The 144179-nt window shown below is 44.8% G+C and overlaps 3 protein-coding genes and 1 long non-coding RNA gene across 5 annotated transcripts; 2 read left to right on the top strand and 2 right to left on the bottom strand.

Moving 5' to 3' along the window:
- Nucleotides 1-6614: 6614 nt before the first annotated feature.
- On the bottom strand, nt 6615-14106 carry LOC123123871 (uncharacterized). 2 transcript variants are annotated; one of them, XR_006460876.1, is made up of 5 exons: nt 13944-14106; nt 13520-13829; nt 8533-8819; nt 7308-7447; nt 6615-6820 (listed from the first exon to the last, which is right to left on the bottom strand). It is a non-coding gene; the product is annotated as an uncharacterized lncRNA (long non-coding RNA). The 2 variants fall into 2 exon arrangements; XR_006460877.1 differs by having other exon boundaries at nt 6615-6807.
- Nucleotides 9940-13305, top strand: LOC123123870 (uncharacterized). Its single transcript, XM_044544513.1, has 4 exons — nt 9940-10180; nt 10558-12383; nt 12487-12605; nt 12706-13305. Exons 2-4 carry the CDS (start codon nt 12251-12253, stop codon nt 13021-13023), a joined length of 570 nt encoding a protein of 189 aa, XP_044400448.1. The 5' UTR covers nt 9940-10180; nt 10558-12250; the 3' UTR covers nt 13024-13305.
- A 24743-nt stretch (nt 14107-38849) lies between the features above and the next one.
- LOC123126220 (protein transport protein Sec61 subunit alpha) lies at nt 38850-42222 on the top strand. The gene is made up of 6 exons (XM_044546599.1): nt 38850-39198; nt 39481-39696; nt 39799-40057; nt 40134-40267; nt 41534-41669; nt 41782-42222. The coding sequence occupies exons 1-6, from the start codon at nt 38864-38866 to the stop codon at nt 42013-42015; spliced, it is 1314 nt and encodes a 437-aa protein (XP_044402534.1). The 5' UTR covers nt 38850-38863; the 3' UTR covers nt 42016-42222.
- Nucleotides 42223-75185: 32963 nt separating this feature from the next.
- LOC123121225 (uncharacterized) lies at nt 75186-124402 on the bottom strand. The gene is made up of 3 exons (XM_044541134.1): nt 124343-124402; nt 116759-116905; nt 75186-75554 (listed from the first exon to the last, which is right to left on the bottom strand). The coding sequence occupies exons 1-3, from the start codon at nt 124400-124402 to the stop codon at nt 75186-75188; spliced, it is 576 nt and encodes a 191-aa protein (XP_044397069.1).
- Nucleotides 124403-144179: the final 19777 nt, after the last annotated feature.

The following is a 144179-nucleotide window of genomic DNA, read 5'->3' as shown; positions in this document are numbered from 1 at the left end:
CGCCTGTCATATAATGAAAGGTGAATAAAACAACAACTTAAAGAGAAAGGAAGTGTCCAAAGGGTGTTAGTATGACTTACACGCCTAGGAAGTCCGGGGCTAACGCCACTCTTAAGTTGGGTGCTTCTTTTGCGAGTAGGAGAAATACTAAAAGTTAAACTGTTAGAAGTATAAAGGCAAAAGGAAAGAAGACTGGAATATCCAGCTCATGTATGAATGTCATACAAGTTTTTGATGTATAGAAGGCTGGTCAAAGATATAGTTCTTGCGAATTATGGTTAAACATGTTAATCACTAATTCTTGGGTATTGTGAGTTCATCACAAAAATGCCCGCTCGATTGCATTCTGTTGCAACTCGATGTAAGAACTACTATGGCCTGAAAGACTAGCTAGAAATGAGGTTAAGGTATACACAGGGAACATAGTAAATGTTACTATACCTTCCATCAGTGTATTGCCATCTTTATTTATTTTCATAATTCATTTAGAGTTTTACAAACTCTATCCCATTGCATAAGGTATCTTGCAAGAAGGTTGTTCATAAAAGAACTTCTTATGTTCGATGTTATGAATAACACAAGGGCCATACTTTCATTATGAATGAGATGTATGTTATGAATATTGATAATACTACAATACCTCTGGGTTTACTTTCATAATTCATTTTAGAGTTTCATAAACTCTAGCCCATTGCACAATGTTTGTTGCAAAAGAGTTGTTCATAAAAACAACAATTGTTGTTAAGTATTATGAATAACATGAAGGGCCATGCTTCCATCCAAGATGGATGTATGTTATGAATATTGATGGTAATATAATACATCCATAACACTGACGCTAAATGTCGCAAGACTATGAGAATACCACACGTGTGTGGCACTGTATTTGGTCACATTGGAGAAACCCGCATGGAAAAATTCCATTATGATGGATTTTGAAGTCGTTTGATTTTGAATCATCTGACACTTGCAAATTTTCTCCGAAAAGTGAAGTGACTGAAATACTGTTCACAGGCCATAAGGAACGAGCAACAAACTTATTGGTGATCATACATTTTGATGTGTGTAGTTCAATAAATGTTGTTGCAAGTAGTGGATTTATATATCTTCCGAAATGACTCAACTAGATATATGGATATTTGCTTGATGAGACGTAAGTCTGGATCTTTTGAAATCATTCGAAAGGTTTTCAAAAATGAAGTAGAAGTTATTGTAACAAGAAAATTATGTTTCTGCAATTTGATTGCACAAAGGAATATTTGAGTTACATGTTTAGCGAATGTCTGATGAGTTGTGAAAGGGGTTTCATAACTTGCACCTCCCGGAACACCACTGCAAGTGAAAACTCCGTGGAGATGTAATCTAACCATTTATGACATGGTAAGGTCAAAGATGACATAAATAAATTTGCCATTATCCTTTTTAAAGTGATGCTTTAGAGACTGCGGCTTTTACACTGAAAAGAGCTACATCGGGTCTGTTGAAATGAAGTCATGGTATGGTACGCCCAACCATGTTATATCTTTTCTTAACATTTGGAATATGGGGCTTGTGTAAAAGGTTACAAACCTATTCCAAATCAGACAAGTGCTACTTTGTAGGTTATACCAAAATGTTGGGTATTCCTCCCTCACTATACCGAGGCAAATAGTTTTGCCGCGAAACGGTGTGCTTTTAAAGAGAATGGTTCTTTCAAAAAGGTGAGTGGGAGAATAGTGCAACTCGATGAGATAAACAGTATCTTCGTCATCAGATCAAAGGAAAGAGACCTTGGAAGTAATTCCAGAGTTTCCTACTGCGACTGATACAGAAGTCTCTACAATAAAGTGTATGAACTTCGGTCGAACTTGCAGCTGAACCACGTAGGCAAGGCTCGTGCAAACCTCTCAGGTGCGCAAACGAGATATTGTTATTAGACAACATTATACCTACGATACACAAGGAAGCGTTGATGGGCCCTGACTCCAGAATTGGCTAAATGCCAATACAACCCGAGTTAGTTTCCATATAAGTGGTTCAAGATTAAAACCTTGATACACCTTTCGGAAGACTTAGAGTCTAACGAATATTTATGGAACTTAAAACTGATACGGATAAAAATGTTTTATCCATAAAGCTCGACTTGTTGAAATAACAAGTTCAAGAGTTGACTACGATGAGGTTGTTTTCATCGTAGCGATGCTTAAAGTCGGTTCGGGTTGAACTAGCAATTAATACATATTTCAATCATGAGATATGAAACATGGATGACAATAGGATTTCCATCTGATGGAAATGAAACCAAGGACTTGCATGTGTTACAGTCCAAGGCATTTTGTCTATCCAGAGGATGCTAGTAAGGGTGCAAACTTCAGAGTTCCAGCGATGGACAGAAGAGAGCAAAATGGAGTTGGAATCTTCGTGCTTTGATGAAATGGTCAAAGGGGTTTGACTTCATCAATGGGTAACGAAGATGCTTGTAATTCAAGAAAGTAAGTGGGAGCGTAATAATATTTCTAAAAACCTTATGTGCTTGGCACATTGGTAATTGGAAATAAATTTCTTGACACGAATTAGGACTTCATTTGAAAATAGTTTTTCGATGAAGTGCTTAGGCTAAATAGCCTCAATATTAGGCATGATGATCTATGGAGATAGATTTACCTAATGGGGCTAAGCAATGAATACATATTGACAAGATGCTAAAACCTTTTAGCATTTAAAACGCCAAGGAGTGATTCTTGCCGAAGTCACATGGAAAGAGTTTTTGCAAGACTCGGTGTCCCAAAACACTGACGAGTAAAATACATGATGGAGATTCCACACACTCTTGTGTTTGGATTAATCATGTATTCCATGGTATGTAAAACAACCAGATATGTCCGATACTCCCAAGGTGTTGCGAGTATGGATACCAAAGTGATCAAATTACTGATCATGGGACAACAGTGAAAGATGTCATTGAGTACTAGAGTAAGTACTGATGATATGTTTTCTCGCAAGCGGAGATCATGAAGAGTTCGTTGTAAAATGTTACATCGATACAGTCTTCATATTTTCTCCATGCGATTTTTGATTTAAGTTAAGGGTTTTGTGTAATACACAATATGGTGGCACATTAGTTGGAAATTGTTCCAAACAAGTTACTGTGGCGAATTCTATAACAGAGGCGAAGTATGTTGCCGCTTTAGAAGCGACAAAGACAAAGATGTTGAATCATATAGTTCATTCATGAACTTAGTATGGTTCCAAGAAGGCTTTGGTCAATGGACACTATTGCAGATAGGTGCTCCATAACTCAGTCTGAGGAATCAGGTTTCGACCAATGATTCACATATATACAAAGCCAAGTCCACACAAAATATGAATTTTGTGAAAGCATGAAAATGTGAGGATATGCAGAGATACACATGGAGCTGAAGTTGTCAGATCCGATGGACATCAGGCTATACCATATGCGAAGCATTTTTTACACCAATATGCCATAGGTGTAAAGTGCATTAGCATTAACTAGATTATTGAGTCTAGTGCAAGTGGGAGTCTGTAGGAGATATGCCCTAGAGGCAATAATAAATGATATTATTTATCTCCGAGTTCATATTATGTTTATGTTCCATGCTATAACTGATGTGGTTCCCGAGCCCGTATATCCATAAAGGCTCTGGGGAGAACCCATATGCACGTGTGGAATAATAAACGATAAATTGTATTCCTAGTCGTGCCTCTAAGACTAGCTCAAGTGTTGCATGATGATTACGTTTTCCCAATCATGGGCATGTCTATGCAAGCAACTTTGAGGGCACAATGTCAGGAAGGACATTTGTGTTGAATCGACCCGAATTGATGTTATGCTATGAGATACATTCGTCACAAGTTAATGGTTTATAACACAGAGATAGTTAATGTTTGCATAATTCCTTAGACCATGAGAGTATCGAGTTTCTTCATGCTTGCTTCATGAACTTTGGGGTTTGTTAAACGTCATCCGTAACTGGATGGCTATTACGGCGGCTTACGGGTTCATGGGAAAGTGTTAAGTAACTTGATAGCTCGAGATTGGGATTTGCTCCTCCGACGATGGAGAGATATACTCGAGCCCTCTCGGTGTTACGGTATCCATCATCGTCTGGCCAGACACTTTGTGATTTGATCACGGGGATGCCGGAACACGATAACGAGAAAAGAGAACAATACCGGTAACGAGGTAACTAGCATAGTGGACAAGTTGTTGATCCACGGGAATGCCAACATGTCTCACCTCGGGTATTTGTAACATATCGCGAAGCAACAGGAATATCTCACTGCAACTGGAGGTTCACTCGAATATTCATTCGTGTGGGTATAGGGGTCAATATGGGTGTCCACGGCTCCGATGTTGATCATTGATCGGAAGGGGTTCCGGGTCATGTCTATACTTCACCGAACCTATAGGGTCACACACTTAAGGGTCATCTATCTGCTGAATACTAGACAAGGAGTCTGAGAGAAAATCACCGAAAAGGTTTCGGACACCGAAAAGTTTCGGACAGCGGAAAAGTTCCGCAGAGAGAGGTCACTGGATGAGTTTCGGTGAAACCGAAAAAGTTGTTTCGGGGTATGCCATTAAGTCAAAATGGTTTCGGCACATGCTTGATAATTCTTGGAGGGTGCCAGAATCATTTTGGAAACTTTTTGGAATTTTCAGAAATAAAAACCGAAAATGTTTCGGAGCTGCCGGTACCGCTTTGGCTGCTTTTCGCAGATGAAAATCACTAAACCGAAATTGTTTCGGAACGCGTTGAAAATTATTTTAGTGGGTACTGGAAATGTTCTGAGCCCACATAAATATTTTCAGTTCGAACGGACGCTGAAAAATGTCGTCATGAATAGTGAAAGTGTTGTTTGCTTGGCTTCTTGGAGAAGCCACCTTGAGGGCCTTTTTGGTATTTCCCCCCTTGGCTTCTTGGAGAAGCCACCCTTGGGCTTGGCCTATAAATAGGGGTGGAGGGGCTTCCTAAAGGATCATCCCTTCTCACATACAAGTGCCATGCATGATCTGGCTTCTCTCTCCCTCCCAGCGAAATAGTTCCGTAGAGCCGAAAGGTTGTCTGGGTTCCGATGGGAACTAGTTCTGGACGGCGAAGCCCTGCCGGATAGATGACACCGTATGTGTGCAACTCTGTAGAGAGATCGTAGTTTCGGTCTTAGTTCGTGAGTGCCTCCCGAAGGGCTGTCCGTGTGACCGTCCGAGTTTTGAAGGTCCTCCCGAAGGGCTGTCCGAGTGACCGTTCGAGTTTCGAAGGTCCTCCCGAAGGGCTGTCCGCGACACCGTCCGGGGGACTGTTCGACCGCCTCCCGGAGGGCTGTCTGAGGAGCAGATGAGGGTATACATCCTCGCGGTTGGGAGGTTGTAAATCCTAGCTGCGGGGATCTGCACCGCCGATCGTCATCGACTCTACTTCCCGCTGCGCTACGAGTCGGTAACGAAAAAGATCAAACCTTGTATGCAGTCTCCATAGTGGTCCTGGGCTGGTGTGTAGGTCAGAAATTTTTTGTTTTCTGCTACGTTACCCTACAGAAAGGGAGTAGCACAAGGTACACCAGTATATGAAAGAACTTGAATTAAAAAAAAGTAGCACCTGTTGTGTGCTTCAAGAATGAATAAATTTCTTCTATGAATGTTGCATCTCTTATGTACCCCTAATGAGATACAGTATAATTATCCCTATGATTCTCCAAACAGATTACAAAATCTTTGGAATTCTTGAACAAACCCCAACAAACAAATCATCAAAAAATAGACCTACAGCGATATAAAAGGGAGCAGAAATTAACTTAAGAGTTCAATACATACCATATATGAAGGAGACAATAATCCTAGACGAACGGACCCTTACGAGAGTTTTAGAAAATCTCCTTCTAACTAATCTTTCTCCCCCTGATTTTCAGCTGGGGTTGGCCCCATCCTTCCCTGATCTTAAATCCTGTAGGTCCACAGTCGATAGTCCGTTGAACCCGTAAAAGAACGTAAAGTAGATGTAGCATTACTCTGAAGGAGAAATATGGACTATCCGACTGTTATCACCAACACGTGGTCTCAACACAAAAACCCCCACCACACGACGCACTCTTTTTTTTCTGCCGGACCCTTTTGTTACTACTCGTTTTCCTGCCATAGCGAGATATTTCTTTTTTTGTTGGAACCCTTTCCTTTAAAAACATGTCTAACATGTAATGTTAGGATCGTCGTGCATGTCATGTGACCATTTTTATGGTAGATAACTTTTCTTCTTCCTATTATCTCTGCCATTGAAGCCCCCTTCTCCAATAAAAAATAATACAATTTTAATAGAAGGATAAACATATTGCGCCATAAAGCAAATGCAATCAGTGCATGTCATGTGACATTGTTGTCTTTTATGGTAGATAACTTTTCTTCTACTCACTATCTCTGCCTTGAAACCCCCCTTCTTTAATAAAAAATAATACATTTTTTGTAGCAGGATAAACGTATTGCGCCATGAAGCAAGTGCAATCGGTACATGCACACCGATATGTTCTCTGTAGCAAAAATTTACTGGATTTTTTTTTTCAAAATCCATCATATCTCCACATCTCGACTCAATTTTTTCAGATTCGTCTCGACTAATATTACAACCACCACCGTGGCATATGGTCCTTCTTGAATCCTTGTCGATAGCTACCGTCTTGTCCTCCTCAAATCCTTGTCGCTAGCAATCTTGGCATTGCACGGTCGTAACGGTCGCTGCTAAGAATTGTGACGCACACAGCAGGTCTTGTGGTGGTGTGTCTGATACAACTGCAGAGTGTCCATTTGTGTTTGTGCTTCTGTTAGGCAAGTCTGGTCAGTATGCATGTAAGTGTAGTCAATTCATAGCTGAACTATCATGTATAGCAAAGAACAGTGTAGTAATAAAGATAAGAGGGTTGTAAATATGCAGGTATGGCCAAAAAAATGACATCAATAATTAAACTTTGTTTTTCATGTAATTATATTTCTATACCGAACGTCAATAATTTCTCATTACCAAACGTCAATAATTTCTCACCGTCCAAGAGTGTCAGCTCCTTACTGACATGTAGTACTTTACATGTATTAAAATTTAAAAGGGATAGGAGTTTCTTTGCTTCACATAGCTTCTGTAGAAACGTAATGACTAAAATACTAATAAATCTAATGGTTCCAATAAATAGAAATTCAGGGATAGGAGTTTCTACAGCTTGGACGAATGGTGGTACCATCCATATAATTCATCTGAGCAGTACCTAGTGACTTGTTTCACAATCAAGTAGTTCTCCAAGCCCCTTAAAGCATAGAAGTAAGTCACCATACTCTTCCTACTCCCGGCGAAAATCAATCCTTGTTCCCTCCCCATGGAGCATGGAACATATACATCAGCAGTTCATGTTCACTCCTTAAATGGTCATTCAGAGAAGCATGTAGCCTGCTGCAAAAATATAGTAAATCCTGTCCAAAGCAACAATCTCTAAGATACAACCATATCTAGTTCAAATGCAATAAAAAAATTAGTGCTTGTGTTTCCAAAAACAAATGTTAACATCTCTGGCTATATTACTTTGAATCGAGATATCTGCTATGGAGTTCATGAAATATATTTTGTAGATAATGGCTCATCCAAGTTAAGTACATGTATAGACATGAACAAAGCAATGTAAAGGCCATACTGTAATAATCACAAATCTTCAGCATATCACCTTGATAAAGTATTAGTATAAAACTATAAATACTCTAAAGGAACGTCTTTTACTCAATGATAAGCAACTCAATTTCTATTAATAACTTAACTGGCAATATAACTTGTTCATATGCGATAAAACTTATCATGGAAATTAGCACAAGCTATGTAGTCTGTTGCTTGTGTGCTCTCCTATATAACTACTTGGTAAACGCACAAGCAGCACATTTACCTACTCATCATGTGAAACTCTGCAGGAAGCTTCACAAATGCACTCACCTTTCTGAAAAGCATAGTAGACACCACGATTGTTCAAACTATACGAGATTAAAAATAACTAACACGAGAACCTCGTATCAGCCGGCGAGGGACGTGCTCGCCAATTTTTTGGCGACCGATTTCGGCGATGCGCCCACGAGTTGGCAGAAGTAACACTGAGCCTTCGGGACGAGCCAATATTTTGGCGATGGTCCAAACAGGGTCCAAATCGTAGGGGCGTGCCAAAAAATTGATAGGGTCGGCGTTGGTGCTAATCCAAACGGCCCCTAAGCCTCATGTGGATAGAAAAGGATGACGGGCTTGCTACCGAGAATATACTGATTACAGAAAAAGGATGTCAGGCTTGCTTCTAGTTCTTGAGTTTTTGGTCAGATATCACCTCATCAACCAAGATTCATAAATGCAGCCTCAATAACCTCATTTCAGTTCCTGCTTTGTCAACTATTTCATCAATGCAGGCTCAATAATTGTCCAGATCTAAACCCGTTATCAAAATACTCAGGATATTAGATACCGATGAGCATTCACAAGCGAGATATCTAAAACATTTAATAAATCTCACGAGGTGAACACTTACTTGGAAATACTTTGGAAGAGTGTTGTATTTACAGACCTCTTGAAATGCCAGTAGGGTCATTACATGCCGCAGATGTAGAACATATGCCGGGCATATTGTGCTTAAGCCACCAAAGACTTAAAGTCTCGGGAATAAGTAGGTGGTCGCGTCCAACATTGTGATTGATCATTAAAATAGTATTCCAACTAAAAATATTCAATTCTTAGGTGGTCGTGTCCAACATTGTGATCTCCTTTTATTCATTTTGATGACAAGTATTTTCGGACGGAGGGCATTTCATCAAACACCTAAAAGGTATAGTTTAATTAGTATCAGTACGTAGTGATTCTTGCTACCATGAATTTAGATATATATATATATATAGAGAGAGAGAGAGAGGGAGGGATCATAGTATGCATCGTCCTTCGCTTATCTAGTGCGAGGAACTACAGATAGAAAGGAGAAATATGCTTGGCACTGATGGATATAGAATGCAGTGCATCATAACCAAATATGGACAAAGCGGCAATGGCTGTAAAAGCAATCACGTGATGAAAATTTGCAAATGGGAACATGGAACAATAACAGCAAAAGTTTCCATGGAAATAATGTACAGTAGTAAAGGAACCCTGAAAATGGCTATGAAAGCAATCACGTGACCGATTAGATACTCCCTGTCGTAAAGGAACCCTAACATATAAAGTTGTACTATCTCATCAGATACCTTATTAGCGCAATAGTACGTCTTTCCAGATGCCTAGACCCTACGACCGATAACATACTCCCTGTCGTTGCAGAAGAATGGAAACTGCACAGGCAAGGCAAGCAGTGACGGCAAAACTTATATAGTTTGTAATGCTTTCCAGAAATATTGCCAGGGATATCACGCAGATAGTGGCAATGCAGTACTGCAGCGGGCATTCTAGAATGAAACAAAGCGACCAATTTTTTTAATCCTAAGCTATAGTATAGTATCTTGTATGTCTAAACACTGAATTACTGAACCAAATTTCATTGCAATCAGTATCACAAATCTACATCTCTCATCAACAATCCAAAAACAGTACAATAATTGATATAATTTTGAAAAGTTCAGACACCGTTGCTCTTGAATTGTAAGGCTTTGTCTGAATCAACTTTGAAAGACTACACACACAAAATTCTTCAGTTATGCACAAGGAAAAAAATAGCGCGCTATAGCGTTTCTGGAAACTAAACGCTACGCTATGCAGATTTAACTCGCTACGGCGCTATTCGCGTTAAATACGGCGATTGCGCGCTATAGCGCGTATCGGCGCTATTTTTTTGACGGCGTTTTTTTCAGACGAATTTTTCATCAGCCCACTATACTTTTGGCCTTTCTGGCCCAGTAACCAAGAATATCTTGTCCTCCAGCCGAGCGAACCCTAACCAACCTACCGAGCGAGCCCTTCCCAAATCGAACGAGGCGATGGTGGCAGCGGCGGCCGCCGGTGCTTAGCCCGTCTCCTCCAGCCACGGCCGGCCGCCTCTTGCCGCCTCCTCGGGTCGTCGCATCGCCTCCTCGGGTCGCCTTCGCCTCCTTGGGTCTTCATCGCCTCCTCTAATCCTCTTGCTTGGGTCGCTGTCGCCTCCTCTTGCTCCAACTCGATGTCGGCGTCAGCTTCAGCGGCGGCGAACCAGCAGCCAGGTAAGAGTTGCTTCAATTCATAAATCTTAAATTCTTAATTAGTCAATCTTGATTCTTGATGAACACCGATCCGAAAATAGTCAATCCTAAATTCGTAATTAGTCAATCTTAAATTGTCCATGACTTGTGTAGTTGTGTCTACTATCCAGTACTCTACTTTCTAATTAAATCATCTCCATGTTAACTTTGTTAGTAGTAAGCTAGTAAGTACTTGCTGATTGCTCTCAGTCTCATTGCTTGTAGTTAGTACAACAAAAGTTAGTACTTTCCAGATTTGGTACTAGTAAATGTAAATAAATACTTTGCTGCAATCATATGTTCCTTACTTGCAAGCCAGTTAAAATTTCTGAAATACTTTGTTGTATTCATGAATGTAGGCGGTGTTGTGTCAAGCACAGCATCAATAGCTACACAGGGAGAAGGAGCACATGTTGTTCCTAGATCAAAAGATCCAGCATGGAAATATTGCACATGTCCGGACATCAGCAAGAAGAACTGTCTAAAATGCATATTCTGCGGTCATTTGTCCAGCAATGGCACTAGTCGAATCAAATTGCACCTTTCATGCATTCCTAAGTCTGGTGTGGATCACTGTGAGAAAGTGCCAGCTGATGTCAAAGAGGAGATCCTTCAGTACTTGACAAAGAAGGGTGACAAAAAGGCAGCCAAGCTTATGGAGCAGAAGAGATGCAGAAATAGAGTTGACTTGAGCCACTCGGAGGGGGAAGAACAAGCTACAAGTGATGAAGATGGCCTAAACCATTCTGCACTTGTGCTTCAGCCATCGAGATCAACAAGAAATAAATCTAAATCTTCAAGTGGCCCTATGGAAAAATACTGTGAATTAATTCCCGAAGAGCTTGTTGCCGCAAGGAAGAGGAAACGTGGTGCTGACACGATCTAGGGGAAGCTAACAACTGAGAAGAGAGAACAAAAAAGGGCTCGTGCTTGTGAGTACATCTGCCAGTGGTTCTATGAAGCTTGCATTCCATTCAACGCAGTCACACTTCCCAGCTTTGACCTCATGCTTCAGCCAATTGGACAGTATGGTGAGGACTTGGACGGTCCTACTCCTTATGAAATGGGTGGCCCAATATTGAATAAGAGGAAGAAAAGAGTTCAGGAGTCCTTCAATGCACACAAGAAGACTTGGGAGCTTACTGGATGTACAATCATGACAGATGCATGGACCGACATAAGAGGAAGAGGGGTAATGAATCTTGTAGTTCATAGTGCTCATGGTGTGGTGTTTGTTAATTCTGTGGACTGTTCAGCCGTGAAGAAAGATGGGAAGTACATCTTTGAGCTTGTTGATAGATGCATAGAAGAGGTTGGTGAGAAGCATGTAGTTCAAGTTGTGACTGATAATGCAAGTGTTAATCAAGCGGCATCAACCTTGTTGAAAGCAAAGCGCCCCAACATATTTTGGAATGGTTGTGCTGCCCATTCTATTGATCTGATGTTAGAGGATATTGGCAAGCTTAAAACAGTGGACTCTACTATTACACAAGCTAGAACCGTCACTGTTTTCCTTTATGCACACACTAGAGTTTTGTCTCTAATGAGGGAATTCCTTGGGAAAGATCTGGTGAGGTCTGACATTACAAGGTTTGCTACAGCTTACTTGAACTTGAAAAGCATGCTGGACAACAAGAAAGAACTGCAGAAGCTATTCAGATCAGATTAGATGGATGAAATGGGTTACTTAAAAAAGGTGAAAGGACGTGATTCAAACCAAAGTGTGCGCTCTGAAATTTTTTGGACGGGAGTAGAACGTGCTGTCAACTTCTTTGAGCCTTTGGCTAATTTGCTGCGGCGAATGGACAGCGATGTACCAGCTATGGGTTTCATATATGGCGCTTTTTTGGATGCAAAGAAGGAGATTGTAGCTAGATTTGACAATGAGGAGGCTAGTATCCAGGAAGTGCTACACATTATTGATAAGAGATGGGACAACAAATTGAAGGGGCCCCTACATAGGGCTGGATACTTCTTAAACCCATACTACTACTATGAAACAAGCTGGAGATTGAGTTGGATGGAACATTTAAAGATGGCCTTGTTGCTTGCATGGAGAAGATGGTTAGAGATGGTAAGAAGGAAGATATAATGACAGCTGAGTGTCAGGCATATCAAAATGAAGAGGGGTCGTTTGGAAGGGACAGTGCTAAAAGGCAGCGGAGAAACAAGAACTTTGATCCAGGTAAAGAACTAAATATTTACATTGTTGAAATAAGATGTGTAGGCTGCAATGCGGATTAGATGTTGCAGCTTTGTTAACTGTTATTTGTTACTTGTTGATGCAGCTGAATGGTGGTCCAATCATGGATCAAGTGCACCAAATCTTAGGGTACTGGCTATGCGGATTTTGAGCTTGACATGCAGCTCATCAGCTTGTGAGAGAAACTTCAGTGTTTTTCAGCAGGTAAGAATGTAGTACAAAGTACAAACTGTCAACATATCCTTTATATGCACATATGTTTCTTTTTCTTACTGATGTTTATTTACTTGCAATGTACAATCAGGTTCAAGGCAGCAAAAGGCGCAACAGGCTACTTCATGACAAAATGAAAGATCTTGTCCTCATCAAGGCCAACTTCCAACTTGAACAAAAGAGAATGAACAAAGACAGGGATCCACTTGTGGTCAGAACACATGCAGATGTTGTGGAAGATGAAGATAACGAGTGGATCACAGGAATTGTGCCGGTTCCAGTTGTGGATACTGCAGATGAACCTGAAGAAGAACCAATACCACAACCGAGAGCAAGAGCTGCTGCATCAAAAAGAAATAAAGCTCGTCAGCCTAGGAAGAAGTTGCTCCCAGTTTTTCGTGATGATTAGCTGCAATCTATGGGTTCTTCTTCTGATTCGGATGATGATGCCATGGCAGCAAGTTCATCTGATTCTGATTGAGCTTCTGCATCGTTGTTGGCTGGCTCCTAAAGTCCTAAGTCCTTATTTCTGCTATTCTGGACCTTGCTTGTTGGCTGTTTAATTTATCTGTCTACTTTGTTTGTCTGAAATCTGAATGTATGAACTCTGAACAGTGCTATATGCCTATATCTGGACCATGCTTTGTTATCTGAACAATGTTTTAGCCTTGGTTTTAGCTGCTGAAATCTGTCATTTGTGTTGATATATCTGTCATTTGTATGCTATATGCTGAAATCTGAATAATGTTTTGTGAAATGCTATTTTGCAAAATAGCGCGCTATTAGCACGCTATTTCGTTTATAGCATTTTTTGAAGGCTGCGCTATTTCAAATAGCGCGCTATTTTTTTCCTTGGTTATGCAGTCGCTCAACTAAAAAACTAACTAAGAAGGCTTCATGCATACCTCGGGATCTCTTCTCCAGGCCTGGTACCGCATCGTCGGCAATGTGTGTTCCATCATGTGTAGGCCGGGCCGCCGTCCTTCTCTTCGACGACCCTCCCTGCATCAAGTCAATGTGCTCACTGAAATTGTTGCTCCAGCGCCACAGAAGCCGCCTTTGCTCTACACGATTTACAATCAAATCAGGCGACCACAACACTGTCCACAACACGCACACACAGGCCGCACCCTCTGCCTGTAGCCGCCGACTCGCGTGCACCCTCAAGCACAAACCTGCATGCACCTCTGCCGACTGGCCTCTGACGCATACGCTCTGCAATACACCGAGTTTGAGGGGATGATTACATAATTCTGAAAAGGTTCAAGAATTGTATATCTTTTAAAAGCCTAAACAACATAATTCAGAATCTACTGGTGCAAAACTTACACATTCACAACTTTCCCTTTAGTAGTTTTTTAAATGCATAAAGAACATCATATTTCTCATGGGCGACCTGCTGGTTGCACAAATACTCCAGGAAAACCATAGCTGATTAGTTTCACTTCTTTCTAGATTTCCATTTTGCGCTAGTCCACCAAGTCCTCCACCAATATCCACGACAACCCCGTGGCACGGTAAGTGAAGGATACATCACAAATACTCTGAAAAAGGATGAAAAATAAACATAATTGTCAAATGAAGATATGGAACAACCGGAGAGGCTTACGTTCAAGCTGAAAGAGCCATGATCCCACAGGTCTTAATCCGTCCCTTCATGTAAATAACAATGGAATTGATACAATACATTAATATAGCATTTGACAAACAATAAGCAAGAAGAGGATTGATGCTTCATTCTCTAATACATGTCTTTAGTTCCTGCATACACACTGGACGGATTTAATTCAGATGAAGATAAGGAAAAACGGGTGCACCCTTCCTATGCACATGGCATATCCATTAGAGAATTAGTGGCAGTGGTTAACCTAAAGAGTCTGGAATTACATTACACAAAAAGAGAACAGGGAAATGTGTAGACATCATATCATACAGCTAGAATGCTAAACATTGCTCCTAACTGAACTGAACTAAGATGGCAGCCAAATCTGAACTTGAACTCAACTAAATGGCAACTTGAGCTAATATAATTGGTCCAAAAAGATCATTTTAAAACTGCATCGGAGATAAGCATGGAAATAATTTATAGAACATAAAAAAGAAAAACAACGTTTAGCTTCTTGTAACCGTACAAGTTGCAGGAATATACAACCAGAATTATCTTTGGGTGCCCAAAACAACTTCACTTCAATTACTCACTATACAATTTGGTTCTGTAAAATGGTAGATCGGAAGTTTCTTTCTGGTTGATACAATAACTATGCATGAGGTGCTAGCTCCAGTAAAGTAGTATATGTTAGTTCTACCAGATTGCAATAATATCGGATAAGCCTCCAAATAGGTGCATGTTGACAAGAAAATATGACTGGTATACTAAGTATTCACTATAACATGCATGCTTTCTTAATGGTAATATTTGTTGATTTCCATATTCTGCAAATACGAACGACTGATGCTTTCCCACCACGAATACATTTTTTACTACCCCACACTAAAGTATTGGAGTACTATGCAACCCCACACCAAAGTATTGGAGTAGTACTGACAACAACACACTAACAATAGCACCGTACCTACAGAGTCTCTCGAGGTCTTTCTTTAACTCAGGAGCGTACTTCAGCCCTGACATATCGAACCTGAACCTGAAAACAACGATTGTCGGTTTAATAGATAGTGCATATGCACAACCAAGTGATAGTTTAACTGGACATCAAAATCCCATTGTCCACAGGCGTAATTTAAACCCTGCCGGGCATGAAGATCATGGCACACACCATTCTAAGAAAACTAAGAAATTTTATTTGTCGTGGATGTGGTGGTGAGAACACAAAACAGCAGGGGCACACCAAGCAGACGTGCACAGCAGCAGCAACCAGCAACATCCACACACGCACATTAGCAAGCAAGCATTGAGATCTGCCAAGGCCGTATGGGGCAAGATAAGCGATACATGGGGCAAGATAAGCGATACATGCTTGACCATACGTGCACGGGAGTAGGGAATATGTCGAGGGCGCGGCGGCGTACCTGTCTTGTTAGCGTGGCCGCGAGTGGAGACGGAGGCTGGTAGCGGCTCCCCAGGAAGAAGACCTTCTTCCGCCACAATGCCATCACCGCACACGGGCGCCAGCATCCTCATTACGGCACCCATCCTCGACGACCCCTCTTGCTCTTCCTTCTGCCATCATGGTGGTGGTGTCCGTGGAGGGCATCCGGTGGCGGGTAGCAGCAGGGAAGCGGCGGCGGGTGAGAACCCTAGCTGGATGAGGGGAAGAAATTGGGAGGGGCATGGCCAGGGAAGGAACAAGATGGAGGCGATCTCGTACCTCGGCGGCGGCGGAGGCGATGGAGGGGATCGAGGGGAGCGGCCACCATGTAGAAAGACATCGGTGTTTCTCCTTGGCGCTCGTTCAGTGGGGAAGCACCGGCTGAGACGGCTGCGAGGCATGGATGGCTGGCGGCGTGACGGCTACAGCCGGCGTCGGCGTTCGTGGTTGGGACTGCAATGGCGTGGGCGAACAAGGAGAGGCGTGAGTAGGTTTCGGTCTCAGATGGGGATGGAAAGGAGAGATGCGTACATGGTGAGGGGGCGAGATACCAGCGGCGGCGTATGGAACCCTAGCCCAGGTCCGCAATGAAGGCGGCGGCTCGTCTCGTTCCTCGGCGGCGGCGGCTCGTCTCGGATCGGCGGCATTTCAGGGATCCGCGAGCGCGAGGGCGGCGGCGAAGGTATGGATGCGAGTGCGAGGGCAGCGGTGATCTGGAGGCGGCGGCTCCTCTCGTTCCCCGGCGGCGGCTCCTCTCGGGGCTGGGGCGTCGTTTGAGAGATGAAGCAGATCGAGATCTGATGAGCCTGGTTGACTGTTTTTTTACGTGCGGCCTGAGATACGAAAGAAAACATCTGGGCTCGCCTCTGACATAACTCTCTGTTGCGGTTTGGTTTTTTTTCGACTGGTTTTTTTTTTGCGTGCGTGTGGTGGGTGTGGGGGACGAAAAAAAAACAGTCGAAAAAAACCAGACGAAAGTGGGGGAACTATTTAACCAACTCGTCCATTAGGAGTAGAGATTTATCATTTTTGTCTGGCTACACGTTGATGCTCCAACTCAGTCACTCAAGTGAGGACAACTCACGTCGATTGATGTGTTCCTAATGTAGGGGGAACAATGGGATCGAATATCTTGGGCTCTCTGAGAGGATTTCCGCTGATGTCTATATTGGTGAGGAATATTGGCTTCCTGATGGTCGTCTAGAGTGCACGCCCTTTGCATAATTCTGGTGTCGGGGTCTAACAATATTGCTGAGATTATCCCTTTGCATATCTCCTTGGGTAGCATGATGATTAAAATAGCATAAGTGGGTATTTCTTGAATGACTTCTTTCAAGAAAACATCCTTTCACCATAAGATTTTTTTTCTTCCAACCAACAAATCTCTTGCAAACTCTATCATTAAGATAATGATAACAATTAGATCTATCGACCCCAACTAGAGGGGGTATAACTAGATTCTTATCTGCGATAGCGTCAATAATGATCAGTACGAACATCCACTGTTTTATTGACAAATGTGCACAGGCTAACCAAAATGTTGGATTTAGCCACACTAACCAATTGAACAGAAACAACACAATAATCATTCAGTGTCGGGTGGATGGTAATAACATTAGAGTTGTCCGCTGTCATGAGAGTAAGAGAGTCATCAGCATACAAGAGGTGTAAGACATATAGAGCATCTCAGCCAACCTTCACCCACCTTCAAATTGCCGGTGTACTCAAACTTTTAAGACCTTCGAAACATAGCATAAATAGTTTGGATGAAAGAGGGTCCCCTGGCGTAGGCCACTCGTTGGAATAGTAAAATCCGTAAGTGCATTATTAAAGGGGGTCTGGTACTTTACCAAAGAGAATCCCCTATGTGGTTCAGAATGAGCTCAAAAATTTACCATTCAACTCATATATAAGCTTTGTACATGTCTAGCTTGATTGCGCAGGTGTAAGATCTTTCCTCTCTCCTATCTTCTATTGCGTGAACACACTCATAATCGGCAAGGAAATTCTCTGGAAGGAGCCTTCCTGTAACAATCACCTCCCGAAGAAGCACCTTGATTGGTTGGCTAGCCGTTTTACTCAAAAAAACAAAACTCAACTAGGCCTTGCGTAGGCCTGTGACGTTTGTTTTTATCAAGCAAGACAACCCGTTCTTGCTCAACTGGGCCTTGCTTTGGGCCCATGACGTTTGCAAATGCGAGATGTTGCGGTGCCAATGCCGCCGTTGTACTTCTACGCCGGCGAGCATAAAACCAGCGTCCTTGCGAAGCTTCTTGATCTGTTATTCGCGATCTCCTCACAATCAACGACCGGCCAAGAAACAGAGAGAGAAAGAAACAAAGAAACAAAGAAAGAGAGAAGAGAGAGATGGAGGCGGAGGATGGGGCGCTGCTCCCGCCGGCGGCGGAGGAGCTCGATTTCCGGGCAGAGCTGGCAGCAGCGCTGCTCGCGCTGGAGGAGGAGGAGGAGGACGGGCTGGAGGCGGCGGAGATCTTGGACTTCCAGCGGCTGATGGAGGAGGCGATGCTCGCGCGTGACGGGGAGGGGCAGGAGGCGGGAGCAGGCGGCCCCGGGCACGCGGGCGAGCAGCTACCGGAGGAGCAGAACCCCGACGACGACGACTTGGTGTACGAGGAGTTCGGCTTCGGCCCAGGGTTCGACTTCGACGGCATGGTCGTCTTCGGCCACGGTGGCGGCGGCGACGACCGCGAGGACCCTTTCTTGACTGCGTTGGTCCGATTTCTCCCCCTTGGCGTCCTACTGGTCGCCGCTACCCTCTCTCTCTTGTTCCTCTTTCTGCAGGGTGGCGAGCGGACCTTCCCGCCGCTACCGCCGACCTAGTTGGCCACCAGGACCCGGGCATCCAACTTCTTGCGTAAACTCCATGTAAATCTGGTCTAGATTTCATAGTTGTCATCGTCCGTTTCTGTCGTTCTGCACTTCTGCTTAGGTGCGTAGTCTTTGGATGAAAAGAGTTGTAGAGGAGAGGACTAGACCTGCGTCGGCACGATCTTGCTGTATGACTATTGCTTTCTGATGTCGATCGAAAATTTGTACATTCCTCGCATCCTAAGGGCCGTTGGAAATTTGGAATCATCCCTAAAAAATTAGTACATTCGATCGAGGAATAAAGCTGCGTCGGAACGATCTTGCTGTATGACTATTGCTTTCTGATGTCGATCAAAAATTTGTACATTGGTCGCATCCTAAGGGCCGTTGGAAATTATCGACTTCACTAACGAAAAACACATGCATGCTGCCCAGCGTTACTCACACCCCGATTGTAATTTCATTTCTTTTTGGGTACAAACACCTTAGACACATCAATAACCCAGATCTCCCCATATCCCTTCATAAAAAAAGGATAGGATGGGCATTATCTAAAAAGTCTTCGCCGCGGGTCGCTGAGCGCACCGTACGCGGCCTGTCTACGCCCGCACACGCCCGGTTTTTTCTCCTATGCACCCCGTACGTGCCATGTGTACACCCAGTTTACGGCTGGTGTAACAGTTTTTCAGGAGAAGGCCGCCGCCTCTTCCACCATCACCGAGACGGCTTCATCATCATCATCATCATCATCATCACCATCCCAATCCTTTTCATTGTAACCCATCAAGAATATATCCTAGTGGATCGTCTTGTGTTTTACATATGTGATCCCTCCATGATCTCCACTTCCATGTGTACGTCGATTGTTGCCTCATGTGTGAGTAGTACCTTTAGTTCTCAGGGATATGGATGAACCCTAGTGTGTAATAGATCGTTTGGTATTCGGATTTAATATCCTCTTTGCATGTTTATGTTAATGATCTTCTTGATGTTGGGTGAAGTCAACCATCCAATGTATGCCATTTTTTGACGGAAGGTCATTACTGCTGCGGACCGGCTGATTGTGGCGGTGGGTGGCGTGACAGGCCCTGTCTCCCTTTGTCTCGGGCCGTTACAAAAGGGGGTAAAAAAAAGAGCACCCATCGGCTGCGTCCATAGGGACCTTTTTCCCTTAATCACCGTTTGGTAACCGGAGTGAGAAAGAACAGTGGTGGCGTATGGGATGCGGGGCTACCAAGTATATGCATGTATCTGTATCGGCTCTGCCCACAAATAGAAATATACAAAGTGGCTTAGTAATTCGACGTAGCATCGTGTTTAGGCACCGCTATAGATTTACACAAGAGGGGATTCCGGACTCTCTGAGAACGCTTTAGTCCTATTAATGTAAAGTCTTTCGTCTGCGACTCTCACCATTTAGTTTCATCGCAGTAATCCCCTTTGTTACACTCTATTACATTATTACCGCTTTTGGTCACTCACAACTTGCGGGCATAATATTTAAACCATCCAAAAGACAAAATATTGATTCATGTGCTCATTGAGGGATCGATACTCCTACTTTGAAAAGGCTACAACTAAAGCCTGTGTAGGTGCAAGTCATCAACAGACCGCTCACCTGCGCCCGCATACGAACTTAATTTACTCAGCGCAGATTCACGAGCTAAGGCTGGTCACAATGGGGAGGAACTTAGGAGTAACATCACACACTCCAATACAACTTTGCTTATGTGGCACATATTTAATGAAGAGAGAGGTGCTTGTGGTAACTAGCTAAGGCCCTTCCCAGTGCTCCAAGGCGTACAGGTGCTAAAGGCGCCACATAGGCAAAAAAATGATGTGGCAAAGCAATTAAAGAGGAGAGAGGGCATTACGGTGACCCCAGGAAGAAACGGTGCTAAGCACGCGGACCTATGTAAAAAAGCTACCAACCAATACATGAGAGAGTTTAATTATTAAACAATTCCATGTGGAAAGCTTAGCTACCCAAGCTAAGCACCTATGCATTGGGGAGACTAGTTGCTAAGATTTTAAATGCACTTAGCACCTCATTTAAGCACTCATGCATTGGGAGAGGCCTAAGTTACCGCAACATCACACACTCCAAAAAACAATGAGTCTATAACCTAATAAATACATCGTTGCATGACACTACATAGATGTTCCTATCCACTATGGAGGTAGTAACATAGTCTAGGAAAGTTTGTAAGTTACTAGCTTATGTTCTTGCCCATTGTGATCAGCCTAAGTGAATTCATACGGTGGAGCCTGGCCGCTCGCTTGCGCATGCCACCGACCCACCATTAAATGCCCTCGCCACCTAACGCCTATCTTCGCCAGTGGCGGTGCCAGGATTTGGCTACGACCCAGGCAGGCAACTAGCTACAGTGCGAAACACTGTCCTACCTGCTACAGTTAACAGAGATTTGAGGCCACGCCCCAGGCGGCAGCACGGCTTGCCTGGGGCTTGTCTCTGCCACTGATCCTCACCATATAAAAGCCAACCCTCTCGCCGCACTCGCCCTCCTCTCGCCCTCAGATCGATCTCTCTCACTCAGATCGCCCTCCCTTTCTCCAGTGATGGCTTGCCCCAACCTGACAATCGACGAGGCGGGCGAGCTGGCGCACTTCGGCATCCCCGCCGCATCGGACATGCGGTTGCCGTCAAAGTGGTAGCTGATCGCCGTGGGAGTGCCGGTGCAGCCGGTGCGCGACGTCGGCTCACACCTCTTCGTGCGCGCCGTCGTGCTCAATCGAGTACAGTTAACGACCGAGAGGCAGGAGGAACCTCGCTATGCCCCCGACAATAACAACTGGCCGGCGTTGCTCGCCGAGGACCGCGGGCGGCGACTGAACGCGTTCGAGGGCCTTTGGCCACCGCCGAAGCACAATCGACACTAGCGGCATTAGATTTGTGACGGCCGCACCTTCGAAGAGGTGGTCGCCCCGTACCGAGTGCAGGTGGCCGCTGGTGCCATTCTAATACTGCCCGGTGGAGGTTACCACGCATCTCGCCATGGCAAGGCGTGCTCTACATCCCTGACATTTGGCGCGGGGGCGCGTGGGGCTGGTGGGGACCGCGACGACACCCGTGGTGACCGTGGCTCTGTCCATCTCCACGGAGGTCCACACTGCGGCTTGTGGTGGCGCACACGACGGGGCTAGATCCAGCCGTGCCCCTCCAGTGGTACCAGAGACGGAGCCAGAGCCTACCCTGATATGGCGGAGTACCACCGCCAGGCGGCGGAGGCCGGCGACCCCGACAACATGCCCGACTACCTCTCAGCCAGCCATGAGTCGGAGATGGAGCCGTTTCCACCCCTAGTAGTGTAGGAGTACTTGCAGGTTGCCCCTGCGGTCGAACTTTCCGGGGTACAATGCATCACGGACTCTTTGGTGGCTCCTATCGTGGACACAACAACGATAGCAGCGGCGACAACAGCGACAATGGAGGCACCGACGACAACGACCACGACGGCATCGCCGACGCATAGATTAGGATTAGCTAGGGTTTATTTCAAATTTCGTTCGAAAACTATGTAAAATTCCTAAAAGTTGAATCAAATTCTGGTTTGTTTGAAGGAATTTGAAATGTTTGATCCAATATTGTGATGTTTGTTTAAATTAGTTTCGTATTTTGAAAAAAAAATGTAAGGTGTGAAAATAAGATAAAAACCAAAAAGAAATGAAAGTAAAAGAGAGAACGATAACGAAAGAAAAAAATAGAGATTAAAAAAGTTAAGGAAAAGGAAAAAATGAAAATGAAAAAAATGAAAATGGAAACAAAAAGTAATAAAAAACATAAACGTAAACGAGAAACAAAAATGAAAAAAGACGAATGAAAACAAAAACGAAATAAAATTAAAATAACAACAGCTGCTCAACGTGGCGTTCCAGTCGGCCCAATTTCCCATTTCTGAAATAAAATTTGAATAAAAAAGGGTTGTTTTGTAAATTTTATTTCCCATTTCTGAAATAAATTAAAATTAAAATTTTCTTTTTTAGAAAAATGTTCTACAATTTTGGAAAAAAGTATTGTTTCCCGTATTTGTGCTCAGAAATTTAATTAAAATTTGCATTTGAAATAATTTCAAGTTATTTCGAAAAAATGTTGGTGGCTTAATTAAAGTTTGCGTTGGTAATTGTTCGTTTGAAAAATTCATAGAATGTCAAAACGCAAGGAAACTTGGCATGCATGTTTGCCATGATGCTACAAGTCTATAGAAAAAAATGGATCCATTTGAAGGATGTCGAAAACAATGTGCTCTGAGGTGGACCCTTCCTTACTACCCGAATGGCCTGTTGTGAACATGTTTCATTTTTCGTCATGTTTAGAATGACATTGATGGCCTGCAAGTGCGCAGGGCTATGTAGCAATTTCGTGACAAGTAAGGTTTGTCGATCCCATAGGGAGCGAACAGCATGGAACCACAATATCTGCAACTATGTTATCAATAACACAACTATGCTTACATCCAAACCGGAGTTCGAAAATAGCCCACTTAAGTAGGTTGCTAAGGAACGGTAAAAGGGGAATTAAACTAAGGTACTAGAGAGAACGGAAAAGTAAATACTGAACTAAACAAACAAAATAAACTAAGAGAAATATGTGATGTTTTAGATGAGGTTGTTAGCATCTAGGTATGGTCTCGTTCGTTAAAGGCACATGATAGAGTTAAGATTTATGATTATGCCATGTGGTGGCTAAGTTAGTACCTGCATTATAGGATACGATAATCTACGGATAATGGGTGGTACCTCACATAATGTTATCCCTCAAGACGCGCTATACTGAGATAAGTCATTCATCCTACTTATTAACCCATATCAGTGGCGGCGAACACAAAGGTATTAAGGTCCTCGTGGTCATGAGGACCGAACGAAGGCATTAGGTTCAATGGACAACCGTGCTCCTAGAATAATTGGGTTCCCCTTAAGATGTCTGCACCTGTCATGTCGCATGTCTGTCGGTTTCCAGAACATTCTATTAACTTCATGTGTGGCCTAAGAGTTGAACGTCTCCAACTACGCCAACGGATCAAACGTCTCCAATCACTAAATTACCGCAGAGGTAAATAACCAACACGAAGGAAGACACACAAAATAGACTAAACATATCAAATAACCACAATTATGCAAATAACATCACATAAAGAGGGATTCAAGAGTTATTACAACCCATCACGGGGACCGTTACGGGGGAGGAAGAAGGGGTGATGATGGTGGTGGCACCACGATGTGGCCCGTGACAGCGCCCCGCCGGCGGCCTCTTGGTTGCCCCAATGGTGTTTGTGATGTGGACGGCAGCTAGATGTGGAGATGAGATAACGAATGATGGCTTGATGAAGATGGAGGCGGCGCCTAGGGCTGATGGTGTTTGTATAAGAGCTCTCCCAATGCCTTTAGATGAGCATTATCCTCTCCCAAAACAACTTTTGAAGGCCAAGGAAAGTCATACGAACAAACGGAGATGAAATCGGTGAAGAATCCCGTCTGGAGAGGCAACTTTCGGTCCGTCTGGGCTCCATACGATCGTCCATATGTCCAGCCACGGCCGTATGATACACTATCTTTTGCTCTGTTTACCCTAGCGGCCGCCATTCCTTCATACAAACTCGGAATTTGACATTTTTTGGCTTGTTGGAATTATATGAACTGTGGTAATTCAAGTCTCGCATGGATCTTTATTTTTTAGAACTTTGGGGAAATAGCCTTTTTTTAATCTCTAAAACAGCTAACTCTGGGTCCTGGTTGTCCACTGTTTGAACTCCTTTCATCGTGCTAAGTGCATGGTAAGTCCAGCTCACCTACAAGACACAAAGACAAAGAAAACTAATAGAAACTAATGAAGAATAAAGATTATGCAATGCTTGCGGTGAAAAGGATAAAAACTGGAAATCATGCATATGGACAAATAATTGGGCTAATGAAACATGATATAACTTGATATACGTAGATGATGTGCCACAAATGAGCTCTCAAGACGCGTAAAATATGAAGCCATCAGACACAAAATTTTACCAGCATTGGGCATGTCCATGCTAGTCCTCGATGCAAGGTTTGAACGAATTCCAACACCGTACTCACAATGTGTCACGTCCAAGCAGTATTCTAGTGTTTTCCATGGTGGATAATAATAATAAATTCATAAAATGTCAAAAAACAATGAACCTTGGCATGGATGCTTGCCATTATGATAGAAGGCTGTAGAAAAATTTGGGTCCAGGATGTCGAAAGAAAAAGTGCTTCGAGACGGACCCCTTCGTCCCTACCCGAACGACCTCCAGTGAACATGGTTCATTTTTTGGTCATGTTCAGAATGACACCAAATTTTTTCAGCAAGTGGGCATGCCCATGCTGGTCCTTCAGGCAAGGTTTGAATGAATTCGGATGTCGTACGCATATTGTGTCACGCCTGGGCAGTATTCTAGAGTATTTTATGCATACATAGAAGAAAGAGTTTCAGATTGTTGATTCGTTGATGGGAGAAGAACTTGCTGAATCTACTAGAAAACTAGTTGAGGATCTTGTAGCTTTCACTATCGAGTGTCTATTTGTTTACCGTATTTACTGAATCTTATTTCGTAATTCCAATTAATTGTGCAGAGACAACAACATGTAGAAGATATCCGTACAACATGCCGTAACAAGAAGATGGGTAAGTATCTGCTTGCACGTTATCTCAGTACTATCTTTACAATGTACTTTGATTTATCCAAAACTGTATGAACCAGGAATTTATGTGTGCGGTTCCTCCTTCAATACTTTGAATATTTGGGATCAGAAGTGAACAAGGCGATTTCCGCAGGTCCGTATAATTTAGTATATATGGTACTATTTGTATTGCAAACGCATGTATTTTTTCAGGAATCAATTGATGATCGAGAGAGCGAATGATAGCTGCAATTAGTTTTTCACGGAAAAACAAGCTTAAGGAAGTGCGGAACAAAGTTATTCGGCTTTCAAGAAGAAGATGAAGAAACAACTGTCACACAGAGGAGTAATAGGCGTGCTTGGGTTTTAGTCACGGAGTAGAATTTGCAAACTTGATTCACGAATTCAGTTGAACTTTTTTTTATGTACTAAATACCCACTGCTTTAAATGATTTTGTTCAAGATCATATAAACTTATTTAAGATTCCTACGCATGTGAAGTCAATCGGTGCGACCTTGGACGCGTCCCCTCTCCCGCTACAGTAGAGGCGACTTTTCTGGAACCCCCGAGAAGATCCACCCCCCCCCCCCCCGCCGTCGCTTCGCCGGGTCCCCTGCCCTCCGTCGGCCGCTGCGGCGGCGGGACAGTAGGGGAGCCTCGTCTCGCGTGTGTGTACAGTAGGCTCTGTTGGGACCCTGGCCGGCGGCGTCTTGGAGTGGGCGGCACGGCCGGTCTTCGTTTTGCAGCTGGTGATCGTCCCCTCCGGCGGTGGAGTTCTTCTGAGCGCCACGGTGGAGCGCCTCCTCGTCCGCGCTCGCGGTCCCCGGTGGCCGATGCGTGCGTTTATCCCCCCCTGGATCTCGATGCGGCGGATCCAGTTGACGACCCTGAAGCTCCTGATGTTGGATCAAGACGGCGTTACCAGTGGAGCAGAGTGGAGGCTCCCCGGAGTTCGAGGTCCCGATCCAAGGTTCGTGCGGAGATGCAGCGGCGGCCCGCCACCGGCACGTTCTTCTCCGCGTCGGCGGCGTTGTTTTGAAGAAAGGACCTGTGTGTAATTTCTAGCTTTCTGGTGTTCTTTTCGGTAATTCTTGTTTCAATATAATCAGTGGTTTCCTCGCAAAAAAAAAAAGATTCTTACGCATGTGGTACTTATTTTTTACTATTAAGAATGATGGATCGGCTTAAATCATTATTTGTTGATAGTAATTAACATCATTGACATACTCACCGACGAGATACTTATTTTCTAATATTTTTTGTTGACAATGATAAAGTTCTTTAAATGTTTTTTGACAATGGTATAGTTGTTTCTAGGCTTTTGTTCAGATTGAATTCATCATATGGAGTCTTATTTTTCAGTATCAAGACACCAACAATACGTAAAATATTTTATATTTTTAATAGCGGTATAATATATGATATGAAAAAAAACACGCCACGCCTGCCCGGTGCCGCCCCAACACTTTATTGGGCCAGCAATGCGCGCGTCGGTCGAGCAGGAAAAAAAAGCCTTGCCACGGCGCCTACTGGGCCGGCCTAGCGCTGCCCAAGCACCGAGCTCCAGCATGCGGCACTCTTGTTTAGAGCGTGTCCACTCCCCCCCCCCCCCCCGCCCCTAACAGGCCCCCAAGGCCCTTTATTATCGCCGACGCGCAAAAACGGCCCAGTCGCGCCTCTAGAAGCCCACTTTTCACCGGTTAGGGCCGAATTTGGCGCCGGCGGACCCAGGACGAACCCGGCGCGCTGGGGGCACCGGGGAAAACATTTTTGGCATGAAAGCCTGGTGGACCCGCCGAGTCAGCGACCAGCCACATTCGTCGTCCTCATCGCTTCGTTTTCCCGCGGGGAATCAATGCGAAGGCTGCCGCCGGTCAGCCTTCCATTGATTCCTCACGGGCAGCGCAGTGAAGGCGCGCCGACACGCGCCCGCCCCTCCCGCCACGCATACACACGCATGCCGCCCGCTCGCCGCCCACCAGCCGGTATAAAAGCCGCTCCTCCCTCGCCGGTGGCCGCACACACTCTCCCCCCCCCCCCTCGCCAAAGACGACCCTCTCGCCCTCTCGCCGCCGATGACCCTCTTGCCCTCTCCCCTCTCTCCCAGTTAACCCCCCATGCATCGGTGACGCAGGTCAGGTGTGCAGCAAGGACAGCGGCAATGACGACAGCGAGGACGACGGCGGCGACTACACCAACTTCTACAGGCTCCTCGGCATGTAGAAGGCGGGCGGGCGGCGGCTAGTAGTAGTACTTTTCAGTTTGTTTTTAGATTATGTTTTAAATTTTGTACATATATCAATGGAACGCCTAAATTTCCTTCAAATTTGTGTCGTGTTTGGTGGAATTTTGGTTGAGTTTGGTATTTTAAAAAGGCGTCTGGGGCAAGCTTGGGGTGGCAGTTGGGAAACCAACCACCCCTGTTAAATTGTGATCCAAATTCTACCATATTGGACTAGACGTAGTATAACGGTATGGGCTTTTGCGTTGGTACCGACGCGTACGAGTACACCTCGTTTACTTGTCCTCCAAGGACTCTTATGTATTGCTGCTCATATATACCCCATGTAGTCGCACATAAGACGGTTTGTCGTCTCGTGCTTGTAATACTCCTCCTCATAGTGATTGCGCCTTTGTGCGTCCGTGGTTTTCTCCCACGATGGTTTTCACGTAAAAATCCGTGTCTCTCGTATCTCGTCTGATCTCGTTTTATCTAATAAGTGATATACAGAGCTAAGGTTCGTATACGAGATTGAGTTCGAGCTCGCGAGGATTAGGGTTACACCCGCGCCGCTCGCACGCGACGTGGCGATCTGTCAATCCGAAGGCAGACTATTTCTGTGTGTCGCCGTACAGGATCATTAGATCGTTTCGGGGAGACCGACAGACGGCGGGCGCATCCATCTGCTGCGCTGTCAGAGCATCTCCAGCCGTTGGCCCCCTAGGACGCATAAAAATCGCCCCCTAGGGGCGAGCCGGCGATTCGTTCGGCGCTGGGGGCGGTTTTGCGCCCAGTCGTCGCCCCCAGTCGCCGATTTTGGCCCACTTTTGAAGCCCCATTTCGGCGAAAAAGGCCCATATGGGCGAGAATAGGGCCATATTCGGCGTGGTTCGCCGTGGCTCGGCGTTCAATTATCAACATAAATATTTTTTATCACATATTTCATCACAGAAAATTCAAATACTTCAACAAAATAGTTCAATACAAATTATATAGTTCAACAAATAAAAACTCATATTTCATCACATGTCGCGCCCGGTGTCGCCCTTGAGCCTCCATAGGTGCTCTATCAGATCTTCCTGCAGTTGATGATGCACCTGTGGGTCTCGGATCTCCTGACGCATACTGAGGTAGGCAGTCCAGGTTGCCGGTAGCTGGTGATCAACTTGGGCAAGAGGACCCTGCCTGTGGTATGGTTCAGTGTCAAACACTGGCTCTTCCTGCTCGCTCTCAATGATCATGTTGTGCAAGATGACACAGGAGGTCATCATCTCCCACATTTGATCTTTCGACCAGGTCTGAGCGGGGTACCGGACAACAGCAAATGCCCGCTCGACATCCTTCCTGCAAGCCTCCTGAATCTTCGCAAACCAGACGTTCTTGCCTCCAGGCACAGGGTTTTTGATGGTCTTCACAAATGTCGACCATCTCGGATAGATGCCATCAGCTAGATAGTACCCCTTGTTGTAGTGCCGCCCATTGATCTCGAAGTTCACTGGAGGAGAATGACCTTCAACAAGCTTGGCAAAGACAGGAGAGCACTGCAGCACGTTGATGTCATTGTGAGTTCCTGGCATGCCAAAAAAGGAGTGCCAAATCCAGAGGTCCTGTGTGGCCACCGCCTCAAGTACCACACTGCAACCGCCTTTGGCGCCTTTGTACATCCCCTGCCAAGCAAATGGGCAATTCTTCCATTTTCAATGCATGCAGTCGATGCTTCCAAGCATCCTAGGAAATCCTCTTGCTGCATTCTGTGCTAGGATCCGAGCAGTGGCTTTCGCATTGGGTGTTCTCAAGTATTGCGGTCCAAACACTACCACCACTGCCCGACAGAACTTGTAGAAACACTCTATGCTGGTGGACTCGGCCATGCGCCCATAGTCGTCCTGTGAGTCATCGGAAGCTCTGTATGCAAGCATCCTCATCGCTGTTGTGCATTTCTGGATGGAGGTGAATCCAAGTTTGCCGGTGCAATCCATCTTGCATTTGAAGTAGTTGTCGAACTCCCGGATAGAATTCACAATCCTGAGGAAAAGCTTTCTGCTCATCCGATAACGGCGCCGAAATGTTCTGTCGCCGTTAAGTGGAGCATCGGCGAAGTAGTCGGAGTAGAGCATGCAGTAGCCTTCGAGACGATGCCGGTTCTTTGCTTTCACCCGCCCCGGCGTCGAGCCACCTCGCCGCGGCTTTTCATTGCTCGCCAGCAGCTGGGCGAGGGCGGCGAGCACCATGAGATGCTCTTCTTCCTGGACGTCGGCCTCGGCTTCCTCCTCCAGCAGCGCGGCGAGCACTTCCTCGTCATCCGAGTCCATCGCCAAGGCAGGCAAATCGCCGAACACCTTGCGTGCGGTGGGCGTGCACCCGCCGCTAAACTGCCCCTCCGCGGCTGGAAACGGCGGCCGGAAACGCCCAGCTGGTGTCGGAGGGGCTGCCGCGGCGAACCTCTGCTATTTTTCCGCCGGGGAATGGCTATCTACCGGTGAAGGGCGGCGGGGCGGTGCGGGGGGTGGGAGGCGAGTCGGGGAAGAAAATCTTGACTTTTCACCTGACGGCGTGGGCCAGCCGCGCTCTTCCCTTGCGCCGGAGCCCCCAAGCGCCCCCCCCCCCCCGCCCCCAGCGCGCCGGGTTCACCCTGCGGTCGCCGGGCGGAAAAAAGGGCCGAACCGGCGCTTTTCGTCGTCCTGGGGGCGTGACTGGGCCGTTTTCTAAGCGTCGGCGCCGAAAAAATCGCCTAGGGGGCCTGTTAGGGGCGCGGCTGGAGATGCTCTCAGCAGCTGTAGTCCACCGAGCGGATCAAGCCGACCCGAGGCAGCCGTTGTTCCGCTGTCCGCTGAAACTCCAGATTTAAAATTATTTGGGCCGCTGTCCGGCTGTCCGTTGATCCGAGGGCCGAAGACTAGTACTACTTCAACTAGTACTACGTGACGTCAAGGATCAGATTGTTTTCTCCACAAATTGCTTCATCCACCCGAACAACATCCAGGTGCTATTTACTTTGTTCGTTTGACTCGCATATTAATTCTATCAAGAATTTTTTCTACCCAGTTTAATCTACTCATGGCATCCATGAAGTACGATGTTCCGTTGTTGGATCGTGACACAAGGTTTACCCTATGGCAAGTCAAGATGCGGGCGGTGTTGGCACAGGCCGACTATGATGAAGCACTGGATAGTTTGGGAAGAATCAGATTCAGGACTGGACTGATGCGGAGAAAAGAATAGATCGTAAGGCTTTGTCACAAATTCAACTCCATTTGCATAATAATATTTTGCAGGAAGTTTTGAGCGAGAAAACTGCCGCCACTGTATGGTTAAAGCTGGAAGGGATTTGCATGATAAAAGATCTGACCAACAAGATGCATCTGAAGCAAAATTTATTCCTGCACAGGTTACCCGAGGGAGGTAATGTTTTGAATCATATTTCAAAATTTAAAGATATCATATAGGATCTACCTGCAATGGAGGTTAAGTACGAAGAGGAAGATACTACTTTAATATTACTTTGTTCACTGCCAAGTTCTTATACCAATTTTAGAGACACCATATTATACAGCCGTGATACTCTCACACTTAATGAAGTTTATGAAGCTTTACACTCTAAGGAGAAGATGAAATTAATGGTGCCTCATGATGGTTCGACTTCATCCCAAGCTGAGGGATCATCTGTTCGTGGCAGGACAAAGGAGAAGAACTCCAATAATGAAAACAGAGGCAAAAGTAAGAACGGCCACAGGGGCGATCACAATCCATAGACAAGAAATATTGCAGATATTGCAAGAAAGACGAGCATGACATCTCAGAATGTTTCAAGTTGCAAAATAAACAAAAGAGTAAAGGTAACAAACAAGGTGAAAATTCTTCTAATGTTGCTCATGATGATAGTTCCGATGATGCTCTTGTTGTTATTGCTGGATGTGCTGAGACCAATGATGAGCGGGTACTTGACACTGCATGAACTTTTCATATGTGTCCACATGGAGATTGGTTTAATACTTTTGATTTCACTATTTCTGCTGGTTTCATTTTGGGTTTTGATAATCCACCATGCAAGATTGAAGGATAGGTCCGTTCGAATCAAGATGTTTGATGGCACGATCAGAACTTTGACAAACGTTTGGTATATTTCAAAGTTGAAGAGAAATCTTATTTCTATGAGTGCCCTTGATGCAAAAGGGTACAAATATTCAGGTGGAGATAGTGTTTTGAAGGTCACCAAAGGCTTCCTTATTGTGATGAAAGGTGACTTAAGTTCGACCAATGGTTTTATTACCTTCGAGGTTCTACCGTTTCAGGTAACGCTTCTCCAGTTACTTCTAAGATTTTTGATTGTGATGCTGCTAACATTTGGCATATGCGTCTTGGACATATGAGTGAACTTGGTTTGGCAAAGTTAAGTACGAGAGGTCTTCTTGATGGATATGAACCTGGTAAATTGAAATTGTATCTTCGGCAAACACAAGAGGGTGAAGTTCAACACTTTGACTCATACAACTGAAGGTATTCTTGATTATGTTCATTCTGATTTATGGGGACCATCTCGCAAAAAGTCACTAGGTGGTGCTAGTTATATGGTGACTATTACTGATGATTATTCGAGAAAAGTTTGGCATTATTTCTTGAAGAATAAATATGAAGCATTCTCAGCTTTTAAGGAGTGGAAAATTATGATTGAGAGACAAACTGAAAAGAAGGTAAAAATACTTCGCAGTGATAATGGTATGGAATTCCGTTCTAAGCAATTTAAGAATTATTGTAAGTCTGGCAGCATTGTTAGACATTACACCGTTCCTTATACTCCTCAACAAAACGGTGTTGTTGAGCGTATGAACAGGACCATTATTGCAGAGCCCATTGCATGTTGTCCAATGCAGGTCTGCATAGGCGTTTTTGGGCTGAGGCCGCTTCCACTGCTTGTTATCTCATTAACCGTTCACCACCTATTGCTCTTAATAAGAAAACTCCAATTGAGGTATGGTCTGGTTCACCTGCTGGTTATTCACAATTGAGAGTTTTTGGTTGCACTGCTTATGCTCATATTGATAATGAAAAGTTGGAGCCTAGGGCTATTAAGTGCATCTTTCTTGGTTATAAATCTGGTGTTAAAGGTTTTAAATTATGGAATCCTGATACAGAGAAGGTTGTTATTAGCAGAAATGTTATCTTTAATGAAAATGCTATGTTACATGATGTTTCATCTACTAACGTTCCTGTTGAGAGTGAACATCATCCTATTGTTCAGGAGCCTACTGTTCAGGTGGAGCATGTTATTGATTCAGGTGATACATCTGGTAATGCAATTGTTAATGCACATGATGAACCCGTCGTTAATGATGATCATGTCACTCCCACTCCATATCAGCCTATTGTTCTGCCCAGTTGGAATCTTGCACGTGACAGAGTTAGGTGGGGTACTAATAAACCTGATAGGTTAATTGAAGAGTGCGATATTTTTTCTTTTGCTTTATCTGTTGCAGAAGAAATAGAAGGTAATTCTGAGCCTTCTTCATATTCCGAGGCTATTATTTCTAGTGATAGTAATAAGTGGATGACTGCCATGCATGATGAGATGGAATCACTTGAAAAGAATGGCACTTGGGATTTAGTAAAATTACCTAGAGAGAAGAAACCTATTCGTTGCAAGTGGGTTTTCAAGAGGAAAGAAGGTGTTTCTCCTAAAGATGAGACAAGATATAAAATAAGGTTAGTTGCTAAAGGATACAGCCAGATGCCAGGTATTGACTATAACGAAGTCTTTTCTCCTGTTGTGAAGCATACCTCTATTCGCACTTTACTCAGTATTGTTGCCATGCATGATTTTGAGCTTGAACAATTGGATGTTAAAACTGCATTTTTACATGGAGAATTAGAAGAGGATATTTATATGGAACAACCTGAAGGTTTTGTTATTCCTGGAAAAGAAAAGCTTGTCTGTAAGTTAAGGAAATCTCTTCATATATGGATTGAAGCAATCCCCTAGATAGTGGTACAAGAGATTTGACACATTTATGCTCTCTCAAGGTTTCAAAAGGTCTAATTATGATAGTTGTGTTTATTTGAAAATTGTAAATGGTTCAACTATTTATTTGCTCCTTTATGTTGATGATATGCTAATTGCTGCAAAGAGTATGTCAGAGATTAATGAACTAAAGAAGCAAATGAGTAATGAATTTGAGATGAAGGATTTGGGTGCAGCAAAGAAAATACTTGTCATGGAAATATCCAGAGATAGACCATCTGAAAAACTATATCTAAGTCTGAAGGGATATATTGATAAAGTTCTTCGTCGTTTTAATATGCATAATGCCAAGCCGGTGAGTACGTACTCCGTTAGCTGCACATTTCAAATTATCATCAGCTTTATGACCTAAGTCAGATGCAGATATTGAGTACATGTCTAGAGTTCCCTATTCAAGTTCAATTGGTTCACTTATGTATGCCATGGTTTGTTCTCGTCCGGATTTATAATGTGCATTGAGTGTTGTCAGTAGATACATGGCTAATCCTGGAAAAGAGCATTGGAAAGCATTTCAGTGGATTTTCAGATACCTGTGAGGTACTTCTAATACTTATTTACTGTTTGGGAAAACTGGAGATGGACTTGTTGGTTTTGTTGATTATGATTTTGCTGGTGATTTGGATAAGAGAAGATCACTCACAGCTTATGTTTTCACCATTGGTGTGGTTGTGCTGTGAGTTGGAGAGCAACTTTACAGTCTATTGTGGCTTGTTCCACTACTGGTGCCGAGTATATGGCTATTTCCGAGACATGCAAAGAAGCTATCTGGTTGAGAGGTTTGTACGCTGAGCGTTGTGGAGATTCATCTTGCCCTACCATATTTTCTGACAGTCTAAGTGCTATATATCTCACAAAGAATCCAATGTATCATGAGAGGACAAAGCACATTGATGTCAGATTTCATTATATTCGAGATGTTGTTGATGAAGGCAATTTGAAGGTATGCAAAATAAGTACTCATGATAATCCTGCTGACATGATGACAAAGCCAGTTCCTACCAATAAGTTTGAGCTTTTCTCAGGCTTAGTTGTTATTTCTCACTAGTCCTATGGATTTTGACGCACAAGGTGTTTATGCTGATTTGGATGGAGTTATTTATTTTTTTCGACTACTGAAGGGAATTTGGCTCAAGGTGAAGATTGTTAAGTTGTGATCCAAACTCAACCGTATTGGACTAGACGTAGTACAACGGTGTGGGCCTTTGTGTTGGTATCGACGCGTACGAGTACAACTCATTTACTTGTCCTTCAAGGACTCTTATGTATTGCCCCTCATATATACTCCATGTAGTCGCACCTAAGATGGCCTATCGTCTCGTACGTGTAATACTCCTCCTCATAGTGATTGCGCCTTTGTGCGTTTGTGGTTTTTCCTCACAAAGGTTTCCACGTAAAAATCTGTGTCTCTCGTGTCTCATTTGATCTGGTTTTATCTAGCAACCCCACGCCGATTTTTTCGTCGGCGCACCCCTAGGCGGCGCTATTTTAAGCCAGTGGGAGCCCGAACTGCCGGAGATGCAATTAGTACCACATCGCCTCGCGGGGTGGTGTTGACCGCCTTAAATAGCGGGCACCCCCGATTGATTTGAACTCCCCAATACCATCTTTAATTACGTAAACTATGCCTTTGGTGCCTGGTTGCCGCTGATGTGAACATTGTCAGTGTCACCTATTTGGACTAGATATAGGTGACTAACTTGGTAAGTCATAAGCCGGCGGCCCGGGCGGGCCAATATTTTTGGAGAAAACTTTCCACCATAGTGCAAACCACGGCGCTAATTGACATAGTACACGGTACAGCACAACAACAAATTAGACAATACACAATACTCCTGACAACGTCTGACACAACGCAAATAAGTTGGTACCTGAAATTCTTTATTACAATATAAATTAATTCAGCAATGAAAATTTCGATTAACTAGTTGTGTTTCATCAAAGGGCGAAGCAATACCGTAGAACCGTCAATACTGTTTCCTTCAGGCCCAGTTGCTGCGTAGAAATACATTAAGAAATGTGAGAATCCACCTATGTTAAAATGCAAAAATAAAACTAGCATAAACAAACAAAAAAATGTACACTGGATTTTGAGGGCAATGTGGACTTGTTATGCCCTAGGTTTCTGCATAAGCCACATAGACGATTGCTTTTCTCGTCAAAAGCTTTTGGTCTATCATATTTAGTCACCTCGGGTCCATCCTTACTGCAGCCTCTGCTCTTTTGCTGAGGTGCGCCCTTGGTAGAAACTTTCACTGGATCACCAACTAGAACATGATCTCGATTAGGCTCAAATGCATCGTCATTGACAACCCTTTGCTGACTATCATATTCATTCTCCTCAATGTCCTTACTCGCCGCCTTCAACTTGTCGAATAAGAATGGTTTATGGCATGCGACATCAGATGCTTCTACAAATAAGATAGTGAACTCACCGTGCCTAGCTCTCTCCCCAGTACATGCCCACCCTCAGGCAAATAGATCGCTAGTTTGCTTCACAGGCAGTCCACCTCTATCAGTTTTGGTGAACCTTCCTATTACTAAACACTTAGGTATCTCACGTAAGTTCAGTCGGGTCAAAACGTGAAGAATACATTTGCAAGGGCGACCTTTGCGATTCATACTTCGACAACTGCACTTTACGTTTTCTTCAGTGTTACCTGGCGTATAGTCTACTTTCAATATGTGATCCTGTTATTATTCCATGCCACTATAATTTTCTGAGTGTATGCTCCTCTCAGTCTTTCAAGGACCTCAAGCTCCCCTACATTCTTCATATCTTGCTGCAACATATAGAAGTCCGCCAGAGTGAATGCACGGGCAGCAACAAACTCAATGTGTGTACACTCAGTGACTGCTACCAGATCTGTCTGTGTGGCCATGCAGTCATCGTGCGTCTCGTTTCACAAAGACGAACAATACAGTGTTAACAATGGTCATATAGAAGTCCAGATGCATGTGAAGGCAGGAGTTGAGACTCTTGCTCCTCTATTTACTTCTCATACCAAGGAAAAACCCACGAGGCAGATATGACGCAGCCCAAAGCCTCTCCTCCTGTACATCCTACGCAACCATGTTTTCATTTTCTCCAACTGCCATTTAGCTGTAAACATGGCCCATCTCTCCTCGAACACTTTATGTGTAGTGGCGTAGTACAGTAGTGAGCTGAACTCCTTCAGCGACTTGTGGTGAAGGTGTTTTGCATGTTCTTCTCAATATGCCATGAACAAATATGATGCCACGCGTCCGGAAGGACCGTCCTGATGGCCCTTATCACAGCTACGTCTCCATCAGTAATTACGGATCTGGGCTTCTTCTGACAATTGAGCTTTTCATGTACGTCTCAAGCAGCCAAACATACGTATCTTCCGTCTCGAAGGACACAATAGGTGAGTGCAGCCGAACACCGTATTGTTGCAACGGTGGCCGTTCAGACCAATGAAAGGGATGAATGGCATTCCATACCTATTCATCTTGTACATGCTGTCGAATATGGTCACATCACCGTAGTCCAGATAGTCCACACATGACTGGGAATCACACCAGAACAGATTTTTGAGCCTTACTTCAGCGTCAACAGTATGCTCAAAGTAAAACCTGGATCCTATCCTTGACGCTTAAGCGGGTGACACCCGTCTAAGATAGTGCAACTCAGAGTTATACTCCCTTCATCTGGAATTACTTTATGCTTAAGCGGGTCACACCGGGTTGAGGTAGTATATTTTTAACTAAAAACTGCACATATAAAATAACTATATAGATGTGTATTGATTGCTTCAAGAAATTGCTTGAACATTGGTATGTAAACATTTTCCTTATTTGAAAATTACAAATATGTGTTTCGATTTTAGAAAATACGTATATGTGTTCCATTTTTTCTCCTGAAACGATGTTGTGACAGTAGTTGTGCTATGCATATTTGTTCCTTCAAGAACTATATTCTTTAAATTATGTGCCATAGTTGAGTGTAAGTACTAAGAACTACAAGCATTCTTTTGTGTGTGATAAGAGGGGGAGAAAGGGAGCTAAGAGAGAGGGAGTGAAACTCATGCTCCCGTTTGAGCGTCAACTAATTTTGGATGGAGATATTATATTTTTAACTAAAAATTGCACATTTAATACAACTAAATACATGCATATTGATTGTTTTGAACAATTACATGTACATTGGTATGCGAACGTTTTCCTTTAAATTTTGTACAAATAAGAGTTTTTGATTTTTGAAATTACATATATGTGTTCGGATTTTTAAATATAATGCATCGTCCGTTGCAACGCACGGGCAATTTTTTAGTCAAATCTAAAGTGCCATTTGGATGTGTTTCACAATGGAAAAAAATTTGATGATGTGTGCACAACCTTATGTTCTTTTGATGATAATACATGTCTTATTTATATCATAAGGATCATAGTACAAGCCATGCACATACTGACATGACAAAACTGAACAAATAGCAGAACGCTAGCCTTTGTACAAAGGACTACCAACCAGGAAGTAAACTTACAAACAAGACCGAAGCTGAGCTTGAAACAAACACCCATCACCTCATCTCGCACCACCACAACAACCACCAAAGAAATAAATGACAGATCACCTTCACAGCTGAACTCGACGCGCTCCATCGCTGATATGCAGCTTCGCAGACCTCCAAGATGGTTCATCAAAAGAGAAACCATTACCGTTGAATGAATCAGACCGGAGCAACACTCTGGACACGCCGTTGAACTCCAAATCTGGCACCCTCGCATGACTAAGACGTGGGAGGAGGAAACCATACCTGTCGTCCACGTATCACAAACCCAACACACGATCCACCATCTTTCATATACCGTCGATGCAGACCACAATCTGCATCCGCTCCTGAATTACCTCCAGAGCTCTGCGCCGGCGCTAGAGCAAACGCCATCGCAATGGCGGAGCCCAAGAATATAGGTCCACCACGAGATGGCGTCGCCGCCACACCATCATTACTTGAACAGACTGGATTCCAAATCCATCCTCGCCCATAGGACCAGTCGCCTCATTGGAGTAGGATATGAAGAAATTTTAGTCAACGCCGTCATCGCCACCCTCGAAGCCAAGATGATGAACATCCTAAAAACTAAACTACTTTGGCCTAAAACTATCCACATGCGTGCATCAGGCGACCCCCCTCACAACCGATGACCGAGGTTGTCGGCAAAGTGGAGCCGCCAGAGGACGCGGCGGAGGAACTCCCTGTACTGGCGAGATCGCCTCTTCCTTAGAAGGAAGAAAGAACGATACGTCCCCGACGGATTATGATTTTTTGTTTGTTTATTACCTGTCGAGGTTTGCACGTGTCCACAGCCTAATCCCAGTCCAAGCACATCGACGCTCCGTATGTATTTCCAGGCGGACTCGGTTTCAACTCCGCCGCTTGCCCGATCGATATATACGCCCCTCCCTGCCAAAGAATCGATCTACTATAATTAACTTTGTGCTGAAATCAATCAATCAAATCAATGGCAGGTCTTAATCGCTTGCGGCAACTGGTGGGGCTCTTGCCGGAGGTCGCCGACCGCCGTGCTACCCCTGTTCCTTTCCGGAACAAGGCGGTGAACACGGTCACGTCGGTCCTCGTCTTCTTGGCCGGCAGCCGGCTGCCGCTGTATGGGCTCTCGACCACCGCGGCTCCAGACCCCTTGTACTGGATCCACGCGGCCGGCGCCTCCAACTACGGCACCATCATGGCTCAAGGGGTATACCCTCTGCTGGCATCCGAGCTGGTCATCCATCCATTGTTCGGACTGAAGGTTGTCAGGCTCAAGATTCCCATGGAAGAACGCATGCAGTTCATGTGAGTCGTCCCTAGCTTATTTTCACTTCTTTTTTTTAGGGTTTCACCATTATTATTATTATTATTATTATTATTATTATTATTATTATTATTACTATTATAACTATTATTATTATTTTCCTTTTGTACGGGTGATTAGTAAAAATATGTTTTTGCAAATACAGGCAGCTATTATGTAGGAGTATGTATGTATTGTGAGTGGTAGTTTACAAGAGCTTCACTCTTCTGATTGATTCTCGTGTGTGTACTGTGTAGTTAATTTCAACTTTTTAACCTATGCAGGAATAGGTCGCAGAAGTTACTGGCCATACTGATAGCCATGGTGTCGGCAATTGGCTGTGTGTTGAATGCGGGGCAACTCGGTTCGGGGAATGCGATTCTGATCGCGCTCCAGCTTTTTGCTGGAGGTGCCATTGTCATTTACCTTGATGAGGCCCTTAAAAAGGGACACGGGCTGGTATCAAGTGGCATTGCTCTCTTCACTGCCACCAACATCTGGTAATTAAGCATAAAAATCCACATATGTACATCTTATATACTACGTTTATAAGTATATTGAGCCGGCCGGCTAGCTAAATTGTGCGTTCATTATATTTCTAGCGCGTGTTTCCTCTGGGAGCTGGCATATGGCGGCGTTCATGGAGGAGACAAGGTGCCGAAGATGGTTGTTGCTGCTGGCATGTGTGCCTTCTTGGCGCTCACGGTGAGACTACAAGGCTTGCGTCTCCCGTTGGCAGTGAGGACACATGGTGTTGAACCTGCGTTACAAGCCAACTGCAGCGTGAACCTGTCCTACCTCTCCTACATGCCCATCATGTTTCAAGGTGCCATTGTTTCAAGCATGTATTTTTTCTCACAGGTAGGTAGCGCTAGCTAAAAACTATCCATTCTTATATTATTTCTCCGGAATATAAATTGAGCTACTACATTTGCAGCTGTTATACTTGAAATACGGCGAAAATAATAATGAAGTGATCAAGCTGCTCGGCAAGTGGAAACGGGATTATCGGTACCCTCGACAACCTATTCCCATCGGCGGGGTCGCACACTACGCAACCACGCCACCAACGTGAGTACACGCACGGACATAATAAATACGAATAACTATTCTTTCCTTGCATCTTGGACGAAATCTTTATGTAGTATGTTTATTTAGCTTGCTAACCAGCGCTTGATGAGTTTCTTTTTTTGAAACGTGTATCGCTTGGTGTTAGCTAACCTTCGCAGGAATGAACTAGTACGTATAAGATATATTTTTTGTAGAACTCGTACGTACAAAGTAGCAGTGCTCTAGTCAATTTACTGTAATTTCCCTACAAAGGAAAAAATAGTACTCCTATGTATGTATTTTACAGTAATTTTCCTACAAAGGAAAAAATAATACTCCTAGCGATACCCTAGAAGTTTCGCTTCCGGAAGCCGAGATTTATGATCAGATTGGGTTTTTTAGATGGATCAGGGATTAGATTAGGTCAAATGAAAATGACTAAACTGCCCTTTTAAATAAAGGGCTAGATTCGAGTGATACTGTGGTGTGGTTGGGCTCGTCGGGCGCGTCGGGTGCGCGCGGGACGTGCGGGACACACGGGTGCAGTCGGGCTCGTCAGGCGCGTCAGGCGCGCGCGGGACGTGCGGGACGCAGCGGAAGCCGTGGCAAAGTGCGTACGTGGTGTAGTGTGTGTGTGCTCGTGGCTGTAGCGTGTGTGCGTGCGTCGCGTAGCTGGCGTGAGTTAGTGGTCGGTTGGGGTGGCCGGGTCATGCGTGCATGCATTAGATGGATAAGTTAGTTTGCATCAGGTTGTTAGCTGGTTGTTCGCTGCATGCATGATCGGGTCAAGTGGCCGTTGTAGAGCAGAACGTGGGCGTGGATGCATGCGTGACGGAAGCGTGGGCGCTGCGTCTCTGCCGGCTACAAAGCAGGCTGGTATGCTCGTGTTTGGAGGGGCGTTGTGTATCCAGTTTGAAGTAATGAGAAAAAGGATGTACGTTGTGGCCGGAAAAACATCTCTGTTATCTTATACTTCTTCTACCTTCGTCCACTGAGACTGAGAGAGAGCTGCGCCAACAAAAAGTTCTCATGTATCATAGTACATACTCCTTCTAATCCTAATTAGGGTAAGACCACATATATAGTACTCCTTCGGTTCACAAATGTTAGATGCGCTTATCTTTTTTCTGAATCGTATGTTTGCGTGTATATAGACAGGTTTTAGTTCATATTGAAATACCCAAAACATCTTATATTTATGAACAAAGGGAGTAACATATATCTGCATATCTGATTTTTATTTCGTTTTACCCTGTAAACTAATTTATTGATTCATGGGAAGTGCAGCTGGGCTGACTTAGCAAGAGATCCGGTCCATGTTACACTCTATGCCGTCTTGCTGCTGATGGGATGCGCTCTTATCTCGGCAACATGGTTTGGTATTCGTGTATATTCAAGGAAATATGTGGCCAGGTTGCTCGGGGTATATGTTTCTTCCTTAATTTAGACTTGCCTTCCTTCATATATATGTATACGCTCTCAACTTCTCATTGTCAAGAACCTAGCTAACTGCTTGTTTGGGTACGTGCATGCAGAGGCAAATTCCTGTGACGCCTGCACAGCCCGGCTCCATTCCCAGGAACCGATGGAAGCGTCATGTTGCCATGATAGCACTTCTCGTTGGGCTTTGCGTCGGTGCCCTGACTCTCATGGCAGGTTTCATCGGTGTGCCTGGTTCCGGAACTGGAATTATGCTCGTCGTCACCGTCGTGTGTTCCTACTTTGAAAGGAGAGCTGGAGATCAGGCTGCTGATGCATTCGGCCTCTAAGGGGACTATCTATTCTATTGGACCAAAGGAGTTCCATTCCTAAAATACCTGTTTATTTAGGTGTCAAACAACTAGTAATATTCTCACCAAAGGAATGTAATATATTCGTTTATTTGGAAGATCGTTCTTCCAAAGTCTGCACTAAGTCCCCGATAGACCATATATGTACTGTATCTACCCCGCTGATCGGTAATTAACATGGCGGGCCTGAAATTTTTCCATTTTCAAACTTTTCTTCTTTTCATTTTTTGGCACTCATGGTTTCTCTCCTTTTTTAAACAAGAAAAACCTGCCCGGCCCTTATGGTCCTCCTCCATATTTATTTTTTGTTCCTAATCTTTTAAGTTCCCTTTTTAATCATATTTTTTTTTCAAAAACCATGGATTTTCTAATTACTGTCTCTTCAAATTTTCTGTAAAAAATTTATGTCATTCAGATAACTTTTAGTTTTAATCCTTTTATCTGTTTCCTAAACATTTGTAGTATTTTATCCTGTTGGCTGGGCTATCACATGTGTGCAGTCATAGCTACGTGAGCAGATATTAAATCACTTCATTGTCGGACAAGGAATCCCTTAAGAAAAATACTTAGCTAGCCTCACTCGTTATTTTTCAACTCAATCCACTGACTGCCTTTATTTACTACGACATGATTCTCTAGCCGGCCGGTAAAGATTTTAGCATGACAAAGCATAGAATGTCAACCCCTCACAATGTGCACACATATGAATGCATGATATAAAAAAAGCATCTTGGTAAACCCATTCATACGAGCGAAGTAAGATGATCATATCAGCCTTCCCTTCACAATCACTCACCAAATTTCATCATTACTACTCAGTTGCTCTAAATGAATAATTTCCAAAAGAAAATATGCAAGTGTGTCCATGTCCATGTACTAGGACCTCTAATCTGGAAGGCAAAATAATTGTACAAAGAAGACAAGGAAATCTTCTTGGGTTTTCTTCATTAGTCCAACACTTATAAATGACAAGATATGGCAAATATTTATTTTTCATTTTTCAAAGCACATGATACGAATGAAATGAAAAATGAACCGAGATATCTTTTTGAATTTTTTTCTCAAGCAAGACAAGATGTAATAAAAGGCACAAGATCCAAAAAGAAATAAAAAGTTATCAAAGAGAAAAGGAAAAGGATACAAACAACAAGAGAAAATATTTTTTGTGTCTTTCATAAGGGATAAGAAGAAATAAGAAAGCAAATCAACGAAGAAATATTATTGCAATTTTCTTAAACCCAAAGAATAGCAATCATAACCAAATAATAAGGAATGAGAAAATATTTATGTTGTTTTTTAAATATCAAGAAGAACCCAAAAGGAACGAGAGGAGAACAAATTTGACCTTTTTGGAATTATGTTTTTAGGGAAAATCGGTCAATGCCACTATTAAACTTGGATTCATGTCACCTCGATTCATGTCCTCCTGTTGCTCCCACCATTTTTTAAAATATGTGAACATCTTTTTAAATATCATGAACAGATTTTTAAAACCACGAGAATAAAAATTAACACAATGTAATTTTCTAAGTATATATCTTTTTTTTACTTTCTATATTTAATATAAGACAGGAAAAAATGAAAATTATCCCACTGAAAAAAAAACATAAAGGAAAAAAATGTAGTAGTGTGATCCACAAGCGGATGCCTTGAGTCAAGCGGTTTGTCCATCTCACACGAGGCAAGACGCAATGAAATCACTAACTAAGGAGTAACCTTTGCAAATGTTGCCTCATCTCCTCTGGTGGTCACAAGTGGTGCACCAATTTTGCACCACTTGTCGCAATCTTACAGTCTTAATTAGCGGGATTTCTACCAATGCGTAGGTGGGATGGAGGGTTTTGTGTGTGCCTGTTTTAATCTATATCTTCAAAATAAAATATATCTTCAAGCGTTCATCCAAAATCACGAACTATTTACACTGTTCGTACCTCACGTCATGATCTTTAAAATTAAATCTCATGTTGATAGGTTTCAACAAACCTTTTTTAGGCAAATCTTTGCTCCTAGCTAGCACTAACCTATGCTTCCAATGTGAAATAACCCGAGCTCCCAACTAACACTAACAAAGTGCGCCCCAACGTAAGATCACAAGTAGCACTAACATGCGTGCTCCAAACCAATAGTGGCATGTTCTCACTATGCGTACTAACTCATGCTTCGAAGTGAACTAACATGTCGTTCCGCACGAATGAAGTACAAAACTATGCTCTTCCCAAGTGAACTAACTTGGGCCCCCACGGGGTTGAAGCACACCTATGGTTTCATGTGAAGTACACATTTGGTCCACACGAGAACACACTCGTGCTCCCATGTGACCACATGTTCCACGCGAGACCACGCACGTGCAGGCTCGGTCCTGATGGAGGGGGGGGGGGGGGTGGCGTGGCCTGGCCCAAGTAGCAACTACTAGATCGCTATAATTAAGCACACAACGAGCGAAATCACTAATTATGGAGTACTCGTTGCAAAGAACACTCCACTTTATCAGGTCACGACAAGTGGCGCACATGCAGCATATCACTTGTCTCAACCTGGGAGTTTTCCCTTTTTTCATAGATCTGTTTATTCAAAACGTTTTATCTTTCAAATGGTGTATCCAAATTTCGAACCGTTTTCACCATTGGATTCCTCGCGTCGAGATCTTCAAAACCAGATCCCATGTTGAAAGTTTTGATGAACTTTTTTTCATGAAAAAACCGGGCGAAAAAACCGAACCGAGAGCACGGTTTTTTCCCTTTCCGAAAGAGGCACGCCCGTGCCTCTCGCAAAATCACAAACGTGCCTCTCGTGGAAGCAAAACCGTGACTCTCGTGGAAGAAAAAAAACAGAAAACACATTTTTTCCGTTTCCGAGAGGCACGGCCTGCCTCTCGCGAAAGCAAAGCCGTGACTCTCGCGAAAGAAAAAAAACAGAAATCGTGTTTTTTGTTCCTTTCTGAGAGGCACAGCCGTGACTCTCGCGAGAGCACAACCGTGCCTCTCGCGGAAGCAAAACCGTGACTCTCGCGAAAGAAAAAAAAACAGAAAACGCGTTTTTTATCCTTTCTGAGAGGCACGGCCGTGACTCTCGCGAAAGCACAACCGTGCCTCTTGCGGAAGCAAAACTGTGACTCTCGCGAAAGAAAAAAAAACAGAAAATGTGTTTTGTTTTTCTCTTTCCGAGAGGCACGGCCGTGACTCTCGCGAAAGCACAACTGTGCCTCTCGCTGAAGCAAAACCATGACTCCCGTGAAAGAAAAAAACAGAAAACGTGTTTTTTTCGTTTCCGAAAGGCACGGCCGTGAGTCTCGCTAAAGCATAACCGTGCCTCTCATGAAAAAAAACCGTGACTTTCGCGAAAGAAAAAAAAGAAAACGCGTTTTTTTCGTGCAAATTTTTTTTTTTTTAAATTTTTCTTATCGAAAAGCTAAGGAAGACTGGGGAAAACCAAAACGTCGAAAAAACCCAGAAAAAAACCGTTTAAAAAGCCGAAAACGCGTGCGAAAAATAAAAGAAAAAAAATTCAAAGGGAGCGTCCAGAGCGCGACACGTGGCGAATGGCGGAGAGCACGCCAAGTGACGCTGATAGTAACGAGACTACCGAAGAAGCGCTCGTTAACTAGTTGCTCCCCACAACGAGGACTCCTGAACTAGAGCGACCCATCACTGGCCTCCAATCACGTACGACGTTCGTGCCGACGACTTGCACTGATCTGGCACCCGGCACGAGACGGTATAATTGCTATTTTTTCCTAATCGCTTCATCGCCTTACGACGCCGTCGCCTTGCATGATCGCATCGCCATCAGTTCACCTCCTTTGAGGCCACAGGGATGCCCGGTGGCAGTCGGCAGTCTTCCGCTGTCCCCGCGGCCACGTTACGAATGGCAGAGAAGGTTAGCCTAATAGCCTATAAGTGCCTTGATTTTTTTTTACGAGGTCTATAAGTGCCTTGATGATATACAGAAATTCATAGATGACATCGATATTGCGTCTTTTTTAGTGCGACAGTACAATGATGATGGACTGAACGGGCACTGTTGAGTGGTATATATTATTCAGCTTGGTACATTTGCATCTTGCGAGTTTGACTTTATATTCCGTAAGATTTTTTTCAGATAGGCCGCCACTCATGCCATATGGTTATTGATTGAGTACTTTTGTAGCTTTTTAATAGTTCGGGATTACCGGTTGTTTCTTTAAATTTCGGCATGTTCATCTAATCTATACAGTATACATCTTGCAATTTTATCCACTGAGAGGAAATTACTGGATGAGGATTAATTAGTAATGATGCATCTCAGAATCTTATGATTTTATGGTAATATGTATAAATTGTTCGATGCAATATTGATGCATTTGAAATGTTTTTCGTAATATATTAGCATAGTGGCTATTATGTCATCATTATATTAAAGGGCCCCTAATTTTAATTTCGCCTCGGGCCCCCAAAATGTCAGGACCGGCCCTACGCACTTGACAGAAAGGAAAACAAGAAAACTAATGAGTAATAAATAAACATAAAAAAGTAGAAATCAAAGAAAGGAACAAACAAAGCAAAAAAAAAAACAGCAGAAAACAAGATAACCAAGCGAAAAGTTCAAACGAAACTGAAAAATATGAGAAAACCTCATTCTTGTAGTACTACCTTCCTGGCACGCTTGTGCGCGCCAGAGGCTGGCAACCCAGCACGTGTTGGCTCATGCGCCAGCCATCACTGGTAGAAAAAAGCCCTTTAGTCCCGGTTCGCAACAGCCTCTAGTCCCGGCTGTGCAACCGGGACTAAATATGCGGGACTAAAGACCCCCCCCCTTTAGTCGCGCTTCTTACGGACCGCAACTAAAGGCTTTAGTCCCGGTTCTTGTGGCTGACCGGGACTAAAGGCCCGTCCACGTGGGCGCCCGTGGTCCGTCGGGGCGGAGGACCTTTAGTCCCGGTTCTCGTGGCCAACCGGGACTAAAGGCCTCCTCCGCAGGTTTAGGGTTTTAGCCCCCCTAAACCTGGTTTCTTTTTAGTTTGGAGTGTTTTATTTCTTTTATAATATATTTTGTGTTCTATTTTAATTTTGATAAAGTTTCAGTACACATATTCTACGCTACTATATACATGCATATGAAATTTCAAACAAGAAGAATTCAAGAGGAATATATAATATATATTCAATCTCGGGTGACCATATACAACTTCGAACAAATTTCCATACACAATTAGGATGGATGACCATATACAACTTCGTACAAGTTTCAATCTCGGGTATGCATATAAATTTCTTCGTCCTCGATATAGTGTTCTCCTTTAGGATTGATGAATTCCCTCATGAAAAATCCTGCTAATTTTTCTTGAATTGGTCGGAAGCGAGCTTCTGGACTAAGCCTCCTCCGCAAGTTATCCGTCGCGTTCCGCACGCTATCCGATGCCTTCCGCTCAGAGGTGTGTCTCCGGATGTTCTCACAAACATAGTATCCACATAGATTGGTCCCCGGTGGCTGCTTATCCACATTAACTAACCTTCTGAAATCTAGCTCATGTTTGAATTCACCGACAATTTATTCTGAGAACCGTCTCCAAACCCTACAGGGCAAAGAAAATTAAATGAACAAGGGAGTTATTAGTTACTTGATATTAGGAAATGAACGAAAGAGACCGATCGATATAGAGCTCAAATGATTGAAAATAATTACTTTTGCAGCATTTTTCTCATGTCGGCCCAACGCTTTGGATCCGAATCCATAGAGTCCATGATTAGAACTCTGGAGGTGTGAAGTTCAATATTTAGCAGAATCCAGTGGAACCTGCGGACACGTTACATGCACAGTCATGCATAACTCATCGATTAGACATACCATGCATGGAGTAAACAAAAGAGAATGGGCACAAGAGAGAAACACTCACCCAAAATGGTAAGGAAATAGAATATGACTTTTGAGTTGATGCTTTCTAAGAAACTTGTACAAGTCTTTCTCCACGTCTTCGGGGTGATGTTGTAACACATGTCCATTAACGATATGTGGGTCAATGAACCCAACATCATGGATGTTTCTTATTTTGCATTCCCAAATCTTCAATCTGCATAATAGCGTACGCAACAATATAGTTAGGACAATATATATATATATATATATATATATATATATATATATATATATATATATATATATATATATATATAGTGCAGGCAATGAAGAACGAGATGAGGTAGAAATAAATCACTTACAGAACGTAGCAACTCAGCATAGATTTGTCGAGGTCGCGCAGATTGAACAGCTGGAACAATTCACTCATATGAACTTCTACAGAGTACCGTTTGGTGTGATGCTCATCTGTAACATCCGCATAAATATATTCTTTGTCGGCCCATGTTATGAATTGCTTGTACCAACGTAGCAGATTTCGCATTTGTGGTGGTAGACTCTTTTCCCGCGCAGGCTCGACGAGAGGCCCATTGCGCACATATTGTAATGCTATCTCACATACTGGTGCATCCTCAAGGCCTAAGAAGGCACGAAGAGTCAAACCCATCTCGGACGCTTGTTTCATGGCACTCGCTACAGTCAATCCAAGTGCTGCCGCAGCTGCTATGATCTCGGGGTCCTCTTCCGGACAGGCTTTCACTATGAGCGGGGGGATCGATTGTTTCTTCTGCATCCCGAGCTGGTCAACTTGTTTCCCGCTTTTTTTCTTTCTTCTTTCTCCTCCTTCAATATTTTTGCTTGCCTACGAAGTTCATGTCCATAGTCGTCAGGCATATTCAGCTCGGCTTGGGACGGTGTCGTCAAAAAATCCTTAGCCCACTTCTTTTGCTTCTCAGTGAATACTTGCTTGGGCTCAGGCTCTTTTGTCGCCTTCATATCCGCCTTCCATTTCTCATAATCAGCAGACGCGGCCAATTTGGTTTCAGCTTCACTAAGTTCCCCAGGCCTTGGGAGGAGAGGCTTCAGTGATGGCTCCGGTACCCTTGTGGTCTTAGGTACATAAGGGTCCGGGTTAATAGTCCAGGAGCGGGTTTCCTTGCTGTCCGCCTGCTTCTGCTTCTTCGCCGGAGGTGGATTGGGGGGCATCGTACCCGCCGGAGGAGGATTGGGGGGCGTCGTACCCGCCGGAGGTTGTGGATCGGGGGACGGCGTCGAATGGCGTGAAGGAGGTGTAGGTGAACCACGACGACCACCACCACCGCCACCGCCACCACCACCACCACCACCATCGGAGGGGGGTGGACTTGCTAGCCTTGGCGCCTCGCCTGGAAACACTATGTACTTCTTTTTCCATAGAATGAACTGGCGCTTGACATCTCCAAGTCTTCTCTTCCCTTCAGGTGTAGGTTTGTCAATCTCCAGGTCCTCAAACCCTTGGACTATGTCTTCCACCGTGACACGAGCATAGCCATATGCAATGGGGTTGTTGTGGTGGAGTGCTCACATTCTTTCATCTCCTTTACATCATCCACGGGGTAGTGAGGCTCCGGTGCACGAATCTCGATCATCGGTGCACTAGCACCAGGCGGGGCATCCGTGGAAGCCACGCTGCTTCTCCGCTGCTGGCTTCCGCGATCCGCTTCATGATCTTCATGCGGCCCTGCAGCCGATTTTTCTTTCACTAGTTCATGCACGGTCTGCTTCAACTCATGGAGTTCCGATGCAAACTTCGTCATAAGATCTGCATCCCGGTCCGTCTTTCTCTTACGGCTTCTGTAACAGTACGGGTCATTGTCCTGGGAAAACCCTACTTTCCACGGAACTTTGCCTTTGCCTCGTACACGTCCTCCGTGTTCATCATTCCCGAGGGCTGTTGTCAGTGCGTCTTTCTCTCTGTTGAACTTGATCAAGCCCTCTTGAGCTTGGGTCATTGCGTCAATAAGGGCTTGGGTGGGAGCAAACTGTCTCTGCCGGTGAACACACACCCCTGTCTCCGGGTCTAGCGATCCCCCATGCCCGTAACACCAGCTTTTTGCCCTTGGGTCCCATCCCTCTGTACCTAGAGGGATTCCTCGCACCCTCAGGTCCTCCTCCATCTTCTGCCACCTAGGCTCCGAAAGGCGGTATCCTCCTGGCCCATAATATGATGGAACTTTTTCTTACTCGCATTATCCTTATTTTTTTCGATATTTCCTTGAAATGCTCCGATTGCTTTTGCCTCACAAATTCTGGCCAATCATCTTTCAGTTTCTCATGTTGTCCATTGAAATCCGGAGTCTTGCCCTTGTTGACATAGTCACGGGTTAAATTTTTCTTGAAGTTCCGGAATGCTTCGCCCATCTTCTGAAGAGCGAACTCTTTAACTAGCCTCCTCCTCTGACGTCCACTCGGAACCTCGTTACCGAATTCATCGACTTTGTTGTATTCCGGAGGTAGAATGAAATGTTCCATAAGCTTTCTCCAGCAATCCTTTTTCGTTCTCTTGTCGACAAAACTGAAACCAAGACGTGCCTTCTTTGGCTCCTTCCATTCCTGGACGGTGATCGGGACGTTGTCTCTAACAACGACTCCGCATTGGTTGATAAACTTTGAGGTGTGCTGTAGGGGCTTGCCGGTTTCACTGACAAACTCAATGGCATATGTTTCTCCTGTTTTCATCGCCTTGGATTTGCCACGCTTTGTCGTACTCGATCCGGAGGGCTAAAAAAAGAAAGAGAGTCGCGCGCGTTAATACATATGTATTCACATTTCAGTAAGTTTGTATCACGAGAGGCTCAATATATATATACCTCGCCGGAGGTGGTTGCTACTTGCAATTCGAGATCGTCGGTTGTTGACGGTTGACCTCCGTCGACAATGTCCGTTCCTTCACCTTCTTGATCATCGACAATCTCTGTTCCACCGTCAAGGTTTAGAAAAGAAGAGACTACATCCTCTTGTTGCTCATATTCTGAGCCCGGCACATAAGGAATCTCGTTGTTGATGATGCCCATTAAATAACGTTCAGCCTCCGGATCCCTAAGCGGCTCGGCTCTATCGTCCGCCATATGTCACTCCTGCATGTAGTAAAAATTCTTTAAGTATAAAGGAATTAAAAAATAAGATTAAGGGGACATAGAGGAGGAGGAATTAAAAAATAAGATTCTTTAAGTAAAATTTTTTTTTTCTTCTTCTTCCTCTTTCTTCTTTCTTTCTTCTTCTTCCTTTTACTTTTTTCTTTCTTTCTTCTTCTTCCTTTCTTCTTCTTTTTTTCTTCTTCCTTTTTCTTTCTTCTTTCTTTTGGTTTTCATTTGGTTTTCATTTTTTTCTTCTTCCTTTTTCTTTCTTGTTTTTTCTTCTTCCTTTTTCTTTCTTCTTTCTTTTTTTCTTCTTCCTTTTTCTTCTTTCTTTCTTCTTTCTTTTTTTCTTCTTCCTTTTTTTTTCTTCTTTCTTTTTTTCTTCTTCCTTTGTTTTTCTTCTTCCTTTATTTTTCTTCTTCCTTTTTTTTTCTTCCTCCTTTGTTTTTCTTCTTTCTTTTTTTCTTCTTCCTTTGTTTTTCTTCTTTCTTTTTTTCTTCTTCCTTTGTTTTTCTTCTTTCTTTTTTTCTTCTTCCTTTTTTTTTCTTCTTTCTTTTTTTCTTCTTCCTTTGTTTTTCTTCTTCCTTTGTTTTTCTTCTTCCTCCTTTTTTTTCTTCTTTCTTTTTTTCTTCTTCCTTTGTTTTTCTTCTGTTTTTTTTTCCTTTTTTCCTTTTTCCTTTTTTCTTCTGTTTTTTCTTCTGTTTTTTTCTTCTGTTTGTTTTTCTTGTGTTTTCTTTTGTTTTCCTTTTTCTTTTTTCTTGTGTTTTCCTTTTTTTTGTTTTTTTCTTCTGTTTGTTTTTTGTTTTCTTTTGTTTTTTTCTTCTTCCTTTGTTTTTCTTCTGTTTTTTGTTTTCTTTTTTTTTTTTCTTCTGTTTGTTTTTCTTGTGTTTTCCTTTTTTTTTCTTCTTTCTTTTTTTCTTCTTCCTTTGTTTTTCTTCTGTTGTTTTCTTGTTCCTTCTTTCTTCTTCTTCCTTTTTTCCTTTTTCTTTCTTCTTCTTCTTCCTTTTTCTTCTTCCTTCTTCTTCTTCTGCCGGCGCGCGGAGGACGGCAGGCAGGGCCAGCGGGCGGTGGGCGGCAGGGCGTCGGGCGGCGGGCGGCGGGCAAGGGCAGGGCACGGGCGGCGGGCAAGGGCAGGGCACGGGCGGAGGCGGCGCTCACTGGGGACGGGGGGCGGGTGGCGCGCGTCGGCGTCGGGGCAGGGCTTCGGCGTCGGCGTCGGCGTCGGCGTCGGGGCAGGGCTTCGGTGTCGGCGTCGGCGTCGGGGCAGGGCTTCGGCGTCGATCGGCGTCGGGGCAGGGCTTCGGCGTCGAGAGAGGAAGAATGGGAAGTGGCGGAAACTGCTAAGTGCAGTATTTATAGACGCACCTTTAGTCCCGGTTGGGGAGGCGGACCGCGACTAAAGGTACCCTTTAGTCGCGGCTGGCCACACCAACCGCGACTAAAGGGTACCCTTTAGTCGCGGTCCGCCTCCCCAACCGGGACTAAAGGGTTTTGGCGCCGCTTTCGTTCCCGCGCAGAAAGACCCTTTAGTCGCGGTTGGGGACAACAACCGTGACTAAAGGGTACCCTTTAGTCGCGGTCCGCCTCCCCAACCGGGACTAAAGGGTCTGTGCTGGAACTGGCGCGGTGCGGTGGGATGTTTAGTCCCACCTCGCTAGCCGAGAGGCTTCGACAGTGGTTTATAAGCGCGGCTGCGCTCACCACTTCGAGCTCCTCTCAAATGCAGGCTTACGGGCCTATTCTGTCACTATGTGCTTGTGGGCCTACTGGGCCTTCTGCGGGCCTGAATCCTGGCTCATTGATGGGTTTCTAGTCATATTCAGGCCGTGTTGGCCCAGTAGGAGGCATATTTTTTTTGCCTGTTTTTTGTTTTCTTTTTTGCTTTATTTATTTTGTTTTGTTTCTACTTACAACAAAAAACTTATTTATTTTATTTTATTTTGTTTCTAATTACTTATTTATTTTACTTTATGATAATTATTTTTGCTATTAAAGTTTCTAACAAAAAAAGTTCTTTATGAAAATTCTTTTAGCTTTCAATGATTTTGAACAGAAAATACTTCGATAATTTTAGTTGAATCAATTTTATTTATGTTATTAAAATTTATTAAATTTTATATTATTTTGTTTCTAATTCATTTTAAAATCTTAAAAATACAATTATATATATCAAAAAAATCAGAAAATAAAACTAATTCATTTTAAATTCTTAAAAATACAAATAATATATAAAAAAATCAGAAAAATATAACTAACTCATTTTAAAATCTTAAAAATACAATTATATATCAAAAAAATCAGAAAAATAAAACTAATTCATTTTAAAATCCCTTGAAGGTTTGACAAAAGGTTTGATACATCATTCAGTTCATCGACCAAATACAAAGTTTGGTACAATAAATTATTACACATCAATTCTTCCCTTGTGTCCCTGCTTGCTTACGATTTTGCCGTATCCATGAAGCATCCTCATCATTTAACTTAATGCTTGGGTCAGTGTTCACTTTGAAGGGCGGAATTTCACCAAACATATTATAATCTTCTGACATGTCTGTCTTGTCATCCACTCCCACGATGTTTCTTTTCCCTGAAAGAACAATGTGGCGCTTTGGATCATCGCATGATGTACTGATCATTTTCTTATCTTTCCGTTTCCTCGGTTTGCTACTCATGTCCTTCAAGTAAAAAACCTGAGCGACATCTTTGGCAAGGACGAATGGTTCGTCAAGGTAACCAAGATTGTTGAAATCCACCATTGTCATTCTGTATTGCTCGTCCACCTTTACCCCACCTCCTGTTAGCTTGAACCATTTGCACCGGAACAAAGGGACCTTAAAGGAGGGTCCATAGTCAAGTTCCCATATCTCCTCTATGTAACCATAATATGTGACGTTTTGCCCATTCTCGGTTGCTGCATCAAAGCGGACACCACTGTTTTGGTTGGTGCTCTTTTTATCTTGGGCGATGGTGTAAAATGTATTCCCATTTATCTCGTACCCTTGGAAAGTCGTTATAGTCGAAGATGGTTTCTTGGCCAACATGTACAGCTGATCTCCAACATTATTGTCATTCATTAAATGTTTTCGCAACCAACTGCCGAAAGTCTCCATGTGGGCCTTTCTAATCCAGGATTCAGGCTTCCCCGGGTTGTCCGAGCATAAAATATTCTTGTGTTGCTCGAAGTACGGAGCCACCAAGCTGGAATTTTGCAGAACTGTGTGGTGTGCTTCCGTCATAGAATGACCGTCCATACATATCGTGGATTCCCTTCCGATCTTGCCTTTTCCACTTAGTCTCCCCTCGTGCCGCAATTGAGGAATACCAATCGGCTTAAGGTCAGGAACATAGTCAATACAGAACTCAATTACCTCCTCATTTCCATAGCCCTTAACGATGCTTCCTTCTGGCCTAGCACGGTTACGAACATATTTCTTTAATACTCCCATGAACCTCTCAAAGGGGAACATATTGTGTAGAAATACAGGACCGAGAATGGAAATCTCTTCGACTAGGTGGAGCAGGAGGTGCGTCATAATATCGAAGGAGGATGGTGGGAACACCAACTCGAAACTGACAAGGCATTGGACCAAATCGTTCTGTAACCGTGGTAGATCTTCTGGATTGATTACCTTCTGAGAGATTGCATTGAGGAATGCACATAGCTTCACAATGGCTACTCGAACATTTTCCGGTAGGAGCCCCCTCAAAGCAATCGGAAGCAATTGCGTCATAATCACGTGGCAGTCGTGAGACTTCAGGTTTTGGAACTTTTTCTCCGCCATGTTTATTATTCCCTTTATATTCGACGAGAAGCCAGACGGGACCTTCATACTGCTCAGGCATTCAAAAAAAATGACCTTCTCTTCTTTAGTAAGAGCGTAGCTGGCACGACCTTGAAACCATTCCGGATGCCGGTCATCTGGGTCTTTCAAAAGTTGCTGGTCCTGCCGTGCTTCCTTTGTATCATTTGTCTTCCCATACACGCCCAAGAAGCTTAGCAGGTTCACGCAAATATTCTTCGGAACATGCATCACGTCGATTGCAGAGCGGACATCTAGGACTTTCCAATATTCTAGCTCCCAAAATATAGATTTCTTCTTCCACATGGGTGCGTGCCCGTCAACTCCCCGCGGAACTGATTGTCCGCCAGGACCCTTTCCAAAGATGACTTTCAAATCCTTGACCATATCAAATATCTCAGCACCAGTACGTTCCGCAGGCTTCGGCCGGTGATCTGCCTTGCCGTTGAAATGCTTGCCTTTCTTTCTTACGTTATGATTTCGGGGAAGAAATCGACGATGACCCAGGTACACGTTCTTCTTACAATTAACCAAACGTACACTTTCAGTCTCATGTAAGCAGTGCGTGCATGCATTGTATCCCTTATTTGTCTGTCCCGAAAGGTTACTGGGAGCAGGCCAATCGTTGATGGTTACAAAAAGCAACGCTCATAGGTCAAATTCCTCTCCTTTGTGCTCATCCCAGACACGTACACCAGGTCTGGCCCATAACTGTAGAAGTTCTTCAACTAATGGCCTTAGGTACACATCGATGTCGTTGCCGGGTTGCTTAGGGCCTTGGATGAGAATTGGCATCATAATGAACTTCCGCTTCATGCACAACCAAGGAGGAAGGTTGTAGATGCATAGAGTCACGGGCCAGGTGCTATGGCTGGAGCTCTGCTCGCCAAAAGGATTCATGCCATCAGTACTTAGACCAAATCTTATGTTCCTTGCGTCAGCTGCAAAATCTTTGAACACTCTGTCGATCTTTCTCCATTGCGTTCCATCAGCGGGGTGTCTCAACTCCCCGTCGGACTTACGGTCCTCTTTGTGCCATCGCAACGACTTGGCATGCTTTTTGTTCATGAACAGACGTTTCAACCGTGGTATTATAGGAGCATACCACATCACCTTGGCGGGAACCCTCTTCCTGGGTTTCTCGCCCTCAACATCGTCACCAGGGTCATCGCCTCTGATCTTATAACGCAATGCAGTGCATACACTACAGGAAACAGCTACTTTGCCGTCTGCCATGGCGGACGGCAAAGGCTCGAAAGGCGGACGGCAAAGACCTTTGCCGTCAGCCGCGGACGGCAAAAGGCTCCGGCAAAGAAGGCTACGGTAAACAGCTGCTTTGCCGTCTGCTTCCTGGCGGCGGACGGCAAAGGCTCTTTGCCGTCTGCGGCGGACGACAAAGAGGGCGGACGGCAATATTTGCGCTGTCAGTCCGTTAAGTGGCTAACGGCAGACCTTTGCCGTCCGCCGCAGACGGCAAAGAGCCTTTGGTCTTTGCCGTCCGCCTTATGATGTCATCTACACGTCACTAGATGGCAGGTTCTTTGCCGTCTGCCACTGTAGGCAAACTGACCAGGTTCTTTGCCATCTGCCACGGACGGCAAAGTCTTTGCCGTCTGCCACTGTAGGCAAACTGACCAAATGGGTCAGCTCCCAGGAAGCACAGTTGGCTGCCACGTGGCTTCTTTGCCGTCCGCGGCAGACGGCAAAGAGCTCTTTGCCGTCGGTGGCAGACGGCAAAGAGCCTGCATATTGTCTGTTTTTTCTGTTTTTTGTTAAATCCCACAATTTGCACAGAAAATATATATGACATATAGATATATTTCACAGGCATTCATCACATAAACAAGTTCATACATCATTTCATACATAAACAAGGTCCATCCATCATTTCATACATAAACAAGTTCCATCCATCATTTCATACATAAAGAAGTTCCATCCATACATAAAGTAGCACTCCATAGCTAAGGTGACTAGAATGAGAAGACAAGAATGAGAAGACAAGAAGAAGAAGAGTAGAACAAGCACTCCATCCAGCACATAATGAAATCTGCAAAATGGCAAAATAAGAAAGTTAGAAATGGATCGTTTTTTAGGTAACTAAGGTGAAATGGATCGTTTTTGAGGTAACTAAGGTGAAATTGATCTTTTTTAGCTCACTTAGGTCAAATGGATCATTTTTGAGCTAACTTAGTTGAAATGGATCGGTTTTGAGCTAACTTTGTTGAAATGGATCATTTTTGAGCTAATTTAGTTGAAATGGATCATTTTCAGCTAACTTAGGTGAAATGGATCATTTAAGAGCTAATTTAGGTGAAATGGATCGTTTTTTAGCTCACTTAGGTCAAATGGATCGTTTATGAGCTAAATTAGTTGAAATGGATCGTTTATGAGATAACCTAGGTAAGATGGGTCATTTTGGAGTTAGCGTAGGTGAAATGGGCCATTTTAAAGCTAACGTAGGTAAAATGGATCATTTAGGAGCTAATCTAGGTAAAATGGGTCATTTTTGAGCTAACTTGGATGAACTGCATCATTTATAAGCTAACCTAGGTAAAATGGGTCATTTTGGAGGAAAATAAGCTAACTCTAGGTCATTATGGTAAGCATATTGGAGGAAATAAAGCTAAGTCTAGGTCTTTATGCATTTGTTAAGCAAAACACTAGAGAAACTTACCGTGATCAGGGAGATGTAGGAGCGGGGTGGCTAGTGCCGCTACCTGGAGAAGGATCGTGCGATGCGTTTCTGGAGTTAAGCTGCAACAAAGATCATTTCCAATGTCTCGTTAGCATTACGACACTCAAATGTTAAGACTACCAACTAATGTCCATTCAAACTAAACTCACCGTGCTCCCAGGAGCAATCACTGGCATCGGCGGAGCGGGCTGACCGGACTTCTCGCACACAGACTGCACATTTGGTTTTCAGAACAGAGTCATACTAGTTAGTAATGAGACTCAAATGTTAAGACTAGCAAGTAATCTGCAGAAGAAACTTACCACAAGGAGCTCGTACATGGCCCTTGCCTGCATGTCATTCTGTGCCCTCTCCTCCTCCATCATCTTTCTCGTCCTCTCCTCCATCTCCCGCTGCCTCTCCGCCGCCTCCGCCAGAAGTTTCTCCGTTCTATCTCTCTCAGTCTGTATAGCAGCCTGCAACACCACTCACATGACCATTTGTAATCATTGATGGAAGCGCACACAATGTAATGGAGAAAGATAGCTGAGTACGTATCACTAACCTTGATGGCGAGTTGCACTGGCCGTTCACGAGGCCTTATCTCAGGAGCGGAGCTCGACTGGCGCGCCTTGATCTCCGGGAGAGTGCTAGGACAACGAATAAGTCCATCTCCAATGGCTATGGAGCCATGGGACCTCCCGCCACCAGATATCATCACCAGCTCTGGATCAATGGGACCCTGGCTCGGGTTAAAGTCCTCCCCTTTCCTCGCCTTCCCCTCATCTCTATATCTCACGAGCTTGTTGTGGGAGGAGATGTTGGTGAAGTTGTTTGCATCATCGAGGTCAGACTGAGAGAAAGCCTTGACTTTCTTGTAAGAGCCAGTGTGGGCCATGGCATACAGGTCGTACACCTCTGGCACCTTATCCGCCTTATTGTGGCGTGCCTGAAAGAGAGAAACAATGAAAATTAGTAACTAAAGGGCTCAAGCTAGCATGATGAATGAATTGCATGAATCATGAAGCAAACCACATACCCAGTTGCGCCCGAACTGATATAAGTTGGAGCTGCCTTGATGGTGTGGCACACCTTCCATTTGGGCACGTTTGTCCTTGGCCTGGTTGTGGAGGGCTAGCCATTCTTGTGAGCACCACTCATCGACCAACACCTCCCAACAATCCATCCGATCCGCACACCATCTCGGAGGCGCCTAAGTTAGCAAATAGAAACTTCAGCGCTACGGCTAAGAATTACTAAATGAAGGAACTTAAGTAGAAGGCCTTAAGAATTACCTTCATGTACTGCTCCTTACTCAGGAACTTATCGCGGCACGCCGGCTTGGTCTTCTTGATACCACGCAAGGCGTAGTATTCTCGAACAGCCTGCACCCGAGCCTCGTGCCGTAAGTTCTGGAGTAGGCGCTTGCAGACGTTCTCGATAACATTTGCGCACTCCTCCTCGTATCCCTCCTCACACCTGTAGAATGTCTGCAATCAAATGAGACAATATTGATTAGTACAATTAATAACTAGCTAGTTGAAGATTTTGAAATGTGTAAAGGAGAAATTACCCGGAACGTCCTGATCACCATGTCTGCCCTCGTGTCGCACACGACACCGTCGATAATGACATCCGGCGGGGCCGGGGCAGCCACGTAGTGCTCCCAGCTCAACCCAAGCTCTGGAAGCCGACCCTCACCAGGCAACGTGACAAACCCCGGGAAGTTTTGCCGGCAAAGAACTCCAAGGACGGAGTTGGGCCGGCGGACACTATGATGGTGGTCCCAACCCCTGCAGCATGACAAGGCCAACGCATTAGTTATTTGAAGAAACGTGAATGCAGAAGGTACAAAAATATTAAATGCACTTACGTACCTCTCCCCATCAGGGAAGATCAACCACCTCTGCTCGCGGGTCGCCGGCACGGACGGGAGCCGTGTAGCACCACGCTGGTAGACGGTGCCACCCTCCTCCTCAAGATCAGTCGGCTCCCCGCCATCATCAGCATAGCCACTCGGCTCCTCGGGCTGATCCGGCCAGGTACCCCATCCGGACGTGTGCTCCTCCGGGGTCTCGTGGGCCGAAGGCCAGTCGACCCGAGGCTCGTGGGCCCAAGACCCGTGGACCGGAGGCTCGTGGACCGGAGTCCGTGTAGCCTCCTCCTCGGACGAGTCCACCCTAGCAGTCACGTGCTCGGGTGAAACAGCTGGGGGTGGCGGCGAGGAAGGCTCCCTAGCAGTCACCCTACCTCCTCTCCCGCGACCACGTGCCCCACCTCCTCTCTTCCTACCTCATCCCCTGCTGGGCACCGCGGTGGACGAAGAAGGGCCCGGCGGTGTGGACATACTGTCCAGCAACGCTCGGCGAAGAGGTACGTCTGGAATCGAAGACCTCAGACCACGCGCCGAGGAAGAAGGGGCCTTGGCGCGCTCCCGACCAGCGCCCACCATATTTCAACACCTGCCATGACAAACAGTAAACGAAATTAGTACAACATAAAAAAAAGACCGACATGAATAATAATATGTGTATCACTTAAGTGTATCATCATCAAGTACAACATTAAAAAATTTAATACCTGACACTACTAATAATCCTATATGTTCATGAGTTCTTCTAGTCTCCTTCGGCTGAAACCAATAACATTTGAAGACTACGACATTCGGTGGGTTTTCACCATAGAATAGAAGTTCATAAATTGCTTCAACTCTCCCATAATACTCGGTACCTCCTTCGCCGATAGCAGATACACAACAATTTGTAGACTTTCGGTCGGCCATAGATAGCTCTTTGCCATAGGTACGAAAGCGATACCCGTTGATGTCGTATTTGTCAAATGAACGGACCTTATAGTCAAAACCATTAGCGACTTGTCTCAATTCGGCGTCCATAGACTCTGAATTAGCCTACAAGTTTAATATGAAAGGATTGTTGCATTACGCACAAATTAGCGAATGAAACCGGGATAGCCGCCTACAAATTAGCCTACAAGTCTAATAGAAATTACCGTTTGTTTGAACCAAGAGATGAAACCGGGATAGCCGCCACCTTGCTTTGCGAGAAGCTCATACTCTTCGACAGAATCCTTTTGGATCACCGCTCCATACGAGAATAAGGCGACGTATCGACTGTATGAAATATCCAGGAATAAGAGCAGTTCAAAGGAAATAGAAGTTGCGAAACTATGTACCGAGAACTTACTCGATGTACGGCCGCACTTCTATCAGGTTGTTGAAGATATACAACGAAATGGTCCGCCATTGTTCGTTATCCAAAGATACTGGATTTGAAACACTGGCTGGTGCGAGATTCCCTTTGAATAGGCTGAGGTTGGATCCACCCTTTTTAGGGTCGTCAGCATTGTACCGAGGCTTCGGATTATGCAAATGACGATTTTTGGCTTCGTAGTGTGCTGTCACGAAGTTTGCCGCCTCCTCAGTGATGAATGCCTCAGCCATCGATGCTTCAATTCTACGTTTATTTTTACATTTTTGTCGAAGCGTCTTCTGCATCCTCTCAGTTGGGTAGCACCAACGATTTTGCACGGGCCCCCCCAATCTTGCCTCGGTCGGGAGATGCAAAATCAAATGTTGCATTGGATTAAAGAAGCCCGGTGGAAAGATCTTCTCTAACTTGCAGATCAACTCCGGCGCCAACTCTTCCATTTCTTCTAGCACGCTAGGCGATAGTTCTTTCGCACAAAGAACACGGAAGAAATAGCTGAGTTCTGCCAGTACTAGCCATTCATCCTCAGGGATGAAGCCACGCAACATCACCGGCATTACCCGCTCAATCCATATGTGCCAATCATGACTCTTGAGACCAAATATCTTCAATTTATCAAGACTGGCTCCCCTCTGTAGATTCGCTGCATACCCATCGGGGAACATCAACTGCATTTTCACCCACAAGATAATTTCCCTCATAGCCGGCCTTCCAAGATTGAACCATGCCTTTGGCTTCGTCCAGTTGTGCTTTCCTTTCGGTTCTTTCATGTTTTGTAACGGCCTGTCACATAGCGCCTCCAGATCGACTCTAGCCTTAGTATTATCCTTTGACTTCCCATCTATGCCGAACAATGTACCAAAAAGTGCCTCGGCGATATTCTTCTCAGTGTGCATCACGTCGATGTTGTGTGGGCAAAGGAGGTCTTTGAAGTAAGGCAGATCCCATAAGCATGTTTTGTGAGTCCAGGCGTGCTTAGAATTATACCCCTTGAAGTACCCTGGACGCTTGGGATCTGGCTCGAGAGCGTTTAACTGATCCAGGGTCTGTTGGCCTGTCAATGCATGTGGTGCAGAGTTTTTGACAACTCTACCTCTGATGAAGTTCTTCTTGTCTTTCCTGAACTTATGGCGAGGATTCAGGAACTCTCTATGCATGTCGAAGCAAGAAAACTTGCGACCGGCCTGAAGCCAACGAAACTCAAGAGCTCCCTTGCATGTGGGGCACGGGAACCTTCCATGCACACACCAGCCAACGAATAGCGCATACGCCGGCAAGTCATGCGTCGAGTACATGTACCAGACACGCATTATGAAGTTCCGTTTGCTATAGGCATCGTATGTCTTGAACCCATTATCCCAGGCTTCTTGCAATTCGTCCTTAAGCGGTTGCATGTACACATTCATATTTTTCCCCGGATAGTTGGGCCCTGGAATTATCAACGTCAGGAAAATGTTCTTTCTTTGCATAATCTGTCCTGGGGGGAGATTGAGTGGAAAGACAAATACAGGCCAACAACTGTATTGGGCTGCCGTCATACCAAACACACTGAACCCATCCGTGCTGATGCCGACTCGAGGATGCCTCGGATCTGCCGCTTTGTCACCATGTAATTCATCAAACTTTTTCCACGCAACACCATCCGATGTGTGTACAATCATCAGATTCCCATCTGCATCTAGTTCGGTTCTTTTGCCCGTTTTGTGCCATGTCATCTGTCTGGCTGTCTCTTCGACCATGAAAAGACGTTGAAGTCTTGGTACGATTGGCATATACCGAAGAACACTAACGGGGATTTTGGTCTGTGTCTTCTCACCCATACCGTTGTCTACCACAACATACCTGGAAGACTTGCAAATGGGACAACAGTTCAAGTCCGCATAGTCAAGCCTAAACAAGACACATCCTTTCTCACAGGCATGTATCTTATCATAGGGCATCTTCAGTGCACGGAGGATTTTGTCCGACTGGTACAGGTTTGCAGGCATTACATGGCCTTTGGGTAGAAAGCGTCCAAATACTGTCATCATTGCATCGTAGCATTCTCTGCCCAAGTTGAACTGAGCCTTCAGAGCCATTACTTGTGAGATGGCATCCAACTGACAAAGCTCAGTGTGCTCATGGAGCGGACGTTTTGAAGACTCCAACATTTCATTGAAGGCCTTTGCAGATTCCTCCATCTCCTCGTCCGAATCCCAAGCATCATCAAAGTCTTGCACCATGTTTTCCATACCGGTACCATGCTCGTCGGTGCGACGACGATCCACCTCAGCTCGGTCACGTTGGGCAGACTCACCATGAAATGTCCACACCGTATAATCGGGCGTAAAACCACTCTTCTGCAGGTGTTTGCCCATTTCAGCCTCTGTCCTCTTTTCGCAATTGCCGCACCGTAAACAGGGGCACCAGGTTTTCCTCTGGCCATTTGCAAATGTGGCTCGCACAAACCCCTTGGTTTTTGTGAACCATTCAGTGCTCCATTTGTTCTGACCAGTGTGACCGGTGTACATCCACGCACGATCACTCATCTTGACTTTCAGAGCTACTAGACACACAACATATATATATATATATATATATATATATATATAATTCACCATGTATGTATTCATCAGTTGATCTACTTTGTCAATTTTATTACGTCCATGCAACCTACACTCTAATAGGTAATGATAGGTCCTAATCCCACCCGAGTATGTTTAGATTGGGTTCATTTTCCCATGCTATGCCCCGGATGCTACGCAAAATTTCGGCAGCACCTCCCCGCTGTTCTCCTGATACACGTCTCTGCAATAAACAGAGAGGATGTGTACCCGGAGAACAACAGGGGAGGCACTGACGAAATTTATGCGTCGGATCCGGAGCAAAGCATATGGGAAAACGAACCCAATCTAAACATACTCGGGCTGTCCATGGATAGCGTTGGACAATTCGAAAGAATCAAGGTTATAAATATGCAAATGCATGCATATTTATAACTATGACGCTTTCGAACGGGAGACACATATTGGTTACGCATACTGATGATTCAAGACACATATATATCTAGCTATCAAGTTTCATCGGAATAGATCAAATAATTAATGGGGGAGGAGGACATGTCATTTGTGCTCACCCACGAACGAAGGGGCAGAGCTCGTCAAACGCACGGCGAGGTCGTCGAACACCAAACCTCGCAGCGATGAAACAACTGCACATTTAAAACTACCCGATCAACACAATTATATATGATGTTTTTCATAACAAAATCGAAAGATATATGACCTAACCAATAATTCACAAATATATGACCCCGTCGGCTTCTGGAAGGCCAAAGAACACCTTTTCAGGGTCGGGGTCTCGGGGTCGGGGTGTCGGGTCGGGGTGCCGGGTCGGGGTCGGGGTGCCGTGTCGGTGTCGGGGTCGGGGTGTCGGGTCAGGCTCGGGGTCGGGGTGTCGGGGTCGGGGTCGAGGTCGGGGTTGGGGTCTCGGGGTCGGGGTGTCGGGGTGTCGGGGGGTCGGGTGTCGGGTGTCGGGTCGTCGGTTCGGGTGCCGTGTCGGGGTCGGGTGTCATGTCGGTCTCGGGGTGCCGTGTCGGGGTCGGGGTCTCGGGGTCGGGGTGTCGGGTCGGGGTGCCGGGTCGGGGTCGGGGTGCGTGTCGGTGTCGGGGTCGGGGTGTCGGGTCAGGCTCGGGGTCGGGGTGTCGGGGTCGGGGTCGGGGTCGGGGTCTCGGGGTCGGGGTGTCGGGGGTGTCGTGTCGGGGGTCGGGGTGTCGTGTCGGTGTCGGGGGTCGGGGTGCCGGGTCGGGGTCGGGGTGCCGTGTCGGTGTCGGGGTCGGGGTGTCGGGTCAGGCTCGGGGTCGGGGTGTCGGTGTCGGGGTCGGGGTCCGGGGTCGGGTTCTCGGGTCGGGGTGTCGGGGTGTCGTGTCGGGGGTCGGGGTGTCGTGTAGGTGTCGGGGTGCCGTGTCGGTGTCGGGGTGCCGTGTCGGGGTCGGGGTGCTGTTTCGGGGTCGGGGCTTCGGGGTGTCTCCTCCTCCTCCTCCTCCTCCTCCTCCTCCTCCTCCTCCTCCTCCTCTTCTTCTTCTTCTTCTTCTTCTTCTTCGTCTTCTTTCTCCTCCTCCTCCTCTTCTTCTTCTTCTTCTTCTTCTTCTTCTTCTTCTTCTTTTTCTTCTTCTTCTTTCTCCTCCTCCTCCTCCTCCTCCTCCTCTTCTTCTTCTTCTTCTTCTTCTTCTTCTTCTTCTTCTTCTTCTTCTTCTTCTTCTTCTTCTTCTTCTCCTTCTCCTCCTCCTCCTCCTCCTCCTCCTCCTCCTCCTCCTCTTCTTCTTCTTCTTCTTCTTCTTCTTCTTCTTCTTCTTCTTCTTCTTCTTCTTCTTTCTGCTCCTCCTCCTCCTCCTCCTCCTCCTCCTCCTCTTCTTCTTCTTCTTCTTCTTCTTCTTCTTCTCCTTCTCCTTCTCCTTCTCCTTCTCCTTCTCCTCCTCCTGCTCCTCCTCCTCCTCTTCTTCTTCTTCTTCTTCTTTTCTTCCCCCTTCTACTTAACCTAAACCTAAACTAACCTAAACTAAAAACCTAAACTAATTAAAACTAAACTATTTAAACTAATTAAACCTAAACTTAAACAGAAAAAAAAAACAGAAAAACAGAAGAAAAAAAAACAAAAAAACAGAAAAAAGGGAGGAGGGGCTCACTGTGGGGGAGGGCCGGGGCGGGGCCGGCGACGGAGGGCCGGGGCGGGGCGGCGGGGGCCCGGCCGGCAGGGGCCGGGGCGGGGCGGTGGAGGAGGCGGGGTGGCGGGGGGGATGGGGGCGGGAGGCCGGGGCGGGGCAGTGGAGGAGGCGGCGGGGGCCGTGGCGGCGGTGGGGCGCGGGGCGGCGGGGGGCCGGGGCGGGGGGCGACGGGGCGGTGGGGCGGCGGGGAGCCGGGGCGGCGGGGCGACGGGGCGGCGGGGGCGACGGGGCGGCGGCGGCGGCGGGGTGGGAGGAGAAGGGCGAGGCGAGGACGAAGTGAGTAACGGGCGGGGGGTACCTGCCGTTAGGCAAGTGCCCTCTTTGCCGTCCGCCAGCCTTTGCCATCCGCCTTTCTGCCTCTTTGCCGTCCGCTAGCGGACGGCAAAGAGGTGGGCCGTTAGGATTTTTTCAAACGAGCGGGGGGTGGGGGCCACCACACTCTTTGCCGTCCGCCAGCGGACGGCAAAGATTCTTTGCCGTCCGCTGGCAGACGGCAAAGACCTGGCAGATGGCAAAGAGCTTCTTTGCCGTCAGCCTTTTCTTTGCCGTCTGTTTATGTGTAGCTGATGGCAAAGAGCTTCTTTGCCGTCAGCTAGCAGACGGCAAAGATCTGGCAGATGGCAAATTAGCTGATTCCAGTAGTGATACAGGGCATTCATTCAAATTCTCGTATTCACCGCGGTAGAGGATGCAGTCGTTAATGCATGCATGTATCTTCAGAACCTCTAAACCTAGAGGGCAGACAACCTTCTTTGCTTCGTACGTACTGGCGGGCAACTCGTTATTCTTCGGAAACATATTCTTCAACATTTTCAGCAAATTTTCAAATGATGAGTCACCTACACCTTCCTGTGCCTTCCATTTTACCAAATCCAGTGTGCAGCCCAGCTTTTTCAGACTATTATCGCATCCTGGATACAACGGCTTTTTGTGATCCTCTAACATGCGATCCAAATTCTCCCTCTCCTTGTCAGTTTCGCAGCGTCTCCGTGCATCAGCAATGGTCCGACCAAGATCATCAGCGGGCTCATCATGTGCCTCTTCTTCACCTTCACCTAACCCTTCCCCACCTTCAGCATCATCCTCCATGAAAGTATCACCGAAATGATCATGATAGTTGTCATCGATATCATCCCCTTCTTCATCTTCTTCCATTCTAACCCCTCTTTCTCCATGCTTGGTCCAACAATTATAGCTTGGCATGAAACCGTGCCGAAGCAGGTGCATGTGAACATCTCTTGAGGAGGAGTAACCCTTCTGATTCTTACAGACAGCACATGGGCAGATAATAAAACCTTGCTACTTGTTCGCATTTGCCACTACGAGGAAATCTTTCAAACCCGTAGTGAACTCGCCGGAGAGTCGGGGACCGTACATCCATTGCCGATTCATCTGCATTATTATTATATAAAGTATATAATTAACCATCATGCATTTGTTAAACTAACTAGCTAGAAATAATACAAATTAAACAATGAACTACACACATGCATATTTTATCAATGACACATGAAAGGTTCAAGTTGCTAACCGCGATCGCGGAGGAAAAATAAATGAGAAAGCTCAAGTGTGGCTCGGACACTTCATATCATGTTTGTTTCAGGCTCTCGGGCATTTCATCGAACACCTTGTGTGCATAGGAGGAACCAAAAGCAAACCCACCACCCCCTTCTGAAAATTGTGAAGTGAGCTGAGTGAAGTGAAGTGAGCTGAGTCCTATATATAGGGATGGGCCTTTAGTCCCGGTTGGCCTGGCCAACCGCAACTAAAGGCCTTCGGGGACCTTTAGTCCCGGTTGGCCAGGCCAACCGGGACTAAAGCCCCTCCCGTCCGCCAGCTGGATGGGCCTTTAGTCCCGGTTGGCCTGGCCAACCGCGACTAAAGGCCTTCGGGGACCTTTAGTCCCGGTTGGCCAGGCCAACCGGGACTAAAGCCCCTCCCGTCCGCCAGCTGTCGACCGAGCGCGCTGGGCCCAGATAGTTGGTCGCGGGTTTCCTCTCGAACCGCGACTAAAGACCCCTTTTGTCGCGGTTCGATTGTTTTGGGGACTAATGAGGGCGTATGGAAGCCTCTTTTTCTACCAGTGCATGCGTCACGCAGCCAGGTCGGTGAGCTGCCCCTGCTGGGGCACCCATCTACTAGTCGGTCCCGAGACATAGTCCAGTAATCGTGCACTCCACTGCCCCTGTGATCTACTATATGGCTGGCCATAGAAAGGCCAATATAGTATTTGAACTGCAAAAACGTAATATATTTGGTGGGTTTCAACTTTCTTTTTGTTTTATGTTCGTCTTTTTTATTAAAATACTTTACAACTTTTTTTAAAAGTTCATAAATTCAGGTAGTCTTTGGGAATTAAATAAATGCACCCAAATCTAAAATTGTTCATGAATTCAAAAAATATCCATAAATTTGAAAAACAATGTTGGTGTGTTATGAAAATGTGTGGGAAAAAGTAAACACGTCCGCAAATTAAGAAAACATGATTTAAAAAATGGTTATGAAATCAAAAATTGTTAGTTAATCCGAAAAATGTCAAAATTGATATTTTTCATGTATTAAAAAATATTCATGAAATTGAAAAATAATCACAAATTACAACAAATGTTCATGAATTTAAAAACAAGAGAAATCGGACAACGAGAGATAGTTGTTGCCCGTGTCAAAGCAGGGAAGGCTGCCGTGTACGTATCACGAGGTGATCGCCTCGGGATAGGGATACGATATAGTAAGCCCACTCTCCTTCCCCTTGCGATGCAAATACTCCTAATTCATTAAATCCGTGATGTAAGCTTAGACGCCACGCTTCTACTCGCTGAACAACATACCTTATTTGTTTGGTTACTTTGTGGATCTTCCTCGAATGAATAAGCTGAAGGAACTAGGTATCAAACTAGAGCAAGCAAGCGTCGTGGTTGAAGAGATCGTCGACTTAACCAACCAGGTAAATGTTCTTGTGATGGTTCTACGTATCAGATGGAGTCTTATGATCATTCCAGCTGATTTTCTTGTTGTTGGGACTTTTTGGATTCTTTTGATTTTAGTTGTGATGTGCGTTATATTAGTGAAATGCACGGATTGATCAATGCACCGGTCAGATTCGTAATTCATGTAGCCTATGTGTAGTGCAAGATATGTTCGATAATGTCGGTTGGTTTCAGGTTTGATGCGACGGACAAGGAGATGATGGAACACCTTGAGGCCAAAGTTGTGGACGAAAGGGCGAGATCTCACCTTTTAATTGATCGTTTCATAACAAGAGTAGAAATAGGAGTAGGCGTATGCTATACCAATCTTCGGAGTCTTCCAGGTGACGCGCATATAATAAATATTGTCTTCTTCTAGTCGGTGTAATCATTTTCGTTGTGATGTGTGTGACTGTGTCTTGTGCAGGTGTAAGAATGGACTGCTGGAGCAAATATTTCCTTTTCGTTCGCTGCAAGGCGTGTGGATCTAGGCCAATTAAGTGTTTCAGGTTTCAGGTTAGAGCCGGATCCAGGTAATGGTGTGGTATAGCGCAAGGGTGTAAATACAGTTCCATGTAAGTTCGATGACTGACATATAGGATGGAGAGAGACCTTCATGTTGTGGATCTGGTATGGCGATGAGTAGAAGCATATAGTGTGGGTGATGCACTGGTATCACGTCGGCGACTATCAGAGCGTGAAGAAAGGAGACATGGTGGTCTGCAAAGTCTACACTCGGATAAGGCACGCATAGTCTCGCTCAGCATCACTATTATTTTGAAAATTACGAAAAGGAAGGAAGGTTGTCTCAGGAAAAAATCGCCATATATCCCAAGTTCACGTTTTTATTACAGTTTTGCTAAAGAACATCTAAGTTCTATGTCATTGATTTTTTATGCCGAGATTCGTGTGGGTACTTTCTTTTTTGTTTTTGTTTTTTATGTTGATTGAGTCACTTAGATGTGTAATAACTATCCCACATCTAGATGTGCCCTAGACAAACCCATTAAGTTATTATTGTGTGGAAAAGACAAATTTCAGTGATCTATGTGAAATTATGTTTTCAACGTGTTAAATTCTTGAGAGCTGAACCAAAAATGTATCACAATTTCTACTTCCCTCTGCTAAGGACCTTTCTTTTACTTTTATGTTGAGTGGTTCTCTTCTCTGATTCTATTCTCTTAGGATGAACTACGCTTGGACGGATACATATAAAGAATGTTTGCTAAGTGTGTTGCTCGTTGCTTGCTGAACTTGTTATTTTTTTCTTGCGGGGAAAAGGAGTTTTATTCCAAAATTATCAAGTTACAATCACGAGGTAAGAAATCCTCAGTACATGGGGGCCCTCTAAGTAACCACACAGAAGTGGTTGCAAGTCTATTTTGATCCCTGTGTATCTTCTGTGGAATAAACTCCCTATCAGCCATTAAAGCTTTAATCTCCAAGGAAAGGTGACCAGATGCGGATATGTCCAGTGAAGTACTTGAAATATTTGAAAGTGCTTGTGAAGAGTCTGATTGCACCAAGACTGGAAACTCAGAGTGTTGGATAGCTAGAGCCATACCTTGCATTAAAGCATGAATCTCTGCTTCCAACGCATCATTGCAGTAAAAAAAGTTACCTGTATGCTGCAAAGATGACAGAACCGTCATGCTTCTGAAGAATCATCCCAGCTGCCGCTAAGCAATACGTTTCCCTTTGCCATACAAAGTCCAGTGGAAATCGTCTCTTCTGGATTTGCTACAATAAATCCTCTCTGTCAGTAGTTGGCGGCTGATGCTACCTTGATCCATAGGGAGGCGATTGGATGTAACTAGTAAGGTTGGGAGCTTCTATAGATCAGCCAATTCAGGTCGATACCAATTTTATGCATGCCGTGGTGCTTTTGTATGCCGCTTACTTATGCCTTGCATATTTGTGTTGTAATGTAGGGTGTCGATAAGCGGTGTTCATATCACTAGATGAGTTTTGTTTTAAATCTAGACACTCATATCACTGGATGAGTTTTGCTTTAAAGCTAGACACTGGAGCGTGCCAATCCATTTGTCCTCTGTGTATGCTTACTGCTTTCGTGAATCCAACATGTAAATGTAGTATGGGTTGCTGTTTATTCTTGTCCCAACAAGTCAGCACATGCAACCAGGCCGGTCACCTTGTCGGTGTTATTCTCCCCTTGCCGGGCTGTTTCGCTCATGCGAGCCGGCCAGATATGGGAGCCAGGCTAGCATCGATGATGGTGCACTCACATTAGCTGGTGCCATAGCCAATGCCAGCTCAATGGCGTGCTGACACCTGATGCTTTCGCGCGCGACTGAAAGGATGAAGTGGCGCCTCTTGGACCCTAGCCACCCTTGTCGTCTCTCTACACTGATGGACTGTGGACTTGTTCTGCGGTTCATCCTTTCGGGACTGCGATCGGCTATCCTAACCATGGATCATATGGCAATGTAAGTGTGGAAAAACATATGTCCTTATTGTTCGCTTAATCCCCTAGTGGGGCTAGCGTCGAGAGGAGGCGGTTTCTGTTTGTTCAATATGTCACATGGGTGCGAGCCGGACGAGTCTGTGACGCCAACAATTCGGGCAGCTAGGACCCGGGTAAAAGTGGTGCGCAAGGCGCAAGCATGTAGCACAGTGGCCTAACCATATGCAAATAAAGACGGCCAACCAAGCTCCTCACGACCCCACATGTCATTAAAGTGATGTGAATGGCCCAGGCCACAACCAACCATACGTGGGCGAAGAGGGCCTCGGCGCCCTCTGCCTGTTGCTGCAATGTCACCGCTGTCTTCCTGCCAGTGCGATAGAGCACTTGTCATGAGGCAGGGATATTTACATTTCTATTTGTTAACATGTCCGTTGCTTCTTCATGTTCATTCACAAATGTGTATTCTTATTCTTATTCATACCAATGCCCAACATTTATTAGCCATTCTTATTTCCTGGTTGCAGTTGATTTTGGCCAACGGGCCATATTTTCTTATGCATGATAACGTCCTTTGATAACAAAATCACAGAAGGAAAGATGGAAAATCGATAACAGCCTTTCGACGTTGTGGTCTGACCGGATGGCGTGTTTTGGCATGTCTGGCCAACCTTTGGACGCTGCGCATGGTCGGATGGCATGTTTTGGAATCTATGATCGGCCTTTGGAAATTTTGGCCTTGCCGGTTGGTGTATGCAATTGCATGTTCTCACCCATCGCCCTCTCCCATTATCCTGAATCATTTGGTCTGATCACTTGGCTTCCATCTACGCCTGTAGTTTCAGGTGGGGCTTGCACGATTCCGATTGTTCGGGTCATATGGCGTGACGAGTGGAAAGACCAATGTACCCATCCAAAACCGACATGCGAGTGGAAAGACCAATGTACCCATCGAAAACCGACATGCACCGGAGAGACCAATGTATATATCAAAAACTGGTATGCGAGTGGACAGACCCAACAATTCCCACCATCTGAGCAGACAGCAATCTAGGAGCCACAGTGCCCGGGCAGCACGGAATAGACTCTTAATTTCGACCATTCGAGCAAAGGAAAACAAGGTCTGATAGGCAAGCCCCTTTGTAGCCACCACCGAAATGAGATAGACCAGCCTTGGCCACCGTCAGCTTGCCATCGCGAAAACAAGAATTAAAATGACCTATGTATAAGCATGTAGGAGTATGATTTATAAACCACATACGTGCTCCGTTGTGCCCTCGAGGCAAAACCCAAGTGCGACCATATCTTTTGTTGTCTTTTTTTTGTTAAATAATCTTCATTTGCAAAATGCATGCACAATGTTAGTAAAACTAGAATGAATGGGGTTAGGTCAGATTTCATCTATGTCACAAGGGTATTGATGACTTGAGAGAGTTCGTGTCATAAGTCCGAGAAGTTGTCCCAAAGCACCCCGTCGGGCTAGATCGTCACAGTAGAATATCTAGTGCACCAGATACAACGGACAACCAGGAAGCCAATCTTAGGTGCCATGCGCATAAGGAACTGAGTACACACTAGGCCCATTACCAGTCGTCCTCTGAGAGGGATAGTCGAGTTTGTTCCTTTTCAAATGGTTCAAGCAGTTTACTTAATTTACGGGATGTGGTTGGTCTCTGCGCAAGTGGTGCAATGGGTCGCTTGCTTAACTTCTAATTTTAGTTGGTGTTTGCACAGTGGCAGACGATTGGGGGAAAAACCCATCATGAACGGAGTCTCACGTTATCAAAAGTAAATCGTGAAGAAAAATCTATGGGCAATGATCTTCGACAAGGCAATTAGGAATGCAGTGTGACCATAACCATTTGCAAATAGTTTAGGAAAAAAATCCTTCAAGAGGTCATTTAACATCCGACCTGGAGTTTGTCTTTGTTATTTACCCACAGTGGTCTTCGACTTATGGGCTACAGTTGGTCTGTGCACCATTGGCACAGTGGATCATCTTTACTATCAATGATCACGACAATAACTCATGGTGCGGGACTACCGCAAATGACCAACGCAAATACGGCCAGAAAGGGTGGTTAGCCCAATTATCTTTTATGATTCAAGTGATGAAGTTATTGCTTTTTATTGTGACACTATTTCTGTAGTCCCTGTTACTGCTCCTGGCTCTGCCCGTCTAGTATGTTTGCGAATGTTTGTTCTGCTTTTCAGTGTCTCTTTGCCTAATCGCTTGGTGAGGTTCGGCGCATGTACTCATCGTGGGGTCTGGTCGGCTCGCATTGCAGTCGTCTTGTGCCTCCATGGCCGTTCGGTATAAGGTTTGCTTATTTTTTTCGGGACATTGGTGTCTGGTGCTGTGGTTGGTCGGCTTTTTTCCTGTTCTCGACTTGCTTGTTTCCAGCCTGGCTTTTGTCTGGTTGAGCTTCTGGTTGTATGATTGGAATAAACATGATAATCTTTATGATTAAAGTGATGATGATATGCTTGTTAAGAGCATTGATTTTTACGATAACATTATGTCTATAGTCTATGTTGACATTCCTGGCCCTACCTGTATGGCATTTATGCGAATGCCTGCCCTTCTTTTCGATGCCATTTAGCCTCGCCAGTTGTTTTGGTTCGAGCATCTACCCCTATTTTGGAAGCCGTGTGGTCTTGTCGACTTGCCCAGCCGAGTTTCCTCCCAAGGTGTTGCTATGGCAGCGAAACCCACTGAAGGAAGGGGATACCCGTTATGACAAAGAAAACAAATTTTCTACCTGGGCTAAGTTTTGTGGTACTCGGACATGGTAGTCTACCTGGAAGCAAAATTGTTTTCAGACCATTCAAAATAAACATCCTTCGAGTAGTTCAATTAACTTCCTTTTCACGTTTCTAATAAACCTTCAAGTAGTTTCTTTAACGTCTAGCCTATAATTTGTCGATTCACTTAACTTTCGCTTTATGTTTCAAATAGTTCGTTTAACTTCCGAGTGATGGTCGGATAGTTTGTCTCTTGAAATAGTTCACTTGTCTTCCATTTTATGTTTCATATAGTTTGCTTAACTTGCAGATTGCAGTTGGTCTGTATGCCAATTGACGCAATGGGTCATCTAGTATTCTTCATAACCGGGTAACCCAACGCGATGGTAGGGGCCTGCGATTGGACAACTGACTTTTGATGCAGGTGTGCACTGGTCAAGACGTAATTTTGACACATCCCCACTTCATCCTGTCACATGCACATCTTAACAGGTGTCTTACATAACACAAATCAAAACCATCATGACCCCTAGCGCAAATATATGGTTGTAAGAATCAAGTCCGTATACCCATCCATGTTTTAGTTCGAAGTGTTTACAACCATAAGGTTGTTAAGGTCCGGTTACAAAACTAGAATTTATTCTTTCGCAAAAGCTTGTTGGAGCCACTATCGTAGTGCACATCCTCTTATGGTTTCGATAACTCAGGGTCACTCCTTAACAAAAAGGTACGAAACCTTTTTTCTGTCGAAACCAGATCTTAACGGGCATCAATAAGCAAGGTTCTTCTCTCTATATGACCATTGCAAACCCCAGATGGACCATTTTCCTTGCATCGACAAGACAAACCATTCAAACATTGCGAAGTTGGTATTATAGACTCTTGAATCTAAAATACCTGGTTTTCAAGTATAAACATTTCCTAAATTCAAGCGCTTGCAAGTACAATGCTAGAATTGTTGTTTTAGTGGTCCAAATTAGAAATCTAGAAGTTCCCACATAGAAGTTTATGTAACGAACTAGAATATATATTGTCTTCATATAACTCACTAGTTTTTTTAGGAAAAAACTAGACTAGTAGGCCTCACAATTGTGAGGGCATTGTCTATTAAGAGTAGAAAGCTTCCTCAACATCGCATTACTCCATGTAGAATGATAGACTATATTTTCTTGTTTAGCAGAAACTAAGTCCATGGAGAAGAAAAATGTTTAATTATAGACGAACAAGTCCCCATTTGGAAAAATTAGTTGCATTGAGAGAGAGAGAAATTTTCTTGGTCAATATTATTTTCTTAATGTATCTTTAAACTCTAGTGATAAACACAATTATATTTATTTATTTGAGGAAAACAATTATTTTGAGCTCCAAAAAATCTTTTTGCTCGTGTCTCTACTCATGGATGTAAATATGCTTATCCTTACAAACAATATTATCAATATAGAATATTTAGCTGCAGTTCCTATATAAATGTAATAACAAATGATAAAAACTGCTTATTCCATATATTTCCAATCATGCGGTGAAATATGAATACATATGTTGTGAGCTTATAATGCTTGATCACGCCTCTTCTGAATTCGGCCATACACACAACAAGTAATTTTTTCATATTAAGCCACAAGTAATGCATTAAGCATTGTATTACTAAACTGGAACCCGTCATGGACAGTTATGGTTATTGCCAGGGCCACCATAGTAGATGTAAGTGCCCCAGTCGCCATAGGTGTCACTTTGCACATTATAACAGTTGTTCTGCTCAGTTATCAAGCCCACATCACTTGGGGGATTGAGAAAGTTGGAGGAGTCTACCACTTGAATGTTCTTGATGTGACTCGCCTTAGCAAACCCTTCATTCGGGAAGTGTCCACTGCCCATATGTGTGGAAGTTTGGCCGGCATCGGGTGAAAATACCTCGCCACCCCACATGATGGTAGAGGCACTATCTGCCAAGTAGGAGAAGATGGATGATGGCCAATACCCCACATAATTGCCTCCCACTTGCAGCCACCAATTTCCCCCCGCTTGATCCTGCAAGCCAAAATTAGCTTACTAGAGAATATAACACACACGATTAATTATTACCAGGCAATATATTTTAAATCCCTTAAGTGCCAAAATCATGGAAGAAAAGGGAACTTTAATGGTCTAGGTTGAAATGACAAGGATGAGTGTTTTTTTTTTGCGAGAAAATTTCTGATCTATTAATCTTCAATTATGGTAGTACAACAAATACCAGAAATAATAAAAATTACATCCAGATCCATAGACCACCTAGCGACGACTACCAGCACTGAAGCGAGCCGAAGGCCCGCCGAAGGCGCACCGCCGTCATCGCCCCTCCATCGCCGGAGTCGGGCACAACTTGTTGTAGTAGACAGTCGGGAAGTCGTCGTGCTAAGGCCCCGTAGGACCAGCGCACCAGAACAGCAACCGCCGCAGATGAAGAATAACGTAGATCAGAAAGATCCAATCCGAAGACACGCGAACGTAGACGAACAACGACGAGATCAGAGCAAATCCACCAAAGATAGATCCGCCGGAGACACACCTCCACACGCCCACCAACGGTGCTAGACGCGCCGCTGGAACGGGGACTAGGCGGGAAGACCTTTATTCCATCTTCAGGGAGCCGCCGCCGTCTCGTCTTCCTGAGCAGGACACAAACCCTAGCAAAACTGAAAGAAACGACTAAAAACGGAGCCCTCCCGCCGGCCCTTGCCGAGATCCACCGTGCCCCATGGCCCTAGGGCCACCGGAGAGGAGGCGGACCTGCGGCGGCGGCGGAAGGCAGAAACCCTAAGGATGAGTGTTTTTGGTACTGAGCTCAAATATCACATGGATTATAGATGTACTGAGTAACCGATTTGCGATGTAAAAGACTTGCATGGTAACAATATGTTCCTTACTTGAGTTCTAACAAAATCGAGTCGACCAATCAAACCGGAAAGAGTAGGACTAACCTTCTACTTAATTGCGCGTCTACAAGAACGAGATGTGATCTTGACGATGCGTACAAGAATGCATCTAGGGTAAAAAATACGTCCTTCTATTCTACCAGAAGATCATGTGGTGGGTAGGCTTTCCATAAAAGTTCATATGATGTGTTATCGTTAATTGTGAGTCAATCTAATATTAGAATTTCTTAACTACTATACCCTAGTTAAAATATGTGGAACGTATTTATTTTTCCCAACTCTAACCGGGTAAAAGAGAGTAACTTGAAAGAGTCCCTTGTTCAATACACTAGTAGAAAACAGGGTTTTAGTTCAGGCCGGGCAAACCCATTAGTCACGGTTCAGCCCAGAACCGCGACCCATGGGGCATAGGTCGCGGTTCGTGAGGCCAGGCGGCCGGCCGGGCCATCGTGGGGCATTGGTCCCGGTTCATCTGGCACCTTTGGTCCGGGTTCGAGGCTCGAACCGGGACCAATGTGCCTCGCTCCTAGCCCACCACCATTGGTCCCGGTTGGTGGAGTGAACCGGAACCAAAGGTTGTCCTTTAGTCCATGTTCCAGCCACGAACCGGGACCAATGATGTGCCTATATATACCCCCTCGCCGGCTAGCAGAGCACTCCACATTGCTCTGTTTTTTCTGGCCGGCGAGGGGAGGGCTTTGTGGTGCTCTAGCTCACCTCCTAGGCACATGAGGTGTTCGATGAAATTCCTGAGCCAAACTACTTAAGCTTTCTCCTCTCCAAGCTCGACCTCCAAACTCCATTTTCCTCAATATTTGTCTAGGTTTAGCGGTCCGTCATGTTCCGTCCCCGTCTTCACCGCCGTCGATCGCCCGCGCCGATCTCGTCGCCGGCACCACCGTGGTGAGCCTCTTGTCGGTGTACAAAAGTAGGGGCACTCCTTTGTACCCCTTTACTTGTGCACGGGCAGTCAGAGCCACGCCTGTGGCCACACTCGACAAGGCAGAGGAGGGAAGTCAAAGGCGCAAGGCGCTCGAAGCAACGCCAAGACCAGAGACGGGAGAAGCAAGAGGGCAAGGTGGACGCTCCCCGGCAAGACCCTTGCCAGGGCAGCCTCCGCAGCCCCGGCAAGAGCCTTGCCGGGGCAACTTACCCAACGCCAGTAGAGCGCGCCGCCCTTGAGCACAAGGTTTCCAACATCATCAAGCCCATTGAAACCAAGGCTTGGGAGGCACCTCCATGGTGGCATACAGATCTTCGTCAAGATCATAAACACACAAGGTCAATGGAGGACCAGAAGACGACGATCCTCGGCAAGGCGCTCGCCGAGGAGATCCGCGAGACACCCGGCAAGACCCTTGCCGGGGACGACCACGAGGCCTTTTGCCGGGGGCCCGGCAAGACCCATGCCGAAGACACCAGCGGGTCCACAGCCAGGCCCGCACGTGCCAAAGTTCCACCGCCGTTCCCATGTAGCTGCCAGCCCAACCAGCCAGGCGAGCACCAGCGTGGCGACGTGCGGCCCCAAGGCCAACTCAACAAGCACCTGCGTGGTGACATGCAGACCTTCGTGAACCCTACCGACGCGCCATCTCAGCAGCCTACCAGCGTGCGTGGCGCTGCATGCCCCGCTGGCCTGGATGCGTGTCGGAACAAGGCGGAGCGGCGACGGACGGGACGGGCCTCGCTACCACTCCCGATAAAGCAACGGGAGACCTAAGGGGCGCATTGAATGCACCTTGTCCCGTAATGACAAGCGATAAGCTTAGACACTGTACGCCTTTCCACCTCCTGTGTGCCACTGTGGCGAACCCTTTTGGCTATAAAAGGAGGCCCGAGGCATACTGGAGAGGGATTCGGCTCTTTGAACAAGGCACGCATCGTAGCTAGTTCGAGAGCTCAAGAACACCCCAATATACACCAAAAGCAGGACTACGGTTTTACGCATCCTCGCGGCCCGAACCTGGGTAAACGATATGTGTGCTTGCCCCTGGACCTGCTCTCCTTGCAACCCCGCGCCCTCCGACCGTAGTAGGGGTCCCAGTGATCCCATAGGTGCCGTTTCCCGCCAACATCTTTGGCGCGCCAGGTAGGGGGCGCAGTTGTGAGAATCTGGTCTAGCGGCAGTTTAGCAGTTCTCCATCGCCATGGCTCCCAAGAAGAAGGCGATCACGGCGATCGGTTCGTTGGCAGCCGAACCGCCGCACCAGCGCGGACGAGCGGCGAGGCGAGCGCGGGCGGAAGCCAAGGCGCGGCCCGCGAACACCCACGCCGCTCTGGCAGCCAGAGCCTAGCGAGCGGCATCGCTCGTGCGAAAGGCGACGGGCCGCACGCCACCAAATCCAATGACGGAGCTAGCCCCCCCGCAGGCGGAGCGGGGCCCTCCAAGGGTGGCGCCGTGCCATCCACGGGCGCTACGGCGACTTCCAGGACGCCTACGCTGGCGCCCACGATGCGTTCATCCCAGGTTGTGCGCGACGAGCAGCGCCACCCCGCTGGTGACCCCGGCCGCCGTCGTAGGAAGAGTTTTGTGCGCCACTCACGAGACGTAGAAGGCCAACATGCGCACCGAGACGCTGGCGAACATGGCGCACAGCCGTCGGGCCATGATAGGGCTCCTTCTAACATGGTTAGAAATAGAAGTGCATCACGGTCCACGCAGCCTTCGCCACCACCGGCGCCAGCAGAAGCTTTGGCGGGCGTGCAGTTGCTCCTCGATTTCTCTCCTGCTGTGGAGAAGATTGATGAGTGGAGGGCCACCATCAGGAGCCTCGTCGGCGTCGCCAACAAGGATGAGCCACGTCCGGCAGGGCCCTCAGGTCGGCGCTCCGCCGATCCACCGCACGCCAGCGGTGGAAGGACCGGAGGAGCCGCGGCCACGGTGCACTCTCCTCCTCCACATCAACCACCGCGGATGTCGGTCCGTCATGATGACGCTTGTGATAACATTTCCGTAGCGTTGTCCGACCCACGGACCCACCGCGATCAGCGCCAAGTTCTTCGGGAGTGAGCCCATGAAGACGCTCGAACCACCATCGAGCGCCGGCGTGACGCACGCCACCAGTCTGATAGGCGGGCAGGGCCCGCTGTTGACCACCCAACACCGCGGGGCTCTGGCGGCCTACCTTACGAGGTGGGTTGCCCAGCCTTTACCCGCGAGCTGCGGCAGTTCCAGTGGCCCTCCCACTGCACATTCAAGCCCGACGTCCGTGAGAAGTACAACGGCAAGACCCATACATCGGAGTTCCTCAGCATCTCTACCATCGCCATGCAAGCTGCTGGGGCACGCGACGACAAGGTGCTTGCCAATTACTTCCAGTTGGCACTTAAACCAAATGTCATGTCATGGTTGATGCACTTGCCAGTGGATTATATTTCTTCTTGGTCGGATCTGTGCCATGAGTTTGTCGGTGTCTTTACGGGGGGGCACCAAGCTCATGGCCAGGCCAGCGATTTGCATATCATCCCCCAAAAGGAAGGAGAAACCCTGCGCAAGTACATCCAGAGATTCAGCCGGGCGCAGTACAGCATCCCAGATGTTCATCCCACCGCCGTGATCAGCGCATTCCACCAGAATGTGCGCAACCGCAAGATGCGTGAAGAGCTGGCGATGAACAAGGTGTGCTCGAGCTGAAGAAGGAAGGAAGTACCCCGGCGACGGCGCCGGCGCGGAAACCGACTCCACAGACGAAGACGCGGCCACCCCAGCTAGGAAGGGTCGACGCCGCAACAAGAAGCGCAAGAGCAAGACGGTGCTTGCCGTCGAGGCATCCGAGGACACCGGCGCTGCCAAGAAGGCTAGGGAAGACGATCCCGACAAGGAAATTACCGGGTGCGCCGCCTGCCGGGCCTTGGCGGCTGCCGACAAGCCCGGAGGCTCCGACAAGCAATACTGCAAGATCCACCGCACCAAGGGCCATGACCTCCAGAACTGCCGACAAGTTGAGCTACTTGCTAAGAAGCAAAAGGCTGAATAAAAACGGCGGGACAAGGATAAGGGTCAGGATGGTGCCGAGGGATCCGGCAAAAAGCATGGCGGCCGAGGGGGTCGCCGCGACAAGGATAGCCAGCAAGAGAGGCCCGCTCGGGGCCGCGACAAGAAGTAGGAAGAGGACGGTCATGACGAGGACGATGAGTCCGGCGAGCAAGAGTTCCAGAAAGCTATGGAGGCCATGTGCGTCGACGATGGCGCCTTGCTGCACACCTTCTCACCGCCAGCTCAAACAGTGGGCGCATGAAGTCGCAGCAGCGGAGCCATCACTCGATGCACAAAGGCCATTGAAGTGGTCCAGCATGCCTATCATTTTTGACGCCGAGGACCACCCTGATTGCACAACTGCGGTCGGGTGCTTGCCGTTGTTGGTCTCGCCAACAATACGCAAGCTCAAGGTGACGAAAATGCTAGTTGACGGCGGGGCCGGTCTGAACTTGATCTCGCCTGTTGTGATCAAGAGGCTGCAAATTCCCGACAGAGACCTCGAAGAGACAGGTACTTTTCAAGGGGTCAACCCGAGAAGGAGCCAGCCGAAGGGTAAGGTCACGCTGCCTGTGACGTTTGGAGGCGAGCTGAACTACCGGACAGAGAAGATTGTCTTCGACGTAGCCGAGATCCCCTTGCCCTACAACGGGATCCTCGGCCGCCCGGTGCTAGCCAAGTTCATGGCGGCGTCACATTACGCCTACAACAGGCTGAAAATGCCTGGACCGATGACTATCATCATTGTCCCCTGCGACAAGAAGGATGCGCTGATCTACGCTGACCAACTCTACCGGGAGGCAGTTGCAGCGACCGCCACCAAGGCGCTTGCTCCTGCCGCCGAAGCCCCCCCCCCCCCGGGGGGGGGGGGGGGGGAAGACCGGCAAGACCTCTCGCATCCACTCCGGCAAGCGCACCTCTTCGGAGTGCTGTGCTCCCGTCGAGGACGTGCCAGAGAGCTCCACCGGCAAGAGCAAGAAATCCAGAGCTGCGCGACCAGAGACCAAGAAGGTGTTCGTCAAGGAGGATGGCACGGGGGGAACTTTCACCATAAGTTCCTCCCTTGAAAACAAATAGGAAGGCACGCTCGTCACCTTCCTGCGGGTGAATGTCGACGTGTTTGCATGGCAAGCATCCGACATCCCCGGCGTTCCCAGGGAGGTGATTGAGCACCACCTTGCTGTCTGCCCCCATGCGCGACCCGTCAAGCAGAAGGTCGGGAAGCAAGCTTTGGAGTGGCAAGAGTTCATCATGGAAGAGATCATAAAGTTAGAAGCGGCAGGCTTGGTGAGGGGAGTACTCCATCCGACATGGTTGGCCAATCCGGTGGTGGTGCGCAAGGTGAATGGGAAGTGGAGGCTGTGTATCGATTACACGGATAACAACAAGGCTTGTCCAAAAGACCCCTTCCCATTGCTGCGCATCGACCAGATTGTTGACTCCATGGCCAGGTGCGATTTGTTATCGTTCCTCGACGCCTACTCAGGATACCATCAGATCTTCATGACGAGAGAAGACGAAGAGAAGACAACATTCATCACCCCATGTGGTACGTATTGCTTTTTACGGATGCCTTTCGGGTTGAAGAGTGTTGGCTCGACGTTCGCAAGAGTAGTCCAAATTGGTTTTGAGCCCCAGCTGCATAGAAATATGGAAGCCTATGTGGATGATATAGTGGTCAAAACCAAGGACAAGGCGACACTTGTGCAAGATTTGGAAGATACATTTGCAAATTTGCGCAAGATCAACCTCAAGCTGAACCCTGAGAAGTGTGTCTTCGGTGTTCCGTCCGGCAAGCTTCTCGGGTTCTTTGTGTCACAGCGGGGGATCAAGGCGAACCCGAACAAGATCAAGGCCATTGAGCAGATTGAGGCGCCTAGGCGGATCAAGGACGTGCGTCGGCTCACTGGCTGCGTTGCCGCCATGAGCAGATTCATCTCCAAGTCTGCCGAGCGCGCTCTCCCCTTTTCAAAATCTTGAAAAAGGCAGGCCCAATGGAATGGACCCCAGAAGCCGAAGCGGCGCTGCAGGATCTGAAGAAGTACCTCTCCTCTATGCCGATACTGGTTGCGCCTAAACCACAAGAGCTAGATCAAGGTACTCCGGCATGCAGAAATTGCTCTTAGGCCTCCTTATGGCCTCGAGGAAGCTGCGTCATTACTTCTGAGCCCACGAGATCACCGTCGTCACCCGCTTCCCGTTGCAACGGATATTACATAACCCAGACGCAACTAGGAGGATTGTGGAATGGGCCTTGGAACTATCGAGCTTTCGGTTGAAGTTCGAGAGCACCTCGACAATCCAGAGTAGAGTCCTGGCGGAGTTCATTGCAGAATGGACCTCAACCCCTGACGAAGAGACCCAGGAGACCACTCTCCCCGGCAAGGAAACAAGTCACAACTGGGTTATGTACTTTGACGGGGCTTTCTTGCTGCAAGGCACTGGTGCTAGTGTGCTGCTCGTCGCACCAACCGGAGAGCACCTCAAGTACGTGGTCCAGATGCATTTTCCCAGGGAGATGTCAACGAACAACATTGCTGAATACGAGGGTGTGCTCGCCGGTCTCAGGATCGCGGCAGACCTCGGAATCAAGAAGCTCATCGTCAGGGGTGATCCACAGCTCGTCGTCAAGCAAATTAACAAAGATTATCAAAGCCCGTTGATGGAGGCCTATGTAGATGAGGTGAGGAAGCTGGAGGAGCGTTTCGACGGTATACAGGCGGAGCATGCTCCCCGAGTGGAGAACGACACCGCCGACTACCTGTTGAAATGCGCTGCCCTCAAACTACCTGTGGAACCAGGTACCTTTGTGCTTCGGTTAACTCAAACATCCGTTGAACCATGAACAGAGCAGAACAAGCGCAGGAAATCAGGCCCCGGCAAGTACTTTCCTGCCGAGCTCCCAGGAGCCGCCGGCAAGGACGTTGCCAGGGACGCCGAGCCTGCCATGGGGCGACAGACTCCGGCAGGGCGTCAAGCCCAGGCTGTGGAGACGGTCGCTCCCATGGCAGAGGAAATGCCTTTGGTCCTATCCGTCGAGCCCCAGGCTCTGGCATGGGTACAACATACCGTCTGATTCCTCCAAACAGGGCAACTTCCTGAGGAGCAGGAAGAAGCGGAGAAAGTAGCCCATCGGTCTGCCATGTACCAGTTCGTCGATGACGGTCCGTACAGGAAAAGACCAAACGGTGTGAAATTGAAGTGCATCCCCCGGGAGGAAGGACTGGAGTTGTTGGCAGAGATACACGGAGGTATATGTGGCTCCCCCATAGGGTCGAGGGCCCTTGCCGGCAAGGCATTCCGGCAAGGTTTCTTCTGGCCCACAGCCCTCCAGGATGCAACGGCACTAGTAACCAAGTGTGAAGCATGCCGGTTCTATTCAAAGAAGCTTCATGAACCAGCTCAAGCTCTTCAGACAATCCCTCTTTCCTGGCCATTCTCGGTCTGGGGTCTCGACATACTAGGCCCCTTTCCCTGTGCTGTCGGGGGCTTTGAGTACTTGTACATTGCGATCGTCAAGTTCACAAAGTGGCCGGAGGTGGAGGCAGTGAGAAAGGTGACAGCACAGTCGGCCGTCAAGTTCTTCAAGGGGCTATTCTATCGTTTCGGTGTGTGATACGTCTCCGTCGTATCTACTTTTCCAAACACTTTTGCCCTTGTTTTGGACTCTAACTTGCATGATTTGAATGGAACTAACCCGGACTGACGCTGTTTTCAGCAGACTTGCCATGGTGTTATTTATGTGCAGAAACAAAAGTTCTCGGAATGACCTGAAACTCCATGGAGCTTATTTTTGGAAAATTTTAAAAATATTGGCAAAAGAATCAAGGTCAGGGGGCCCACACCCTTGCCACAAGGGTGGGGGGCGCGCCCCTGCCTCGTGGGCCCCCTGGAGCTCCACCGACTTCAACTCCAACTCCATATATTCGTGTTCGGGGAGAAAAAAAATCAGAGATAAGGATTCATCGCATTTTACGATACGGAGCCGCCGCCAAGCCCTAAAACCTCTCAGGAGGGCTAATCTGGAGTCCGTTCGGGGCTCCAGAGAGGGGAATCCGTCGCCATCATCATCATCATCCATCCTCCATCACCAATTTCACGATGCTCACCGTCGTGCGTGAGTAATTCCATCGTAGGCTTGCTGGACGGTGATGGGTTGGATGAGATTTATCATGTAATCGAGTTAGATTTGTTAGGGTTTGATCCCTAGTATCCACTATGTTCTGAGATTGATGTTGCTATGACTTTGCTATGCTTGATGCTTCTCACTAGGGCCCGAGTGCCATGATTTCAGATCTGAACCTATTATGTTTTCATGAATATATGTGAGTTCTTGATCCTATCTTGCAAGTCTATAGTCACCTACTATGTGTTTTGATCCGGCAACAACGAAGTGACAATAATCGGGACCACTCCCGGTGATGACCATAGTTTGAGGAGTTCATGTATTCACTATGTGTTAACGCTTTGGTCCGGTACTCTATTAAAAGGAGACCTTAATATCCCTTAGTTTCCGCTAGGACCCCGCTGCCACGGGAGGGTAGGACAAAAGATGTCATGCAAGTTCTTTTCCATAAGCACGTATGACTATATTCTGAATACATGCCTACATTACATTGATGAATTGGAGCTAGTTCTGTGTCACCCTATGTGATGATTCTTACATGATGAACCACATCCGGCATAATTCTCCATCACCGATTCAATGCCTACGAGCTTTTCACATATTGTTCTTCGCTTATTTACTTTTTCGTTGCTACCGTTACAATCATTACAAAACCCAAAAATATTACTTTTGCTATCGTTACCGTTACTATCATACTACTTTGCTACTAAATACTTTGCTGCAGATATTAAGTTATCCAGGTGTGGCTGAATTGACAACTCAGTTGCTAATACTTGAGAATATTCTTTGGCTCCCCTTGTGTCGAATCAATAAATTTGGGTTGAATACCCTACCCTCGAAAACTGTTGCGATCCCCTATACTTGTGGGTTATCAAGACTATTTTCTGGTGCCGTTGCCGGGGAGCATAGCTCTATTCTTTGAGTCACGTGGGATTTATATCTGCTGGTCACTATGAGGAACTTGAAAGACGAGAAAACAAAAATGTATCCCTCAACTACGAGGGGAGGTAAGGAACTACCATCTAGCTCTGCACTTGATTCACCTTCTGTTTTGAGTAAGCTTGCGACACCTAAACCTGTTTCTGCTATTAATTCTGATATGTCACATGTTATTGATGATGCCACTTCTGCTATGCATGATACTTATGATGAAACTACTTCTATGCTTGATACTACTGTGCCACTTGGTGAATTTCTTGATGAACAACTTGCTAGAGCTAGAGAGAATGAAATTATTGAAACTGATAATATTGATGAAAGTGATGATGAAGACTCTCCCAATAAATATGAATTGCCTGTTGTGCCTGAGGGCTATGTTATGGATGAAGAAACTGCTAGAGACTTTCTTGCTTGCAATGATAGAAGTGATCTTAAGAAATTATTAGCTAAGCTGAAACAAAAAACTCTAAATGCTAGAATGAAATATGATCCTACTTATGCTACTTCACCTATCTTTGTTACTGATAAGGATTATGAATTCTCAGTTGATCCTGATATAATTACTTTGGTTGAATCTGATCCTTTCTATGGCTATGAATCTGAAACTGTTGTGGCACATCTTACTAAATTAAATGATATAGCCACCCTGTTCACTAATGATGAGAAATCCCACTACTATTATATCCTTAAGATATTTCCGTTCTCATTGAAGGGTGATGCTAAGATATGGTTCAATTCTCTTGATCCTTGTTGTGTGCATAGTCCCCAGGATATGATTTATTACTTCTCAGCTAAATATTTCCCTGCTCATAAGAAACAATCTGCTTTAAGGGAAATATATAATTTTGTGCAAATTGAAGAAGAGAGTCTCCCACAAGCTTGGGGGAGGCTTCTCCAATTACTTAATGCTTTGCCTGATCATCCTCTTAAGAAAAATGAAATACTTGATATCTTTTATAATGGACTAACCGATGCTTCCAGAGACCACCTGGATAGTTGTGCTGGTTCTGTTTTCAGGGAAAGAACACCAGATGAAGCTGAAATTCTATTGAATAATATGTTGACAAATGAAAATAATTGGACACTTCCTGAACCAACTCCTAAGCCAACTCCGAAGAAGAGGGGTGTTCTATTTCTCAGTCCTGAAGATATGCAAGAGGCAAAGAAATCTATGAAAGAAAAAGGTATAAAAGCTGGAGATGTTAAGAATTTACCTCCTATTGAAGAAATACACGGTCTTAAATCACCGCCTGTTGAAGAAATATATGATCTTAATTCATCACCTATTGAAGAAACTCATGGTCTTGCTAACCCGACACAGGTAGTAAGGTAAATTCTCTCTATAGATATGATAAAGCTGAAATCCCTCCTACTAAGTTTGCTAGCCAATGCTTAGATGAGTTTGATAACTTTATGGTTAAGCAAGAAGATTTTAATGCTTATTTTGGTAGGCAATTAAAACAAAATGCTTATATGATTGAACACTTGGGTGATTATATGTCTAGAGTTAAAGGTGAACTTAAACTCATTAGTAAACATGCTTCTATGGTTACCACTCAAGTAGAACAAGTACTTAAGGCTCAGAATGATTTGCTCAATGAATTGAATAGTAAGAATAATGACTATGCTGTTAGAGTGGCTACTAGAACTGGTAAAATGACTCAGGAACCTTTGTATCCTGAAGGCCATCCTAATAGAATTGAGCAAGATTCTCAGAGAAATAATATAGATGCACCTAGTCCATCTAAAAAGAAAAGAAAAATGATAGGACTTTGCATGCTTCTAGTGAACCTGTTGTTGATACACCTGAGAATCCAAACGATATTTCTATTTCTGATGCTGAAACACAATCTGGTAATGAACATGAACCTAGTGGTAATGTTAATAATAATGTTCATGATGATGCTCAACCTAGCAATGATAATGATGTAGAAATTGAACCTGCTGTTGATCTTGATAACCCACAATCAAAGAATCAACGTTATGATAAGAGAGACTTTGTTGCTAGGAAGCACGGTAAAGAAAGGGAGCCATGGGTTCATAAACCCATGCCTTTTCCTCCCAAACCATCCAAGAAAAAGGATGATGAGGATTTTGAGAGCTTTGCTGAAATGATTAGACCTATCTTTTTGCGTATGCGATTAACTGATATGCTCAAAATGACTCCTTATGCTAAGTATATGGAAGAAATTGTTACTAATAAAAGAAATATACCGGAAGCTGAAATTTCCACCATTCTTGCTAATTATACTTTTAAGGGTGGAATACCGAAGAAACTTGGAGATCCAGGAGTACCCACTATACCATGCTCCATTAAAAGAAATTATGTTGAGCCGGTGTTAGTGTTATGCCTTTCTCTTTATATCGTAGACTTGATTTGAATAAGTTGACACCTACTAAAATATCTTTGCAAATGGCTGATAAATCAACTGCTATACCTGTCGGTATTTGCGAGGATGTGCCTGTTGTGGTTGCAAATGTTACTATTTTAACAGACTTTGTTATTCTTGATATTCCCGAGGACGATAGTATGTCTATTATTCTTGGAAGACCCTTTTTGAATACTACAGGGGCTGTTATTGATTGCAACAAAGGCAATGCCCCTTTTCATGGTAATGGCAATGAGCATACGGTACACTTTCCGAGGAAACAACCTCAAGTTAATAGTATCAACTCTATTGGAAAAATTCCAATGATTATTTTTGGAGGTTTTGAATTTCCTCTTCCTACTGTCAAGAAGAAATATGATATTCTTATTATTGGGGATGTGCATATCCCCGTTGAGGTAACATAGTGTTATTCGAAATTTCTCCGGTTCCATGTTATTCGGAATGAGTTTTTAACAAGACTTGATCAACCTTGTTAGTGGATTCCTTTTGATGAGCATGAGATGGATGAAGTTAGAAAGCACAACCTTCTGTACCCTCCTTTTACTTTCTGTTATTTAGGTGAAATAATGTAAAAAATAGTATTTTTCTGTCTGTTTTCGAATTATCCGTGCAATATAAAAATACCCTGAAAATAAAAGTTCTCCAAATGCCCTACCAATTTAATATGATTTTTTTGGAATACTTGAGAATATCTGGCACTGAGAACACAGCAGGGGAGCAAGCACCTGGCCACGAGGGCCCAGGGCGCGCCCCCTGCCTCGTGGGCCCACGGTGGCTCCCCTCCACTTATTCCTGCACCCACACACTTCTTCTTCCTCCCAAAAAAATCACCATCCATCTCAAGCACGAGTTCTAGCTCATTTTGCTGCGATTTTCGATCTCCTTGCTCAAAGCACCTCTCACAAAACTGCTTTGGGGGATTGTTCCTTGGTATGTGACTCCTCCATTGATCCAATTAGTTTTTGTTCTAGTGCTTTATTCATTGCAAATTTGTGCTGCCTAGGTGACCATGTTCTTGAGCTTGCATGTCAAATTTATATGGTTCCAAGTAGTTCTAATGCATGATATAGGCTCTAGGCACTTGTAGGAGTAGTTGCTATCAATTTTGTTGAGCTTGGTTCACTTTTATTTGATGTTACTAAAAATTTCAGAAATTTTCAGAAAACGATCAAGAGATTTTTGAGGGCCTCATCGAGCCGAAGCTCGAAGGAAAAGCAAGGTGAAGAAGCAGAGAGGCCCAAATATAATCTGCCTCGCACCGCGGAGGTACGGCCGTGTGAATGGCCTTCCGATGATTTCTTGAGAGCAGCCGGGATTTATGATGTTTTTTATAAATTGGCTGAGAATGCAGGCCTCACCGACTTCCTCCACGACCAACGCGAACAGTATCTCTTACTCACCAATACTTTTGTGCAAAACTTCTACTATTATCCTAAGGAATCAGCTCCTTCAGTAGAGTTTCATTTATATGATGTGGTTAAGAAGATGTCACTATATGAATTTTGCAGGGTTTGCAAAATACTTTTCGAGGGTAGCTTAGAGGAACCACATCATAGAGATGTGGATGGGTTTATTGATACTATTACTGTAGGGGAAACTAGGAAGGTTTCCGATGCAAGAATCACTAGCATACATTTTCCTGTTTTACGCTACTTTGCAATATTTGCTAGTCGTTGCTTAATTGGTCGCGGAAACTGTGGAAACCTTAGTGTTCCTGATATTATTATTTTGTTCCATGCTTTATTCCATGATGACTCTGTTAGTATGGGCGCTATTATTGCCAAATGGTTAAGTCTGAACCGTACGAAGGGCCCCATCTTTGGAGGTGTCTATGCTTCACGCCTTGTTGCATAATATAACGTACCTATTAGGCACTATGAAAAAGAAGAAAAATTGCTGCCTACTGTTTATTTAGATTATAAGAGTATGGTAGCGCATGATTTTATTGTTAAGAATAGGGAAGGGGCGCTTAAATACAAATTGTTCTTTGATAAACATCACCCTTAGACTATTACCTTGCCTGCTCCTTCCTTGTTTGATTTATCTGCAGGCCAATATCTCGTTCCGCTGGCGGCCATTCACGCCTACCGGAACCCTACACCAGCCATAGAGCCAGAGCCGGAACCACAACTTGATCCTCCACGACAGTCTAATTACCAGTGGGACCCGGAGGCGATTGCCAACCAGTGGCAATTCGAGGCTTCTTCTCAGTACAACCCCAACTACAGCTTTGGATATCCGCCAGGCCATCTGTGGCAATAAACCTACTTAGGCCAAAAGCCTAAGCTTGGGGGAGTACGTATTTCTCACCGACATTACATTCATATTCACACACTCATTGCTAGTTGTCGGTGCTCATATTCTTTCATTGTACTATCCATGCTAGTTTATTTTCTTTTTCTTGCTTTCTTCTTGTGTGTTTGATAAACCTTAAGAAAAAACCAAAAAAAATTAGTAGTAGCTTTTAGCTAGTTTATTTTCTTGCTGTAGTAGTAATAATTAAAAGAAAACCGAAAAATATTTCCTGTTCTTCTTTTGCTTGTTGGGAGCTTTCCCATGTAAATAGTTTTATTTCTTTTCTTTTTCTTTGGGGGTCGATAGGAGAAGACCATGATGAAATTGTTGAAGTGGCTCTTATATGCATTATTGTTGATTTGACCAAGAGCCCATATTACCTTGTCTTCTCCTATTTATTGAATGCTCGCAGATTCTAGCTTAGTCCAATGCACGTGCACTACTATTATTATTCACATCGTTCGGTCGTGCAAGTGAAAGGAAATTATGACGATATATGATGGACTGACTGAGATGAGAGAAGCTGGTATGAACTCAACCTCTCTTGTTTTTGTAAATATGATTAGTTCATTGTTCCTGATTCATCCTATTATGAATAAACATGTTTGCAATGACAATTAGAGATTATAGTTACTTATGCCATGCTTAATTAGCTAGGAGCTTATAATGGTTTACCTTGCGTGCCAACATGCTATTAAAATGGTTGTGATGTGGTATGATGGGGTGGTATCCTCCTTTGAATGATTCAAGTGAGTTGACTTGGCACATGCTCACACATGTAGTTGAAATAGAATCAACATAGCCTTCACGATATTTATGTTCATGGTGGATTATATCCTACTCATGCTTGCACTCAATGTTTATTAATTTTAATGCATGTTCATGACTGTTGTCGCTCTCTAGTTGGTCGCTTCCCAGTCTTTTGCTAGCCTTCACTTGTACTAAGCGGGAATACTGCTTGTGCATCCAATTCCTTAAACCCCAAAGTTATGCCATATGAGTCCACTATACCTTCCTATATGCGGTATCTACCTGCCATTCCAAGTAAATTTGTATGTGCCAAACTCTAAACCTTCAAATGAAATTATGTTTTGTATGCTCGAATTGCTCATGTATCAACTAGGGCTGTCCGTATCTTCCATGCTAGGCGGGTTATTCTCAAGAGGAGTGGACTCCGATCCTCACTCACGAGAACATGGCTGGTCACCGGGATGCCCAGTCCCATGCTTTATGCAAATCAAATCAAAATAATTGCAAACAAAACTCCCCCGGGACTGTTGTTAGTCGGAGGCACTCGTTGTTTCGAGCAAGCCATGGATTGATCCTTGTTGGTGGAGGGGAGTATAAACTTTACCATTCTGTTTGGGAACCGCCTATAATGTGTGTAGCATGGAAGATATCGCCATCTCTTGGTTTGTATGTTGACAATGAAAGTATGCCGCTCAAAATATTATTTATCTCTATTTCAAAATCGAGCTCTGGCACCTCTACAAATCCCTGCTTCCCTCTGCGAAGGGCCTATCTATTTACTTTTATGTTGAGTCATCACCCTCTTATTAAAAAGCACCAGCTGGAGAGCACTATTGTCATTTGCATCCATTACTATTAATTTATATTGGGTATGACTATGACTGGATCTCTTTTACCATGAATTACAATGTCTAGTCAGTCCTTGATCTTTAAAGGTGCTCTGCATTTATGTTTTGCTGTCTCAGAAAGGGCTAGCGAGATACCATTTTGTTATATCATATTATGATTGTTTTGAGAAAGTGTTATCATCCGAGATTTATTATTATTGCTCGCTAGTTGATTATGCCATTGATATGAGTAAACATGAGACCTAAGTGTTATTGTGAATGTGGTTAGTTCATAATCTTTGCTGAAAAGTTGAACGCTGGCTTTACATATTTACAACAACAAGAGCAAACAGAGTTTGTAAAAGTTTTCTTTATCACTTTCAGTTTGTCAACAGAATTGCTTGAGGACAAGCAAAGGTTTAAGCTTGGGGGAGTTGATACGTCTTCGTCGTATATACTTTTCCAAACAATTTTGCCCTTGTTTTGGACTCTAACTTGCATGATTTGAATGGAACTAACCCGGACTGACGCTGTTTTCAGCAGACTTTCCATGGTGTTACTTATGTGCAGAAACAAAAGTTCTCGGAATGACCTAAAACTCCACGGAGCTTATTTTTGGAAAATATTAAAAATATTGGCGAAAGAATCAAGGTCAGGGGGCCCACACCCTTGCCACGAGGGTGGGGGCGCGCCTGCCCCCCTGGGCGCGCCCCCTGCCTCGTGGGCCCCCTGGAGCTCCACCGACTTCAACTCCAACTCCATATATTCGTGTTCTGGGAGAAAAAAATTAGAGAGAAGGATTCATCATGTTTTACGATACGGAGCTGCCACGAAGCCCTAAAACCTCTCGGGAGCGCTGATCTGGAGTCCGTTCGGGGCTCCGGAGAGGGGAATCCGTCGCCATCGTCATCATCAACCATCCTCCATCACCAATTTCATGATGCTCACCGCCGTGCGTGAGTAATTCCATTGTAGGCTTGGTGGACGGTGATGGGTTGGATGAGATTTATCATGTATTCGAGTTAGATTTATTAGGGTTTGATCCTATCTTAATGCTTGTCACTAGGGCCCGAGTACCATGATTTCAGATCCGAACCTATTATGTTTTCATGAATATATGTGAGTTCTTGATCCTACACCTACTATGTGTCATGATCCGGCAACCCCGAAGTGACAATAATCGGGACCACTCCCGGTGATGACCATAGTTTGAGGAGTTCATGTATTCACTATGTGTTAATGCTTTGGTCCGGTACTCTATTAAAAGGAGACCTTAATATCCCTTAGTTTCCGCTAGGACCCCGCTGCCACGGGAGGGTAGGACAAAAGATGTCATGCAAGTTCTTTTCCATAAGCACGTATGACTATATTCGGAATACATGCCTACATTACATTTATGAATTGGAGCTAGTTCTGTGTCACCCTATGTTATGATTGTTACATGATGAACCACATCCAGCATAATTCTCCATCGCCGATCCAATACCTACGAGCTTTTCACATATTGTTCTTCGCTTATTTAATTTTCCGTTGCTACTGTTACAATCATTACAAAACCCAAAAATATTACTTTTGCTATCGTTACTGTTTCTATCATACTACTTTGCTACTAAATACTTTGCTACAGTTATTAAGTTATCCAGGTGTTGCTGAATTGACAACTCAGTTGCTAATACTTGAGAATATTCTTTGGCTCCCCTTGTGTCGAATCAATAAATTTGGGTTGAATACTCTACCCTCGAAAACTGTTGCGATCCCCTATACTTGTGGGTTATCAGTGTGCCAAACAGAGTCATCACCGACAACGGCACACAGTTCACAAGCCACGCCTTCATGCAGTACACCCAGGACCTCGGCAGCAAGATCTGTTTTGCTTCTGTTGCACATACACGGAGCAACGGCCAGGCTGAGAGGGCAAATGCGGAAGTGTTGCAAGGCCTCCGAACAAGGACTTTTGACAGGCTACACAAGTACGGACGGCGCTGGATTGATGAGTTGCCGGTGGTTCTTTGGTCGATCAGAACGACGCCAAATCGAGCCACCAGCCAGACACCCTTTGCCCTGGTATACGGGGCAGAAGCAGTTCTCCCCACGGAACTCACATATGGGTCACCTCGAGTGCTCTCTTATGATGAGCTTGAGCAAGAGCAGTTGCGCCAAGATGGCGCAACGCTCCTTGAGGAAGATCGTCTTCAGGCGGATGTGCAAGCAGCGCGCTACCAGCAAGCCTTGCGCCGCTATCATAGCCGCAAGGTTCATGCCCGAAGCTGTGAGGAAGGCGACCTTGTTCTTCGGCATGTTCAGTCGGCCAAGAATTCCAACAAGTTGACGCCAAAGTGGGAAGGCCCTTATCGGATAATACGAGTCACCAGGCCCAGCGCAGTCCGCCTAGAGACCGAAGATGGTATTCAAGTGAGCAACTCCTGGAACATCGAACATCTTTGCAAGTTTTACCCATGAGGCGCGGTTGTTGGGCCTCCCGGCAAACCACCCTTTTGTACAAGCCTTGCCGGCAAGGCATGTGACCCTTCGTACAAAGCCAGGCGCAGACCGTGAGCATAAATAAATGAAGCACTGGCGCCCTAAGTTTTAGCATGCATGCTAGGTTGAGTCTCTCTCTATGTTAGGGTTCATAGTGCTTGGCGGCAACTAACCCTTAGCATAGGGGTCGAGTATGCATTTCTCTGTTCCTTTCCATCCTTTTTGGTTCGCAGGATGCGTGGACATTTCCACCGGGCCATCTTGGGAGAAAAGAGAAGAGGCCAACGTCGGGACCCCGACAAGCCAAGGTTGCCGGGGACTGCGGGTCTGAGAATCCAATCGCGGCAAGCCAAGGTTGCCGGAGGCTGCGGCATCAGATAAGTCTTTCTCCCCCACTCTGTACCTCCGTGTGAAACTTGAACGTATGAGACTTCGCTCGCTCTCGTACCATCATGCTCCCTCAGTCCCGTTCCCGAAGACCTTGCTTTGGGTCGGAACTTGGTTGCAGTGCGATGGAAAGAGGATGAGCGAAGAGCCCAATCGTACTTGGCCCCCACCTCCGCCAAGGACGTGAGAGTAGCCGGGCTATAGAACAGGAGAATGGCAGGGCTCGTTGCCGGGGTGCAGTGTTTATTTTAAGATAACAAGGACTTGTTCCTTGGTGTGGCTCTTGCCCACACGCAAACAAAACCCGGCAAGCACCCCTCTTTTCATTAATACATTGCTAACAAGTACAATTCATATGAGGTGCGTACATGATCAAGAGGGTTACAAGATCTAAGTTCTACTAAGGCTCATGGGCTTACAAGCTAAAAAGAGATATGGTGCCTGTAATCCCTTTCTTGTCCCTCTCTTCAGGAAACGGAACAAGAAGGCAAGAGGGCAAAAGGAGCGCCTAGGCGAGGTACGAGCAACAGAAGGCGCCAAGAGAACATATCGGCGGCCGCTGATGTCTACTACACAACCTTCTTCTTGTAGACGTTGTTGGGCCTCCAAGTGCAGAGGTTTGTAGGACAGTAGCAAATTTCCCTCGAGTGGATGACCTAAGGTTTATCAATCCGTGGGAGGCGTAGGATGAAGATGGTCTCTCTCAAGCAACCCTGCAACCAAATAACAAAGAGTCTCTTGTGTCCCCAACACACCCAATACAATGGTAAATTGTATAGGTGCACTAGTTCGGCGAAGAGATGGTGATACAAGTGCAATATGGATGGTAGATATAGGTTTTTGTAATCTGAAAATATAAAAACAGCAAGGTAACTAATGATAAAAGTGAGCACAAACGGTATTGCAATGCTAGGAAACAAGGCCTAGGGTTCATACTTTCACTAGTGCAAGTTCTCTCAACAATAATAACATAATTGGATCATATAACTATCCCTCAACATGCAAGAAAGAGTCACTCCAAAGTCACGAATAGCGGAGAACAAACGAAGAGATTATGGTAGGGTACGAAACCACCTCAAAGTTATCCTTTCTGATCGATATATTCAAGAGTCCGTAGTAAAATAACACGAAGCTATTCTTTCCGTTCAATCTATCATAGAGTTCGTACTAGAATAACACCTTACGACACAAATCAAGCAAAACCCTAATGTCACCTAGATACTCCAATGTCACCTCAAGTACCCGTGGGTATGATTATACGATATGCATCACACAATCTCAGATTCATCTATTCAAACCAACACAAAGTACTTCAAAGAGTGCCCCAAAGTTTCTACCGGAGAGTCAAGACGAAAATGTGTGCCAACCCCTATGCATAGGTTCATGGGCGGAACCCGCAAGTTGATCACCAAAACATACATCAAGTGGATCACGTGATATCCCATTGTCACCACAGATAAGCACGGCAAGACATACATCAAGTGTTCTCAAATCCTTACAGACTCAATCCGATAAGATAACTTCAAAGGGAAAACTCAATCCATTACAAGAGAGTAGAGGGGGAGAAACATCATAAGATCCAACTATAATAGCAAATCTCGCGATACATCAAGATTGTACCACCTCAAGAACACGAGAGAGAGAGAGAGAGAGAGAGATCAAACACATAGATACTGGTACATACCCTCAGCCCCGAGGGTGAACTACTCCCTCCTCGTCATGGAGAGCGCCGGGATGATGAATATGGCCACCGGTGATGGATCCCCCCTCCGGCAGGGTGCCGGAATAGGGTCCCAATTGGTTTTTGGTGGCTACAGAGGCTTGCGGCGGCGGAACTCCCGATCTATTCTGCTCCCCGAAGTTTTTAGGGTATATGGATATATATAGGCGAAAGAAGTCGGTCAGGGGAGCCACGAGGGGCCCACGAGGGTGGAGGGCGCGCCCAGGGGGGTGGGTGCGCCCCCCTGCCTCGTGCCTTCCTCGTTGCGTCCCTTACGTACACTCCAAGTCTTCTGGATTGCTTCCGTTCCAAAAATAACTCTCCCGAAGGTTTCATTCCGTTTGGACTCTGTTTGATATTCCTTTTCCGCGGAACACTGAAACAAGGGAAAAACAGAAACTAGCACTGGGCTGTGGGTTAACAGGTTAGTCCCAAAAATAATATAAAAGTGTTTAATAAATCCCATAAACATCCAAAACAGATAATATAATAGCATGAATACTTCATAAATTATAGATATGTTGGAGACGTATCAGCATCCCCAAGCTTAATTCCTGCTCGTCCTAGAGTAGGTAAATGATAAAAGAAATAATTCATGAAGTGTGAATGCTAGTAGGTGCACAAGTTTGATCAATGATAATTTCAATCACCTTTTCTAGCATCATTATATATCATAACAGTAGCTCATCTCGTAAAGCTTCTCATGATCAAGTAACAATCTATTGACATGTTAAAGTATAGATCATAAACTTTCTTGAAAACTAACAAACCGTGTTATTAATCATCAAACAATTACAATTCATCTTATTTTCAGGAAGAGTCTATGTCAGAGCTTTGATTTAGCAAACTCCACATACTCAACTATCATTTAGTCTTTGACAATTGCTAACACTCATGCGATATTTATGGGTTCAAAGTTTTAATCAGACACAGAGAAAGATAGGGGCTTATAGATTCGCCTCCCAACCTTTTACCTCAAGGGTAATGTCAACAATAATAGTTCATGATGCCTTACATCCAATGGGATATATATATCAGAATCTTTCCAACACGAGGTGCTTGCCGAAGGATAAAATGAAAAAGGGAAAGGTTAAGATCACCTTTACTCTTGCATAAGGTAAAAGACAACGATAAAAGATAGGCCCTTCGCAGAGGGAAGCAGAGGTTGCCATGTGCTTTTATAGTTGGATGCACAAAATCTTAATGCGAGGGAACGTCACTTTATATTGCCACTTGTGATAGGGACCCTTATTATGTAGTCCGTCGCTTTTATTGCTTTCATCTCACAAGATCATATAAAGCTTATTTTCTCCACACTAAAAGATCATACATATTTAGAGAGCAATTTTTATTGCATGCACCGATGACAACTTACTTTAAGGATCTTACTCAATCCATAGGTAGGTATGGTGGACTCTCATGGCAATACTGGTTTAAGGGATGGTTGGAAGCACAAGTAGTATTTCTACTTGGTGCAAAGAATTTGGCTAGCATGAGGGGGAAAGGCAAGCTCAACGTGTTGGGCGATCCATGACAATATACTTTATTTCGGATATAAGAAAACATAACCCATTACATTGTCTTCCTTGTCCAAAATCAAAATTTTAGCATGTCATATTTTAAAGAGTGCTCACAATTACAGAAGATGTCCAAGATAGTATATTTATATGTGAAATCTCTCTTCCTTCAATATTCTTACATGAATTGTTCAAGTGACCAATACAATGTTTTCTAACCTTCAATAAATTTACCACCTCTACTTCTTATATGTGAAGTGATTACTCCCCATGGGATAAGCATATGAAACATATATAATTTCAGATTTATGATATTCAATTCATTCAACCATTTACTCGTAGGATATAAGTGAAGCACACGAGTAAATGACAAACTACTCCAAAAAGATATAAGTGAAGATCAATGAATAGTTGAATAATTTTGTAACTATGTGAAAACTCTCTAACATTTAAGAATTTCAGATCTTAATACTTTATTCAAACAGCAAGCAAAAATAAATAAAATAAAATGATGCTCCAAGCAAAACACATATCATGTGGTGAATAAAAATATAACATCAAATAAAGTTACCGATGGATGAAGACGAAAGAGGGGATGCCTTCCGGGGCATCCCCAAGTTTAGACGCTTGGTTATCCTTGAATTTTACCTTGGGGTGCCTTGGGCATCCCCAAGCTTAGGCTCTTGCCACTCCTTATTCCATAGTCCATCGAATCCTTACCCAAAACTTGAAAACTTCACAACACAAAACTTAACAGAAAACTCGTAAGCTCCGTTAGCGAAAGAAAACAAAACACCACTTCAAGGTACTGTATTGAACTCATTCTTTATTTATATTGGTGTTAAACTTACTGTATTACAACTTCTCTATGGTTTATAAACTATTTTACTAGCCATAGATTCATCAAAATAAGCAAACAACACACGAAAAACAGAATCTGTCAAAAACAGAACAGTCTGTAGTAATCTGTAACTAACGCAAACTTCTGGAACTCAAAAACTTCTACCAAAATAGGACGACCTATATAATTTGATTATTGATCTGCTGCAATTGGAATCAGTATTTTATCATGTTCTGGTGATTTTAAACAATTGTTTTCGTGAACAGAAATTTCTGGAATTTTCAGCAAGATCAAATAACTATCATCCAAGAAGATCCTATAGGTCTTACTTGGCACAAACACTAATTAAAACATAAAACCACATCTAACCAGAGGCTAGATGATTTATTTATTACTAAACAGAACCAAAAAGCAAGAAACTAAAATAAAATTGGGTTGCCTCCCAACAAGCGCTAGCATTTAACGCCCCTAGCTAGGCATGATGATTTCAATGATGCTCACATAAAAGATAAGAATTGAAACATAAAGAGAGCATCATGAAGAATATGACTAGCAGATTTCAGTCTAACCCACTTCCTATGCATAGGGATTTTGTGAGCAAACAACTTATGGGAACAATAATCAACTAGCATAGGAAGGCAAAACAAGCATAACATCAAAATTTTCAACACATAAGAGAGGAAACTTGATATTATTGCAATATGTAGAAGCATATGATCCTCTCTCATAATGATTTTCAGTAGCATCATGAATGAATTCAACCATATAACCAGCACATAAAGCATTCTTTTCATGATCTACAAGCATAGAAAATTTATTACTCTCCACATAAGCAAAATTCTTCTCATTCGGAATAGTGGGAGTATTATAAGAAACTCGAATACTATAAATTGTTTCCACATTAATGGAGTAATGTTCAGAAAAAGGGTAATCATAATCATGAAAAGTTTTATGGTTATCATTATTTTTAATAGCATACATGTCATCACAATAATCATCATAAATAGCAACTTTGTTATCATAATCAATTGGAACCTCTTCCGAAATAGTGGATTCATCACTAAATAAAGTCATGACCTCTCCAAATCCACTTTCATCAATATAATCATCATAAATAGGAGGCATGCTTTCATCATAATAAATTTTCTCATCAAAACTTGGGGGACAAAAAATATCATCTTCATCAAACATAGCTTCCCCAAGCTTGTGGCTTTGCATATAATTAGCATCATGGATATTGAAGGAATTCATACTAACAACATTGCAATCATGCTCATCATTCAAATATTTAGTGCCAAACATTCTAATGCATTCTTCTTCTAGCACTTGAGCACAATTATCGGAATCCTTATTTTCACGAAAGACATTAAAAAGATGAAGCACATGAGGCACTCTCAATTCCGTTTTTTTTAGATTTCTTTTATAAACTAAACTAGTGATAAAACAAGAAACAAAAAGATTCGATTGCAAGATCTAAAGATATCCCTTTAAGCACTCACCTCCCCGACAACGGTGCCAGAAAGGAGCTTGATGTCTACTACACAACCTCCTTCTTGTAGACGTTGTTGGGCCTCCAAGTGCAGAGGTTTGTAGGACAGTAGCAAATTTCCCTCAAGTGGATGACCTAAGGTTTATCAATCCGTGGGAGGCGTAGGATGAAGATGGTCTCTCTCAAGCAACCCTGCAACCAAATAACAAAGAGTCTCTTGTGTCCCCAACACACCCAATACAATGGTAAATTGTATAGGTGCACTAGTTCGGCAAAGAGATGGTGATACAAGTGCAATATGGATGGTAGATATAGCTTTTTGTAATCTAAAAATATAAAAAACAGCAAGGTAACTAATGATAAAAGTGAGCACAAACGGTATTGCAGTGCTAGGAAACAAGGCCTAGGGTTCATACTTTCACTAGTGCAAGTTCTCTCAACAATAATAACATAATTGGATCATATAACTATCCCTCAACATGCAAGAAAGAGTCACTCCAAAGTCACTAATAGCGGAGAACAAACGAAGAGATTATGGTAGGGTACGAAACCACCTCAAAGTTATCCTTTCTGATCGATCTATTCAAGAGTCCGTAGTAAAATAACACGAAGCTATTCTTTCCGTTCAATCTATCATAGAGTTCATACTAGAATAACACCTTAAGACACAAATCAACCAAAACGCTAATGTCACCTAGATACTCCAATGTCACCTCAAGTATCTGTGGGTATGATTATACGATATGCATCACACAATCTCAGATTCATCTATTCAAACCAACACAAAGTACTTCAAAGAGTGACCCAAAGTTTCTACCGGAGAGTCAAGACGAAAACGTGTGGTAACCCCTATGCATAGGTTCATGGGCGGAACCCGCAAGTTGATCACCAAAACATACATCAAGTGGATCACGTGATATCCCATTGTCACCACAGATAAGCACGGCAAGACATACATCATGTGTTCTCAAATCCTTAAAGACTCAATCCGATAAGATAACTTCAAAGGGAAAAATCAATCCATTACAAGAGAGTAGAGGGGGAGAAACATCATAAGATCCAACTATAATAGCAAAGCTCGCGATACATCAAGATCGTACCACCTCAAGAACACGAGAGAGAGAGAGAGATCAAACACATAGCTACTGGTACATACCCTCAGCCCCAAGGGTGTACTACTCCCTCCTCGTCATGGAGAGCGCCGGGATGATGAAGATGGCCACCGGTGATGGATCCCCCCTCCGGCAGGGTGCCGGAACAGGGTCCCGATTGGTTTTTGGTGGCTACAGAGGCTTGCGGCGGCGGAACTCCTGATCTATTCTACTCCCCGAAGTTTTTAGGGTATATCGATATATATAGGTGAAAGAAGTCGGTCAGGGGAGCCACGAGGGGCCCACGTGGGTGGAGGGCGCGCCCAGGGGGGTGGGCGTGCCCCCCTGCCTTGTTGCTTCCCTTACGTACACTCCAAGTCTTCTGGATTGCTTCCGTTCCAAAAATAACTCTCCCGAAGGTTTCATTCCGTTTGGACTCCATCTGATATTCCTTTTCTGCGAAACACTGAAACAAGGGAAAAACAGAAACTGGCACTGGGCTCTGAGTTAATAGGTTAGTCCCAAAAATAATATAAAAGTGTTTAATAAAGCCCATGAACATCCAAAACCGATAATATAATAGCATGAATACTTCATAAATTATAGATACGTTGAAGACGTATCAGCCGCCTAGGAGAGGGCCGGTGATGATGGTGCCGAGAGAAGAGTTGGAAGACGAGGCAGCGGCCCGTCAATATGCGACGAAGGCGTCGGGGCCATCGTACTCCAAGTTGACGGCCGCCACCCGCCTTCTTTGCCTTCTCCGGCCATCCCACGCCGGCCGCCCAAGGAGGCGACCTCGAGAAGTTCAAGGGGCCCGGTGCAGATGATGCTGCTGCCGACGCCGCCCCGAGACGGCGGGTTCGACACCTAATCGGACCCGTCATCCTCCCGCCTGCTACCCTCGTCGTCACTGTCGCTGTCCTCCTCGTCACTCCTGCTCGAGGAAGAATCTTCGTCGTCGAAGGAGCTCTCCACACAGCACTTTAGGCGAGTTCCAAAATCCCCAAAGACCTTGACGGAGAGGAGGCCGTTCTCCATCAGCTTGAAGTAGAGAACGAGCCCCGCCATCAGGCTGTGGATGCGAGCGAAGGTCTTCCATCTACGACAGAGATACATGACATGAGGGGCTGGGAAGTCGACATCGACCCATGTGCCGCTATTCCCACAGCCCCTCATATGCAATCTCAGGGCCTGCGGAGGATCGAGCTCCATCTCCCGAGCAAATGGAGTGGGGAGACGGAGATGACGGCGCGCTGGCCGGCGTAGCCTGATGAAGAATTCACGAGGCTGGTCCCCGACGTGGCCCTCCATTGGGGGAGGGACCACCGGCGGAGGCGAGGCCTGTATGCCGCCCCGTCCTCCTCTCCTCGAGCGCCACGGCGACCTCAGCCTCGCCCCCTCCCCCTTCCCCTTGTGGTCGGCGAGAGATCAATATGTGCCGTCCCTCCCCCTCCCCTCCTTATAAAGGGACGTGATCGGGGCTCGGCCGTCTCTCTGAAGCAATCCAGCCCGTTAAGGTGGCAGCAGGCGTGGCCGTCGACCGCCCTCCTCACCCAATTGAAGGCGTGTGGGTATCGACCCACGCGCGCGCCTTGCCGTATTCCATGCGCTTGTTACTTACCCCGCGCCTTGCATGCGGCGTATGTGGCGCGAAGGACGGGTGTGGTGGGAAACGTGGAACGACGGTTCCAAGGCAAAGAGAGTAAATGAGCAGCGGCCTTGCAGTCTTGAAAGGACACGTACGCCGCCTCTTTACTATTTACCACAGGATGACGCAAGCATGCTTCGGTCACCCCGCGCACGACCCCCACGTCGCGCATTCAACGCGGGTCTTAGGGAAGCGCATCGGACGGAAAAGTTACTGCGGTAAAATCCCGCTCCACCTGCCCGCGCACCGTTTTGGGCCCGGCCCAACAACGAGTCGCGCTTATGTGTGGCCCAGGCCGGGGGGCTCCTGTCGGTGTACAAAAGTAGGGGCACTCCTTTGTACCCCTTTACTTGTGCACGGGCAGTCAGAGCCACGCCTGCGGCCACACTCGACAAGGCAGAGGAGGGAAGTCAAAGGCGCAAGGCGCTCGAAGCAACGCCAAGACCTGAGACGGGAGAAGCAAGAGGGCAAGGTGGACGCTCCCCGGCAAGACCCTTGCCAGGGCAGCCTCCGCAGCCCCGGCAAGAGCCTTGCCGGGGCAACTTACCCAACGCCAGTAGAGCGCACCGCCCTTGAGCCCAAGGTTTCCAACATCATCAACCCCATTGAAACTAAGGCTCGGGAGGCACCTCCATGGCGGCATGCAGATCTTCTTCAAGATCATAAACACACAAGGTCAAAGGAGGACCAGAAGACGACGATCCTCGGCAAACGGCTCGCCGAGGAGATCCGCGAGACCTCCGGCATGACCCTTGCCGAGGACGACCACGATGCCTCTTGCCGGGGGCCCGGCAAGACCCTTGCCGAAGACACCCGCGGGGCCACAGCTAGGCCCGCACCCACCAAAGTTCCACCGCCGTTCCCATGCAGCTGCCAGCCCAACCAGTAAGGAGAGCACCTGTGTGGCGACGTGCGGCCCCAAGGCCAACTCAACAAGCACCTGCGTGGTGACGTGCAGACCTTCGTGAAGACCCTATCGTCGCGCCATCTCAGCAGCCTACCAGCTTGCGTGGCACTACATGCCCCGCTGGCCTGAACGCGTGTCGGAACAAGGCAGAGCGGCGATGGATGGGACGGGCCTCGCTACCACTCCTGATAAAGCAACAGGACAACTAAGGGGCGCATTGAATGCACCTTGTCCCGTAATGACAAGCGATAAGCTTAGACACTGTACGCCTTTCCACCTCATGTGTGCCACTATGGCGACCCCTTTTGGCTATAAAAGGAGGCCCGAGGCATACTGGAGAGGGATTCGGCTCTTTGAACAAGGCACGCATCATAGCTAGTTCAAGATCTCAAGAACACCCCAATATACACCAAAAGCAGGACTAGGGTTTTACGCATCCTCGCGGCCCGAACCTGGGTAAACGATCTGTGTGCTTGCCCCTGGACCTGCTCTCCTTGCAACCCCGTGCCCTCCGACCGTAGTAGGGGTCCCAGTGATCCCATAGGTGTCGTTTCCCATAGACACTCTTGTTCTTATCTTCTTTCTGAAAGGAAAAATTCTTACTTGTATGTTTAGATAGATACTTGTATAATTTTCTTACTTTTATTATTGCTTCTTATTATATAGTGCGATGGTTTTTGTATCCGCCCCCGTCGGTCCTCGTCCTCTCTATGATTCGGATGTGGTATATATTATATTTTATAACTAGTTGGTTCATTTATTGTTTACGACAATTATGCCGACCAACGTGACATAGATTTTATTTATCTAGGAGGTATGTGAACCAGAAATTCCAACCGACCCTATTGTCTAGAGGTTAAATTTAGTTGAAGAAGAAAACAATTACTTGAAGGAAAAATAAAAAAAATTGAGGAGGAGAAGATGATATTGGAGTTGCATGTTGCGGATGTCGTCAATGATCACAAGATCAAGATAGATGCAATGCGCTTGAAGATTAGAAAGATTTGAAAATATGCCATTCATACCGAGGCTTGGTATCATTATGCCGTTACTTTGGTTGAGATTATGATCGCATTTGTTGTTGCATTGAAATGTTTTACATAGTTTCAATGTATGGTTTAATTAGATGCTCTGGAGAGCTATATGTTGTTTAATGAGAACTATGTATGTACTTTGGTTTTAATGTGATGATGAACTTCTATTAATTTGGTCACTTATCTATTCGTGATGTTCTGTAATGGTCTTTGACACACTTAATTATATATAACGCACGCAGATGAACTGGCAATGGATGTACGGTGAAAGACCCACCTCCGAGTACATTAAGGGCGTGCATAATTTTCTCGAAGTGGCTGAGGCAAACAAGCAGAATGATTTTATGTGTTGTCCATGCCCTATATGTGGGAATATGAAGTCTTACTCTAACTCGAAAACCCTTCACACCCACCTGCTTTATAAGGGTTTCATGCCACACTATAATGTTTGGACCAAGCACGGAGAAATAGGGGTTATGATGGAAGACAACGAAGAAGAAGAGGACGATGACAACTATGTGCCCCGTGAATACGGTGATGCTGCAACAGGGGAAGCTGCTGAAGATCAAGAGGAACCAGACGATGTGCCCGGTGATGATCTCCGTCAGGTCATTGTTGATGCAAGGACGAGATGACCCTGGTAATGTTGACGACGAGCGCCCCAGGAAGAGGGTTCCTGCCAAGGTGATGTGGTATGCTCCTATAATACCACGGTTGAAACGCCTGCTCAGAAACGAAGAGCATGCCAAGTTGATGTGATGGCACAGAGAGGACCGTAAGAAAGACGGGAAGTTGAGAGCACCTGCTGACGGGTCGCAGTGGAGAAAAATCGAGAGAAAGTACTGGGAGGAGTTTGCAGGTGACGCATGGAACGTATGGTTTGGCTTAAGCGCGGATGGCATTAATCCTTTTGGGGAGCAGAGCAGCAATCACAACACCTGGCCCGTGACTCTATGTATCTATAACCTTCCTCCTTGGCTGTGCATGAAGCGGAAGTTCATTATGATGCCAGTTCTCATCCAAGGCCCTAAGCAACCTGGCAACGACATTGATGTGTACCTAAGGACATTAGTTGAAGAACTTTTACAGCTGTAGATTGGAAACGGGTACGTGTGTGGGATGAGCACAAACGGGAGGAATTTGACCTACATGCGTTGCTGTTTGTAACCATCAATGATTGGCCTGCTCTTTTGTAACCTTTCAGGACAGACAAACAAGTGATACCACTCATGCACGCACTATTTAGATTACACCGAAAGTATATACCTGGACAAATGCAGGAAGAATGTGTACCTGGGGCATCATCGATTTCTTCTGACCAACCATCAATGTCGAAAGAAAGGCAAGAATTTCAAAGGCGAGGCAGATCACCAGAAGAAGCCCGCCATGCATACCGGTGATCACGTACTTGCTATGGTCAATGATTTAAAAGTAATCTTCGGAGAGGGTCCCGGCGGACTATCTGTTCCGAATGACGCTGAGGGATGCGCACCCATGTGGAAGAAGAAATCTATATTTTGGAACCTACCCTACTGGAAAGACCTAGAGGTCCGCTCTTCAATCGACGTGATGCACGTGACGAAGAACCTTTGCGTGAACCTGCTAGGCTTCTTGGGCGTGTATGGGAAGAAAAAACATACACCGGAGGCACGGGAGGACCTGCAACACTTGCACGAAAAAGAAGGCATGCCTCCAAAGCAGTATGAAGGTCCTGCCAGCTACGCTCTTACCAAAGAAGAGAAGCAAATCTTCTTTAAATGCCTGCTCAGTATGAAGGTCCCGTCTGGCTACTCGTCGAATATAAAGGGAATAATAAATATGGCAGAGAAAAAGTTCCAGAACCTAAAGTCTCGTGACTACCACGTGATTATGATGCAACTGCTTCCGGTTGCATTGAGGAGGCTTCTACCGGAAAACGTTCGATTAGCCATTGTGAAGCTATGTTCATTCCTCAATGCTATTTCTCAGAAGGTGATCGATCCAGAAATGCTACCAAGGTTAAGGAGTGATGTGGTGCAATGTCTTGTCAGTTTCGAGCTGGTGTTCCCACCATCCTTCTTCAATATCATGACGCACGTCCTAGTTAATCTAGTCAACGAGATTGCCGTTCTGGGCCCTGTATTGCTACACAATATGTTCCCCTTTGAGAGGTTCATGGGAGTCCTAAAGAAATATGTCCGTAACCGCGCTAGGCCAGAAGGAAGCATCTCCATGGGCCATCAAACAGAGGATGTCATTGGGTTTTGTGTTTACTTCATTCCTGACCTTAAGAAGATAGGTCTCCCTCAATCGCGGTATGAGGGGAGACTAAGTGGAAAAGGCACGCTAGGAGGGGACTCAATAATATGTAGGGACGGGCATTGTTTGTCTTAAGCACACCACACAGTTCTACAGAATTTTACCTTGGTGACCCCGTATGTCGATGAACACAAGAACATTCTATGCTCCAAACACCCGGACCCGTGTGATGACTGGATTACATGTGAACACATCAGGAGTTTCGGCAGTTTTTTGCAAACACGTCTCAGGGGTGACAAAACTGTTTCTGATGGCCTGTACTCGTTGGTGAGGGAACCATCTTCGACTGTAATGACTTACAAAGGGTACGAGATAAATGGGAGTACATTTTACACGATCGCCCAAGATCAAAAGAGCGCCAACCAAAACAGTGGTGTCCGCTTTGTTGCAACAATCAAGAGGGGAAAGGACACATATTATGGTTACATAGTGGACATATGGGAACTTGACTATGGACATGATTTTAAGGTCCCTTTGTTTAAGTGCAAATGGGTCAATCTGTCGTGAGGCGGGGTACAGGTCGACCCACAGTACGGAATGACAATAGTGTATCTAAACAATCTGTGGTACACAGACGAACCATTCGTCCTAGCCAATGATGTGGCCCAGGTTTTCTATGTGAAGGACATGTCTACCAAACCGAGAAAAAGAAAAGGAAGCGGATACATCATACGATGAGCCAAAGCGCCACATAGTTCTTTCAGGAAAAAGAGACTTCATGGGATTGGAGGGCAAGACAGACATGTCTGGAGATTATGAAAAGTTTCATGAAATTCCTCCCTTCAAAGTCAATGCTGACCCAATGACCCTGTTAAACAATGAAGATTATGCATGGTTACGGCGCAATAAGCAAGGGACACAAGCGAAGAAAAAGTGAAGACTTTTTATCCACAACTATTATGATGATGCCTTTGATCTAGAATATCACTGCAGTTACATGTGAACAAATGAAATCCCTTTGTAACAGATGAGTTTTCGTCCGAAACCCTGATAGTTCCAAAGAGATTGTCTGTTTTGTACACGAAGTGCATCCAGTTTTTGTCATAACCCTCTCAACTTTTTAGCAAATGCTATGTGGGTGAAATGATGATACCATGCCAACTTTTAACCTGTTCAGAGTTCATTTGTAGTGCTTTTCAATTTAAGGGTCATTTAGCTGAAAGAATGAACTAATAGCAAAAAGAATGAACTAATAGCAAAAAGAATGAACTAAAAAAATCAATTAAAATATTCTGTTATGATCCACTAAAACAAAACTATAATCTCCTTCAATAGAAAAAAGAATCAACTAATAAGTTTTTAGAAAACTCCAATACCAAAAGGAATCAACTCAGAAATTTTTTATAAACCTCTTGTATTATTGAAACTAAAATTATATAAAATTTATGCAACCAAAATTATTAAAGTATTTTCTGTTCAAAACATTAAAAGCAAAAAGAATTCTCATAAAGAATTTTTTTTGTTATAAACTTTAATAGCAAAAAGAATTATCATAAAGAATTTTTTGTTAGAAACTAAAATAACAAAATCTGTTTTTGAATATAATGATAAAACACAATAATATTAAATAGCAGGAAAAATAATCACTCAAAAATCTATTTTTATAGTAAAGTTATTCAAAAACTAGTGATTCACACAAATTTCAAAAAATTCAAATTTAAACTATTCAAATTGGAAAAGAAATGGCACTAACAGAAAGTTTAAAATTTTTATTACCTAAATGCAAAAAGAATTACATAAAAAACTAGTAAGTATTTTGCTATAAGTAGAAACAAAATAAAATAAATAAAGAAAAAAGAGAACAAAAAAATTAAAAAAGTAGGCCCACAGGCACAACGTGAATACGACTAGAAACCCAACCATGGGCCAAGTTTCAGGCCCGCAGCAGGCCCAGTAGGCCCACAGGCACAACGTGACACATACTAGGCCAGAAAGCCTGCAATTGAGAGGAGTTCGAGAGGGTGGGCGCACCAACGCTTATAAACCACCCCCGAGCTCACTCAACTAGCGAGGTGGGACTAAACTTTGGCCGCGACGCGAGAAGCACAGGGCCTTTTGTCCCTGTTGGTGGCACCAACTGGGACTAAAGGGGTGCATTGGTACCGGTTGGTGGCACCAACCAGGACCAATGCACCCCTTTAGTCCCAGTTGGTGCCACCAACAGGGGCCAAAGGCCCCTACTTCCCGCCCTTTGGGCTGCTGAAAATTGACCTTTGGTCCCGGTTGGTGCCACGAACCGGGACCAATGCTCAATTTATATAAGAAACACTTGCGAAAAGTTTCAGTTTCATCTCTCACTTACCCCCCGCGCCCGACCTCCTCGACGCCGCCCGCTGCCCCCGCCGTCGCCGTCGTCGTTGCCAGCGCCCGTCGTCGCCGCCGTCTGCACCCTACTTCGTCGCCGCGCCGCCCCTGCCTCGATGCCGTCGCCGTCGCCGCGCGCGCCGCCCTACCCCGACGCCGTCGTCGTCACCACCCCCGCGCCGTCGACGCGCCCGTGGTGCGCGCCGCCCCTCCCCGTTCGGTCCGGCGGCCGGCCGCCTCCCTTGTGATTTTTTATTATTTTGTTGATTATTTTGTAGATATATGCTTTTGTTTTGCTCATATATATATAGATGATGTATGCTTGTTTTGTTCATATATATATTATGTATGTTTTTTGTTCATATATATATATATATATGATGCATGCTTTTTTTGTTCATATATATATGATGTATGTTTTCTTTTCATATATATAGATGATGTATGTTTTTTTGTTCATAGAATATTTTTTTGGTTAGTTGTACTCTTAGTGCATTTTATGTTAGTATAGATTTTAGGTTAGTGGGGAGGAAAAATAAAAATAAGGAAAAAGAAGAAAAGAGGAAGAAGGAAGAAGGAAGAAGAAGAAAAAGAAGGAGAGGAAAAAGGAAAATAAGAAGAGGAAGAAGGAGAAGAAAAAGAGAAGAGGAGGAGTGGAAGAAGAGGAGAAAAAATAAGAAGAGGAAGAAGAAGAAAAAAGAGAGGAGAAGAATAAGAAATAGAGGAGAAGAAGAAAAAATAGAAAATTTTCTATTTTCTCTTCTTCTCCTCTATTCCTTCTTCTTCTCCTCTCTTTTTTTCTTCTATTTCTTCTTCTTCTTCTTCTCCACTATTTTTTCTTCTTCTTCCTCTTCTCATCGGGAACGAGGGTGTCGGGAACTAGGGTCTCGGAAACTAGGGTAGAGGGTCGAGGGTCGCCGTGGGGTCGAGGGTCATCGAGGGGTCGAGGGTCGTCGAGGGGTCGAGTGTCAAGGGTCGTCGAGGGGTCGAGGGTCGAGGGGTCGAGGGTCGAGGGGTCGAGGGTCGCCGAGGGTCGTCGACGGGTCGAGGGTCGTCGATGGTACGTCGAGGGTCGAGGGTCGTCGAGGGTCGAGGGTCGTCGAGGGTCGAGGGTCGTCGAGGGACGAGGGTCGTCGAGGGGTCGAGGGTCATCGAGGGGTCGAGGGTCGAGGGTCGTCGAGGGTTGAGGGTCGTCGAGGATCGAGGGTCGAGGGTCGTCGCGGGGTCGAGGGTCGAGGGTCCTCGAGTGGTCGAGGGGTCGAGGGTCTCCATTTAACAAGAATGCCCCCATTATGGATGTGCACAAGTTGATCCATTTTTTCTGATCTCATCTATATATATTCTTCTATATGTCACGTTGTGTGTCAAAGTATTGAAGAAATCCATGGCTACATCATTTGCTGGAAGTAACAGGCGTATGACGCTACGAAGCTCTTCAAAGTTGTTTTGGAACGGAGTTCCTGATAGAATGATTCGCTTTTTGGTACGGATTTCAGCAAAGCCCTTCCAAATAGCGATATTCGGAAAGCTCTTGCTGAACTTCGTACCAAAAAGCAAATTATCCTATCCGGGACGTTCCAAAACAATTTTGGAGAGCTTCGTACCATTATGCGCCTGTTACTTTCGGCAAATGATGAAGCAATGGTTTTCTTGAATCCTTTGACACTAGACAACGTGACATGTAGAAGGGTAGATGAGATCAGGAAAATATGGACCATTTTCTGCACATCCAGAATGGCGCCATCTTATTAAATCCCTTAAAGGTTAAGAGAATCCGAGCGGTCAAGGATCGGAACTAGCTAGGGTAGGGGGTCAAGGGTCGCCGAGTAGACGAGGGTCGAGGGTCGAGTATCACCGAGGGTTCGATAGGGGGACGTCGATCAACCCCCTCTCGCTCGACTAACTCTCGAGGACACCCAAACCATAGAAAAAAATGTTGTCGATCTCGTACCCCCTCCCGCCCCTACCCGACAAACTCTCTCAAGATTTATAAGAGATTTATCAAGAATGCCCCCATTATGGATGTGCATAATTAAGTTGATCCCTATTTTTTTCTGATCTCATCTACCATTCTATATGTGCACGTTCTCTTGTGTCAAAGTATTGAATCCTTTGAAACTAGACAACGTGACATATAGAAGGGTAGATGAGATCAGGAAAAATAGGGACCATTTTTTCTGCACATCCAGAATGGCGCCATCTTGTTAAATCCCTTGTTTGACATTCATGAGAGAGGCGGTCCGGATGTCAGACATTCATGAGAGAGGCGGTCCGGGCCAAACCCTAGAAGCGTTGCCGAGGCCACCCCAAACCCTAGAAGCGTCAAGGCCACCCAAATTTACCATGTTAAAAGGGTGTTGTCAAGGCCACCCCAAACCCTAGAAGTGTTGTGATTAGCTAGCTAGGTCTATGTTTGCCACTATTAATATATCCATCTCTCGTGTTTGTATATTAATTGCCATGTTGTAATATTTGCAGAAACTATGGATCAACAAAGAGACTTCGAACAAGAAGAGATATTGGGGGACATAATCCGCAATGGAGGTGATGTCTTGTCGTTACTCAATGACCTCGATTGTCTGGAAGGAGAGGAAGCAGGCTACAGTGATCGAACAATGGAGGAGGAGAGTCATGATCGTGATGGTGGCTCCGGCGACCGTGATGACGGCTCCGGTGACCGAACGGAGTCAGGATCAGCTGTTGCAAAGTCCGGAGAGGTATATATATATACATATATTAAGCCTGTGCAGACTAGCTAATTGATGCATTAATTGTTTTGGTATGTACATATATTAACTCTTCTTTCTTCTTTTATAGCCCTCCAGATCGAGCAAAACTTCAGTAACGAGACGAGGCCCGAAGAAAAAGTTGCTCCAGGATGAAAGGTCCACGATCACACAAATCGCGCGTGATGGCCAACCGGTTGAACCCCTTCGGACCAAGGAAGCATTTTCTGCTTAGTGCGGGGTTCTTGTTACGGACATGATCCCAACCAGCATCTACCAATGGTATAAGCCTAAGAAGGAAGACCCTCAAGTTTCTTATGTCAGAGAGAGACAGAAAGATGATCTTTGGACCGCGCTGAAGGAAAATTTCACCCTACCGGCAGAGGAGGATCCGTATAAGCCAGTTATAGAGCCATTGGTCAAGGCTCATGCTCTCAAGAAGATGGTAGGTCTATTCAGGAGGTGGAAGAATGAGTTGAAATCAACGTATGTCGACAAAAACAAGACTCCAGAATTCACCGGCCGATTTGAGAAGATAAGAGATCATTGGGCCGAATTTGTGGCCCACAAGACATCGGAGAAGAGTAAGAAGATGTCAGCGACATACAAGATAAATGCTGCAAAGAAGGAGCATCACCATCGCACGGGGTCAGGCGGATACCTCAAAGCCCGGCCGTTGTGGGACAAGGCTGAGAGAGACCTGATTGCTAAAGGGGTCGAACCAGAGACATTGCACTGGCCAGACGGTTCAAGGACTTGGTTCTTCGGGGTTGGGGGAACTTTGGACCCTGAAACGGGGAAGTGTTGTTGGACGGACGAGCAACTTGCAACACCCATCACGAAGCTTCAGGCAGCAATCAAGGCAGCGCAGGAAGGGACGTGCGTTCCCGACAGAGAGAACGATGAGCTCACACAGGCCCTCAGGAATCCTGAGCACCCTGGACGAACACGAGGCACGCCAGGCTCCATTGCATGGAAGGTTGGGTTTCCCAACGCAGTCGGTTACAAAACCCAAGAGAGGGGGAGGAAAGTGGAGCTGAGCAAATTGCACAAGCTTCAGGCAAGAGTACGAAAGCTAGAGGAACGACAAGTTGTTGAGAACCAGCGAGATCCTGCCCAAGCTACCCCAGAAGCTACCCCGCCATCTCAGCGGAGAAGCAGCGTGGCTTCCACCGAGCTCGTTCAGCAGCCTGACTTCACGGGTCCTAGCTACCTCGTGGATGCTATCACGGATTCACACTAGTGCCAGCTTATGACGCAATGGCAGAACCTCAAAGTCAAGGCGGCTGTCGGCTCTGTGTTCCCTCCTTCACCCGACGCAATTTTTCACTGCCTTCCGATTCCACAAGGCTATGTTGTTGTGATGGTGGATGAAATAACGGAGAAATTTTAGGAGCTCCATCTTGACCACCCAACAGGTGAAGGGGAGACTCAGCTGGGTCCTGCTCTGAAGACTCCATGTCTATGGCGGAAGGAGCACATCAAGCTTCTGAACTTCACGCCTCCGGCGAGTCAGCTGGGCACTCCGCCTCCTCCGCCTCCTCCTCCTCCTCCTCCGGCGAGTGATCAGGGCACTTCGCCTCCTGCTCCGGCGCGTCAGGGCGGCAGTACTCCGCCTCCTTCTCCACCTGCTCCGGCGCGTCCGAGCAGCCCGCCTCCTCCTTCGCCTTGTCGGTGATGGTGGAACACAGACGCCGCCGCTCCGGCTGCTCCGGCGCGTTGTAGCACTCTGCCTCCTTCTTCTCCGCCTTGTAAGCAATGAAAGTAGACAGTCGCAGCCGCTCCGGCTGCTCCGGCGTCTAGCAGTACAGCCAGAGCCGGGAGGCAATACAGATTCGGTCCTTCTCTCAAGCCTCTAGAGAAGTTACCATATGAGATGAGCGAGGAGGAAAACAAGAAGATCTGTGAAGCCCAAGTGAAGGACTTCTTTGAAACGCAAAAAGCTAAGAAACATCCACCTCGGGAGGAGAAGATAGATCCAGTGAAAGCGAAGCGCACTTTCGATGCCCTGAAGCGAGCACCACCGCCTTCGCCGCATTATTGAAAGGACATATAAGGAAGCGGAGCGGTGGGGAAGTACTTGCAGTGATCGAAGGTTAGCAGAACGAAGAAGTGGGAAAAAATTCCCCAGCTCGGCGAACAAGCGAAGCAATCGTGCCCCCCCCCCCCCGCTCAAGGTGTCTGGCGGTATCGTCGCTAATCTTTCGGCGATGGTGCCCGGTACCAATCCTGGAGATTACATGCCCGACGATGCACTTTTTGATACAATGGAGGTGGACACATTCAAATACCGGCGCGGGAAGCCTCTCATCAAACCTGGTCATTCTCCTCTAACAATGATGATGAGAAGATTCCATGATTGGTACATGGATATCTGCAGCAAGTCTGGAAAGGATACTTTGACGCTGAGAGTTAAAGAGGAGCACAACCTCGTTGGAATTGATCTGTTGTCTGTTCCATATGAGGAGTTCTTCCAGTTTTTCAATCAAAAGGCCCTCGACAAAGTAATAATCACTTGCTACTGTCAGTAAGTACTACTTCTGTAATTAAGTCTCTATATATAGCTCAACTCTTTCATTGCATGTATATATAATTATACTCACTATATTATGCAGATTGAAGATCGCCGAATTGAAGAAAAGACAAATCGGTGATATTGGGTTCATTAACACAAATCTCATAGATGAATGGAATGTTAAACATGATGCCAAAGAAACCGAGGCCAACTTGCTACGATCATTACTTCGAAATCAAAACAAAGATACAATACTCTTTCCTTACGAATTCAAGTGAGTGTTACTGTCTTGTGCATATTCGGTTTCCCTTATTACTCGAGGTTATAGTAATGTAATTGATGAGTTATGCATGCGTGCACAGCTTCCACTTTATTCTGCAAGAGATTAAGCTTGAGCAGGGACTAGTAACTGTCATAGACTCGAGACGAAAAGATCCCGAGGAGTATGCGACCATGACTAAAATGCTCGAGAAGTAAGTTCAATCGATCATTATCGCACCATATCAGCAACTTTGTTCATTTCCTGATATCAAGTAATTGTTTTCTTTGTCTGGCAGGGTTTGGAAGAAGTTCACCGCAGAAGCTCCGGTACTGCCGGGGGAGCTGCGATTTAAGCACCCCAAAGTAAGTACTACTAGCTAGTTCCGCGCATCTCCCATTGATTCTAGCTATAGTTCCATCAATACCATTTAGCATGCTTGCTTATCAGTTTGATTGACCTCTATTTCTTGTAAATTGGTTGTGGCAGGAACCCAGGAATAATTACTGTGGATACTTCGTTTGCGAGTTCATCCGCCATACGACCTGTGAGAGGAGCTACTCTAAAAAATATTCACAATTTTATTTTATTACCATCATTTGTGTTGAGTTTCATTCATATATATGTATTAAACCCCTTCTTCAAATTAGATGTTTCAGATGCGGGATGAACTCCTACCACAAGATCGCATACGAGCAATTCAAGAGGAATTGGCGGGATTCTTTCTTGAACACGTCATCGATGAAGATGGAGAATACCATGTGGAACTTGAGTTCAGATGTTAGGGGATTGTAACTGATCTTATATTGTATATGTATGTAGCCAGTAGCGTCGGATAGATATACGAAAACTTGTTGTTCAACCAATCTCTCGGAGAAGGAGAGGTCGATCACTTCTCTCTGTATATGTTCATGACGATCTTCTGTACTTAATGGTTTCCTTCATTTTCTTACTAGCTAGCTAGTGTGTCGAGTCCTCTCTATACGTATAGTACGTAGCGTCGACCAAGCACGCAGATAAGAGAGGACACTTCTCTCTATTAGGTAGCTAACACAATATATGAAACCCCTAAATTAACCCTACAAACCCCCAAAACCCCCAACCCCCCCCCTTCAAAAAAACCCTGCCACTGAACTGCTGACGCGTGGATGCCTTTTGGTCCCGGTTGGTGCCACCAACCGGGACAAAAGGCTCTCCTGCCTGGGCAAGCCACATCGGCCACGTGGAGCCTCATCTGTCCCGGTTCATAGGCGAACTAGGACTAAAGGTATTAGGCTTTAGTACCGACACTTTAGTTCCGGTTCGGGAACCGGGCCAAATGGGCCTTATGAACAGGGACAAATGGGTCTTTTTCTACTAGTGATAGCCAGCTTGACATCATTGCATTTTTAACAAATATGAGACATGCAAGGGACAACCTCTACTCCATTATTGAGCCAAAATAGGCTAGGAATCACAGTTAAGAGGTTGTCATGGATTCTCAATGTCCACTCATGAATTTTATGTTGTATGCTTAATGTTGAAGTATAAGTGAACAAGTTTTTGGCTTGAACTAGTCAGTGCATGCAACTCAAAGAGAGAGGTCTCAAGTTTAAATCCTAGTGGATGTAATAAAATAAAATAATTGTGTAGACTCCTCTTTGAACGCTTGGGTATAAGTTAGCCTGCACATCAGAGGTATTGTTAAAGTATAAGTGAATTTTCAATTTCCCCTAGCAGCTTGAACATTTTAATTGAATTGGTATGTGCACATAACTAAATATTTATGATGTCAAAGCTTATTGTGGTTTTTACCTTCCAAACTAAAGTATCGATGTCATATTGTGTGCCACCATAGGTGGACATTGGGGAGATACTGCCGCCAATTGTGATCTGATTGCTTGTTTGGATGAAGCCTGAGCACAGTAGGTTGTAGCATCCTGTTGTTTGATACGCATCACGCTACAATATTACATACAATAGAAAATTATTATTATGGTATTATTCCAAACCTTAGGAGAGAATCTCAATATTAGCATTAACTAAAATAAAATCGAATATGGTGTTTATCTTACAGTCAAGTAGATGAAGAGTCTCGTATTGCTATCGCTATATAGATTTGAATAAACCTAAAAATTTTGTAGAGACCACAGGGCCATTAGCCAGAATGAAAGAGATTGCACAACTAACCAGACCATTACAAAATGCGTAGGACTTGTATAATTGCTATGTCTAAGCATGACCACATGGTATTTTTTAATAGGTCGAAGAGATAGATAGATATATAATTGATAGACACACACACGCACATAGAGAAAGAGAGAGAGAGAGAGAGAGAGAGAGAGAGAGAGATTTTTGCGGTTGTCCTTTCGTAACAATAAACACAAAAAGCAAGACAATAGAAGTCTTTGAAGATAGCTTGTTTATTGATACGTCTCCAATGAATCTATAATTTTTGATGTATTCATGCCATGTTTATAATATTTCTACATGATTTTGGTATGATTTGGTTAGAACTAACCCGGACTGACGTTGTTTTCCACATAACTACCGTCGTGTTGTTTTTCGTGCAGAAATAAAAGTTCTCGGAATGCGCTGAAAATCAATGGAGATTTTTTTTGGAAAATATAAAAAATAATGGAACGAAAAGTTACCGGAGGGGAGTCCCGTGGGCCCCACAAGGGTGGAGGGTGCCCCCACCCCCCTGGGGCGTGCCCCCTGCCTCGTGGACTCTCTGTGGGGCATCCTGACTTGTTCTCGATGCCAACCTCTCCTATAAATACCCAAACTTCAAGAACATAACCTAGATCGGGAGTTCCGCCGCCGCAAGTCTCTGCAGCCACGAAAAACCAATTGGGACCCTATTCTGGAACCCTGCCGGAGGGGGGATCCATCACCGGTGGCCATCTTCATCATCCCGGCGCTCTCCGTGACGAGGAGGGAGTAGTTCACCCTCGGGGCTGACGGTATGTACCAGTAGCTATGTGTTTGATCTCTCTCTCTCTCTCTCGTGTTCTTGATTTGGCATGATCTTGATGTACCGCGAGCTTTGCTACTTAGTTGGATCTTATGATGTTTCTCCCCCTCTACCTTCTTGTAATGGATTGAGTTTTCCCTATGAAGTTATCTTATCTGATTGAGTCTTTAAGGATTTGAGAACACTTGATGTATGTCTTGCGTGGGATACCCCTGGTGACAATGGGGTATTCTATTGATTTACTTGATGTATGTTTTGGTGATCAACTTGCGGGTTCTGTGACTTTGGGAATCTATGCATAGGAGTTGGCACACATTTTCGTCTTGACTCTCCGGTAGAAACTTTGGGGCACTCTTTGAAGTTCTTTGTGTTGGTTTGAATAGATGAATCTGAGATTGTGTGATGCATATCGTATAATCATACCCGCGGATACTTGATGTAACATTGGAGTATCTAGGTGACATTAGGGTTTTGGTTGATGTGTGTCTTAAGGTGTTATTTTACTACGAACTCTAGGGTTGTTTGTGACACTTATAGGAATAGCCCAATGGATTGATCGGAAAGAATAACTTTGAGGTGGTTTCGTACCCTACAATAATCTCTTCGTTTGTTCTCCGCTATTAGTGACTTTGGAGTGACTCTTTGTTGCACATTGAGGGATTGTTATCTGATCTAGTTATGTTATCATTGTTGAGAGAACTTGCACTAGTGAAATTATGAACCCTAGGCCTTGTTTCGAAGCATTGCAATACCGTTTTTGCTCACTTTCGTTAATTGCTACCTTGCTGTTTTTATATTTTCAGACTACAAAAACCTATATCTACCATCCATATTGCACTTGTATCACCATCTCTTCGCCGAACTAGTGCACCTATACAATGTATTGGGTGTGTTGGGACACAAGAGACTCTTTGTTATTTAGTTGCGGGGTTGTTTGAGAGAGACCATGTTCATCCTACGCCTCCCACGGATTGATAAACCTTAGGTCATCCACTTGAGGGAAATTTGCTACTGTCCTACAAATCTCTGCGTTGGAGGGCCAACAACGTCTACAAGAAGAAGGTTGTGTACTAGACATCATTTATCCCTTCCTTCAATTGAGATTATGCAAATATAGTGTGACACCTTGCTAGTAAGTGCACCAATATGAGAAATGCCTGTGGAATCCCTCTTTTCCATCCTTTATTCAAAGTCTTGATTATTTTCCACTGGCAGCTGCATCTTATCCCTTCTGCACACATGATGGCTGATGGAATGTGATGTTTCTTGCTTGTTCAGTTGAGTCCCTTTCGATGGACACCCCATATATCCATGCTTATATATCTAGGAAATCCTTTTATAACATTGTATAGTTTTTTTTCATTTGCACTGTGCCCCTTTTTGTGTGTTTGGCATTTTTTAATTTGAGAACTTAGCTTGATTTATGTAAACATTTGTTGTAGCCATCCATCATTATTTCATCAATCCAAATTTTGGATTTGTAGTTTAATATATAGTAACTTTATTCGTCCACGTGTTCAGTAGAAACAACAAAATGTTAAGAAAATATATTATGTCCTGAACTCCACTCTAGATTAGTAAAGTGGTATAAACTAACATTTTATCCAACACACATTGCATGATAAGTTGTGTTTACGCTATCAAAGAATGGTAAGTCGCATATTTTGAGAAAAAGTTTGAGTGTTTACAATGTAAATATGTTATAACAATTTAGTCTTGATATAATAAATTTACTTAATTAACATTTTTCTTGACATAAAGCATTAATAATTTAATATGGATTGTTCGTTGTCGTGTGACTCATTAAGGAAATATCTTTAGTGATTGCAAAACGCAAAAAATGATATGTTCATTTCCTAGCTACCTAACATGCATGCATGGTTTTGCATTTTGACACATAACCTGGGTTGCCAGGGCCGCGGCCTAGGTCGTGGCGCCATATTTCTTAAATGAATGTTTAACTTTTGGCATTGTTTGGCAATATCACATGAGCTTGGCCTGAGGCCTAGCCTGATCACCACTCCATCCTCACTCCACCACTATTGAGAAACGTCATGCAAGTATACTGAGTTTGATTTTGGACACTATATGCTAGATGTAATCACTGCATGGGCTAAAAAGGATGGCCAAGTAAGTGGCATGATACCAAACTTAATGGATAATGGGGTGTCCATACTTCAACATGCATGTGTTACAAAAAATTTCATGGAACATGACATGGCCAAGATATTTCTACCTACTAATAAAGGAAATAGGTATTCCTAGTCCCTCATGCTATTTTATAGAAAACCCACTGATGTTTCTGACATTCGCAGTACATATCAAATGTTTTTTAAAATACTCATATCTTCTAAATTGTAACTCCAAATTTAACATGTTATATATGAAATTTTAGAAAAAAATATAATATGAATATGAATATGATGTTATTTTACCAGTTATCCATTTAAAAAAAGTACTACCTAGGCTTCAATCTTAATCAACATCGCATTATCCGTCTTTCTATCATATCGGTACTTATCCTGGATGAACATCTCGGCAAAATCAGAATTGGAGATGAAATTGAAGATCACTTGCCCGTTTCTCTGTACGTATTAAATCTACATGCAAGCCGTGTTTAATTAGAAGACATGCGAAATCTTGAACTTGTGCTTTTGTAGGCAAAGACCATCTTTGTTTGGGCCGTAGCTACAAATACTCAGATTATAGACCATTTTTAAAATTAAGAGTGTGTGATATTATTTTATGCCGTTGCAACGCACGGGCCCTTTTGCTATTTAATATGAAACTAACTTTATGCCTCCTCGAGCAACTCTTTGGCCTTAATATGTATGTCCACAAGAGAGAGCTCACCTACTTTGGTAAGGTCAAAGAAGTTGAGAGTCTGTATGTACAACTTGGTTGTGAAACTGTCTCACTGCCTTTCTATATCTAGGTATCCCTCTCCATCATTTTAGCCTTCTGAATAAGGAGTGGAAGGGTACTCAGGACCGGTTTGAAAAAGCTCAGCTGTTTAAAAGTATTGAATTTATGCACCGACCAGTTGCTCCAAAAGTCCAAACTGATTGAGAGAGATGGGCAATATATTTCAACACTCCCTCTCACGTCTAGGCTTATTTACTCCTTACATGGGATCGGTGTAGGCTATAGAATCTTTCTTTAATACCGCGATGACATGGTCTTGAACTCAAGAAATCTTGGCTCAGTTACCATATTGATTTCATGCACCGACCAGTTGTTTCAAAAGTCCGAACTGATGGAGACATATGGGCAATATACTTTAACAAAAAGGAAGCTCACTTCCTAGTATGGTGTCATATCCTTATTAATGTTATTGTCACTAGGTAGCCGTTGTTATGTTGTCCTCATTTGAGATACCTAAAGGCGCAAGGAAAATATTAAATTAATACATGTACCTGTTTTTCTTGCAAAGTGTTGAACAGCAACAAAAATATAAATTAGCAAAGTAGGACCTCGTGTGTTGGCCAAAGGATCAAGGGTTCATTGTACAATGACCTTGGAATAAATAATAGGTGTATGCTCCGCAAATGGCTCCTCAAAATGTTAAATGATGAATAGATTAGGGAAAAATTCCTTCGCAACAAGTACCTAGACTATAATACCCTTTCCCAAACTAATGACAAAGCCAAAAATATTTACCATTCTAGAAAAGGTTAGACGATAGTCATGGAGGATTCTCTAGTAGAGGTTTTTTGTTGGTCGGGATTGGCCAGGACACACTATTTTTGGAAGGCACCTAGCTGGGGAATTGATACACACTAGCATAGAGGGTATTTTATACATCCTTTCGATAAGAGTTTCAAACCCAATGCGTAGTAGAAGGAATTAGTTTGTGGAAATAGCTAGGATGATGCAAAAGCCAACTAAGTGAAATCTTGTGTTTGATTGATTGCATAGTTGTAAGTGATGAAATAACAATAATAGTTAGTTGAATGCAGAAGTGACTGAGTTTCTTAGAAAAACTAGATCGTTCGCAAGGGCTGTGGAATATTTCCCTAGATGTCATGTATTTCATTGGCTGGTCGTTGTCCTGTAGATAGAGCCTAAGCTAAAATTTTGCAAAACCATTGACTCACATGTTCTTATGATTATGCTCCCACCTGCCAACCCGGCTAACTACTAAAAATAATGAAGGCATGACTAACCATTGCTTTAAGTCTTGGGTCCCTATGTAACACTTATCTATAAATCCTAGACATAGGGACCATTATTGTATCACACTCGCCTCCCCTAATAAATTCATTGTAACGGAATGCTATCCTCTATGCCCATAGATGGTGAAGTGGCACACAATCGATGCTTGCTCACCACCACTTGAGAATTACAACACAACATATAATCCAACATCAAATCTTATTGCAATTCATACGAAATCTATCATTCGAGTTTCTTCCATGACCTCGAAAACGTAATGGACTACTCACAAGTCACTAATAAAACCCAAAGCACAGTCGGATCCGTATGTGGTTCTTCGTATAGCGTGTGGAAAACTAGGAGTCCACGACCTATAGGTACAAACCAATGGAAGACGGTAGCTCAGGACATATTCAACCATTTTGGATGGTGGCCCATCAATATGATTTATGTAGCATGAGAGCAGAATGTAATCATGTTCTTTTGTAGTTGTGCTAGCATGTATATTGTTCTCTTGTATCATATGTACTTTGCTTACTAAATGGCTGAGGGCATCAACTGATAAATAGAACAAATTTTGTCTTAGACAACTTTGCCTAGCCTTCAAGTTCTCTGGTATTGCTTGTATTTATCATTAATATTATTTTTTCATATTCTCTGGTCTTCCCTGCTTTTTTTCTTGAGTTGTCTTCTCTCTTGTTCGGAAAAAAATATAACGCTTACTATGTGCTAGTCAAATGATAAATCAACGATAATTTTTTTTACAAGGGTGGAGCGGCCATTATGGTGGGTGCGGTGAACAGAGAGAGTAGTGGTGAATTTGTTCAGGCTTTCTGCAAGCGAAAAGGTGTGGTAGCTCCCGGGGGTCGGGACACCCGGTTATCCAGCCCGTTTGACACCGCTGAGATTCGTGCACTCTGCTGTCATACGCGGAGCATCTGTAGATTTTGCATTGCTTATCCAGCCTCTTTAACCGTTTTAATCATGGTGCTTCTAGGGAGTAGTAGTAGGTTATAGGGGGTAGGCAGCAGCGGTCCTGCAGCTTTGACCGGTTATAGGCCTGTGGTCAAGCAGTCTAGTACTGCTGAAAAGATTTGTCATAGGTATGCATGCGGCGTATCATGCCATTGCCATAGCAGGCTCCTGTGCCGACAGCTGCGCCAGACCATGTGCATGTGGCTTGTGAAAATAGTACTCCTTGAAAAACTCCCTAAAAAAGCTGTGTAATCTCTCTCCTCTTCCTTCCTTCATATCCTGTGTCTATATTCCCTCTCTCTGAACTATTGTTAGTGCCAAAACTATCCTTTTTTTGTGCGGGATGGCAGAACTGTTCGTGCTTGGACTAATCGAGCTAGCGGGAACTCGACGATTTGATGTAGCTCTTCGCTTGATATACAATGATGGGACAGGACAATACTGCAAATCCTTGCGTCTCATGGGAAAGAAGCAACAGTACCGAACGGTGTGACAGGTGAGGGAGAATCTGTACAGGTTGAACAGTTGCCTGTTTGCGTTTCCTCTCCCCTCCCCTATTTTCAAATAATCTACTGCTCCCGCTTTTACTGTTTACATAGCCTGCAAATCCATTCGCTACAACAGGACAGGGCACAAATCGCCAAACTGGCTAGTGTGGATGGACGGCACCGACCCCCGGGACCTAAAAATCCTTTCTCTTCTGCAAGTGCATGGATCATACCGCACGTGCTGAACCATCAAATGCATGGAGCATTACAGACTTACAGTACGTGCGGAACTAACCAATTGCATGAAGCATTATAGTACGTGGGGAACTACTACCTAATTACCTCGACCCGTGAGACGCTCCACTTCGTCAACTTGCAGGTGATAACATTATATATGACGAATTAATTAAGCTATAATCAAGACTTGATCACTTGGCCAGGCTAGATGCAGGCGGTAATGAAGTCCGGCCTGACCGTTCCACATTGAAGGCACTGCTGAGTCATTAGTCTTTACAGCATAAGAAAAATGGAAGCAGCTCTTTGCATGCGATCCTGTTTTTTCTTCTGAACGGTCACGGGGGATTGAATCCGCACCTGAATATATTCAATTGAATGTGCCTGTAGAAACCTCGCGGCTTCGTATAAGATAGGTCCGAGTAAACTAGAGTACACAGAGATAAACAAAGAAGAAGAGACCCAACTGAAAAAGACACCACATACAACTAAACTTCAGAAGAACTGCCGAAGAAGAGCACACAGGAAAAGAGGGCCGCTCCAGAACACCAAGAGGTCTCATTCCCATACCCCAATAAGCTCAACCACCGACGACCTGAAGTCAGACGCACCACCACCACCGACCGCCATCAGGAAACTCATCAGCAAAACCAGCAAGGACTCCAACTTTCATCTTCATCTGGCCAAACAAGGAAAAGAGCCTTGAACGTATGATGTCTCGTTTTCACCCAACAACAAACCGCAGAGGTAGAGGTGTCATATGGGATCGTGGTAATCCAAAGAGGATAACGCCCTACTAACCCGGTTTCGGATGAAAAATCAGACCACTCCAGGGCATGGTTGAGCCAAAATCACGTTGACGGAGCACTACCATCCTACTTCACCACCTCCGTCACTCTCACAACAAGAAACTACCAATCTCATCGACCATGCCGATTCAAAGGTGACAGTTGGAAATATGCCCTAGAAACAATAATAAATTGGTTATTGTCATATTTCTCTATTCATGATAAACATACGTTATCCATGCTAGAATAGTATTGACTGGAAACTCACATACATGTGTGAATATCCCTAGTGAGTCTCTAGTAGACTAGTTGTAAGGGCATATTTATCCCTAAGATATTTTGGTGATTGATGACAATGCTTTTGCGAACTAATCGTGTGCATTGAGTTTTTCAGAGATTCATCCTTTGGCACGAGACGATTCCCTCCCCTCGGAGTTTGAAGCGAAGATGGTGTAGTACTTTCGAATTAGTTTGGTGGACTAGTTTCGTAGGGATCACCGTACTATCAAGAGGAGGTCCGCTTTGGAAAGGCTAGGGTGGAATCATCACGTACACTTCCTTTGCACACCCTCCGAGCCTTTCCGCTTCGTTGATGAGCTCGTTCCCCTCTCTCAGTGTGCCCTCTTTGGTCCCAGCGGTAGTACCGCGGGCCGGAGCGGTAGTACCGCTTGGGTGCTACAAGCGGCAGTACCGCTCCACAGCGGTAGTACCGCTGTAGCCCCCAGCCGTAGTACCGCTGCGGCTTCGTGCTAGTACCGCCTCGATTCGAGGGGTCTTTTTCCGTGTTGGGTTTTACGGTACTTGCCGCGGCAGTGGGGGGTAGTACCGCTCGTGTGCGGTAGTACCGCCCTGACCACCGCGGTAGTACCGCTCTGGGCCCAGCGGCAGTACCGCGGGAGGGAACGGTAGTACCGCTGGCTTAGTGGTAGTACCGCTGGCCAAGCGGTAGTACCGCTCTCTGCGGGGCTGAAGTGGGGGGTAACGGTTGGATTGCTTCCCCCACTATAAAAGGGGGTCTTCTTCCCCAAAGTTGAATTACCTCTTCCCCAAAAGCTCCATCGTTGCTCCAAGCTCCATTTTCGCCCGATCTCTCTCCCTAGCCAATCAAACTTGTTGATTTGCTCGGGATTGGTTGAGAAGGCCCCGGTCTACACTTCCACCTTGAGGGTTGAGAGTGAGCGGGATGGGGGTTGGGGTTGGTCTCACGCTATATGACCGGAATAATTTTTCTACTTTAGAAAATGTGGCCAATTGTATTTCATTAGAAATGGCTTCACAGAAAATTGCATGAGTGAGCTGTTCATTTTTTTTCATCGAGTAATACAATTTTTGGTTTGGATAGAAGGGTAAATGCATCGGTTGTTTTCTCAAGAGTTAATAATGGACTCGCTGGCGTATCGTGGTAATGCATGACATTCAACTGTATGTTACAACGTGGCAATTGTCAGGAAACAACGGTTGTGCCTTCTTGGCTGAGGGGCGTCATGATCAGTGCGCGCCTTCTCCTCCTTGACGGCGGTGGCGAATCAGCACGAACACGTGGATTAGAGCAGAGAGTGGGTTGGTTGGTGGGGGACTCATCCTTAGCGGTCCGTAGGGAAGTATAGTGTGAAGGAGAGATGGCACTATGACGAATGTGATGTGGGCCTCATCTGGTTTTAAAGGAGAGGGCTTCAGCGAGAAATGTCCTGCAGAAAAAGGAAAGGGTGCGCCATGGGGTAGGGTTTTTGTTGGACAGCGTGGTGAAGGTAACATGGTGGTAGATTTTTGTGTTGGACCTCATGTTCAAGATAACAAGATGAATAGTCCGGAAAACTACATTTCTCAATCATATATGGACTGGATTTAGAAGAGTCTTGACTGTCACATAATTGAATTTTAAGGAGTCCTGTTGGACGCGTGTTTGATGTCCGGACACATCTGGGCGTATGAGAAAGAAATAAGTTTTAACTTTGAAGACAACCTTAATTATTTGATTGGTTCATTTAGTAGCAATGTAGCCCGTAGCAACGCACGGGCATTTTACTAGTGAATACAGAGTTGGAGTAGCGTGATATAGCTCCCAATGTCTCACCTAAAGGAGTCGCTTCACACTATGGTAGATAGATTGCTAGAAGTTTCGTAACAATGGTTCCAAGACCCTAGATACAATATGCACTTTACATCCCTATAAACACATCATGCACGCCCTTTGGGTGTGTGAAACTGCGGGTAACAGAACACAAACCTACGACTGAAAGCATATGTAAGAAAGGCTCAGTGCAAACATATCATTTATATTACAAGGAGGGTCACATGACCCAACTTTACATCAAGCATCTGGGGGAAACAAAATATGTCTGAGTACATAACAAATTTAAGGAAGTCTATGAGAGTCTAAACCTAAATGAACACGGCTCTCCCAAAGGGCATAGGATGATGCCTAGGACCTCCATACTGAGCATCGTCGTCGACATGTATGTAGTAATCACAATCACGATCTTAAGCCTCCTCTGCAACAACCCAGATGTGAGACTTTCCATATTTTGTATTATGATCGTGTTGTATGCTATAGTTGTTGTGTTGGTCCTATGTTATTTTTGCATCGTGCATCAACTTGATCCTTGTTATGTTTGTTTCCATTTTATTTTTGTGATCATGTGTTGCCAACACTTACCATTTTCTTTTGCTCACTTCCAACATGTTTCGCACAAGGTGTGACACCAGGATAATTAAGCTACTGTAACCCTCTCCTAATGATGCCATGTCACCGCTGTCACTGTAGTTAATCTCGCTATGGTTCAAAAACGTTTCGAATTCAAATTTAAAATAAAGACAAACAACAAAAGTTTTCATACTTTAAAACTAAAATGTTCAAGTTGTGCCAAATAATGCAAAGGTAATTGTGGTGAAGAAACCCCACTTTTATAAAATCTTTAAATACTCTAAAATGAATAAAGCAGTAGCAAAACAATTAATGAAATGCCTTTTACAATTAATAAAATGTTAAACTATTCTATTTAGGGAATAAAATTTTATGGTAGTGGTTTAGTGGTAGTACTAATTTAGGGGTCATCTTTGTACTTTACAAAACTAAAATAAAAGGAGGAACAAAATAAAACAGTAAAAGAAATAAATAAAAAGAAAAGAAAAGAAAAAAACAAAACAAAACACTGGGCCGACCGTGGCCCAGCTGGCCCGCCCACCAGGCCGGCCCAACCTAGGGCCTACCTAACCCCCCACTCCCCCGTAACCCTAATCCAACCGCACCACTCCCCCCACTCGCGCCCCCACTCTCCCCTCCCCCTCCCCCGATCCAGATCGGATCGGGGCACGACGCCGCTGTGCGTCGCCGCCTCGCCTTCGTCCGTCGCCGCCGGGAGCGCGTCCTCGCCGGCCTGCTTTCTCTCCGCGTGCAACGTCCCCGGCCTCCTCCCCGAGCAACGCTGCCTCGAACCCCTACACTACCCCGTGAGCCCCCCCCCCTCCCCTCGTCCGGTCACCGCACACCCGCGCCGTCCCGTGCCCGTGCACGCGCCGTGGCCGCACCCTCTCCCCCCGCGGCTCATGCGGTGGGGGCAAAGGAGTTATTCTTTGTCTGTATGTCGATGACATACTGATCTTTGGAACCAAACTTGATTTAATCAAGGAGGTTAAGGATTTCTTATCTCGCTGTTTTGAGATGAAGGATCTAGGAGTAGCTGATGTTATCTTAAACATCAAGCTGTTGAGAGATGAGAATGGTGGGATCACGCTGCTTCAGTCTCACTATGTGGAAAAGATCTTGAGTCGTTTTGGGTATAGCGACTGCACGCCTTCTCCAACTCCATATGACTCTAGTGTGTTGCTTCGAAAGAATCGACGGATTGCTAGAGATCAACTGAGGTATTCTCAGATTATTGGCTCGCTTATGTATTTGGCGAGTGCCACGAGGCCTGACATCTCTTTTGCAGTGAGCAAGCTGAGTCGGTTTGTGTCAAAACTGGGAGATGATCATCGGCATGCGCTTGAGAGAGTTATGCGCTATTTGAAAGGCACTGCGAGCTAGGGGATTCACTACACCAGGTATCCAAGGGTACTAGAGGGTTATAGTGACTCAAACTGGATATCTGATGCTGATGAGATTAAGGCCACAAGTGGTTATATTTTTACACTTGGTGGTGGCGCTGTTTCCTGGAAGTCTTGCAAGCAGACCATCTTAACGAGGTCAACTATGGAGCAGAACTCACAGCATTAGACACTGCCACTGTTGAAGCAGAGTGGCTTCGTGAACTCTTGATAGACTTACCTATGGTTGAAAAACTAATACCCCCTATCCTGATGAACTGTGATAATCAAACTATGGTCGTCAAGATAAACAGTTCGAAGGACAATATGAAGTCCTCAAGACATGTGAAGAGGAGACTAAAATCTGTCAGAAAATTGAGGAACTCCGGAGTTATTACGTTGGATTATATCCAAACATCGAAAAAATTGGCAGATCCATTCACAAAGGGTCTATCACGTAATGTGATAGATAATGCATCGATGGAGATGGGTCTGAGACCCACCGCATGAGTTGTCCATAGTGGTAACCCACTCTATGTGATCGGAGATCCCGTGAAGTAGAAGTGGGAGACAAGCTGTTGGTCAGCTGAGAGGAGAGTATCCCTATTGTAATTATCCCACTCCGCGAAGATGCAATACTCTCCTAATCTTCAAGGCAGGTTGATATTTATCCTAATGTGTTCCAAGTGGCTTATTTCAGTAAGCAGAGATGTTGTCCTGCAGAACATCTCCCGAGGAACACACCTATATGAATTTGACTATTAACGTTGTAGTCTGTGAGAATTGGGTGTTCTCTAGTAAATTCATGAAAGGCCTTGGAGTATGACGTATATGCTCCACCCGCGGGGAAGCCTTGCGGCAGCCCAGTATCGGTCAAGAATTTGTGTGAAACTAGTCTCGCAGAACACTTGTAGTTCAAGGCATAGTCCACTATTCAAGTTGTGATCTAGTGTAGCATAAATCTCTAGGTGAAAGTTCAACTTTACAGTCTCCACTAAGCACCGGTATATAAACAATGTTTTGGAACCAAATGGTGAGATGTGCCAATGAGACTTTGTGGGGGATTGTTGGAATTTGCTAGTGGGCTTTTGGCCCAAAGCCCAACTAAAATTCTGAAATTCTCTTGGCCCATTCATGCACACATGTGAGTGGAGTGAGTGAGGCTAAAGTTTAGTCCCACCTCATAAGTTGAGAGAGAGTTGCACCTCTTTATAAGGTGAGCTCTTCTACCCTTGTATGAGCATGAGAAGAGGAGACCTACACGCGCGCTCCTCCTCCTCGCTCGCCACGCCTCGTCACGACGGGTTGCGGGATGAGCCGAGCCGAGGACAGAGCTATGCACGTTGTCTATATTTTTGCTGCTCGGAAAAAATTCATGAGTCATTAATTAATAATTAACGGACGCGTTAATTACTGAACCGTTTCCGATTTTTTTGGATCGTGACGACTCGAACGTGGGGTTTACTCCCACGACCTACCCGGCCCGCACTATATAGTCAGGCAGACGTCTACCCTAGCCGCCGCCGCTTTGTATGGTTTCTCACCAACGTTCTAGATCATTGCGCCGCCAAGCAAGTCTTCTCCATCCCTCCTTTCGGCGTGCACCGGGAGAAGGGACAGCAGGCCTCCGGAACCCCGCCTCTCGTGATCCTGTACGGGAGAGGGGCGATCAGGTTTTTGAGGAGCGCACTCGCGCGACTGCTGGCAGCGACGACTTCGCGAACGACGACTTCTTCCCCGACCTCGGCAACCTCATCCTCGACGACATGGGCGACAACGTCAACGCCGGCGGTGCTGCTCCCACTGCACCGTATGTGATTCTATCCTTCCTATCCGAGATCGTGGTAGAATTCATGTTTCTAGTATGTGCCCTAGATGTGATCTGTTCATCTGCTATGCTAGTTTGCATGATTAGTTTAAACTCTGCTATTGTAGTCATGATTTATCTTCTGTTTATTTGGATTAAATCTTGTAGTAATTTGCTCATATTTTCAACATGTCTCGGCCGCCTGAAGGCTGGGCCAAGCTGAATACGAACGGAAGTTCTGTACAGGAGACGGGTGCAGCCGGGGGCGGCATGGTCCTACGGGATGATACGGGCACCATCAGCTACACAGCCTGCAGGGAAATATGTACATGTGATAACGCCCTGGAGGCGGAACTATTGGCATGCAGAGAGGGCGTCGAGCTTGTGATGCATAGGACCCTGCTTCCCCTTGTTGTCGAGATGGACTATGCGGAGGCGGTAATGATGATTAAGAGTCCCACGCGGGATCGATCAATGTTCATGGCACTGGTGCAAGAGATTCAAGTGTTGATTGCGTATAGTACGAGGGAGATAGTTTTTACTCATATTAGCCGATCGCAGAACAAGGTCGCTCATTGCCTTGCTGTGTGTGGTAGATGCACACCTCGCACCGCCGTGTGGTTTGGGTCGGGGACTAGTGAAGTTGTTAGCATTTGTACAGCAGACCCTCCACCTTAATTAAGTAATAAAGTACCATTTTCCCTCGTAAAGAAAAAGAAAGGCTGCGGTACGTTGATCTGGAGGATGGTATCCAGAAATTAATTGCTCGGTGTTCGTTAGCAGATTGGTCCAAGTCAAGACAGCAAGACGGTCAAAGACGAGTCGCTACCGATTCGTCGAAGGATTGCTGGTGTGGTAGAGAGAATCAGATGCAATCGAGAGCGGTGCTTTTCGATGGAATTGAAACGATCCCGCGAAGGCGGCACGGGCGAGACGCTGGCTGGTCGGCGTACGTGGAGCCTGGAGGCCCTCGCACGAGCGCTGGCGTGCATGCAACCAGGGTTGCCCAAGCGATGGGCCCATTAGGCGCTGGGCTGTGCGATAGGCTTAAGGCGGGCCGTGGCTAAGCAATGGGCCCATGAGCTATGCACTGCTAAAAAGATACCCATGGTCCAAAAAATTCTATGCGCATCAGAAAAAAATTCTATACACATTTTAATACATGGTCAAATGTTTTATCAACATTTTTCAAATGCATGATTAACCTTTTTTTAACAGATGATCAACATGTTTTCTATACACTCTTTACATTTTTCAGAATCCTTGATTAATACTTTTGAAATACTTATTCAACATTCTTTAAAATGCTTGATTGAAATTTTCACATACATTATCAAATGATTCCTTCATTTTTTTTAATACATGGCCAACATTTTTTCTATACACATTCAGTACTTTTCAAATGCTTGATTAACATTTGACAAATACTTGTTTACCATTTTTTTAAATGTTGATTAACATATTTTCAATACATGATAAAGTTTTTTCACACACATTGTATATATTTTCCATATATATGTTCAACATTTTTATATAAACGTTTATCACTTTTTAACTGCATGATTAACATTTTCCGATAGCAGACTCTGTCTCGCTGGGAGCGATACATAGTCGCGCCCATTGTTGGTAGCCAGCCAGGCCTAGCTAAAGGTACCCAAAGCCCATGCGTGCGGTGGTGAGAGAGCTGTCAAACTCTAGCGATCGAGAAAATGTACTGTAGCGATCGGGAGATCTCTAGTCACTGTAGTAGTCATTTTTTATTTTTGAACTTATTTTTTGAAAAATAATATATTAATTGAATGGCAAACAATTTTTGAAAATGTTGAACACTTCTTTGTAAACCCATACGATTTTTGAAAACATGAAACAATAGTTTCTGAAAAAGTGAACTTTGTTTAAGGTTTCAAATAAAATCTGTTGAAAAGCGAGCATTTTTTGGACAAATTTGAAAAATCTGATTTGTTTTTGAAAAGCTTAATAAATTTTGAAACTTCTTCACCTTTTTCAAGGCATGATTTTTTTCCAATTCTTACTTATATTTATTTTCGAACAAATTTGGAATATCTGATCATTTTTTGAAACAATTAACCAAATATAAACATTTCAATCATTTGTAAAACAAGAACAAATTTTTCGAATTCGAAAAATATTTGTAAAAGAATATTTATATGATTCTAATTATTTGTTGAAGATTTTAAATTGATAAAAAATTTAAGTTACGGAAAAATAAAAATAAAATGAAAACAAAAATTAAAAATAAAAAGAAAAGGCAAAAAAATAGAAGAAAAAGAAACAACATTGATTTTATTTTTATTTTTTGGGAACATTCTTTATTTTCGTGCATATATTTTTAAATTCATGATTGTTTTCTGCAGCCGTCGATGGACGGGGGCTGGTCAAATGTGAGGTTGGCGCCCATCGACCATGTCTAAATATAGAAACCATGTCATGCAGTGCGTGTGTACTGTGCATACAGGTTTTGGCTCGTGTTTGCCACCTGTATAATACTAGTAAATACGCACGTGCAACGCACGTTAATATTTAGACAATATATTATTTGCATGCAGATATTAGGTATGCTATTATTTATATGTTAATTTTTGTGATTAGTCAATGTGTACATGCAATACATGTTAATTTGGAGGTATATTTGGCATACAATATATTATTTGCACGCGGATATTAGGTATGCTATTATTTGCGTGTTATTATGTGATTAGCATTATATTTGGCATGAAATTAACTACACGCTAGTTGAGCGCTCGATATTGAAGCAGTGTATGTCGTTGGATTGACATGATTTGATGAACGAGATTAATTGGATCTACCCCTTTGGGTTTTTTATATTGATATAGATAAACACATGATTATAAGACAACTTTTTTTTCTTTGAGGGGTATAATAATAAGACAACTAAAGGGCGAGCTCAAATGGTGGGACAAAAGCAAATCCAAATCCTTTTTAGCAGATAACGGACAACAACAATAACTACAAAGGCCCAGGACAAATTGGTGGGAAAAGGCTTTAACGAACAACAAATACAACGACAAGGTAAAAAGTGAAAAAAAATATTTACTAAAAAAAGGTAAAAATGAAAATTGTCTAAAAAGGAAAAATGAAAAACATTCTCAAAAAAGGGGAAAATGAAAATTGCCTTCAAAAAGGTTAAAATAAATAAAAAAAGGCTGGAGGATTTGGATAACAGGACCACAAATCTGGGTGACAACTGCCTACAATTGCATGGTAGCTTAAAAACAGTCACACTATTTTTTCTTATGCATTACCATGTTGGGGTCAAATCTGGACCCATCGATCGAAGCTTCCTGGATCGGGTTCGACCGTGTGCCCCTTCTATGCCAGAAGACCAGCGGGTCAGCGTTGTTCGTCTTCTCCTCTGCTGCGGGCTGGTGGCGTGGGGGCTGTGGGATCGGCCTGAATAATGGTGGTTCGGCCCTACTGTTTTTCGAGCGTGATATGCCATCGATAAGCTTCATGCGAGCCTCCTCGATCGAGACGCCGAAGATTTTTGGTCTTCCTTTCGGTGATTCCGCCGACTGGCGCATGGCGCAATTAGATATCTAGATTGGAATCGATTTGGTCGTCCGTTCCTTTATAGTCGGCCAGTGAGGCTTCATGAGGGAATGGCGTGAAGCTTTGCTTTGTTGACGGCGCCACGGGACATATCTAAATATAGATTTCCATGGCAGTGACAGAGGTGGTGAAAGTCATGGTAACTACGATTGAAAGTTTTGTCATGCTGAACAGGTGTCTTTTTCTTTTTTCGATAAAGGGCGCTTTTATTATCTCAAAAAGTAGCATCAAGAGAATACAAAGTATTATGAGTAACACCCAGCCTCTGCATAACTAAGATGCACACAGTCAATCACCTAAAGTCTGACAAAAAGAAAGAAAAAAACGACAAATGAGCGACAGTAGAGTCATATAGACCGACACTATGCCTATGTCGAAAGGGGTGGTGGACCAATCCGGAGATTATGCTGCCACCCATGTTGGGTAAAAACCTCCGTAGCCACCTGCTCCAACCGCGTACACACCGCCTTGAACAGCAGTTGGTACTCCACTCGTTGTAGCGTAGACCACGTATGAAGCGAGTGCGTACAACAGAAAATAACCTGCAAAGGAGAAGCATTTTTGTTATTGAAAACCAAATCATTTCTACATAGCCAAAGCGACCATAGTAAGGCATACCCTCCCACCCTTATTAGCGTTTTCAACCTATTTGAAATACCATCCAACCAATGACCAAAAATATTGGTGACACTTGTGGGCGGATACAAATTTAACTCTGTTTGGATGACTGACCACGTAGAACGTGCAAACTTGCATTGGAAAAAGAGGTGTTTGATTGTCTCTTCATGAGTGCAAAAACAACACTTCTTACTCCCTGGCCAATTGCGCCATGCGAGGTTGTCTTTGGTTAGAACAACTCCCCTACGAAGATACCGCATGAAGATTTTAACTTTTAGTGGAATCTTTGACTTCCAGATTTTTTTGTTATTACTCACTGGTACCTCAGAATGCGTGAGCGCACGGTACATAGAGTCTACTATGAAAGACCCCGATACAGTAAGGTTCCAGCGAAACACATCCCGACCTTGTGTCAAATTGATCAAATCTAGACGGGATAAAAGATGATGCCATGACGTAAGACGGGGGCCAATCAAATCCCGCCTAAACGAAATATTGGGTGGGAATGAACTGAGCACCTGCGCAATAGTTTTATTCTTATCCCGAGCGATGCTGTACAAGGCTGGATATTGTTCTCGGAGACTGGCATTGCCTAGCCAGATGTCTTCCCAAAAACGAATCTCCGACCCGTCCTTTATCGCAAAAGACCCAGAGCGAAAGAGATGTTTCTTTGCTACCATTAGGCCAGCCCAAAAGTGCGAGTCACCAGGTTTTCAATATGCCTGAGACACCGCCTTTTGACCTAGATACTTGTTGCGCAGCATCGTTTGCTAAACACCATTCTGAGTAAGAAGTTTAAACAACCACTTACTAAGTAGGACCTCATTCTTGACTTCCAGGTCATGAATTCCAAGGCCACCTTGGTCTTTTGGCCTACAAACCGCACTCCATTTGGCCAACCTGTATTTTTTCTTTTCACCATCTCCTTGCCAAAAAAATCTGGATCTAAAATAGTCTAGTCTTTGCAGGACCCCTTTTGGGAGTTGGAAGAAAGAAAGCATATAAAGAACCATATTTGTGAGGATAGAGTTAATCAAAACCAGTTGTCCTCCAACTGAGAGCAATTTGCCTTTCCAACTGCTCAAATCTCTGGCTGCTGCTCTACATGCTTCCACTCCGCAATGGTGAGATGCCGATAATGAATCGGTATTCCCAGATATTTAATCGGGAATTGGCCATGTATGCAACCGAACAGGTGTCTTCCACTCAAAGTTGGACAGGTGTCTTGGCAGCGATGAACAATGGTGGCACATGTTTTTCATGTGTGTCGAGTTTTGGTCACTTGCAGCAGCGGCCTTGAAAAGAGGGGGTGGCAGCACATGTGGACAATATTTTTTATGATGCTCCTTCAATACCGAGTCACGAATTTCAGAGTGAAAACCTAAGGTCTGGCCTTCATTGGTTGTACCTGACAATGGTCTTGCTAAAGGCATTGTTTAGGAAACTCGAACTTTGTTCAGGGTGAAAACTCAACATCTTCGATCGGGGCAACGATAACGCTTGTGCTTTGTTTTCTTCATGGAGGCGTCATTTTTGAAGAATCTCTTTTACGGTCCGGGTGTTGTCTTTGGTGATGATTAGAGTGTTGCTGTTGCGAGTGCTTCATCACCGCTACGGGGTCTTTGTTTTTATCTCTTTCTTTTTCTTGGTTGTGTGCATCGTAATTATCTTTGAACATCTTGTTAGTGCAGAGTCTAGGTGTAATTGATACCTTCACGATATTAATATATTTCCTTTGTCGAAAAAATGCATTGTCATGTCCGAGAAACAACACCTTTTCTCCTGGCAGAAGCATGGTACTTACGGAGACACCTCCTCGTGCTCCGCCTTCTTGTGTTAGGGTAGGTAGGACATCACGTCAGCGCATCAGTGAAAATTGCTTGATTTCCTATTCTAGAAAGAACATTGTTTGACATCTCTGGATAACTTTTTTGTTATTTTTGTTTCAAAACACGCAACACACAGATGTACGAGATTGGGATTGAGATGAAGTGCATAGCTAGAGATGAGGAGTTATTAAAGTCTGCAATATGTTGTTCTTAATTTGTATTATATACCGTTATGTGTCTCGGTTGCTTCATGGGCATGCTAACAAGTACTCACTCCGTCCCACAATATAAAACATTTTTACAAGCTAAAATGGCTTGCAAAAACATTTTATATTGTGGTATGAAGGAAGTACTTGCAACATAATATCTTTCTGAATCATAGTTTTTTTCTTAGAAAAAAGGATGACCCCCGGCCTCTGCATCTGGGTGGTGCATACGGCCACTTTATTAATTATTCTCACAAGACCTTACAAAGTCATACAACATTAAGACTAAAGCCGCCGTCTAAGCAACAAACTGTCGCTACACCTATCCAGTTGATGAAGGGGCGCAGATAGCCTAGGCCTAATACCAAACAGACATCGCAGCCAAGCCTAACATCTAAGACCTGAGACCCCAACCTAGCCACTTGCCGGGTCTGGGGCGCACACTGGTCCGGTGTGCTCTCAGAGGCCGCCGCCGCCAACTGCCACCGCTCCCTCTTCAGAACTGTACTGATGCACCAACCTTGCTCGGTCTAGCTATCGTCGACGCCACCACGGCGCCCAACGGCACCTCCTCCCTGCGCGCAAACAGCTGAGCACGTCGCGGTCGCCACTGATACACCTCAGCGCCATGCTGCCAAGTACCACCAGCCGACACAGCTTGAAGTCCTTGGAAGATCTGTCGTGCGTAGCACCTGCCGACCAGGCATGACAAAGCGTAGCACCTGTCGGTCAGGCACGACTTGACATCTCCACCGAAGCTCCGTGCAAGACGAAGCCGCTCCACCTCCTGACTCTGACTTCCAGCGCTGCTCCACAAACGATGCTCCGAAGAGAGAAACGACACCGCAGTGCCGCCATCGTCCGATCTGGAACACCAAATCCTAGAGTTTCCCCCGGAGCAGCACGAGTGGGTCGACAGTAGTTACACGACGATGCCTTCATCAAGGTAACGGCGTAGAACGCCGCCATCGCCTGCCGTCGGCTCGGTTTTCACCGGCAACCATGTCTCCCCGACTCGCAGCCGGGACTAGATGATGGATCTCGAGATCCGATCACCAAGCTTCTGGCCGGCCACCGCCGACGAAGAAGATGACCACCACTACTGGCTACACCGGCCAGAACATATCTGCCATGGGTGCTGCCAAGCAGTCCACCAGGCCCTCGACGCCGCCGCCGATCTAAAGCCAGATGACATGCTGCCAAAGACCGCATCGCGCCGCCGCCCGATCCAGGCCAGCCGCCGCCCGTGGCCCGAGGCAGGGCCGACCGCCGCCGCGGTCGAAGCCAACGCCGTCGATTCTAGATCGGCCGCACCTCCACACATGTTGAGGCCCCGCCACCCCTGAGACGCGGGAGGGAGGAAGAGCCCCCACCACCGCCGTCGGCCTCCGGGCGCAAGCCGGCGGCGTCATCCGGCTGCAGCGGGAGGAGGGGAGGAAGATGGGCTAGGCCCCGGTGACGGCTAGGGTTGGAGAGCCACCCGAGTCGCCCGAGCGGGGGGCGTCGCGGGGGCTTCTCACCTACTGAATCATAGCTAATTAGACAAGTAAACCAAAGCTTGAACATGCAAGGTAACATTAGTGAACCGTAGTTAATTAGGCGAGTCGAGAAAAGCTGGAACCTGTACCCATGACTCCTAAATTTAACTCCGTCATTGCAAGCTTCTAGTAGTCGGTTGGTTTTTCTCTAAATAGTGATATAGATTTTTTGCCGAATACTTATATATGCTGACAAGTCGGTAGTTCTCTAAATTAAACACAATGTGATGTTTTGCATAGGAACATTGATGAATGACTAGAAGGGTTGGGCGTGCTTTGCTGTGCCGTTGGTGTTGTTGAGATTCTTACAAAAAATACTCGCTTTGTTTTAAAATATAAGGTGTATTACTTTTTTTTAAAGTCCAACCTCTTTAAGTGTGATCAAAATTAAAAATAAATATATCAAAATTCGTAATATCAAATTTGTTTTAATTAGATTCATCATGAAATGAGTTTCCATAATTTTTTGGTTTAATATTGTGGATGTCGGTATTTTTGGCTCTAAACTTGGTCAAAGTGAAAGAAATTTGAGTTTCCAAAGAACTAATACCCCTTGTATTTTGGAACTGATGGAATATTTAGTTTGACGGATGAGGGAGACGATGGAGTGTGTTTTATATTTATTTATAATGCGGTTATTTGGTGGGCCTTTTCATGGTGTGATTCTGTGTTATGCGTTAATCAACTGGTACTTTTGTAGGTAAATTTCTACGTCGGTGGTTACATATACTGTATTGGTGCTATAGTATTACTACATGGTGGCGTTTCTTTTTTCTAGGTGGTAAGAGGGTGCACGGAGTTGATATGTTTTTCTATCTGGTTGGTGTTGATTGATTTGAAAAACCGTTGGCCTGATCAAAATCATAAACCAAATTCAAAATTAAATATCTCAATCGAATAAAAGAGCTTCAAAATTAGGGAATATGGTGAATTAAAATAATTAAGTGGGACAGCTCATTTAGAAATATTGACCTGGTCAAATCAGGTGACCAAGTTTTAAACTGAAGACCTCAATTAATTGTGAGGACTTAAAATTATTCCCTCCGTTCTTGAAAGAGTATACTTCCAACTTTGTTGCAGGATCAAACTATCACAATGTTTGACCAAGTTTATGCAAAAATATATCAATGTTTATGAAACTAAATAGGTAAATGATGAAAATATATGTTATCATGAATCCAATGCTACTAATTTGATCGCATAAATGTTGGTGTATTATTATATAAATACGGTCAAACATAAAAAAACTTTGACTTTTCAACAATGTTGAAAGTACAATCGTTCAATGAAGAAGAGAGTAGGAAGCATAGTATAAAAGAATTGAATGAGAGCTTTGAGAAAGAATTCAGATATTTGAGTCCTGTGTCTCTCGTGTCGACTGGGGCAAAACCCTAGCCGCTGCACCAGCCCCCCTAGATCCCCCCCCCCCCCCCCCCCGCGTCCACTCGCCGCCGTCCGCAAGCACAGCCGGGTGCGGCGCGCGCGGCCGTGCTCGATTTGATGTCTCTGTCGCCGGATCTCGCTGCCCGATGTCGCGCTGGTGGTGGCTGTTCTGTGGGGTAGGAGAATGCTGGTCGGCCCCCCTTTCTAAGCGTGTTCACGGCCTGCTCTTGGAGTAGCGGCTGTGGTGCAGAGTAGGTTTCCAGGCAGACCAGATCCAGCTCGGTTAGCCCTGTCCTTGCGCGCGGCGGTGTGAGGCGGTCAGTTTGGCGTGGTGTTTGCTCAGTTTCGGCGCACGACAGTGCAAGCCGGCCAGCTCCAGTTCTAACTCGGCTCTCTTGTGCGCTACGGTGCGGATCCTCGCCCAGTTTCTGCGCACGGAGGCAGGGGATGGCCGGATCTGGTTTGGCTCACCCAGGGCTACGTGCAGTGGGGCGGCCCAGCTAGGTTGGCTTGTGTTCGCCGAGTTTCTGCGTGCGGCGGTGGCATGTCCGTTCCTAGTAGTGTGTGCATGGCCTAGTTTCTGCCCTATGATGCTGGTAGGCCTCGGATCCAGTTGGTGGAAGACTCGGCTTCGGATGAAAATCCTGCATTAATTTGGTCAGTGCCGACGGTAACGGCATCTACGGATGTTATCTTCCTCCTTGGAGGTACCGTCGTGGAGCTCGTTTGCTCTTTGTACCTCATAGCTTGTGTTCTCCGGGTGAAAACCTTCGATTTGGCTATGCCAGATCGGGTAACGGCGTTGTCCTCGACATCACTCCCTCCTTGGAGGCGTTACCTTGGAGACCCAATGATGATTTCCTTTAGTGCATGGCTTGTTTGGTGGAGCTTGGGTTTGTGGTGGTACCGGCATTTTGCTTTCTTTTCTTTTTGCACTAGCCCTTGTTGTGCTTTCCTTCTTGGAGGGTTCTTATAACACTTCTTCTGATCAATGAATTTGGCAGCTCTACTGCCAACACTAAAAAAAAAGAGAATTGAGAAATTGTTGACTTGATCAAAATCGGCTGACCGAATTCCAATTGGGCACCTCAAATTGATTGTGAGGCCTTTTACTCCTAGGGAGCTTAGTGATATAGTAGATTGGTTGGTTATAACTTGATTCTAATTAGGTGTGGATGATCTTGTGTATATCTTTGTCTAGGCAAATTTCAACATTCAACCATATACCTTCGTCACAGTGACAGGATGAACTGCATTTTGTTGCCAATTTGAACCAGATTTAGCATCCAATTAAGTGGTCAACTGGAGCATGCATTTGGCGGTGTTGTAGACCATCAATTTCTAGTCTGCACTAACTCTGAACCTAGCTCTACACCATGAGATGTCGGACCTCTAGCTTATCCACTGCCACATCATCGGCTTGTTCTTGCCATGTTGGAGACATACCATATGTCTAGGCATCATCAAGATGTGACATAACTATGTCATATCTAAATTGATATCTTAGTGGCCTTTTTTGTTTGTTTGTTATTTTTCCTTTTCTTGTCCAGGCAAATACTAAAAGAAGGTCACCGCGCATGCATGGGCCAGGCCTAGCGTGCCTCCCCATGCTCGCTGCTAGCTGGTACTACTTTCATCGCTACCTCATGTAGCGCGCGCTACCTCATGTAGCCTAGCGTACGCACTAGAAGTACTACAATTTGTGTGTTTTTTATTTTAATTTTCCCTTTATGATTTTTTATTTTTCTATTTCTTTTTTGTTTTTCTTCTGGTTTTCTTTCATTTATGTATTCATGCAATCTTAAAAAGTGTTCACATATTTTTAAAAAGTGTTGACATATTTTTGCAATACACGATTAAAAATGGCCTACTGAACATTTTTAAAACATTGTTGAATACAGGGCAACTACTTGATGAAACACACATAACCATTTTAAAATTTATGATGAACATTTTTTAGAATGAGATGAATTTTTTTACTAAAACACATGATCAAAATTTTATAAATACACGACGAACGTTTAATAAATGAATTAGCAAATTTGAAAGAATGTTCACGGATTCAAACAAGTTAGCAAATACAAAATAATGTTCGGGAAAATTAAAAAATGTCCACGAATTTGGAAAAAGATCACGACTTTAAAAAACATGAATATGATTAAAAAAACATGATACAATTTTCTTTCATAATTTTAACAAAATGTTAATGAAATTTTATAAAAAAGATGGAAAATAAAAAAACCATGAACATTTTTAAATGTGGAGATGCAAATCGCCGACATTTAAGTCGACGGTGGAGTTAAAACGGGGACGATAAGAAAAGTATGCCGCCCTAGTTGTGAGTTGAGGGTGGACTCACAAGTGGGAGGAGAACAACTATGGTCCCAGTTGCATGTCGAGGGTGGACTTGCAGCTATGATGACCAAAAAAGGATGGAGTTGCAAAAAAAAACCTTTATGGCCCAAGTTGCATGTCGATGATTGACATGCAACCGGGACAAAAAAGTGCTAGTGCCAGTTCTAATCAATGGTTGGCTTGCAACCGGGAAAAGGTAATCCCTATTTGTGAATCGATGGTGGACTTGCAACTAAGGTGGAAAAATAAGTTGGGCCCGGTTGTGAGTCAAAAGGTGGACATGTAAATTGGGAAAAAAAATAAGGATCAAAGAGCTCAGTTGAAATGTCAATGGTGGATTTACAACTAGACAAAAAAAGGCTAACCCAGTTGCGAGTCGATTTTGGATTTGCAACTGGGGTAAAAAGGGGTCGAGTTGAGTTGTGAGTCGATGGTGGCCTGTAATTGGGTAAAAAAACATCGGGCAAAATTGCGAGTCAAGTGTGTACTTGAAACTAGGGAAAAAAGACCAAGTGTCTAGTTGCATGTCAATGATGGACTTGGAACTCGGACGAAAAAAAGGGTAGGTCCAATTGCGAGTCGTTGGTTGATTTACAACTGCATTGGAAAAAGAGCAAGAGCCTAGTTATGAGTCGATGGTTATCTTGCAGAATAGAAAAAGGGGAATGCCTAGTTGCAAGTCGATGGTTGACTTGCAAATTGGCAAAAAAAAGACAGCCCTAGTCGCGAGTCGATGGTGGACTTGCTGCTGAGACAAAAAAAATAAGCATAGTTCCAAATTGAGGGTGTGACTTGCAACTAATGCAAAAAAGGTGGACTTGCAAGTGAGACAAAAAAGTCAGGTCCAGTTTCAAGGTAAGGGCAGACCTGCAACTAATGCAAAAATAAAGAGCTGGACCTAGTTGTGATGCAAAAGTAATATCGAGCCTAGTTGCGAGTCAAGGGTAGGCTTGCAATTAGGGACAAAAAAATCATATCCAGCTGATAATAGTGGACTTGATCCCGATTGCAAGTTATTAGTGAAGTTGAAATTGGGGCAAAAAAACATCGCATAAAAAAGGTGTAGGCTATAATGGAAGACAGATCAAAAATGGAGAGAGGATAAATGAGGAGAGGCAAAACAGCGGTAGGATGGAGGTGACCAAAGAGGCAACGAGCAGAGCACCCTGTCACATTGGCTTCTACAAAGCACGCCAACAGGGCCGTACCCGAGAAAATGGGGGCCCTGTGCCAAATAAAAAATTAGGCCCTTGATAAAATCATCGGCAATTAGGAAAACACTATTTTAGCATAAAATGATTCATATAAAAGATGATTCCCAAAACTAAAATAGTATAATAGGGGGTGTACCAAAGCAAAGTTCATGTATGTGTCTTGTTGCTGCGTAGTTGAACGGAGTCCGTAGTTTAAGTACATCTTATAAGAAAGCTATTTTCAAAACTCGGAATCAGTACATTGTTTAGCACAAAACATGCCATCTTTCTTCTCGCAAATAAAAGAAAAAAAACTTGTCATCCTTCTAGCATTCTTTTGATATTCTTCATACGCAATGTTCTTCAAAATGCCATTTGGTACTTTTGCCAAAAAAAAACTTATCACGATGGTAGCTTTTTGAGATTGAGTTCTTAGTTCGCTATAAACTTATGATGTATTAAAAGTAGAACATATAAACAAAAGACCGTTTGGCATGAGTGGTGAACTATCTCAAAATCAATGAACATGGAAACAAAAAGGGATAGCCCGCAAAAAAGGAAACAAAAATGGATGAAATGAACTTTGGTTTATTTGGAAAGCAGACCATGTGCGGCCGGTGGCAACGCGTTTGGTAGTCTGGTTCAAGGTCTCGTCGGGCAGGTACCTCGGTCTGGACTCCGACTCCAATTGGTGCATCCAGGTCACATGCTCAAAGCGTCGAGAAGAAACCGGCGAATAAGTAGAAGGTGGACTGAGGGTGTAGCGTACCTATACATTCCAATGGAGAAGCTGTGAAGGAATTAATCCAAGAGAGCCGCGACGGAGGTATGATTTTGTACGGCTCATTGGAAGTTAAAGAGAGCACAGAGAAAGAAAAGGCGATATGGAGAGGCGTGCGTGATATGGAGTCCTAGGAGTAATTATGGTGCAAGTTCCCAACCAGTCAAATGCATTGATTCTATATCTATATCTATACCTATACCTACTAATAAAGCAAGGTGCGTTTCTCCGATTTTTTCATCCGTTCACCATCGATTTTTTTTTCTATTCGAGGTGGTACTAAAGTTTTGTC

The sequence above is a fragment of the Triticum aestivum genome, chromosome 5D, assembly GCF_018294505.1.
Source record: "Triticum aestivum cultivar Chinese Spring chromosome 5D, IWGSC CS RefSeq v2.1, whole genome shotgun sequence".
Classification (NCBI taxonomy): Eukaryota; Viridiplantae; Streptophyta; class Magnoliopsida; order Poales; family Poaceae; genus Triticum; species Triticum aestivum.
The sequence above is the reverse complement of the archived record's forward strand: the minus strand, read 5'-3'. Positions and strand labels throughout refer to the sequence as shown.

Coding starts and splice junctions, on each gene's coding strand:
- LOC123123870 (XM_044544513.1), top strand. CDS start 12,251: ATGGAGAAGATGGTTAGAGATGGTAAGAAGGAAGATATAATGACAGCT. Junction 12,384..12,486: donor AAACAAGAACTTTGATCCAG/GTAAAGAACTAA, acceptor TTGTTGATGCAG/CTGAATGGTGGTCCAATCAT. Junction 12,606..12,705: donor ACTTCAGTGTTTTTCAGCAG/GTAAGAATGTAG, acceptor ATGTACAATCAG/GTTCAAGGCAGCAAAAGGCG.
- LOC123126220 (XM_044546599.1), top strand. CDS start 38,864: ATGGCAGGTCTTAATCGCTTGCGGCAACTGGTGGGGCTCTTGCCGGAG. Junction 40,058..40,133: donor GCATGTATTTTTTCTCACAG/GTAGGTAGCGCT, acceptor CTACATTTGCAG/CTGTTATACTTGAAATACGG. Junction 41,670..41,781: donor ATGTGGCCAGGTTGCTCGGG/GTATATGTTTCT, acceptor ACGTGCATGCAG/AGGCAAATTCCTGTGACGCC.
- LOC123121225 (XM_044541134.1), bottom strand. CDS start 124,402: ATGGCGGTCGGTGGTGGTGGTGCGTCTGACTTCAGGTCGTCGGTGGTT. Junction 116,906..124,342: donor CGGTGGTTGAGCTTATTGGG/GTATGGGAATGA, acceptor GTAATATTGTAG/CGTGATGCGTATCAAACAAC. Junction 75,555..116,758: donor TCGATACTTTAGTTTGGAAG/GTAAAAACCACA, acceptor TTTGGCTTGCAG/GATCAAGCGGGGGGAAATTG.